Source organism: Telopea speciosissima, chromosome 3 (genome assembly GCF_018873765.1).
Source record: "Telopea speciosissima isolate NSW1024214 ecotype Mountain lineage chromosome 3, Tspe_v1, whole genome shotgun sequence".
In the NCBI taxonomy this organism is placed as follows: domain Eukaryota; kingdom Viridiplantae; phylum Streptophyta; class Magnoliopsida; order Proteales; family Proteaceae; genus Telopea; species Telopea speciosissima.
In genome coordinates, this window is record NC_057918.1 from 4986171 (window position 1) to 5119620 (window position 133450).

The window sequence follows — 133450 nt, forward strand, 5'->3', positions numbered from 1 at the left end:
ACCCTTAAACCCAGGCCTTCTATATGGAGGAAAATACAATTCTTGAGGCCTTTGGACCCCCAATTTAAGCTGTTTGCTTGCATCATTAAGTCTGAGTCAGTTGATTCGAGAAGTCATTTTTTCCCCTTCTTTCTATTTTTTGTGAATTTGAGTTGAGTTGGTGTTTCTTACGTCTCATCATGAAAGTTGATTAGCTTCATTGGCTCATTCAAATGGAATATATTGTTCGTTAGACCTCATGGGAATACAATTGGAGTATGCTTTCAGTCATGACATGTTAGAAATTGTGGAAGTCATTAACACCTCTAGGATGTTTGTCCACCAAAGGATAAGGTTGTCCCCAAAATTTTCCATTCTTCTGCTTAATCTCTTCTCTATTTATTGAGTTTGATAGGGCGTTTAAAGTGATTTTAGATGCAATTGGGCTCAGGCAGTATTGGGACAGTACCTTTGTTCTGAGACTGGAATATTGTTCTTCCAGTGGTATTTGATGTTTCATTGTGGTTTAGGGGTAACTTCAACCCCTGTAACCATTTTGTTTTGTTTTTCTCTATTTTCCTTTTCTCATTTCAATAAACTTCAGCAGAAAAGAATGATTAACCTAATGAATAGAAACAACACTGTTTCCAACCATTATTCAATATTTTTCATGAAGATAAGAGCCTAACATAAGAACCCAAAAGGATGGGTTAAAAGCATTCCATGTTGAGTTTACCTGAGGATGTTGTGTAAAGAGATTAGAATAAAGAGTCTTCTTCATCGTAGTAAACTGATCATCTAATCCTGGCACAATCAGCTTTGACACAGCATGTGCTGCAGGAAGATCTTTAGCAGCATAGCAAAGAATATCTAGCTTAAAGCTGACAACCAAAAGCCTCGCAGGCTCTAAAGCTGAAAAGACAACTGTTCATCCCTGATAAGAATGATTTGCAACATCAACAATTGCAGTATATATGACTGGAAAACGTTGATAAATTCACCCAGCATTATTCAAGATAAAAGATACCAGTTTGATCACCAAAAAATCAATACCAGTAAAATATTCTGCAAGAGGTGCCACAGCTTTTGTACAACTTTCTGATTTATTCAGCAGGATACTCACTTGGATTGTACCTGCACTCTATCAAAAGAAGCTTTTACTAAAAATGAATCAGATAGGTGCTAGTTTACAAAAGTTAATTATACAGTAGAAGAGTCTACTACTTGTCATAAATAAGAAGGGCCAAGTTGAAGAGGATATTGCACATGAAATCAGTGAGAGTTGGACGAAATACAAAGAACCTTCTGGGATATTGTGATTGATGTATACACCTAAAAGTAAAGGGCAAATTTATAAAATGGCAACAAATATAGGGCAATAAGATGAGGATGCTGATATGGATGAATGGCAACACTACGAGGATAGAATCAGGTTACGGGTTTGAAACATAGAAACAGCCACTCAGCAAAGCGAGGGTAAGGCTGCATACATTTGCCCCTCCCAGACCCTGCAGTAGCAGGAACCCCGTGCACTGGGATGCTCTTTTCTTTAAAAAAGAAAACAACATAAACATGATGAAGATAGTTGAAACGAGGATGCTGATATGGATGAATGACAATACTACGAGGATAGAATCAAATGTACACATTCAAGGAAAATTAGCAGTCATACCAATAAATGACAAGATGAATTTTTTTTCTTTTTTTTTTTTGGGGAGGGGGGGCTGAGGGGGGGGGGGGAGACGTTTATCGAATCCCTGTTAAGGTTTTCTATGTCCCCAGACATTGACTGCTACACAGAATATAGGATCAACTCCTACAGTCGAGAGAGGAACGAACTGAACCAAGACTCAAAGACAGAAAACGAGAAAGTTGCTTGAGATGGTTTGGACATGTTCAACAACACCGGTGACAAGTGAGTACAATCAAGGGTGGTAAAAGGAGGTGGAATCCAAAGATGAACTAGGTTAAAGTGGCAAACAAAGATATAGGTACTTATAAACAGAGCATTAAATTGAGAGGAACAGAAGCATGATTTGTGTAGCTGAATTCAAATAGTTCAGCAGATAAAGCTTAGTGAGTTTAGTTGAATACGAAGCACAGGTAAATTCTACTAACCTCTCCAGAAGTAAACGACCAAGCCGGTTTACCGTCTGAACAAAAGTATGAACAATATATAGTTTTGTCATCGGATTCTTTTGCAATGCTCTTCGAAATGACATCTGAAAGCTGTGTCTGATAATCTAATTCCATGCCACGAAGCATGAGAGGCTGAGACAGTCCCCTAGAGCTTTTATTTACCCCTTCCAATATAAATACAATCCCGGGATCTCTGAGCTTAGCCATAACAGCTTAAGTTACTGAAGACAAGACCTCCTCGGCAGTTACTGAACCTGAGTGTTAAAACTCACCAGACGCTCTGTTTGTAGGAACATAGATAGGCAAATTCAAAGCCAACTCGCACCGGAGGAGGCAACCTCTTTCCCACATATACTTGTCGGGGTGCTCTTCGTAAATAACGGTAGTAACGGCTTCTAGGTTCGGAGATTTTTCGGGTTTAGAGACGAAAAAGTGAATGTCGCTGATTATCGGATGTGCAACTGCTCCTATCGTATCACGGATACCCCGATCGTCCCCTGAGAGGAACTTTCTCATTCTACGAGCAGCATCAGCTGCCTTACCAGCATTTTCTTCCCAATCACTATCTCCAGGCAGTAAAGCTCCGATCACATCGAATCCTCTCGGCAATAATATTCTAAGATCATCTGTTCCATTAACGATACAATTCCAAAATTCAGCAAGGGGAAGAGCGATTTACTGGGGGGAAAAAAGAGATACGAGATTAAAATTGCCTGATTCTTTAGTGTAGTCCGGGGAGAAGGCATCCCCTGGTTGAGTGTGGAGACATTTGATGGTGGAGATAACGGTGAGTAACTCGAAAAATGGTGACCCGACTAGCCACTGAAGGCCTCTTTCCTTGCTGGCGATGATGAGATTACGGCACAAAACTCTAACGCTTAGCTCCCAGAGTCCGTTATCCATGATCGATCCCAGCGAAGATATAAACAGAGCAGCGACCCAAATAGGCCCTAATACCGCCGATCCTCCAGAGCTGGTGTAAGTAAAACTGTATAAATTTCTTTCTAGGGAAACGTTTCGGCGGCGCTATTCCGATATCGTAAAAGATTTCGGTCTAGCCTGCTTATGAGATGAATATTGGAAAACGTAAATCCTACGAAATACGAATACGTCTGCAAGCGAATGGGCCAAGCAGTAGTCCTGAATTTTCCGGAGCCTGAAACTAGAAAGTGAGCAGGCCACCTTTCGGGATCGGTCCTCACGAATCTCATCTGAATCATATCGGAATGGATGTGCCAGATCGGGCGATGAACCCTGGTTGTAAATTTTTCCAATATTACATTACTTCAATTTATCCATGTTCAAGTTATAGTTTAAACTACTGTGAGCGATCTAAAATTCAACCCTTATTTCTTTGTTCATATTCTAAAAGGGAGCAATAGAATTGGTCAGGGGCTCTTTCACCTTGGAAATTCATACAATTATCTCATGTGGAGTTAATCGAACACCCTACTACAGTTGCTTTACCATCCCCCTCCCAAATGTTATAACCTATTAGTAAATGAGTCCTCATTCAAAGTGACACCTTTCTCAGATCGCCATTCAAAATCAAAGCAACTCCCCATATCTTAAAATACTAATAATAAAGCAGTAATACTGTTCTCTGTACAAATCTAGCCCATTTTCAGACATTCAACTGTCAATCAAACAATGAATCCTTCCCCTGGCCTTCAGGAAGAAGTACCATATGCTTGAATTGCACAACCAGCCGCCTCACTCAGACCGTTGGATAGAAATAGTCAAAGCAGACCATTGTTAGATTTTGATATCTCGAGTAAAACATACCATTCTTCTCTTTGTTGATTCAAGCTCAATATACAATAACCACTCCAACTTGACTTCAATGTCTAGGAGGAAGAAATCACATAACATTTGGACGGAAATGCTGAACCTTTCACAACCAACAACCGATACTCCAACATTCATGTCGGAAGACTAGCAACCACTCGCACATGGTAGAACGCAACCCATGATCCGAGAACTTTCATTCTCCTGCCAAGCCTGCAACAGCATATGTTCAACAGAATGACATCTAGGTAAGAACTGCTCTTCCAACTAGATATATAGTTTCACAATGGAGGTGCATAGCATTACCTTTCTAAAGGGAAACTTGGGAGCTCCCCAGCAATGTATCTTCGAGCTCACCCTTGATTCCTCCCTCCGGCTGCAAAAACAATTTAAGGAAAATTGTACTACTGATCATCTTCTGCATTTAATTGCCCTACTGACCAGAGCTCAGCAGCAATCCACGAAAATGTTACAGGTCAACATTATGAGTACCCTATTTACTTCTAAATCACTGTACATGAGCAATAAGATTTAAAGTTTAACGTAAGTGCTCAACAGAGAAATCAAACCCCATAAAACATACTTACCTATGCACATCCCCGGAGCTGTAATTGTAGGTGCTGGAACCGGAGCGGAGAGTACAAGGATCACTTGCACAAAAATTTGTCTTCTGAGGTATAGACAATTCAAGTTTGTTGTCTGGTGGGATCTCCAAACAAATAGTCTGCAAAGAACTAGATGAACGTAACCTTTGATGAAGCCTCAGAGTCTTTGAGAAGCAGCTCAGCTGATTCCCAGGTTCTTCAATAGCAAAAACCTGACACTCTTGGTTGCTTCCCTCTTCCTCAGACAAGCCAACTCTTAAATGAGACACCTTTTGTGTATCATGTTGCACCGATCTGTGCAGTGAGAAAATCCCAGTGCCCTGGGAAGTTAATTCACTATTTCTAGAGGCACTGGCTGCTTTGTTGCTATGAGGGCAGATAATTGAGTACTGGGACTGAGAATCAGAGCAAGTGTCAATTGACTTTTCCTCTCTTCTAACTCTTCCAGGAGTGAAATCAGAATCATCTAATCGGTCATTCAGATCTTCCGAGCTTGAACGTGATTTGTCTTGCATCCCACGGAAGCAATACAACAAACACAAAGACTGCTTTTTCATTTTAGCAGTATTTGTTGCAGTACAAGGAACAAGATTGAATCTAATCTCTACATTACACCCCAGTACATGTTGAAGTGAACTAGCAATCAGTTTACATGATTTTTCTGCCCTGGACACCTGATCAGGATGATAGAATTCCACTTCAGCTATTGCCAGACCTGAAGTTTGGACAAGTACGCAATCATGATCTTGTGGACATCAGGAACAATACCACCTCAAATATGCATAACTGCAAAATAACAAAGATCAATCATCTCAATCCATCCAATTCTATCACATGCAGATGTTTCAATGTCTCAGCATATGTGGACAATAGCTGATTGGCATCCAGAAGTGATCGAAAAGGGTGCCAGTTGGCAGGGGCATCAATTTTGCAGCCAACAAGGACAAGAGTTGCATATGTAAGAATCTCAGCCTAGACATACAACTTCATATTAATTTGGCAGCCAGTCATCCAAATCAGAAAGATACACTAGCTTTTGGTTATGCAATTAAACACTACATATATTGGGTCCTACAAGAAGTAAATCAAAATAAGGTAATGCATGTTGTGAGGGTTACCCTGCTTAATAAAATGGGAGCAGTTGTTTAAAAAATTTTGGAGCCTTCAATTTGTTCACTTTGTCATTTCTCTTAACATGGATACTTTTATAGACTGAATTAATAAGATCTATCGGTGACAATCCTGGAACATGATACCCATCCTTTGCATCCAAATTTCCTTACTTCTTTTATGATTCATACCAACACAAATGTGACCTAGAGCATGTATTAGAGAGAAGCCAATTTTTTACCAGTATGTACCTTGGTTGATACAAACAGAAGCCAACCTCCCTTTTTTCTGTAAAAAGCTCTTCAGTGTATTTGGGTGGCAGTTTTCTATGACTCTCCTCCAAATGGTATCTAGCTTCTCTTTAAAATCTCCATGCGTCACTGAATTATGGGACTTATCTTCATTGCACAAACAAGAGACAGGATGTTTCAAAATCTCTCTAGTGGAAGATTTGCTGCCAAAGCCATCATCTAGACACGGAAAAAAGCATTTGAGTGTTAAAGAAGCGTAACTCACAAGCATTTGTACATTGAAAACAAAGAAATCTGGTTATTTGCACCTCTCTCACTTGCTGTTCTCAGGTACACTCTTGAATCATTTACATCCAATGATGACGATTCTACAGAACTTAATTGAAGAAGTGCAACTGTTAGCCAAGTTGTTTGATTCTTTGATGACCTCAACTGTTTCTCAGTTTCAGAAAGTATTTTTAAGGCATGCCTCAACTTTTGTAAGTTTGCTTCCGCTATGACAAAGCATAGTACCCATTAGTAAGAAAAGACATACCAAAGTGCAAGCAGTGAAAAACAAGAGCAAACTTTGATAACAAGCTTATTGCATATAAATTCATGTTAAGCGAACAGTCATTGGATACATTATGCCAGAAATCCAAAGAAATAAACTGAGTCATTGCTGTAGATATATATTATGACACCCAGTTTACGTCCTACGGTGAAGGTGATGGGGGATAGGTAGGAAGAACCCTGGGTTCAGAATTACACATTCCTGTAACAAGATCACAAGTAAACCCCAAAACAGAATTTAGGTCAAAAGTAGGGTCAAAGTCAACCTTCTCTGATGAAGGTCAGATTTTGACCAAAGGGTCATAAAGTGTTAGAATAAGTGAATACCAAAATACAGCAACATTTCAATGTTAAGATTTGAAACAATAATCAAAACAGTAAAAATCTGAAACCCGTAATCCAAATTTGAGAGATTTCTAGCAGTAAATCAGCTGGTCTGATTGGGATAAAATCCAGGTCGTAGGTAGATCCAACAGAGCAGAATAACATAGTTTAATCTCAGATTAATCCATCAGTTGGATGCTGAGATTGGACAAATTCCTTGTTCAATTAAAACACCTCAAATCATACTTGAAAATAGCAAGCTTCAATCCCTAGTTTGCAGGATTTTAATGGGGTCATCAATGTGTATATGAATGGCAGTCAGATATTAGCAACAAGGATGAGATTGTAGCAGAATCGAATAAACTCAAAAAAACACTGTTATTGAAATTGTTGGACAGAATGTGGACTTGCAGAAAGTAATGGAGTACTTGCTTGAATATTGATGGAGAAGAAGAATATATGACAAAGCATCCCACCTAGCATCAACTGGAATCCCACCAGCCATTAAAGGTATCCCACCATAAAACACTGCTTCCTTGAAAATTAGAAGCAAGCTTAGGATGTTGAAAAAAAATTTCGAATAGCAAGTTGACTTAGACTTGAAATCTGTTTCTTTTTTTGAGTAGAAGAACACAAATGGAGCTCCCACCCATATCCTTTCTTTTTTGTTTTACTTTTTTTTTTTTTTTTGGGGGGGGGGGGGGGGGGGGGGGTGGGGGTGGGGGTGGGGTGGGGTGGGGTGGGATAAGTTAAGGAAATTATGCTATGTAAGCCATATACTGTTTGTGCATAAACATCTACACAATTCTTTCCTTGTACATAAACATGTCCAAGGGCATTTAACAATGCAAACTCAAATTTTGGATAAATAAGCTTTGCCATTGCCTTTTTGTAAAGTTTGACTCCATATATTTGAAATTTAATAATACAAATCCATCAACCTTTAAAAAAGATCAGAAGTGTGAATCCTCTAAGATTGATCCTTTGTTCATCGATGTTGTTATCATTCCACCAATAGTTTCTTGCTTGAATTCCAAAATCTACCCTGATCTTCCAGCCAATCTTCTAGTTCAATTAATTCCAATCAACTATTCTATTTCCTCCCTAAATAAAACGAAACAGCCATTTTTTATGGTCATTCTATCAATTTCCTAAATCCCCTGATTTTTCCTTGTTTGTGAAGATATCTCCATTTAATAAAACTCTGTTTTCCTCTCATGAAAACCCAAAGCATCTATTCGCTTTAAAATTCCTTGACTTAAGACCTCAAGTCAACTGTGCCTCATTTCAATCAGTCAGGTACATGAACCTTTTCCTACCATTCCACTATATATAGGCACTCATTGCTTCCATTCAAGCATAAACTGCCATGTCCTTTTTGGCCTTCAGCCAGTCATTTTAGAGCTTGTAAATATCACTACTCATTAGTGTCATCACAGTTCTACATCATGCATACCCCAACCATCTTCTCAAATAGATACACCATCTGGTTTCCCTAACATGTCCCTATTGGGGCTTCCTTAAAGTTCCTAATTCCATCTTTCTAGCCTTGCCACTAATTCACCTCAATATCCTGTACATATTACAATCATAGATTCAAATCTTAAAAAAAAAACTAAATTATCAGTTCATATTCAACTGTTAATATCCTAATTTCATAAAGAAATGAAATCCAACTTTCTTGTTTGACTTCAAATCTCAAAATTAGTTTGCACCACACACCTTGGCCTGTGCATGGGTATTCTTCTGATCTCATTTGAACTCTGTGATATCACCACAATCTTTGGGCAAACCAAGTCTGCCATATATTGGGCTAACAAACAGGAGTTTATAGTAATATCAATTTGGAGGATACATTGACAACCAAGAGCCTCCCCCACGGCCTCACCGGCCAACAACAGACAAAAAAAAAAGAAAGAAAAAGAAAAGAAGGGAGAATAAATAAATAAGGAACCAGTGAGCTTACAAGTATCCCTTCCAAAAAAGTTTCTTCTATTCTCGGAACTTCCAGCCTGGCCTCTTCCAGCAAGAATGTCCATGATGAGATTTGCAAGCTGAGAAATCAACTGCATAGGATCAACCCTCGACTTCATAAGCTCCCTAGCCCTTCTAACTGTATTTGAAGTGTCAGAGGACAAAGCCAAATCGAGCAAATCAAGCAGTTCATCATCAGAAACAATTCCAATCTGACAAGGGCAGTAAGAGAAGGATAAGTCAGAAAAATTCCAAACAAGCATCCTCAGTGGCTGGATGCCAAGTAAATCATGTTATATCCACCACTTACAAGTTCATAGGCCAGTGATATTGTGATTCTTTTCCCAAGTAAACTCAGCTGATCAAGCATCATCTCTGCATCTCGAAGAGAACCATTAGCTTTGGTGGCAATGAACTCCAACACAACCTTGTCAAAATCCAAATCTTCTTCAACACATATTTTTGTCAACATATTTGCAATATCAGCATCCTTTATCTTTGGAAAGTGATATCTTTGGGAATGAGATACAACAGAACGTGGTAACTTATCCAGGTCAGCAGTGATCATTATAAAGACAACATGCCGGGGAAGATCCTCCAGGCTATTCAAAATGGTTGCCCATATTTCCCCTCTGAGCAACTGGCACTCATCAATGATGAAGACCTTAAACCGTGACGAAACTGGTGGAAGTACTGCACTCTTAAGGAGGGACCTAACCCTATCCCTCCGATTGGTTCTAATGGGATCCACTTCCTTCACATCTCTGCTCCTTCCAGAGAAAAAGAACAAACATTCTCGACATGATCCGCATGGCCTATTCTCTTCCAGGGAAAGGCAATTCAGTGCTGCTGCAAAGATCCTAGAGGTCGAAGTCTTACCGGTACCATGGGGTCCATGGAAGAGATAAAAGGGGGTGATTCTTCCTTTCAAAATAGCATTCAGGAGAGACTGTGCTACTACATGCTGTCCTACCAAATCATTGAAAGACCTTGGCCTGAATTTCTGACAGAAGTTACTTGGACTGTCAGAATGAGGAGCAATTTCTCTCTTAAGATATGAGTAGCACTGTTCTTGTCCAGATGGATTCATCTCCCCACCTTCCCTCAATAACAAGGGATGATCTTCAAACTCAGAAGCAAGACTTAATTCCCTCAACCTTGGGGTTCTTGACCAGCAACAACTAATCCCACATCCACGGTGATAGCGATCCACAAGATCCGCCTCTTCATTTCCAAAAAGTGATGTGCTACAGCTTGAACCTTCCATCCGGGCATCGCTTACAGTTGGATTTGGACTACTTGCACAACTCCCCACCACATCTGCTTCTGCTAGAGATGATTCTGTTCTTGAAACACATCCAGGTTTCCTTTTTACAGAAGGATCAATTCTTTCTGACAGTGCTGATCCTAAAGTCGGTTTGTTATATGAATCTACATGCTCCATATGATTGCTGGAAGTTGGGACACATGTCAAATCTAATATTTTGTCCCCATGATTACTGACATGTCTTTCACTAAATGATTTGTTCCGGTGGATCCCATCACAATTTGATTTAGAATGTCCCCTCTCATCAAACTTTCTAGGCATTGCCAAATCCGAGCTTCTATTTCCCAAGTGAGGTGATTTCTTTGATGAAACTGACTTGCAACCAGATATTCTCGAACTAAAACTCAATTCAGGATCACTATCAAACTCCACTTTCCTTCTATCTAAACCGAAGTTTCGGGACTCATGAAAATTGTGATTCTTTAGGTCACCTACATGGCAATCGTTCACCAGACCACGGCAAGAATTGGTTTCCCAGCCCACATTGTCGACAAAAGCAGAGAATTTGCTGGTACAGTTTGTTGATGGATCTCTTAGTGATCGAACTCTTCTTAGTGCTACAAGAGTTTTAGAGAGAGGGATATCAACAGAATGACGCCGTCCATCAGACATCTTTCAGAATTCGTTTCTGTACCCAGAAATCCTAATTACAAATCGACTGATGAAACGACTTCCATTACAAACCAAAAGCAGAGTCTGCATTAAAGATCCTCATCCCAAGTCCACTATCAAAAAGAAGTTAAAAAAACAGAGTCAGCATTACAAATCTTCAGTTTCCACCAAAATCCATCACCGCAAAATAGGAAATCAAAACGTCAAAATCAGTGGCTTCAAAAGTCCCAAACTATAATAAGGATAAAATCCCACAAAGAAAAAGGAAGAAAAGAAACTACATTTATTGAAAATGCAAACAAAGATAACCCAAAGAGGGGAGCAGGAGCAGAGCTTAACCAGTTTCTGATCACAGCAATCATCAACCTAAGCAAGAAAAGAAGCAACCCATTTTATTCCTGCTAAAAGCAAAGCAGAAATTCAAACCCAAAATCTGTGACAACTACCTAAATTTGTCATAGCAAGGTGCAGAATAATCGAATCTTAAACAAAAACAAATCACAAATCCAGAGGCTTTTTATATACATATATAAATAAAACCTCGAATCTTCAGTCTGAATTAACATAAATAACAAGACAAAAGAAACAATATGAACGGCCAAGTTGAGAAAAACAAACCTGTTAGCAGTTCATGAAGAAACTTTGAGATCTTCGACATTCCAAGAACGAGAAGACAAAGAAAATTGGAAATAACCCGAACCCTAGAGCACCAATCTTGCCATCTTGGTGCTCGAGCTATCGAGATTCGAGCACAGTGTAGAGTGTAGAGTGTAGAGTGGTTAATACGGAGACTAGAGGGATGAAGAAAGTGGCAGAATAGTAAATACGACTTTTGACTGAGGGTGTAAATATTACCATTACTCTGATCTGTTTGCAGTCAGAGATTTCAGAAAAAAATTGTTCCCTTGCAGACATTGTAGAGGTTGCAGGTAGGTTAATAATCCTCGGGAATTGCCCAAAAGGGTATATTTGTAATTTGGTGATAGACAGTTTGAGTTCTCTAGTTTTGTTATCTGGCGAAAAAGCTGTGTTTTTGGCGGGTAGAGTAGTTGAAGAAGAACGCTACCTGTCTTTTAAACTCGAGGGTGGGGCCCGTCCATTTTGGAATTTCGGTTGTTGACACTTTGACAGTTAATAACGTAACGGTCAGCTAACGGAAGCATTACGCTACGCCACAAGTCCCCGTCGCCCCCCATTGATCATCCATACTTTAACATAGGGATCATAAGACCTCTTTTCTTTTTCTTTTCTTTTTCTTTTTGGGTAAATGGGACAATAGTCCTACACTCAACGAGTTAGGGGTACTGGGGACCACTCTCTTTTAGTTGTAGCCCTCCCACAAAAAAGGTAGCCTAAAGTCTAGAGACCATGTAAAGCTAACCCTAATTCCACCGACCTAGGTTGTCTTCTTGTGTTAGCTTCCTCCTTCAGCATGGTTTTAAATATCGGTATATTGATACAGTTTTTTATTTATGTACGATTTTATCCTTCATATAAATTGTTAGGTTGCTATATATATCTATGTTTGTATGCGTTCTTGGAATGTAGTCTATGTTTATGCGTTCTTCTAAGGTGATAAAAATTGCTATGTTTAAAAATTGCTATGTTTATCGTCTTAGAATGTGAAATCCACTTGGAACATTGTCATAGTATCAGTTGAGACTAATGCTTATACGATCGATTGATATAATCATACTTTTAGTGCATAATATCAAATTGGCTATATATTGGTACGGATTGGATCAGCTCAGATCAAATAATTTGCACCTTGCTTTCATTGTTTAAAAAAAAAATCAAATTTTTTAGCAATTTTATCCTTAACGTATACCGTTCCACTGGGACAGACAAGTATCAAGATTGGCTAGCGATACCAATACCATCCGAGCATCTAATGGTAAATATACTTTTATCATATATCTAAATTTGAAAATTCAAATCAACCCATATATCCCCTTGTATTTTATTTTTTTTGGTTGAAATATATCCCCTTGTATTGTTACAAAGTAAAATCTTCATTTTGTTATTATTATTATTACTTTTTGGGGTAAGGAAAAACAATTTGGTGCGTTAAGAATCAAGGCAAATTGATATCAACATCAGTCAATTCTTAGTAGAATAGCGGTTCAACAAATTATAATCCGTTTTAGAAAACCATCTTACAAAATAATTAAAATAACGTATGAAAAATCTTGCAAATTGAACTTTATGTGAACTCAACACAAAACCTTGCAAACCAAGGGAAAACATGTAAATGTAGTGTACCATATCATAGTGCCATTGACATATGCCATCAAATTTGACTAATCTATAACAAAAGAAAAAAATTGACCAATCTTGTAGAATTTGCTGAGATAGTAGGAGCATCCCTACTCATGTGACATCAAACTCAAAATCTATGAGATATAATTCTGTGCAAGTACTAAATCTATTACATATCCCATTTAATCAATGGTTTGGATTCTTATGCGTAAAGAATGCATCTTAAAGATGCATTTGATGATTCATCAAGAATCTATTCAATGATCGAATTATCAATTTACATAAAGAATGTAACTTAATGAACGAATTGATTTTTAAGGTTCAAGATAATTCTATAAAATCTAGACCTATATCGATGATGGCTAATCAATCGTCGATTCCACTTCCCCGAACAACGATGGTGAAATCACAAGTCAATGCAGCACTATTTGAATATCTCGTGATGATACACAAAGATCCATCAGCCACGGAGTAGAAATTAGCCAAACAATCTTATACGCCGTAGATGTGATCAATGTGTTAGCATCGCAAGTGCGATCAATGCAGAACCGTAAACAATATCACAATATCGATGGAAGAAGTTATTCAATAATAGAACGAAGCAAGGATCGATTATTACCTTAGCCTCACAAGTGCAAGACCTCCAATCGATGATAGCCCTTTCTCGATCGTTCCACGTACCACGCAAGCTTTGCGTTCCCACGGTCAAGCTATCTCCTCCACACTTTCAAGAGCACAAAAGCTTGGACTATCTCTAAAATCAAACACTAAGAGAGGGGAAGGAGAAAACTGTTTAAGAGGGAGAGGGAGAGCTCCACGATTTGGGTGCCTTGTGCATTCTTTGTGTGTGATTTTGCAATCTCATAACTAAATATGAATTGTTCCTCACACAATCCTAATTTAATAGCTCACATAGGTAAAGCATATTTAGTTTTATATTGGGACTCAATTGCTAGCCTATCTAATATTTTTCTACAAACAAAGATATGCAATGTTAGAAAAATCCAATATTGAGTAAAATATCCAATATTTTCCCATTGGCTTTTCTTTTCTAACTCAATATACATTGATCAATACCTAAAAAATAATACAGCACTGTTTCTAGTGTGACTTATGATGCAGTTTTTCTTCTCTCACGAGTCACGAAGACGAGCCTCACAATTCACGAAGAGGAGCGATGAAACAGGAATCAAGAAACCGTTCTTGGGTTCCTGCGCTAATTTCACGTGACCACTTACTTCGACAAAACTCAATGGCCATTAATCGATATGGATACAGCACCCCAAAGTGGGAAATGGCAAACATTACCAAAAGTAGAAGGAGTTTTACATCGAACAAAGAGGGGGGGGGGGAAATCACCATCGGAGAGAAATCACTATTTGTTTGATTTTAAATTCGTACGAGGAGGGGCTGCCGGAGTATTCAGTTGCCGAAGTTTATGTCAGGGAGCGATCATAGGAGAAATTTCTATCCCTTCTTTACACTTGGTCTATATTTACTGATCCGAGAGGTTTCTTGATCGTGTGTTGCAATTCCTAAGGCACATTCAACTATTAATAGCTTTTAAAACTTTGAGAAAACCACAAGCTTTGGCTTCCATGAAATTGTCTGTCAAAAACTATCCAATTCAATCAAAATAAAAGAACTTTGATACAAAATACTAAAAACCCAGTCAGATTTGTTTAGAGACTTGTTAATATATCCTATACAGATTAAATTAAGGTCCATTAGATAAAAAACATCAAATGGTGAGCAATGGATAGAATCATTACCATTTTATGTGGTTGAGTAATGAAATCCCTTATTGTGGGACTGGGATATGTATCAATATTATTAGTATACCCATTACCAATATGGATATTATAAACGTACCCTTGTTTCGTAAGGCTCCATATACTTGAGGAACTATCTCTATTTAATGGATTGGATTCGACTCTTATCTAATGAGACCTGCGTGTGTAACACTTGACACTTTCCAATCTAAACTATTAAGAGATGAGAACCCATTTTTCTCACTTTTAAGATCTACTTCTCATTTTACCCGACTGAACTACTCAAACACGATTTATCCACTTCCCATTTTTCATCTCTCACAAGTCACGAAGAGGAGACTCACAAGTCACGAAGAGGAGCCGCGATGAAACAGGAATCAAGGAACCGTGTTCTTGGGCTCCTGCGCTAATGTCACGTGACCACTTACATCGACAATACCAAAAGGCCAATAATATCGATATTGGTACAGCACCCCCCCAAAGGGGGAAATGGCAAACATTACCAAATGTGGAAGGATTTTTACATCGAACCAAGAGGGGAGAAAATCATGTCAGTGAAGACTGAAGACGATAGGGAAGGACCGTTGACTGTTACAGTAGAATACTGGATGCTCGGTGTTGGAGGGTCCGGGGTCAGACTAGGGGTGTCAATACCCAATCCGAATCGGTGAAACCGGCCCGAACCAGCCCGGATCACATCGGATCGAACTCTTAATGGTTTGGTTCGGTTTGTGGATCCATAAAGGCAAACGGTTTGGTTTGGTTTGGGCTAGCCCGACAGTGCACCGGTAGCCCGAACCCAAATCGAACCGACCTAACCCGATAAATGAGTAAATCACTAAATGCCTAATGCCCCATTGCCCCCTAAATGTGTTGTGATAGTTTTTCACTTTATCTTATATCCTTTGTTAGTGATTACCCAACCAATTGTATCCATAGGCCATAGGATATAGGATACAAAGATGCATTGTATTTGAAATATTTTATGTATTTAAAAGAGAAAGAGAAGAAAAATTAGCACTAATCGGACCTTACTAGTTATATAAAATCGGTACCAAACCGAATCCAAACCGCACCGAAACCGAATATTTCTTAATGGTTTGGTTTCAATTTCTATAAAAGTCACACCGAAACCGAAAAGCCCGAACCGAAACCGGCCCATTGACACCCCTAGGTTAGATGCTGCAAGTTGCGGATCAGGCTCCTCTACAACACATGGGTGCACCGGACAGCTTCCAATGCGGCACCAGAACTCGCCATGTGGATTGAACAGCGCGGATCGAGCTGGCACAGTTCCCAAATCTTGTGGATCACGTACTGAAAACGATACCCAAAATCACCAGTGGTGAGGGGATTTATTCCTTCTCAACTGGTGAAGAGAAACTTTGTCAGAGATTCTAGGTCTAGACCATTGGATCAGATGGATGGATCACATGTTTGGACCGGGCCCAAACAGCTCCGATGGAAAGTCCGTTTCTGAAAACACCGTTCAAGGATCGACGTAGCTGCCACATGGCATGTATTTAGAGCCTCGTTGGTAGTCTTACGTTAACGGACTGTGAAAGAATCACTGACACAAATAATATCTAACTTGTATGCAAGCAAAATTCTGAAGTAGGCCCATATTTCTATCATTTGGTGGGCTTGAAATGGGCAATTTGTCTTAAATGATATTGGGCTTCAAATATATGACTGGCTTAATCTGGGATGGGCCAAGTTCAGCTCCAGATCATCTGAGCATGTAGCCCAATTCAAATTTAAGGGAAAATGTACGTGTCACTAAACCGTAGTGGCTTTTAGGTTTTGTCATCTCTTGTCACCATGTATGCTAGTTTCCCCTGGAAACAGAGAAATTGGTGGAACATGTTTGAACTGAACATAGTCCAACAGCCACCGTTTTTAATCAAAGTTTGTTAGGTTCGAAGCATTTGAGTAGTTTTCTGTTGTGTGTGATTTTCTTTGGCCCTCTAGTCTAAGGAGGGAATTGTCAAAAGGTGAAAAGGAAAAACAAAAAAAACCAAAGAAGTGATAGATAGGAAGACAAAATCGTTTTGAGTCAAACCCAGATTTTTATATTTTAGGTATCCTAACCATCAAACACATGATTAGTCTCCTTTAATTGGGTACATTACTACATATAGCTCATATAGCAATGGCAAAGGAGATGACTTGTAGAGGATTTTGCGCAATTGATTGTGAAAAAACTTGGGCTTCCAGAAGTTAACAAGGATAACTATAAGGACTTGAGAGTTGAGACTCTCTCTCTCTCTCTCTCTCTCTGGTTTTAGTAATTGGTATCGATATCGACCAATATCGATACGGATCGGTTTGTATCGGTCTAAATCGGATGGTTCTACCTTTAAATTTCAATAAAAATTGATTGGATTTACATTTTTATCCTTGATTGGTACCCTTGGATCCTTAATGTAGAGAGAGAGAGAGAGAGAGAGAAAGAAATTGGGTTGAATATTAATTCTCCCCAGCAGCCTCAACCCCAGCCCCAATCCAACTTTTGAACTTATATGTGGCCATAAATGATCCTATATTTGTAGGTGTTTCTTTCATGGTGAAAACTTTCATTATTACTTTTAAAAAGAAAGTTTTCTGTGAAAGAGCATGGCCACTGCACATGAGAGAATGTTCGCAGCATCAACAAGGCAGTCGTTACGCCCCATATGTCTCTGGGCAGGGTACACTTCCCCACCCCCCCCAACAAAATATTTCTCCTACTTTCAAACTAGTCACTATGTCCAAATTCTCGTTAAGTGGTAGTAAAACAATCGTGTTGCCAAGCTTGCCGATGTGGCCTACTTATATTTGTTACATGATAGCTCATCAAAGCCCAAATTAGGTACCATCAATCCCCATTTGCCTATGAAATTTCGGATATATATATATATATAAAAGATGAATTATTACTGTCACTAAACTTGTTATTTTATTCCAAAGACAGGGTTCCTAAGGCGTCATAAGCCTTTAAAGTTAAGAAAGGATTGTAATTTATTTTATTATTTATTTAAATTTAAGAGAGGGTTCCTAAGGCTTCATATCCATGGCACAATATGGATTAGAAAACCTAAAATAGATGATATCATCGTTCTCCAGTGTATATCCAAGTTGGTGAATCTTCCATCTTGAGAAGACAAGATTGGATTGGCATGTAATGTAATGTAATGTAATGATGGAGCGGTTTGACATTAGTTCTACATCAAAATGATATGATTAAAGTGAGACCTTAATTATTAATCCAATTTTTTTTAATAGGGTGTTCTTAGCCTGTTATCATTATGATTAATTACCCTAATCACTACTACAAATCTACCACATGCCCACAAATCATTCCGGGGTCGGAAATAGCATTACAAGGACAAAGCTAGATGCAAATGAAGGCATCGTTTGAAATTTTGGTCTAAATATAAAATATTTTCAGTTTCAATAGATGTCAAAACGAAATGACATGCGAATTGAGGGGTTTACAAAGTTTCCATCAAAATGGATCATATTTTGGTATCATTTTGACCATTTTGGTGGTATATTTCGATAATTTCAACTATTTCAATCATTTTGATGATATATTTCACTGTCATTTCGACCAATTCATGAAGATATTTGGTTTCGATCAGATCAAAATCCCAGTCTAAACCAAAATCTTGAACCTCAAACGAAGGACCTGATGATGATAACTCTAATGACTCAATGAGGTGCCCAAATATGTATGAATTAGGTTAGGGACATTGAGCCTAGGGTTTTAGGAGTTGTTATCGGATTGACTATATCAGTATCAGTTGATACTGACTGATACCAATACATGATTGATATGGATTGATCAATACGGTATATGAATATGGGTTTTTTTGTTGTAATAAAATAGTGTTTTGATTCAGTATCGAATCATTACCGTGAATTCATATTTGTTTCGTTGGCACATAATGGACATTGCTCTTCTCCAGCCATAGCGGGAGCTGAAGTATCTAGCCCAGCAAAAAACAGAGGGGCCCATCTATGAAATGAACCAAACACCCCTTGTTTTGCTAGGCTGAATCCCCCAGATCCCGCCACAATTGAAGCCTGAAGGAGAGTCGAATTGGCAAATGATACTGTGAACTAAATCCCTGCTTGGCCATTTTCCATTCCTTGATTTTCATAGACTTTGTATGTCTGGATGCTCTTGATTTTTCACATGATCAGTAAAACTTTACTTTACAAAAAAAATAAAAAATTCCTGCTTGGCCCAACAAAAAGTCCCAACCTCCATCGCTCCACATGGTAACCCGATTGCCGATGGTGACACGTGACCCAACCCGATAATAAACCCATGATGATACATAACTAAAGTTGTTGGAATTGAAGCAGGGAAAAGGATTTTTTTTGTTTTTCCCCTCTGTGGTAAGTGGTAACAACAGGTAAAATGAATTGATTACTCACTTATTCTCCCATGTGATGTTGTTGACTTTTCTAAATTAATATAGTTGAACAACGATCATCATCATTTTGTCTTTTTGTGAAAGAAAATGCAGATTCACCGACGGCCTCCTAGTCTCTCATCCTTGGCCGTCTATTTAATATCTTTATAAATGTGATTCCCTCACTAAACTACTTCATTCAAGAATTTAATTGGCTAACCAACAAGAGGAATAGAAATATATTTATGTTGTAAAGAATGACAATTCTTATCCCAACATATAAAATGTTCGCTGATCCCAAATTCTAATATGCAAGTCTTGTTCCAGATTCTGATATTTATTATTGGGGAAAAGGTCGCACCATGGTTTGAACTTTTGAGGAATCGATATTGGATCGGCCAAAGTAATTTATTTGTATTGGTCTTGCTAGAGACTGATATCAATTAGTGATTGATCCCGTATTAGTGGATTGGTATGGAAGTGTAAAGCGTTAAAATAAATCTATTTTTTTTTAAAAAATAGAGGTAAATCTGTTTGATTTAAATTGAAACGAACCAATCCAAATCAGTATTAGTCTAGACCGATATCGATCACGATACCGATTACTAAATCTTTGTTCTATAGTAGCGGCATAGGTTACACTAACAATCTCTCTCTTTTTTTGTGTGATCCTTTATAAGTCTATAATTTGTGCAATGACACATCCAATCCATTGTGGATCCAATAATAACCAGAGGGACTAGGTTTGAACTTTGAATTGAATGGACGAAGTCCATTGCCACCCTTTCTGGCTTGAATTCAATCTTTGGTGAATGAATACTTGAATACTATCCTTTTCGTAGGCTCATTCGCCATAATTTGCAATGGCTTGAATTAGTGTGGTAATTTTGGTCTAGGTTTGACCCTTGGGGCTAGAAGCCCTAGTCAGTAGGGCATTTGGTTCGTGCAAAGTTCAGACCTTTATGGCTATCAAGCTAGTCCTAGCAACCCTACCACTCCTCAAGAAGAAACAAAAAAAAAAATTTAAAATACTAAAGTTGGAAGACAAGTTACATAACTTACTTTCTTATGCTGGATTGAAAAGGAAATCTGTTCCTTTTAAGATTAATACAAAATTAACACGAGATGGTATCAAATCCTTAAAGCCTTGGAGGCTGGAGCAGCTGATAGATCAGTGGAATCAAGTCACTCATTGCCAGCTAAGACTGGAATAAAATATTTTTAATTTAGGATAAGTTTCCCAATAAGAAAAAAATTTGATTTTTAGAAGACCTCACATTATTCCTGCATTGCTACCTCCTATCCATATTTTAGACCTATTTAAGTGGTCTATTAAAATTAAAATCCGGTGAATCAAAGACCTAACACATATATAATGTAATCTTTTATTTTTTTCGTAACCAATGTATTATATAATCCAATCCAAGACTTATTTTCATTAAATAAGCATACTTCTGTGATTTATCTGCATCAACCATCAAGTATATTTTGTATCTGGTTCACATTATGATGTATTGATCAGACTCTGAGATGGGCTACTATACATCATCTATTTTGACGAATCCACCCCTTTATTCTACAACCTAGGGTAGGGCAGGGCGGGGCCGCTTGGGGGGGGGGGGTCCCTGCCTAATATTTCATACCAGAATGTATCCATTAATTTGAGAGCTTTGCTCTACCTCATATGTGGTCCTTACTTTGGACCTGGTAAGTATCCCTTTCCCCAACTTGGTCTTACAAGACACTTGGTGCAGCTTTAGCTAGTTCAAGGAAGTGGAGAACCCCAAGAAAGGGCTCGCAGTGTGTTAGGTTGTTTACCGTTGCAACTTACGTGATAGGGTGTTTGCGCTATCCGATTTTAAGTTGGCTAGCGAAACCATTAAGACAAAGTCTCATTTGGAGGGGGACAATTAGACTAAAGATTTCTTTGCCTAGGTTAGGCGAAGATAATATAATTAAACCAAGGAATTTATTTCCAAAATACACACAAAGTTAGATAGAGGCAACATAAATAAAAGGGACAGGGATCCAATGAGAGAGTGCATGGAGGCATCCAATAGAGATGGGATTTTTCATTTCAAGAGGGGCAAGGATGTCATTTTGCCCTTACTTTGTCTGGCTGCAGGTGTCACACAGCCTGACAACCTTCTTTTTTCCTAAATAAAATTAAGGAGAATATTTCCTACCAATTAATAGCTAAAGGAAAAGAATTGACACTTAAGATTTCACCAAAAACCCAAAAAGAGCAAGAACAAACTTTAAATTCAAGGCAGACGTTCCAAACTAGGAATAAAGGATCAAAGAACAAACAAACGAGGGAGAAATACTACTGCATAACTGAAGGAACAAAAAACAGCATGTGGCAATTGTGGAAATAATCTTAGGCTTCACTGTACATCTAGCGAAGTATAACTTTTCATTATTTGTCACTTGATAATACATGAATTACTTACACATAAATACTACCATGTGGCAAATAGAAAAAAAGTTACACTTCACTAAAAATAGTAACCGGGAAAAAAACCACTGTAGAAATAAGTTTGTTTTTTTTTTGGATAAAACTATAGAAATAAGTTACTCAATTTAAATATAGTGAATAGGAGTCATAGGACCGAGTGTCTTTTCACCCATGGTGAAGGGAGAACTCTTAGGTTGGCGTTTAATGATGAAATAATCCTTCATTAATCCAAATCATGGGTCACTTCATAGTGGAAGGTGGCGAGAAAATTTCTCATAGTGGATTTTTTTTTTTTGTTTTTGGGCAGAATTTCTCCTAGTGGATACAGGAAAATATTTGGGGTCTTCAATACTGCAAAGGGCATTATGAAAGAAAGGAAAAAAAATAAAAGCGACAAAAGTTAGGTATAATATTGATGGCAATTTAGAGTGACATAATAGATGATATCTCATGAATTAAAACCATGGTTTTGAAAAATGGTATTAGATCGGGTGTATCGGTCAATCTATATCGATATACTTGACACCAATATCGACCTGATCTTATATTGATGGAATGATTTTAACTGGGGGTAAATTTTTTTATGAAAAAAATAAAATATATTAATTAATTAGTGAGTGTCTGAGATACATTAGATCCAAAATTTAGAAAATTTAATGAGAGGTAAATTTATTCATAAAAATAATATTTTAATTGAAATTGAGAGTAAAACTGTCCAATTCGACTTATCTATATCGATATGATTGAAACTTTCCAAATTCAATAATTAGACATGGCTATGACCGTGGAGTTTCCGTTATGCAGTTTGATAGAAAGGTAGAGTTGTGGACTGGTGTGGGGCTCTCCTCATGTCCTCTGGTTGCTGGAGCATCACCTTCGGTTGGAGTTGAGCTATTTCCAGGGAGCCTAGCATGCCCATGGAGCATCCTACCATTGGGCTGTGCCGCACACATCCCTAGGCGTGCACCGAGATGTGTGCAGCACAGCCCCACCCTTGGATGCCCCCTGGGCGTGCCCTGGGCGCTGAGCTCCCTGGAGAGGAGCCGAATCCCCTTGACTGTGCTAATTGATGTTGTGGACTGTCCATCCCCTTCGATCATTTTTTGTGGGATGGGGACTGCTTTTCGAGCTTCTAATTCAGCCTTCTTGAGCCCTACCTATTTCATTTTATTTGCCCTAGATCAGGGTTTTATAATCCGAAATTGGGATCTGAAACAATCCTAACCATTAGGATCGGTGAAAAATCGGCCAAATCAACCAAAACATACTTCAAAAATTTTGGAAAAGAATCGACCGAGTGCCGTGAATATATCACTTGTTTAGGATTCTTTTGTTTCAGATGTGGTTAACCCCAAATGTTTGATGTATAAATGGATATATGTATTGGCCATGTGTTAAAGTCAGGGTAACATCAAGTGTTGGTGCGCCAAAATTCTTAATGTTTGATCGCATCGATAAGGAACCCTCAAATTGAGGGACTAAACATACACTATTAACGAGAATTTCACTCCAAAACAATTGATAGTATCGTATGTGAATAATTCTTGTATGATCCGGTTCAATGTACATATGTATACAAGCACTATGTCCTGGAATCTCTATTACTAAAAACATAGAGTGTGATGACCATGTGAATAGAGTGTCCAATTTTATCTTTAGTCATAAACGATTTTTAGGTTAAAACTGGAAGACAGCCAAGACCCATGATATCATGCAAATTAATATGAATTAACACATATAAAATGAATTTGATGGACATATTTCCAACTATAGTCCTCTAAAATATATATATATATATATATATCCCCCCAAGCAATTGTCCATACCAAACTTAAGTACAGCGAAGTAATATATCCTTCTCTTTATGTTAGATCGGACCTTGAAAATATATTTCTTGCAAAAGAATTTAGGTGGAATCGACCCTATATTTGCAAATTACATCAACCAAAAAAGAAGCAAAGGTTTACAAAAATGAGAAAAGGCTGGTATGCCGCTAGGGTACCAATATGTGTCAATCTCTCTCCTCCCCTTCTGGAAAAAAACCCCTTATCATTCTTTGTCCAACTCTGTGATTGGTGCATGCCACTAGCTTACAAAAAGCAACACAATACCCATGAAATGACTGCTCCACCCCCCTTAAAAAATGAAAAATCCCCTTATCAATGCCCCTCGCATTGGCCCGTTCTGGTGTAGGGGACATGGGAAGTGGCAGCATTCTCTTACTTGTTTGCCATACTAGTTGATTCTGGGATTGGTTAGATGCAACCCTATGCTACTGAAATTTAAGGCCCATATTAGCAATAATCACCAAAGTTCGTAATCTCGGTATCGGCTGGATCAGGATAGGATCGCCCAAACTTGGACAATTATGACACTTTTGCCCCTATTTTTTTAATAAAAAAATCTGATATTTTTACCTTTATACCTTTGTCCGTACAACTGGATTGGATCGGTATTGGGAACAGTCTCAGCCGATACCGATTCGATCCGGCCAAAATCAGCCGATCCGATTTGAGATTACGAACTATGATAATCACTAATCAATTGTAAAACATGGCTCACACGGGTCAGGTTGCTTACTCGGATTCCCTGTAAGTAGGTACTTGGTGCATTCCATCGAATTTAGCTCGTCTCCAAGGAGCCCAGCACGCCCAAGGTGCTACCAGTCGTTGGGCTATGTCACATATATTCCTAGGCGTGCGGCACAAATCAAGCGCTGGATGCCCCCTGACAGTGTCCTGGGCGCTGGGATCCCTGGAGACAATCCTGATCCCATTGACCATTCCATCTGCATAGCGATCTTAGTTTTATGGTAACAAAAAAAAGGAAAACAATTGGCTGAGAATGAACCAAACGTGGCATTCTTCATTATTGAACAAATGGCAACAGTGGGACTTAGAAGGTTATAAAGTAGCTGTCACTCGCCATCCAAAGGACCAAATCTAAACAAATCCAAGTTAGGTCCCAGAACCCAACATGTGGGCTTATATTGGTCCCTTCAAAGCCCCTCATCAGAGGACCCAGTTTCTGAGTCCCACACAAGAATTCGGTACAAATCAAAGGTGGCTAAGTTGTCTGTTGTCATACAAAACCAACGGCTTAGTCCTCAACGCAATGGCCCATTCCCTGCAAGAGGGGGATAATGCTGGGCCCACCAAAGAATCTGGAAGGAGGGACAAAGCCCACATGGGGAGAACATGACTTTCCAAAGGATCTCCCAAGTCAGCTAATTGACAGATAGCACGGCCCAGAGTGCGGCCCATGTGTCGGTTGATTTCGGAAACCGTGAGTGTCCGTGACCGACACATGGCATGCCCTGGTTATCATGATGCCACGTCAGATTTCTATGACTTCATTACGGGGATTGTAATTTCCTGGCGGCTGGCGCGGTTTACGTTTTGATAAGGGAAAATAAATAAAACATGGGAAAAAGTTTTTTGTACGAGAATGTGGCATACGTCAACATTTTCATGAGTCTATCTCTCTCCTCCATATGTGAAAAGACACATCTGTCCTCTTATTTTAAGGAGGAGAGAGATAGACACATGCGAGTGCTAGCGAAGGCCACACTCCCGTACAAAAAACTGCTTCCCATAAAACATTAAATGAGAAATAAAATTCATTTAAGGAAGATCAAAAATTAGGTTTTCTCTCTCGGATTCGGCTCCTCTACGGTGCGCGGGTGTACACTGGAAGATGTTCATCCGGCACTAGAGCTCGATACATGGTCAAGGTGTCGTTCAAATGGCGTGGATGAATGTGCATCCTCAATGTGGAAATCTTTCTCTCCATCACATGTGCACCATGCTCAAATGTGTGCATTCATACTCGGTATTTGAACGGTATCTCAACCATGTGTCGACCTCAAGGGGTGCATTGGACAGTGTCCAATTCGGGGGTGCACTTGAGAAGAGTTGATCCTTCGCTTTTAACCCAAAAGAAACACATTACCTAGTCGCATGCGGCCCTTGCATCCAGACACAGGGTCACGTGAAATGACTGTCACACTCCCAAGAAAAAACGAAAATCCCTAGATGAGGAGATCATTTCACATGGCACTATGTCGTAGCGCAGGAGCTGCGCAACGCCGCAACCAGTTAGGGTATGGTTTGACAAAATAAAATAAAAAATGGAAAAAACAATCATATTAATAATTAATTTTTCTAGGAATTTGAACCGTCAATTATTTATAGAATTCTCGTAATATATACACACTTTTTTTCTTTTGGTGAAGGTAATATATTCCCACAAAGGTCAAGAAAACGGTTAATGTAAAAAAAGATGGTAAGCATGGAATGATGGAAGGCATAAGGTTGAGGCGTTGAGCGGATCTAGCATCACATGCAACTAAACGATGCGATGCTACTCAAAAAAGAAATTAAAAAAATTTAGTTTTATTTTCTTAGGGACGGAGAATGCAATCTGGCGTGTGTGGTGCGCTGTCTTTGCAATCAGACACAAAGATGCGTGAATGACAACCATATCCCATGGAAAGACAAAATTTTATTAGGGTACGATGGTCATTTTATACACCCTTACGCTGCATCTGGACGTAGGGGCAGCATACTGCATGCATCAAGGTAGTATTCCTCTTTCCCATTTTTTTAAGGGATATCATTTTTTTAAGACGAGGTCAGAGAATTTTCCATGGAGGTATTGTTGAAGAACTAAGGTTTCAGGATCGAGTTTGCTAGTAGGTTTTCTCTGACTCTCATAGTCAAAGATCTAAAGGGTAAGAGTAGGGTGCAAAACTGCCACGGTAAGGGTTAAGGGGTAGGGGGTAGGGGTCGGCAAAGGCTGCCTACAAGAAGCCTTTCCTCGTGTGGGTTTTATTTTTGTTTGCTTTGTTCTTGATAGGGGGTAGGGGTTTGTTTTTGAAAACTCTCTTGCTCTCTCGACAACTTCTTCGGTTTAAACTTATGCTTCCGCTTCTAATGCATGACGGACTTAGCTTCTCCTTTCACATTCCTTTCTTTTAGCTTTCATTGTCACACATTTTCGTTGTAAGAACCTTTCTCTTCTGCATCTTATGTAGTTGTCAATCTGTTAGTGTAGATTGGAGATGTTGAATTTTTGGTATTCTACAACCATTTCTAGTCGTTTTAGTCATGGTTTAATGGAATTACAAAGGAAATGGAAAAAGATGAACTAGGGTTTCCTACAATGACGGGTTAGAAAATGATATCATCCATATATATGGGACCCACATGATCGGAATAGGCGAGAGAAATGTCACTCAAGGGCAATGTATTAATCTTTTATCGACGTAAATATAAGGGGAGAAAGAATGGCGAAAGTTTGGAATTTTTAAGGAATTAAGAAAATTTGAATAATCCTTTTAGAGAAATAATTTGTTGAAAAATAAACCCACTCCAACAATCCAACTGAAGTAAAATTGTGAATTGTTAAATGGAAGTTAGGATTCATGAAAATGTAAAAGTAAAGCAATCCAAGAGGGTCCATTCTCGAAGCCGAATTGGTATCCACAGTTGACACTTAAACTGCACCGACGAAATTGTGACTCACGATCATGGTAACACTGTCAAGAGTTTATCTGGAAACTCGCTCTCAATGGGATTTTCTAGACCCGAGTTACCAACTTCAAACATGGTGAAAACCTTCAAAATCAACAACTTTTGACCAAAATTTTGCCATTTTCTTTCAAGTTCTAATGAGAAATCATAATCCTTCTCAGTGAATAAAGACAAGGAAACGAAACACACTAAACGTTAAAGAGCAAAGAGAGGCAAAATTAGCCATTAGAGAGAGAGAGAGAGAGAGGTGGAGAGTCTGGAGACACGAGAGGACTTTCTTTGCTTAACGGCCCATTGTCACGGGAATCCAAATCAAAGAAGTTGATGGGGTCCCACTGTTTAGTTTAGTGGTTTTAATCACGCCCGATCACCCGGCTTTTCTCTCCTTTATAATGAGTTCTACACCTTGCCCTTCCCACCTCTCACTACACCACAAACACACACACAGCTTTCCTTCCCTGTCTCTGATCACCTCCCACTTCACTCTCTCTTTCTCTTTTCAAACAGAGAAAGTAGAGAAGAAATGGCAGCTAATCCCTCACTATCTCTTCTCGTCCTCATTGCCCTTATAGCTCCAATGCTCATTAATTGTTCCCCTGTTCATCAAGACCCTGAAATGGTGGTAGAAGAGGTGCACAGGTACTCTCTCTCTTTCTCTCTCTCTCTCTCTCTCTCTCTCTCTGCTTATCTTCTTCATTAACAATTGTGATCATGTGATGTAATTTTGGGTTACACTTGCAGGGGCATCAATGCGTCGCTGAGCAAAAGGAAATTGGGGTATCTCTCCTGCGGAACAGGGAACCCAATTGACGATTGCTGGCGCTGCGACTCTAACTGGGAGAAAAACCGCCAACGTCTCGCCGATTGCGCAATTGGGTTCGGCAAGCAGGCCATTGGTGGCCGTGACGGACGCATCTATGTGGTCACTGACTCCGGCGACGATGACCCTGTCAACCCCAAGCCAGGCACTCTCCGTTACGCCGTAATCCAAGACGAGCCCCTCTGGATCATCTTTGCTAGAGACATGGTGATACAGCTCAAAGAAGAGTTGCTTATGAATTCCTTCAAAACCATCGATGGCAGAGGTGCTAGCGTTCACATTGCAGGTGGGCCTTGCATCACAATCCAGTATGTGACCAATATCATCATTCATGGCCTCCAAATCCATGACTGCAAACAAGGAGGAAACGCCGATGTGAGGGACTCACCTCACCATTACGGGTGGAGGACTATATCTGACGGTGATGGAGTGTCCATCTTTGGAGGTAGCCATGTATGGGTGGACCATTGCTCCCTTTCCAACTGCCATGACGGTCTGATCGATGCCATTCATGGTTCTACTGCCATCACCATCTCCAACAACTATATGACCCACCATGATAAAGTTATGCTTCTGGGTCACAGTGATTCCTTCACTCAGGACAAGAACATGCAGGTCACCATTGCTTACAACCACTTTGGAGAAGGCCTTGTCCAGAGGATGCCTAGGTAATAAATTACAAACGCTCTCTGTTTCTCTGTTTCTCTGTTTTTCTTGTGTCTTGAAATATTGAATGAATGATGAATCTGTTCTTGATGTTGTTTGGAATTTGCAGGTGCAGACATGGGTACTTCCACGTGGTGAACAATGACTATACTCACTGGGAAATGTATGCCATTGGTGGGAGTGCCTCGCCCACCATTAACAGCCAAGGCAATAGATTTCTAGCCCCCGATGACAATGACAATAAAGAGGTTAGATTTAAGAATTGAGAGAAGAAAAAAACCCTTAAAACCCATTTTTCATTACTTCTTCAGATTGAATGATATATAATTGATGGAATGATCGATGCAGGTGACCAAACACGAGGACGCCCCAATGAGTGATTGGAAGAACTGGAATTGGAGATCGGAAGGAGACCTGATGTTGAATGGTGCCTTCTTCACGCCATCAGGTGCGGCATCTTCATCAAGCTATGCAAAAGCTTCGAGCTTGGGCGCTAGACCATCTTCTATAGTGGGTGCCATTACTACATCGGCTGGTGCACTCAATTGCAAGAAGGGTTCCCGGTGCTGACCCTGAATTTATATAATTAGCTACATACTAGCCTAAGAGAAATAATACTACTAAACACAATTACCCAAAGGAAGAAGAGGAAAGGGGTAAATGAAAGCCTATTTTTAACTCTTTCTTTTTTGTTTCTTTAGGGAATTTTCCTTGATTTGTTGTAACTTTGGTTCTTGATTACAACCTCGGCCTGTTTGATCTGAGAACCATTTTCGGGTTCCTTAGAGAATCCCAACTGGTGTAAGGCAAACAAGTGCAAGAAGTGTTGAAAAGTTAATTTTGGTTTGATATAATCTCTCTCTCTCTCTCTCTCTCTATTTGTGTTTGTGTGTGTGAGATTGCAAGAGAAAAGAACAAAAGAAGAAGGGGGCGAGGAATGGAATAAAATTAAGAGGAAGATCTTCTCTGTTATTAAAAAATGGATTCAATTAATCATAAAGAAGAATACCTAATGATTGTACTCTAGTACTGATGTATATACCACTACCATGCCGAAAATATCGTCATTGTTATCCGAGTACATAAATTATTCCAAATGGACAAGAATGTGCTTGTACTAGTTTAGGTATCTGTATAAACATATGGGAATCTTACACGTGGCAAGCAATGTGGAATCCAAGAGGTTGTCAATCGTACATGTTAAGTCACATTATCTCTCTCTCTCTCTCTCTCTCTTCCTTAGTGCCCTTGATACATTCTCTCTTCCACAGTCATGGGTTTGGATCTATTCCCCACCTACCCTATCTATCCTGTATACGGGGTGAGAGGGACCCACATCCTATGGACAATGTGAATATGTTGAAGACCAGATCCGAACTCTAGTCAAGTGGGTCCCTTTAAATATGAATGATTAGGCACTCCTTCCCGTGCATTCAATTCTCCTTTAAGCTAAGGTGAAGTAGTAATTCCTTCATTGATGTCCATCGAATGGGTGTCTAGAAATAGTGAAAGGCATTTCAAAACTCCAACATATAAGAATGAGCAATGATCACAACGATAGATTCATGGGTGAAGGAAAATCTTCCCCTTTTTATGGCACTTATGCTCACCACACTAGCTTGAAGCATGTCCAATGTGGTCGCCTTTCTTTTTTCTTTTTTTTTTTTATCAGTATTTTATTCCATTTTATTAACGCTAAAACAAAGTTCCACCAGAATCAGAGTGGTCGCTTTTTTTTTTGGTACAAAGAAAGGAATTTATTAGAACATGGAACAACTCAAGGTGTAGAGAACAAACATAACTCTGCAATTTATCAGAGTGGTCGCCTTTCTTTCTTTTTTTTGGTATAAAGAAAGGAATTTATTAGAACATGGAACAACTCAAGGTGTAGAGAACAAACATAACTCTCGCAATTTATCAGAGTGGTCGCCTTTCTTAATGGTGAGGAAGGAAGGAATAGCGATTCGTACTTGTACCATGTGGAGCGGTGGAGTGTTTGATTAAGACATTCTTGACTATTGGATAGAATACATGAGAATTTCATTGCCCATCTTAATCATATATATATATATGGATTAGTTTATTTCAAAGTCAAAGAGACTCCTCAATGTATTCTCTCGTATTTTATCAACCATGTTCATGTCATGTGGGAAATGGTATCTGTTCTGTTCCTGCAAGAAAAAGAGATAGAGAAAGGGCATCTGGTTCTTCATGGGCTTAATTACAAGTTCAAGAACCCACCCACTTTGCCTGTCTTGATCCACAAAGCTCAGTTAGGTTGGTTCTGCTTTCCTCAAGAAGATGAAGAGAAGACAAGTAAGAAATTTCTTCATCCACAAACTTTCTCCATTAAGCAATGTATGAAGAACACAGCAAAGAGGAAGTGCAGATGAAGTATGTGTTCATGGGTTAGGCCCACTTGAACTGGTGGGCCTCAGGATATGATAAAAGATAGGATAGGGATTGGATACGATTAGTAATGAGGAAGGAAAAGTACTGAAAGCAAGCAGAGCAGGCATACTGATGGTAGTGGGAGCAGGTACATTAAAAGGCAGGTGGGCTTGGTGGGGGGTTTGCACATGCACTGCTTGGAACTTTTGATCTGATTGTTGCTTCTCATTAATTATTATTTTCTCTTAGTTTGAATGAGATCCACCGTCCATCAAGCATAAAAATTGATAACCACAACTGCATGTTTGACAAAGATTGCCTACCCTAATGGATAGGTTGTCGACTTGTCGCTGCACATGGGGGAAAGAAAACCCACAACCTGATCGATGGCCATTATTACTCACTCTACTGGTGAAGCTAGCATGACCTTGTATATGTATAAACCCTAGAGACTGCATGAATCCAAAGACGTAAGATTGATATCTACTTTAACATGATTTATAGAGAACAAAAAATATGGTTTACAATCATAAATCAAACCTAAACTAGGGTGATATATAATAGCAAAAACAAGTTGAACATTTTAGGTTAAAATTAACAAGAAAGTTCTCCTCCACCCATAGAGGAGGGTTCATTAAAATCCTCTCCCATCCTGCGATGAATAGAATCCTATTCACCATGGGTGGAGGAAAATTTGATCCTAAAATTAATTAAAACATGAAAATAATGATAACAAAATGTCCTACCCCGTGGGTGAAGGAAAATCGCCCACAAAAAAATTTACGATAGATTGGTAACCTTTGTACGATAAAGCTTTTCGGTACTTGTGAGTTCTATCATATGAATCGTGTTCCTATAAAATATGAGCTAATTTTTTTTAAAACATAAATTTGGATATACTATCATACACGTACAGTTTCCAAGAGGTACAATATCTATACATATTAATGGATCATTATGAATCAGAACTATGCATCTACCAATCAATCATGTTGGCAGCCCAGGCCCAATAAATTAAAGTTTTGGTCGGCATGTGTCAGATCATGAGTCAAGGATAGCCACCATCTTAGGTATGTATCCATATCCATATGGTGTCGGTAGCATGAGTCAAAAAATTGCCATTGAGGTTTTAGGTATCGTTATCGGTATTTGTATCGGTCTCTGTTGACATCGATACTGATATGGATCAATTGTATCGAGTTAGATCAGACCATTTCATCCCTGAAAATACAGATATCTTTATTTTTTTTGGATCGTTTTACCTTCTTTTGTACCGATATCGTTATTAATCACAATTGATACTGATACAGCCGATCTGATATCGACTCCTAAAATGGTATGGTGGTGGCCACATAAAACCATCAAAGTATCAGGACGTGTTAATCTGAGTTATGGAGTATACCCACATAAGGGAGTCAGCATTGTCCAATAAGTGGTGGACACATGTCCCATCCCCAACCATTTAGGGCAAAAAAGGATATTTCTGAAAACACAAATTAAGGACATGTGTCCTCCGCTGAAAGTACATCTCCACATGAGGTGGCTGAACTACTATGTTCCCCCAACGTGGTCATAGAGAGTCGTAAAGAAAACAGAATGTCTTGGCACAAAGCAAACCTCTGCATTTCTATTCAAAGTTTTTCTTAAAAAAACAGCAAATCTTGATGCATGAGAACCGTTTGGCACAAAGCAAAGCAAAGGGGTCTGGAACTTCTACCCACTTGGGGACCTCACCACATGGGATTCTTATCCCCTCTGAAATGACTTACTTGCACCTTCTGATCTGACACCAGTCCTCTTCCCATGGATGGTGACATCCCATGTAGGGAGGTCCCCACATATATTTGGGTAGGGGATCTAGACTCCAAAGGAAACCTCTGCATTTCTATTCAAAGATTTTAGCATAAAGGCAAAGATAAATTTAAAACCAAACAAGTTTCAAAATCTCTCTTGTAAGGTTTATTCTATTTTGTGTCTTACAAGTGCTAAACCCAAAAGCTTTTCAAAACTGTTTTTAATAAAGCAGAGTAGTGGGAAATCTGTAATCCTGCATTTGTTTTGAAAGAGAGTAAAATGACTTATATGATATATAATGAAAACAAAGGAAATAGTTCTTTGGAAGAAATGCTCAATATATTCACTTGTCACAGGGGGAGGGTTCAGGGTTTATTTCCACAAGCACTAAGCCAAGTCGAGGTGTGGCACTAATAAGAGTCTTCCTGTTTTTGCAGGATGCCGGATAAGGTTTTCCTGACGTATTATCCTCAGTCGATGTTTATTGAGTTTTTACTGACATTAGATAAGCTTTTTTTAACACGAATCGAAATCCTCTATCTCCGACTGTCCCTATTTTCGTGTGCGCCCTACACATAACAAGGCACACAAAGACCACCTTACCCCTACTCAGGCAAGATGCTCGGGCCAGGGTAAGATGGTCTTTGCGGACCCCATTATATGTAGGACGCACACAAAAGTAGAGGCAGGCAGAAGTAGAGGATCTGGACTCTTTCTAACACATGCCAATGTTGGCAAAACGTCGGACACAATATATCAAACGTTGGCAACTACTCTTTTTTGTGTCCTCTCTCTACAAGAGACGTATCCATTGAGAGCCCTTTTGAACAGGTGTTTTCAAGAGGTCTCTCTCCCCTATAAGAGGATATTTCCGTCATACTCTCTTTATTTTACCTTCTGATTTTAGTGTTTTGAGAGTATTATGAACCTCATTTCTCTTGTTGAAATGAGCACAACCTGAATATACCAACAGACTTGTAAGTTAGTGCAACGATTACTTCAAGAGGCATCTACAATCTTAAGAAGAGTGACCTTGATTCCCATCTATCGGTGGTAGCTTCCCGAACAAATTGGTCACTTACTCCTTTTATTTCTTTGAGCCGGGATTATGTCCTTATACAAGTACCGTCAAGGCTAAATCCAAAAGCTTTTCAAAACTGTTCGGGAATCTCCTGGAGGGTCTTGGATGATCCGAGTCAACGAATCTCCTGGGCATTTGTTGTCGTTCGAGGCTCAAAGAGTCACCAAAGGAAGCTCATTCTGGGTTCAGATACTGGAAGCACTGTTCACTCTCATGGGAAGCTTCTGATTAGTCCTCACCATCAAAATTCAAGAGTTCAAACTCGACTCTCCTTCGTCAGGCTGTTAGAAGCCATTTTGGAGTTCACCCCCAATTACTCCACCTAGCTCGGCCTCAGGTCTAGAACCGACAATGGAAATGGTGTCCTCCAAATACTACCCCAGTAGCTGAAAGGTGTCGTTGTCAACTGAGGTGTGCTGATTACAGTTCAAAAGGGAATCGGCCCACCGGATCTGAGGGCCAGCACCTATATTAAAGCCGGCCACCATCCGCTAAAGCAACAGCAACAACTGTAGTGGCCAAAATTCAGAACCTCACCTGCCCCCGTTGTGTACAGAATCTTCCATCCATGCAATTATGCAAATCATGCCAAACGGCAGGACCATTTTCGAAAAAGAAAGCCATTCAAGATATTTAAAATTTTCATTTTTTTCCTATTATTTTCTTGCAAATCAAACACAACCTAAAAAAATACAAGTTAAAAGGTTCTCTGAGCCACCTGTGATCAGTAGAGATTGTGTATGCTAGTTCTCTCTGATATAATGAGTGAGGTCACAGCTCCCATTCAGTGGCAGAAGATTGATATCATCACATTCCTACCAGTGGAACAGATTACAAACATGGCAACATATCAGTAGAAAGAAAAGTTCCTAGGTCGGTTCCTCAAACCAAAACATGAACCATGCTGTACCTGTAGAGAATCAGGACCGCACCGTATAGGCTGTCCCAGCAAGACTTTAAAAAGGGCGTACCCACCAAGATATTGCAATCCAAAAATCAAGTGTTCTTCCAAAATATTAATTTCATTTTCCATAAAATTGGCCAGAGTATTCCCTCTAGAAATGTCCAATATCCGTGTTCATCAGAGGAAATAGATAACAGTCAACTAATTCAAGAGGTTGGAAGTTGAAATTAGACTTCAAATAAAGTGTTTTTAGATGTTGCCAATGTGGAGCTTCATAGAACTTCAAGACAAACGGCAGTATTGCAGTGTTCAGCAAGCTAATGCTACTACTAACAATGATGGGGAAAAAAAAGTAGCTTTCTTTCCTTTTGCATGTGATAACTGCCCAAACATTTTAACCTGTAATGTCTAGAAGATTTCTCATCATTTACATATTAGACGTCGACATTAATGAGTTTCTGAAACAGGCGACTACCCATTTTTGGACCACAAACCACTAAAAAGCATGGCTACAGAATCATCACTGTCAAAATCAACACATTAGCCAAAGCCACACCACAAAATCATATGTAAAACAGTCAAATTCCCAATCGCTCCCTTAAAATAAAATATGGCATTTGACCCAAAATGCAAAATGTGGACAAACATAAATCCTGCGATGATGCCTCCAGGAAATGCAGAACTCCACGATGACCGACCAAGAACTCTACCTGATAAATCAGTAATCAGAATTCAGAAGGGGAGATGACATCATCAATCTTGAGAATCATCTTGACAACTTGAGTGGCCAGCAAGATCTGCTGCTGTTTCCCAATCAAAGTTTCAAAGACATTTTGTTCACGCATGTCATTTGTCCCAACATCATTGCAGTCTATCCCACAACACGGATTGTTCTCCTGCATGAAAATATTCAGATAATACAGTATAAATAAGAAAGATGCAACATCAATAACGAGAAAGATACCATGCTTAAGCACTACAGACCAAAGCTGCAGCAGCCATTCTAACATGCTCACCTTGATTTGTTGAGATTTGACAGCAGAGAGTGTTTCAATGGGTTGGAGGCCGCTGTTCTCTGCAAGTGCCATAGGGATGGAGTCCAAAGAATCGGCAAAGGCCCTTATGGCATACTGGGGGAAAAATAAAGGTCAAAAAAATTAGTTGAAGATAGTAGGATAAACCTAAAGTATTTAAAGTTATCGTCAGGAGGGGGGAGGAGAAGAAAGCAATGGTTTGTACCTGCTCTACTCCAGGATATTTATCAGCAGCAGCCTCAACAGCAAGTGAGCAAGATATCTCAGCTGATCCACCACCGTATACAATAGAGTTATTGCGGATTAGATTCCTAGCAACACACAAGGCATCATGGAGGCTGCGCTTTGTCTCCTCTATCATCATTTTATTACCTGAAGTATCACCACACCCCAAAACCTGGTATTAGAGAAACTGTTTACAAATTTGTCTGCTACCCTTTTCCTCTCTTGCTACATTTTTCTTTGCTATGGATGCAAATGATTATCCTGTATACTCACTCCTATTAGTCGTTTTCACACAGAACTCCATACAGAATTAACTTACAAATGCAAGCAGTTAAAATAAATTATGAAGGCATTTCATCCACTAACATCTTTCAGGGAGCAAGACAAACAGGAGAATAGGATATTATGCTTACCACCACGAATGAATATAGTCACAGCCCTTGAATTTGCACACTGCTCAATGTAGATCATTCTTTCTTTAGTGGTCCCAAATGCTTTTTCTCTCACTATACCTGCCTGCAAGGATAATTAAAAAGAGATCAACACTGCCTATCTATATTTTCAAATATTAGTGACCTGATCATAGTTTTTTTTTTTTTGGAAGAACCTGATCATAGTTTTTATGATAAAGGAATAAAACAGAGAAGCCAAAATTTAAGTTCATTTTCTAAGGATACCTAACTCTACATTCTAAGATGACAGCTCAATGCAGAACTATTATGGTGGATAACAATACCGTAATCATCTGACAATAAAAACCATATTCTAACCCAAGAGTCAGATGAATCAAACCAAATGGAATCATGAACCATAGCACTAGTATGCAGTTGATGTAGATAAGTCACTTAGGGCTTATTTTAGTAGAAATAAGCTTTGGGTTGGGTCATATATGTATTGGGACTTTGATCCCATGGGTTTATTTTGTAATTGGCCAACTTTTGGGCCTAAAATATGGGTAGAAAATAGAAAAACGGGATTTACTTCTTTAGTTTAGTTAGAATCCTATTTTGAGTCTGCTTTCTTTATCATTTCACTTTCTTAGTCAATTTAGGTTACCTTATTAGTTAAGGATAGGGTTAGACCTTTCTTTTTTAGTTTGTAAGTCTATTTTTGAGCCTTCTACATAAGTTTGTAAGGGAGACCAGCATTGCACACGAATTTGATTAATGAAATATTGACTTTAGCCTTTGTGAAAATCCTGAGATCGGTTGGGTGAGATGCCCAGGCTGAGATAGCCATTCCCTTCCCCAACCCCATTCCATCGATCTCCATTCAAGCTCCAGTTCTGCCCTAGCTGATCTCTTAAAGAAACATATTTAGTGGCTGGAAATCCTCTGCAAGGTTCAAGATATTTTCAAACAAGAAGTCTGAAATTGAAATTCTGCAATTATTCTTCTTCCCTTCTAGAAGGTTACATGCAAGGTGATTTTCGCGAGAATTCTGCCCAGCCAAATCTAACCGTTAGAACCTTCTGAAATTTTGATCGAATCCTCCTCAAACCCTAAGAGAGACTTGATCTAAATTTCATTACCATCTACCCAGCCGATTGTCTGGAATTACCCTTTACCCCTCAATCCTATTTCTACTAGGACTCCTCAATAACTTCAGATTTAGTCATCTGATTTAACTATAACTTTCAGCATCTCTTCTCTCCCATATAATCCACTCTCCTAACTTAACCCTAACATCTAACCTCAGGTCCCATCAAACCCTAACCCTAATTTTACAATTTCACATAATTTGACCTACTCGATTTTTCCAATCCATAGCAGATCCTGGTTATTGGTTCTAGTTGGTCTCCTACCAATCTAGAATTACATTAGCAGTTCAAATTCAAAATCAATGAACTTGTACAGGTTGGTTCTTCAAATCGTTCACTGAACAGAGAAGATAAACTTAAGGAAGTCTAGTCCAGATTCTAAGATGTGAACAGGGCTTCCACTGTTACATACTCTAATAAATTACACCCCCTTCTCTTTTAACTAAAGAAAATTCAAATTTAACTAAATATAATATCTTGAATCCAGTGCATCTTCATATCTTCCAATATTTGATTGAAGTAGCATACTGCTTACCTTTTTCTCTTGTGATAACCCATCAAGAACTCTTCAGGATATAAGCCATTTCTCTGGATTTTATGGCTGTAAGATTTTCCTGTGGAAGCACGGATAGCCAATTTGATGGAAATTTCACAAACTTTCTGTAGTGACAAAGATAGAAATGAAACCACGTGTGATATATGGGTTTTACCAAGTTTCAGACAAAATTTCACAGTTTCAGCGATATTTAGACCAGGTTTCGGATTCTATATTGTTTCGGTCAAACCCTTTGTATAATATGCATGGGTTCAATCAAAATTTTGCAGGTTCTATGATATTTCAACCATGTTTTGGGTTTCAGTATCATTTCGCTAGTTTCAACATTTTCAACTGTAAAGAGAAACTTCCTAGAAAACCTCTTTTTGTAATTTTTGGCCAAATCATTCACTTATCTTTGTAATGAAACCATGTATAACATTGGATAGTATGAAATAGTTTCTAATTTATGTTTCATTCATTCCTAATACATATTTTAGTTATTTTAATTGAATTACGTGTATTTTAATACTATATTTTTGTATATACAATAGCATACATCATACACTACCAACCTAGGGTCCAAAGCCAAACTACCATTTTGGGTGCGTGTTTTACTATGCAAGGGTTCCACTACGTTTGGGGTGCCTAAAATATGGTTTTCCAGAAGTTTCAATATTTACTTTGGCCATTTGGACCTCGAAACCAACAGTTGAAACCTGCAGCCAAAACTTAATGGGTTTCGGTCAAAATTTTGCAGTTTGGTGAAATATTTTGATTCGAGCTAGGTCGAAACCTGGGCTCGAGACCGAAAGTTCGAACCTTGGGGATAGCAGCAGCTTCATATATCTCTTCCTCTCTTTGATTTTTTTATAATTATTCTCAAACTAGTTTTAGGCAACATGTTTCTATCTAGGATATGGTTCACAATCTTTTTTATTTTAATTCAAACCTAGGCTTCAACCACTGGTTTTGTACTTGCAAGATGATGCATCAACCAAGAGAACTCTTCTCTGTAAGATTCCATGACAAACACTCTATATAAAAATTGTTCTCCTAATCAACCTTAACACAATTCCCATGCAACATTAATCTCTGACCATATTTTCCTTCAACAGTTAAGTGACAGAGCTATCCTTTCAGCAGTTTTCTATCCAATAAGATGATCTGAAGGGCCATTCTCACCAAAATAATAAGAATAATAATAATCAGTTCAAGTTCAACAGCAATTCCCATCTTTTCTGGAGAAACTAATTCAAAAACATATACATAGTCTGTTGCAAAAGTTTGGAATGAGACGGGTTCTAATGGAATGATTCAGCTTCATAACAGGTAAAGAAGATGCATAATTCAGTTTTCTCCATGGGACTAGAAAGTATTAGTGGGCTTTCCCACATATGTGGATGGTTAATTTAACAAAGATATGAGGATAGTATATTCTAGTTACAATCCATGGTCAATCTGTTGAATGGTGATTGTAGTACTATAATGGATTGGACATCACCCATCCTTAAACACCAAAATGTTCAAAAAGGGCATCAGTGATTGTGTGAGCACGTATCTGAACTTCAAAAAATGACAAAGGGGAGGACAAACAGCTTTATAGCAAAACAAAGATCATATAGACAACCTATAGTAGTTGGGATAAAGCTTAATTAATTGACTTGGGGGAGGACTCTCATCTTTGTATTGATAGACATACATGTTATATAACCTCAGTATAGAAAGATACTCTAAGTACGGGAGCACCTGCCTTCCAACTATGGAAATCAATTGCAGTCCATACACACACACAATTACTTTTACAAAAATTGTAAAAAAATTACAAATTATATTTATCTGATTTAAAGAAGCAAGACTATAGAAGCTAAAATATTACCTTTCCCAGCTTCTCTGGTGTCAACTCCTGGAACCTTGGAACAATTCTTCCACCTAGAAACACAGCCAGACAGTGACTAAGTTCCAAAGTGCCAAAGATGGCCTCGCAAATGCTAGCTCCAAAATGCGGCATACAACTATATCTATTTAATTTTAAAATAAAAAAAAACATTAAGCACCCATGGGAAGACCATACCTGTTGCTATTGCAATCAACTCTAACTCAACTCCACCTACCCATCGAATAGCAGGCAAATCCCGGTGCATTAATAAGTGATTTGCTTCATCATCAAATCCCCACTGACAAATAACCAGGGTTGCACCAACATCCTGGAATACAATCAAGACAGGAAGTAAATAAATACACTAAAGTATCAGAAGTCAAACAATCTATAAGGGATGGGAAAACCATTTGTTTACAAAGACATGTGAATCTCTCACAAATTTATAATAATAAAGAACACTCAGTACAATATTTTCTTTTGTGAGTGTAAAGTACCCAGAATAATTAAGCACATCCTTCCTTTTTCATAGCAACCTAATGATTAGAGAAGAAACTCCAACATACTTGAAGAGAAAGAAACCAAACCAAGCACAACCATAAAGAGAGAGAAATGTAAGCAATACAATTGGAGATTGTAATTAATTAAAGGCATAAAAAATGTCATAAGTCTCAAAGATGGTCATACCTTGCATTTCTGAACCATATCATCAAAGTATTTCTGCTCTTGTTGACGTAAGGTTTGGAATTTTTCCACTGTGTCAATGTCAACCTTATGCTTAGTCTTGGGCTTCGGTGGCTCAAAAGCGCAAGTAAGAATAGCTATTTTCGCATTTTCAATTCTCTTTGGCATCTGTGGATGGCTCATATCCTTGTCAATACTAATGCCATAAATTAGTTCTGTGTCTTCCAGTTTTCCCCCTACTTTGCCCTCAACCTTAATTAAGTCCAAGTTAACATCCTTACGCTCCAGATCAGCAACAGCAAGGACTGCTTTTACAGCAATCTCAGCTAAAGACCGCTTGCACCGATTCACACTGCAAGAGAATGCCAAAATTTATATCACTCAAAAGTAATGACAAGTGTACCAACAGTAAGTGAGAGTATGGTTATAAGCAAGTATTATTATCAAACAAGTGGCACTGTGCAAAAAGAGGTACAGCATATATAAACAAAATAAAACAGGACTACAATAGAAGGAAGTGGACCTTTTTGCTATAATTAGAAGAATTCATGCTAATAATCAAAGTCTTTGCACCTTCTCCATTGGCTAGATATGCTCATTCACAGAAAGCACAATAAGGGAGATTCATCATAAATTTTCCATTTGCAGGTTCAGTTCCAACCAATGTTTAAAGGTATTCGCTGATATTTCGTGACATTTCTCAAAAAAAAAATTCAGTTTAGCAGGATGTCAAAACAAAACTCCGAGCGATATGTTAAAAGTGCAAAGTTTCGGAAGAAATTCCGCTGTTTCGGCAAAATTTCAATGGTGTGTAGTTCTGATATCATTTCGACCGAAAAGAAACAAACCTTTAATATAAAATGTATCGTTTTAACACATTTTGTTGGTTTTGCTGGTTTTGACTCTATGGTTTGTGGAAACTTTATTTTTTGAGATCTTTGGCCAAATCACTCTCATACAAGCGTGTAACAAGTTGTGGGGCAGTAGTGGAACACATAAAAAGTGAAGATTTGTTGTATTTGTGGAAATTTTGCACAAGATTCAAAAGTTGTGCGGAATAAGACATTAGAGAACGTATACAACAACGTACAACCTATACTACCAACCTATGATCCGAAGTCAAACTACCATTTAGGATGTGTTCTTTTACAATCTAAGGGTTCCATTATGTTTAGAGGACCTAAAATAGGGTTTCCTAGAAGTTTCGGGACCTAATTTGTCCATTTGGACCTCAAAACCATCCACCAGAAACTTTCAGGTTCCGACCAAAGTTTCGCAGTTTTGCAAAAAATTTTGGTTTCGAACCTGGTCACATAGTACACATGAAGTTTGACACAAGAAAAATCCAATGCTTCCACTCACAATACAGATTTGGGAAAAATACTTAGTGATGTCCACCTATAATTACAACTAATAATTGAGAATAAAATTGCACTCACATAAATAATCCCAAAAGAGTAAGAAGATAACATCAATTACAATAATCAAACATCTAAACAAGATCAGCAGCATTGCCATGGAATCTTGGAGCTAAAATGTAGTTATGAACAAGAGCGTCTTCACGATAGCATTGGAACCAGAGTATGCACAACATTTCACAGCTCATTACAACACATGTTTAAACAAGAACTCAAACCTAAATGGCAAACATTTGAATATTAAAATGCGGATCAACTCAAAAAGAGCAGAAATATAGAATTTTTATACAGTACAATTGCTCATTAAAAAATTTTATGCACTACAAGACCCAAGTCCCTTACATTTTTGAGGATAAGGTTGTCATGCAAGTCTGCACTAAAGACTCTATGTTTGAACTGCCAAATTCAAACTTGTGAGCAATACGCTCCAAATGGTCAACAGCTATCCTTGAAGCCATCTCAAAGCCCTCTGCAACACGAATAGGATGAATACCACGTTCTAACAGTTTTTCAGCCTGCTCAAGAAGTGCACCAGCCATGACAACTACTCCAGTAGTTCCATCACCAATTTCATAGTCTTGACTCCGGGATAATTCAACCATAAGCTTTGCTATTTGATTGTCAACATCCATCTGCTCTAGGATTGTTGCACCATCATTTGCTATCACAAAAACAGTGAATATGTCAGCAGTTGAATGATCAGAAATTTGTTTCAGATAAATGTTCAAACAAAAACAAACTCATGGCTCAGAAATAATGCCATGTTGTAACCTTTTAATATCCATGCCACAAGCTAAACCCTAGCAGTAGCATTAGCAGTACTTAAGTTCAAAATAAGCAAAATTATAAGCCAAAAACTTAACAAAGACTAAGAAATTCCACTGCTTATACACCAACTAAAGATTGCAAATTTTGCAAGCACAAGACCCAAAGATGACTGAAAGGTTGAAAATAAATAGATCTTTGAATTTTATTGCATATGGATAATTGATGATTGTCTCTGGCACAAAGGGTTTATTGCATGAAAAGGTTTCACTAGTTTGCAGGCGCTCATACTAGGGGACAACAAAACTATAAAAGAACAATACTTAATTAAGCAATAGAACCACACTTTGGTAACTCCAAACCATATTGAACAACCACCACCTCACACATCTTCAACAAGCGAAAGGCCTCATAATATGAGGATGCTCATACTCAGAGGAAAACAAAGGAATATACTTTTTTAAGCTTAGAATCAAGCATAATAACTCAAAAACTTTGGTTATCAGCTCGTACAATCAATGGATAGACTGAAGATAGAGAGGATAGGTATCAGGAAGAAAATTGCTGAAAACACCATGTTTTGAATCGAAATAAATTTATCAACAGTGATCAGAATATCCTCAATTGCTCTAGACAACAGCACATGAAATGTGAAGTCAGTTTGACTTTCCATTGGTAGACAAATTATGACCATGATTTCGGCTTGTCCGGGTTAGTATTATTATGGAATATGAATGTTCTAAGACTAAAGTTTGGAACACCTCTTCCCTTGGCCAAACACGTGGAAGGATAAGAGCCCTGCCGGAAGGGCATGAATACAAAGCTACAAACATGGTGAGAAAGGGGAAGAATCTAATGTCAATGACAGCAATGAACCATAGTTGTCACGGCGTCACGGCGATCCAAGTCGGTGGAAGGGTGTCACGTCGATATATCGACATGTCGCCCGCCATGGCGTTGCCATGGCGAGCATGTCAACCATGTTTAATTTTTTATTTTCTGTATTTTTAATTCATTTAGTATGCTATAATATATGTCCTATAACATCAAAAATCAACATGAAAGTGTACTACACTACTACTAATATACTATGCCACTATGGTTTAATTCATGAAAGTGTAACTAATATCCATTAGTGTATATGAAAGTATGAAAAATTGAAAATATAGATTAACCTATCAAATAATTGAAAGCAATAGTAAAAATCAAATGATAGGCTAACCTGTTTCTTGAAGCTTGATAGCAATAGTCTTTCTTTAGTGTATGTGATTTGGAGCAAAGCATCTAAGCTATTAAATGGTTTAAAAAAAAAATTTTAATCTAACTTTTATATGTACAAATATCGACCGATATGCCAACATATCGTGGTATGGCGTCCATGGCGACGCCATGGCGTCGCCATGGAAGCCATATCGAACGATATATTGACATCCACCATGGCGTAGCTCGATATGCCCCCTCTCCCAACGCCAGGACGCCATGGCGGCGCCATGGCGACGCCATGGCGACGCCATGACAACTATGCAATGAACGCAGCAGAGTACCAGCAAAATGTCCTATGTGACATTATGGGAACTAGCAGCCACCTACACATTTCAATACAAATACGTGACATAATATTTGGTTGAATAATATTACAATTAATACTCCAGTTTGTCAGCCTATAGTTTGAATAATCATACTGTTTTCCCTATTAATGTGACATGGGACGTGTAGACTACCTCTAATGCAAAATTAAAGCATGTCCTCTCAAGAAATCCAAGAGGTGCACCACAAGAGTAGACGCCCATGAAGAGTCACCAAATTAGTTTGAAATATCTATGAACTTCAAGAGATCATCATCCCACTCCATAGATGAAACACAATACTAGCCAGCATTAACTAATTGAACCAGCCAATCAGCATAAAACCAAGATTCATGCTCTTTTTCAATTTCTCTAACTCTTTCCTTTGGAGGGTCTGGCGTGAATCATTAATATTTAGTCCTAGAGCTACGATTTCTTTTGCCAGTTGAAAAGAATTATATAAAGTTAAAACAGTCTCTATTTTTTTGCTTGGGAACAGCAGACCGCAGGTGCTCGAGAAAGACACTAGATCAAACCATAAGAGGCACATCATATTACATAACTCAGCATCAAATTAAAATTTCTGAGCCAAGACCAGGACTAAATGATCAAATACAGCATAATGAAGCTGAACAGGTAAATGCATGAACTAATCAAACGAACAATGGCCGCAACAGTTACAGAAACAAAGAAGAAAAACGCGAACTACATGTACACTAGTGTAACAGCTTCGTTGAAGGGGAATGGCACAGAATCTACAACATCCTACTGAATCGCAATCAAAAGAGCGCTACAGAAGGAAAAAAGGAACAAATTACTTAGCCAATCACGAAGGCAGATGATATTTTAACAGATCGGGGTGGGGAGTAAGAGTTAGAGAGGATGAACTCACTGATGGTAACATCGCCGTCGGGGCTCTGTAGAATTTTGTCCATGCCCTTAGGTCCGAGAGATGTGCGGAGTATGCGAGCGACGGCCTTGCCTGCCGAAATGTTGGCCTTCTGTGCATCTAAACCCCTCAATCTGGTCTTCTGCTCCTGTTCCCTTATTATGATGAACGGCCGCCCGAAGTCATCGAAGGCTAACGCCATTTTCTCTTCCAATCAACTACAACGACGGAGAAGATAGTCCAAATCAGTACAGAAAGTAGTAAAGAAACTGAAAAGCTGAGTGCGAGAGAAATGAGAGAAGACGATGGAAGGAAGGAGGAAGGGAGGTAAGATTTCTCGAACCTTTAAGAAACAGAGAATGGTGGCCAGTTCGGGGTGTCGTTCGTGAGCCCTAAATCTTTGGTACTCTCTACTAGTAGTCCTAATATACTTGGATGTATTGTAATTTGTTTTGTAAGCACTACTAAGCGGTAAGATCTGCTCCGGCACGCTACGAGTTTTTGCACTGGGTCAGGTACTCAAGTCTCACGTGCCAGTAGGAACAGAACACGGGATCAGGATCGTCTCCAGGGAGCAGGAAACGCCTTCGGTGCTGCCAGCCATTGGGCTGTGTCACACACATTCTTAGGCATGCACCGAGATGTGTGCAGCACAGCTCAACCGCTGGATGCCCCCTGGCAGCACCTTGGGCGCACGTCTCCCTAAAGACGAGCTAAATTCCATCAACCCTAGGGCAGGCTTGTCAAACGGTTCGGTTTTGGTACGGTACCAAAAATAGGTACCCAATATCGATATTGTACCGTACCGTTTAAGAACCCTATTTTCAATACTGCAATCGTACCGCTATGGTATGGTTTCGATACGATATGAAAATGGTATATAAAATGATATATATATACGGTATGGTATGAAAATGGTATATGTATGGTACAAAAAACGATATAAATGTGATTTTTATAAATGGTATGTATATGAAAATAGTATATATACGATACAAAAATGGTATACATATGGTACGAAAATGGTACGGTTTCATTTTTACATGTTTACACCCCAAAACGGTACGGTTTCGGTACATATCAATAGTATGATTGTAAAAACCGTTACCGTACCGTACCGTGGTCAATACCATTTGACCATACCGTACCATACCGTTTTTGCAACGGTGCGATTTGGTACGGTTTTACATGGGCGGTTTCGATTTCGGTATACGGTTACGGTTCCAGATTGACACCCTTGCCTAGGGTACAGCTAGGCCGGATTGGGTAAAATTTGGAGTGCACTCTGTTAGCTTTCATGTACTAAAATTAATATAGATGAGCTATAGTCTACACCCAATTACATTTCTTAGCTTTCATACACTAAAATTAATATAGATGATCTATAGTCTAGACCCAATTACATTTCTGATGCAAATACATCATACATGATCTTTTTGGCTTCAATATTTATCCTAAATGATTTGTCATGTGATTCACACAATTTACTTTATTCCAGATAGAATAGGTTTTATGCTTTGATGCTCTACAGAAATAAGCCATGGTCTATTTCAGTTAAAGATGCTGCATCATCCGATTGACCTAATTATTTTAATTTTGCAGCACTTAGTTCAATGTATTATTCTTGGAAAATATTCATTTTGTATCCAAAATTCATCCGTAAATTTCTATGTATGAATGCATTTTATTTTTATTTATCCAAAAAAAAACCATGGTCGAGTACCTACTTTTACATATAACAGAACAGGTCAGGTTGGACTGAAATTTTGTAGACATCCCTAAAGCCCCTTGCTCATATGTGAAAATTTTCAAATGGAATTGGTCATTTAGCAAAAAAATAGATCATTGAACAATTTAGGAATTTGACATGGGTGCGAGGGATTACCAAAGGAAAGTATGGGCATACATGAAAGGGTATTATGACATCACAAGGGTAAATGATTGAATTTGGATTCAAAATTTTGCATGTGGTCAATCTAAATCATCTCATATGTATCCAATAATCAAACTTATCATTTCATCCTTCAATGTTGTAGACTTAGGTGTTGGACTAGAGACCCCCTTAGAGGCGTGGGGCTCCTCTGTAACGCAACACAACGTGTAGCGCACATTTGACGCTCTGCATGCCCATGCGTTGCAGACAGGCAGATGGTGCGCTACACGCTGTGTGACGCTACAGAGGACCCAAATTCCCCTTTATAGTGGATTTATTGGTTTTTGTAACAAATGAAGATTGTTGCAATATATTTTGAATAAACTTTGGCCTTATAAGTGTAAAAGTTGCCTCACCAGGGCATCAATATGGATAAGTTTTTTATTTCACAAAGAGCAAGGTAATAATTTTGCATGCTCCAAATGTCCAAGCCCAAGAGTCACACAACCATACAACATTCTTTTTCCCTAATTTATAACACGTTGTGTATATCATGTGAACTTAGTTTCAAACTTTGCTTGTTTCCATGTAAAATGATAGAAAATTTTATTTTTATTTTTTTGTAAAATAAGATTTCTTACTATTTGTTTTAAAATAAAACACAAACAAGCAAAATGCAAAAAATATATATATTATATGGAAAAAGAAGGCTACTTGGTCGCGCCCCCTACGCCCAGACACATGGATGGCAAAATGATCATCCAGCCCCCCATATTAGATACTCGGGCATGTACTCCCATCGATCTCCATGCTGGTGTAGGGGCCACATGATCAAATAGTGTTTTCTCTCCCATATTATATGGAAGAATTTTTTTCATGTACAATATTCACACGAAAATTTTTACTATGCAACAAATTAGGGTAGGAATTTGAAAAATAAATAGAAAAAAATGGATAATTGATAGTCATCTTGTTGGTTGACCAAGGTAGACGTTTAGTTTACTGATGTGCAATTCCATTTAATCCAATGCTGGAGATTTTATATGTTTTAATTCGTGAATCATAATATTTGAACACGTAGCATGGTAGAAAAATAACACATGTCTAGATAATTGAAAAAAAACAAAGTATTTCTTTTTCCAAGCCTTTTCTACAAAAATATAAAATTTACTTAAAAATTGTAATAAGAGAGTTTGATTTAGTCACGCACAAACTATGAAAGGTTAATTAACTAATCAACCTCACGAACTTTGTGATTTTTTTTATGAAAATAAAAATAAGGGGAAAAATCGCAACGTTTCACAAACTAAAAACTAATGCCTAACTAATGTCTCTGTGGGTACTTTCGTTGTTATCATGCTGGTGTAGACGCTACATGACTGATTAGCATCTTTTATCGATAAGAGCATCATAAGTTTTTTCATTCTAGCCCTTATGGACTAGGGCTGAATGAAAAATATGAAAAATCCGAAAGGTTAATACAACTAAAAAAAATCCGAACAACTGACAATGAATGAAAAATTGGTGAATTAAGCAAAACTCACATGAAAATAATGAGTACAACAATTTTTTCATTACAAAAATTCCTTTTACAATTTTGGAGGTAATTTTTCTTCAACCATGATACCTTGACTAAGGGTTCCACCCATGGTGCGGGGAATTTTTTTCCTATAATTTATATGCCTAACACAACCTAAAACCATGATGAAGCCCAATTCAATTAGAGTTTAAAAACACAGAATCAAGATTAGTCCCGGCCAATTTTGATCCGGATTGAAATCCGTTTGGATCATCAACCCATAAAAATTATGTATTTTCCATACCACTATCAGTCCCATGCAGATTAGCCGGAATGGAATTGGCTATTTGTAATTTGTAATGTAAAAAAAAATTATTTTTAATTAATTTCACAAGCAAAATATATGGAAGAAGATGATATATTAATTGAGGTGGATAACATTCTCCCAACGAAAAAAATGAATAAATCAAAGGATGGGAAAAACAAAATAAAAAAAATAATAAAAAATAACCAAAGAGATATTCATCCCATAATACAACAGATCGAACGAATCAGACCACCGTTACAAATTAAAAAGTTACAGCGTCTCCCACATAATCAGAGACATGGAGATGGTAGCTCAGAAGAAGAAGTAACCGGCAACGGCGGCAACACCGGTGATGGCGGAGAACCCAAAGGTTGATGCGCTGCTGTCGTCGGCTTCGTCAGAGGGTCCGGGTGCAGAAGCAGAGGGGCCGGATGCATCGGTGCTGGCAGCGGGACCAGAGGGACCATCAGCAACAGGAGCAGTGGCAGAGGTGTTTGGGGTGGGGGATGGTGGGGATGATGCGGAGGTATCCTCATCAGATGATGGAGATGAGGCAAGAGGAGTGGAGGCAGAGGAGTCATCTTCCGAAGGGGCAGAAGCAGCAGTGGGAGGGGAAGCAGTTGGGGTCGAAGCAACTGGGGCCGAAGCATTTTGTGCTTTTGTGGGAGCGGGAGCAGAAGCCTCTGGTGAGGAGGCCACGGGAGCGGCGGCGGAGGCTTTAGGTGTGGCGGCGGGTGAAGCACCTTTCTTGGGGGATGCTTTAGGTGACTCGGAGGAGGATGCTGCTGCAGGAGCCTTGGCAGGTTCCTGAGCGGATACAGAGCCAACGACGGCAACGAAGATGAGAGCAAGAACAACGAGTTGACGAGCCATCTTAATGTGTTATCGACGGAATAAAATTGGATAAAGTAGGGGAAGGGGATAGAAATTCGCTGGTGAGAAGATATAAGAAAACAAAGAAATGAAAGATAAAGGGAGATGTTTGATTATTACTTTATTGAAAGATAGAACAAACACCACCCGATTCTTTCAAAGAGCAGAACTTCTCTAGTAGATATAGAGAAATAGTGCGCTACGAAAAGAATGAGGAAGCCTTAGGGTGGTAATGGTGTTAAATAGGGCGGAGCGTTAAGATCGTTCGCGTGGAGTACGGGTGTTTGGGTTAAAATTTGTTAGCCTGTTACCACCATCCGCACAGGTGGTGGTTCACCGGATCTCTCGCGCTTTTGCAGGACTCTGGACTCTGAATCCCTCTGGACTCTGGAGGGGAAGAAGAAGAACGGGTCGCGCGTTAAGTCGTTACTAATTAATAAACGTTTCCAAAAGACAAAACTGCCCTCTCCACTAACCACTAACCACTGACCACTAAAACGGGTACACCGTACACGTACACCAACCACTCTCTACGTAATTACGTATCTCAGTAGCAGTGTCTACCGATACGGATAGAGCCAAATCGGGTTGTATTGGGTCACGATCATGGTTTGTGATCTCGGTATTGGCTGGATCGGGATTGGATCGGTTGATACGGATTGGGATCGCTCAAACTCGGGCAAATATGACACGTTTGTCTCTGTTTTTTTATAATTTTTTTTTTAATACATTTTTACCCCTGTCCGTACAGTTGGATCGGATCAGTATCGAGATCGGTCTCAACTGATACCAATCCGATCCGAGCAAAATTGACCTATCCAATCCGATACCTCAAACCATGGTCGCGATATCGTGTGTAAATTTAACGTACACGTGCAAACATGCAGTTGCAAATACACGAGTAATGATCATAATAACAGTTTATTATTATTGACGGTGTAAATGATTTTTTGTTTTCCCAGATTTGTGGGTACTATGAATGGGTTTACAATATGGTAGATGCTAAAGAGAATTATTATAGGTTTATAATGGGTCAGGCAAGTATTTCATTGGTATAATTTCAGCTTAAAATGTTTAGAAGAAATAGCTAAAATTAGAAAAGATAACATTTTATATTTTATTTTTATCTATATTTGAAGGCATTTTGGTAATTTTATTAAAAATTTGAATAAGAGTTTGAGCAACTGTATGTGCTTATTTTCAACTTAAAATTGGTCATTATGTGAGGTCCTTTATTGCATGGACCATCTTATGTAGTGCCAAATGACAAATAGTTTCTACCCAAAAAAAAAAAAAAGTGACAAATAATGAAGCGTTATAATTCACTAGGAATAATGACGCTTAAAAGGACCCATAAAATGAAGAGAAATTCTTGAATGTCTCTGCTCCAACACGGGTTTCTCTCAAAGTTTCATAATGGTATTAAAAAAGAAAAAGGAAGTAGTTTTCTATCTGGGAGTGTGGCCTACGCCATAGGGGTGTCAAAAACCTGGCCATCCCGACCCGGCCCTAACCCCCCTTGAGCCCGAACAAGGCTAGGCCGAACCTATGTCCTAAACAAGGTCGGGTTGGGTTTAGTATTTTGCTGGCCTTGGCAGCACTGGGCCAGGCCTGGGTTGAGGCGTTGGCACTGGCAGGGCCCGCACTCCCATGTGTTTATCTCTCTCCTCCACAAAATAGGGGCAAAGATGTCTTTTCCAAGTGTTGAGACATTGCATGCTTATGTTTATGGTGATTCCTTACTTGTGTTTACAAGTGAAAATGCAAATGCTTATTGTTATTGGTATATACAACCACTCTCTTAAGTCTCATAGTGTGCAAGATAGTTTGTGTGCTTTGGCATGATGATGTATAAGCTGAACTTTATGATCAAGATTCCATCAGTAAAGCCAAGTGGGAGATCATTCGAAGCATTACAATGGGTCAAGAAATCCAAGAAAAAATCTTCATCAAATGGACGTGTCTTTTAGCCTTAGGATTATTTATTACATCTTGTAATCCTAATCCTTATTTATGTGTGACCCTTTCAGCATAGGTGAAGAAATTTTTTCCCTTAAGATCTTATTGTTGATTTATAGGTAATTTAGACATTATTTGGAATACCTTTTAGGATGATTTTGTGAAAGACAAGGAGGGTCAAGTTTGAAGGATCTCAAGTATACCGATGAGCCAAAATTGGAGAAATCATTCAAGGGAGCTTGAGGAAAAAAACCAAGCCACATGAGCTTCAAATGGAAGATTAGTCTTCAAGAGGTAAAGATTCATATTGTACTTGTATTTATATATCTACCTTAGAGAGGTTTTATGTTTAAATTTAATTTACATATTCCCCAAGAGAAGAGAAGAGATTTTGTTTTGAGCTTGTATTTTGTGGTTGAGTTTTCAACACATCCTTTAATGGAGTTTGTAAAGGTTAAATGGGAGTATTGAACCACTCATGTTTGATGTGAAGCGATGAGAAACACCGGGTTTGACGATGAACCAGAGAACCATTAAGTTAACGTGAGTCTGTAAAACAATTGGTGGTTGCATAATGAGCCATATAAAACTATTTTGTAAGAGTTTGATTGTTACCTGCTGAAGCAATCAAAATAATAGAAATGCAATGAGTGATAAAACTTTTTGGAGTGGACGTAGGCAAGGTTGTCGAATTACTATATATGCTTGTCTCGATCTTGCTATTGTTTATTCTCTTACATTGTATGAATGGCTGTTGAGTTCAAACTTGTCTAATACTTTTGTTACGTTGTTTGAACTCAATGTATCAATTGGTTGTTTTTAATTGGTCAAGAATTTCATAATATCCAATTCACCCCCTTTGGTTTATGAAATTTTGAGTTAGTCACTTGCATGTTTAGGAGTACAAGATGATATACAAGATGCAATAGAAATAATCCGACGTCTAACGGATCGGACTTGTCTTATTCCCAAAAGTAATTTAAAGTAAGGATAAAAAAAAAAAATTCAAAATAATTTGAAAGTGACGCCATTATCAAAATATTTGATTCATAATTAGGTTTAGGTTTCAGAACATTATACAGTGACAATTCTCATAAAATATTTGAAACATAAGAAACATAAGACATGGTATATGACTGCCGCACGACTGGTCATTTCCATCTTTCCAGGGGGTGCGGCAGTCATTACACGCACCCATGTCTGGGCATAGGGGCATCATCCACTGACTGGGTGTCGTTCTTTCTCCCAACATATACATAAAACATCATATATTTATATTCTCACCAGCTATTTCTACTCAATCGCTCAAAAAATGAATATCAGCTGCCATTCCTGAACCATCTCTTACAACAAATAACTTGAGCAGCAACCTACCTCAGTCGACTGGGTATCCCAACCACGGCACCAAACGTGCAACCACACAAATCATGAGGAAAGATAATCAAAGGCCATTAAGATAGAGAAGACCAAATACTGCAATAAACAGAAACATTTACAGAAAGAGTCCACAGTACATGAATTGCCTGATTTCAACTCACTGATACACATGAACATAACAGACACCCCCACCAAAATGAAACCCAAAACGATCATGTAAACTAAAACATATATGGTGGTACATGATTCTGTCAGCATACGATTACAAATCATACAAAGAACAGCATGAAAAAGGGACTACTTCAGTCACTGTGCCTAGCTACTAACATTCCAGAATGGACTTCAGATCTCCATAGGATCAACAGATACAAGACCCTCTTGTCTAAATATATAGAAATAATTACTTACAAAAGAGTTCAATTCCCTAACAACCAAGTAGTGTCTCAGCAGAACTACATTGATACACAGCGAGGATTCACAACCTTCATCAAGGAAGCAGCTTTGTAACAGCTAGAAATCGGATGCAGGCCTCTTATTCAGATCCAAAAGAACTAAGCTAGTCTATATTCTAATTTACATTGCATGTAGAGTAAAATATATTGCAAAAACCTTTCTACAACAAATGTGATACAGTGGAGTCCCATCACACACCCCCAAGGGCCCAAAAAAAGAATAATATGTAAACCCACAAAAGCTGCCTTCAAAGAGAGAAACCACAAAATCTTCCCAGCCCACACTAAATGTGACAGCAACCTTGTGTACATTGTAAACTCCCAAACACAAGTAACCTTTACATTTTACCAAGAGAATACATCTGAAACAACTAGACGCTTACAAGGAAGTAACTTTCCCCCAACAACAGGGATTCTTTGAACCTTATTATCACAAATTACAAATCAGAGGAAAAATCCCATGTCACAATGTACAAAAGCTCAACCCCAATTCTTGTGAAGATATAGAGGAAACCTGATGAAATACAAGCTAAATTTGACCAACAATAGCTTTACAAGACTGTTGCAAGTTCACTGATGAAGCAGAAATATAGATGCAGAGCACCAGGACCAATTACATGTTCTGAACCTAGTGCACAGACCATAAACTGCAATTTTAATTTGTGACTGATGGACATGGTTGGTGGGTCCAACATTTAACTAAGATATCCTCTCAACACACTATAACTCCATGATGTCTGGCTCTTTATAGACATGTTCTTGCAGGGAGCACTGCACAGAATTACATTAGCTTATGACAGTGTCTGACGAAAGCATGAACGAACATTAAATGCTACATCAATCAGTTTTTATTTCCTATGCTTGGCGGAGGCCATAACCATTATCTCAGTAATCCAGCGAAGACACCCAGTCCAAAATTGTCTTCTAGGTAACCAACATAGGCAGACGTAACCACAAAAATAAAGAAAGTCCTGCTCCACTCCCTGGATTGATGATAAGAGAAAACCTCCTGCTAAGATATATGAAAAATGAGCCTGCTGAAGGGTGGCATCCAAGAAATTGTCTACCACTCATCATCACCGGCACCCAACTAATACATTTGAAAGGGAAAATACTATAAACATCAAATCTTGAAAATAAAGATGTTCTAGAAGTATTATCAATAAAACATCAGACCAACTTGGTCAAACTCATAACTGCTGATGGATCCCAATCCTCTTTCCACTAGCAAACTATAAAACCCTACCCATAAACATTGATAGATTATGAATATGTCAAATATGCTACACTGTAAATCATTGCGGTCATTACCATTAAAGCAATTAGCTCAACGGTCCTAGAGACAGGAAAGCAGCTGTAATGAGAAAGACCAGTCATCTCAAAAAAATATAGGATAGAATGGTCATCAATATATCTTTTTCTTTTCTTTTTTTGACAGGGGGTGACAAGGATCTATATAACATCAAGGCATATGGTTTGCAACAAGTTTTGTTCCACACTTCCCTTGGGGGCATCTCAACTCCAGTTAATAAACTTTTACTATTCTTGTCTTCAGAAATCTAGTCTTGTTCTTTCTAACCTTTATGTTTTAGATCAGACCAGCTTTTCACCAAGGCAAGAGACAGATGCCTGCCTCAGTATCTACTCAGCCCCAACAAGGACCATGGTAATAAATACAAAATAAAAAGCAATTCTTCAATTAAAATTTGTGTTCTCTAAAGGTACACAAACTGGTATTCCATGGAAAGCGTGTTTAAGAAGGCTAAAGTGTTCTTTCATTACTGGAAACCATCAAGAGGCTTATAACTAGAGGGGAAAGGTATGGCCGTAAGTCAGCTATCTACTGATTGCTATCAAATAACTGTGTAAAAGCTTTCGAGGGTAGAATCTAGCGACAATTATGAGGAACCCAGTCATAAATCTAGTAGAAAAGAAATTGACTGTTGGACCTAAGATATATACTTTGCCAGAAGAGCTGCTACAGAGTAGAGGATCTAACTTACCTTAGGACTATCATCCACCTCTCTGAAACACATCTTCACAAATAATACATCACCAAGATGAATCATAGAGTAAATGTATGGAACAAGATGCTTGGCCTATAACAAAGAGTAATATTGACATGGTTGGACCAAGAATCAGCAATATTGAACTAGTCCAGATTATCGACGCTGGATATGAAGTTGCTGATGCAACTGATCGTGGTTTGAGTTGGCTGAGGAGCCTCCCTATGACACACAGACAATGTGAGGAGGCCGAAGAGGAAATCCACTAAAGTTCTTTTCTGCTTCGGCGAAGAGGACCTTGTTCTGTTCTTGTCTAACAAAAGCTTTGAGCTGACATTGGTAGCCATCTATTGATAGTTTATGGATAGAAATCAACAAAATAGGGGAGTGTTGTGGATTCACTTGATTGCTAGAAGGTGTTCAGGGCTTTGTCAATGAGAGATTGGGGAGATTGTCGACAATGGCCAACCCACTAGCAGAAGCAGATGAACTGGCTAGGCAAAGGAGCAATAAGGATATACATTTCCCAAACCCGTTTAGAGTTATACCCTTTATATATGGCTGCTATTCATTCTTGAACTTTCGATTTGTTTTTGTATCACTTCTATACTTGCCCCATAGACCATTCTTTAATTTAATATAACCATTTTTATACTAAAAAAACTGTAAAAGAACCTCAATAAAACAAACTCTGACATGACTATTTGTAGTGTGGTCTTGAACTTCCTCTTCCCTTCCTTCTAGGAGGTGGACTCCCTCCATCACTTCTCTCTGATGATATGTTCAATTAGTCCAAAAGACAAAAAAAATTATTCTCCCAAGCTCAAGAAAATTGATCCAAATATCTGGCTGTTCCTCCTGTAGCAGCAGCAGATGTATCCTTGCTTTATGGGATAAAGGAGTTACAGAAGTTCAAGTTACTTAGGGTTTTTAGTCCCTCTAACAACGACTACAGAAGAAAGGCTAGGAGGAGAAGAAACAAAAGAGGAGAGTACCAAGCTGTGAACAACGTTGGTTTCATATGCATGTCTTCATGCACAAAACCCGATTTTATTCCATCACAAACCTACAGAATCGTAAAAAGAGGATCTCTCCACATACACCTGATAATAAGCAAATCAAAATCCCATCCTTATGCATTTATCTGGAGAAGTCTCAGCAAGAATTCAATTTAACCCATATTTTATCATATGAGTGAAATTTGGAATTTCTAAAAAAGACAAATAAACGAATGAATTTGAAAGAAATTGTAATGAGAAGTAATCTGTATGGAACTCGCAACGCATCTATTTTGTGTCAGGGGTCTTGGATACATAACCGCTCAAGACACCATCTCACCACCTTTTGTGGAATCAAAAAGCATCTTTTGTGGCTCAGGTAGTCCCCATAAGGATTACTAATAATGACTAAGAAATAAAAATTTTAAAAAAAATTGTTCTCCAGATAAGAAGAAAAGAAGCTGTAGAAGTCCAAGATACTCCTTAGGGAAAATTTCAGTTCCTCTGATTGCAGGTTGGTGTTAGAGAACTGATGCAGAATAGCCTTTTGATATATAGAACTGAAATAAAAGGAATTAGAACAAAAGGCCTCCAAGGTTTTGCCTGATTAGATAAAAGAGAGATTACTGGCAAAGGGATTTAGAAACCAACAAAGAATGGAAGGCAACTGAAGATTGATAAGGCTCAGAGAGAAAAGGGCTAAAGGTCAGCTTAGACGCCAGACAGAAGTAAATGAGTGTTTGAGAATTAGAAGAAGAAAAAAGAAGAAAGAAGAAGCCCGATATTTGCTTAGCTGTCATTATGAAAAGGAAATGGGGCGGGGATGAACAGGCCTTCTGTAGCAGCTATCTAAGCTCAATTGGCATCCCAAAGTGCCAACCTGGTTAGTGAGGTAGAAATGCCAACCTGAACTGGGTCAAACCCATTTGAGAGCCCCCAACCGAGAACCGGGCCCGATTGGAATTTGGGTCTAGTAGGATAATTATAGATTCATTTTCTGAAGTTGGATATGTAGAAGTAGTAGTTTCCTAGTCTAATATTACTTCTATCTGCTTGTATCTACCAAAGATTTCAGATTTGAACAATGGAATAATGAATTGAGTTTGTAAGTACCTACGTGGCCTCTCCCTCTCTCTTCTTCTTCTTTTCTATTCCTCTTTCTTTCCTTTGCTGCATTGCTGTTCACACTCGAACTAAGGGTGTGATTCCTCCTCTTTTCCTTCCCCCTCCCATCTATTATATTCCCTCCCTGTTCTGTTCAATGAACCAACATCGATCTCCATCACCCCTTCCCTCCCTCTTTATAACCTAGGGAAACCCATCACCATCCCCGGGCAACCCTACACCTGAAATTTCAGGCCCAACCGATAACAATTGAAGGAGTTTTCTCCTTCGCGAGTTCCGGGCTTTCCACCTCTTGCTTTGGCTGGAGGTTGAAGATGATAACCCCTCCTCTCCATGATTTGGTTGCCTTATTTTATTCCCCCACTTTCCTTATTGCCCCTCACTATCCCTCTTATCCCTTTATATCCTTCTTTTTGAGTTACTTCCAAGTCTACCCTCACTCAATAAATATAATCCCCACTTATATCCTTTCCTATTGAGTTACCCACTACCCCTTTCAAATTCTGGTTTATTCGAATTTGCCAATCCCCATTGGAAACTTGTGATGAACTACAGATTTGCCACTCCTCCCTTGTAACTTGGGTATTTGGCATTTGGGTTTGCCATGGGCAAACCCAACAGGGTATTTTGAGCCCAGGATCGCATCATAGAATCACTCTCAGGTACAGATTCAACTCCCAATAGCTCAGTTCAAAAGGATTCGAATCAAGAGAGTTCTTTTGATTCTTGTTTGTACCCAGACTAACGTAGAAACAGAGCAACACCCAATAAATTAAAATAGTTCAACTGAATGCAAATAAAGGAAAGAAGGACGGAATAACAAATACAAAGGAAGAGATTTGCATAACAGAACTTTAAAGGAAGAAAGAATAATGGTGGAAATAGAGGCTGATCACACCTGAAACAAGAGAGGGAAAAAGAAATCGACTTAAGCACCCACAGCTCTTGGCAGCAACATGATAATTCAAACAATCCAATCTGCCTATCTCAGTGAGTACTTAAACATAAAAACAATTCAAAATAAAAAAGAACTCCTACCATAAGATAAGAAAGAGTTCATCCTAAACTAAAACTCTTCAAAACAGAACTGTAAGAGGTGTGGAACTGTTCCTAGAGTTTCACACCTGTACAAGCAACTAATAAAAAGGGCGTACCCAATGCACGATGCTCTCACCATTGCAGGGTCCAGGGAGGGGCATACGTACGCAGCCTTACCCCCACTTTTTATGGAGAGGCAGTTTCCTTGTTCAAAACATAAACCTAAACTAAACCCAACGTGTAGGTGTAACTGCATCAGAAGGTCTTCTTAAGGGGACTTTACTTAGTATACCGAGTCTCCAGAAAACTGTGATGACTCAACATCCTTGACAAGTTCTACGAAGTGAATTAAAAATTGACCTTCTATTTACCGAAGCTTTTCTAACCAAATATACTAGTACTTTTTTTTAAAGATACAAACCAAAAAAAAGTGAAGAATATAACTTTTGAGGAGATTTAGATCCTACTATCCTAGGAACAATATACACCCCTCTCTCATTTTCTTCCTAGAGCTCTTGTTCATCAACCAAGGTAGGGTTTTACCATCTCAGACCACATACACAACTTCACCTTTTCAATTTACCTAAATAAAAATTTTTAGCATTTAAACTGAATCAAAAAAAAAAATCTAAGTGCATCTTTTTTTTTCTTCAGTTAGTGCTTCAATATATGTCTTAGTTAAAATAAAACCCCATAATTTACGAACATACTCTAAGCTACGCTCGATAAAACTAGAACTGTTTTACCACATTGAATAAACATGCAGACTAATAATATAATCAATTACTCATAATAATTTCATAATTACATACCTACTTGAGATGTATCTCAAGTTCTCCAGAAATGGTAACCTACAGAAAGAAACTCATCAAAGAACCTAATCAGCTTCAGGATATTAACCCACAGGTTTAGAGCTATAACCATAAAGATATAAAGCTCATGCATGAAGACTTACATGAAAAGGAAGTGATGTGGGTCATGCGGCTGTTCCAAGTTGAACTATTTGCCAGTAAAATCCCTATAGCAGGGACATGCGAGAGCTGGAAATGACTAACACAACTTTACCAACTGATATACAAGCACAATAAGATTTTTTAATGGATAGATAGCACACTAAGAATCATTGAAAATGTTGAATATAAAATGTAGTTCTTTGTGCCCTATGTATCTGAAAAACCAAAAGGCATCTCTTAAGCAGAGATAAGAAAGTTGTTTTCACCTGTAAATCAATGGAATAGTAATTTATTGCAAACATTCATATAAAACAACAAAATCTTACGCATATATATGATGCATACCTCAGAAAGCACTTCTCTCAGATAAAAAAAACAGTTATAACCAAAGAGGTGAAACCAATAGAGAATCTGGGCAGTAGGATACCAAAACCAACCCAAACAGGAATCCACATGACTTAGCTGCTAAGAAGCTTTACTAATAGTTATCAAGCAAATAAGTGTATAAGTTTTGTTTCAAATGATGTTCCACAGGAAATATAACGAAAGAAGAACGAGAAGTAATTCTTCCCTCATGCTGCACAAGGGAAAAACTTACTTTTTCCATCCAGAAGCCACACACTTCTGTTTGTGGAGCCAGCAAATGCAGAAACCAGAGCGAGCAATGATGGATGCATTGGTAGCCATAAATGAAGAGTAACACAACATGAAATGAAGGCATAAGACCTTTAAAGTTTCTTCCATGAAGAAGGTAAATACATAGCCAATTATTGTGTCACTCTGACGGTAGGCGCCTTCTCTTCCCATAGTCTACATCCCTTGTTTGAGACCTGTTATCTTCTTCTTGCATCATACGAGACTTACTCCGATACCTCGAAGAATTCTGCCCCCTATCCCAGTTATCCTCATTATAATAGTCACGTTCTCTCTGACGATGGTCCCTGTAACCATCTTTTTCTTCTTTGTATCGGTGGTCCTTATCAGACCTATCCCAATCCTGGTCCCTCTCATCATGATGCCGCCTATCAGAGCTCCCTGACCAATCACGCTCAGAACCCCTATCCTTCTCCCGGGAGGTAGCATTTGGCCTTCCCCCTCCCCTTTCATGGCTTGCCTCTCCATACCCATAGTTAGACGCCCCATCATCACCACCGTAACTAGACTCCCTTGTCCTTCTTCCATTATCATCCCCTCCCCATCCTCCCATGTTTGTATCAGTCCACATTCCCGCATGATGAACATCCATTCCACTGGTACCCATCATTCCCATTCCATTAGCAACCATTCCACGGCCGAAGAAAGCTGGGTTGACATGCGGAGCCACACCAGGAAGTGCCATGGTATTAACAGCTGGAAATGAAGGAATCATCCCAGGAAAAGCAGGACCTGAGAATCCCCCATAAGCACCCCCTCGACCCATGTACATTGGATCAAATCCTGTACCCATCATGCTCTGAGGATGCATCATCCCACCAGCTGGGCCCCCCAAGACAGGACCGGCAAGGCCTTGCCCATAAGGGCCGCTACTAGCACCGCTTGCAACTCCCCCAGTGCCTCCAACCATGTTTTTTGCTCCAACAGCTCCTCTACCTCTCATTGGTCCTCCACCTCCCGGGCCCCTATTGAGTACTCCTTGACCTCCTCGACCCCATCCAACCTTCCCATAGTTCCTGCCTGCTTCTCCAGCTGGAAAATTCATTCCACCACCTCTCCCTACCCCATCATTTATAGGTCTCCGTCCTTGTGACGGTGACTGAGCCTGCACTTGGGTTTTGTTCATATACGCAGCTCCTATCTGCTTCAAAGTCTGTGAAGTTGCAACATTCACCACACAAGCTCGACCATTGAAGACATGGCCATTCATCTCTTCTTTACATGCAGCTGCAGCAGCTGGATCAAAGAATTCCACTTGACAGTAGCCCTTTGATTTTCCACTAGCTCTCTCATCAAAGAATTTGATTTCCTTTACCCTCCCAAATTGAGATAGCATGCTTTCAAGCTCTGCATCGGTAGTCCACCAATGTAATTCACTCACAAAAAGCATGGTGCTACCATTCTCTACAGGCTGCCGGCTTGGATTTTCATTCATCATTGGACGGTTCATACTGATATTCATTCCAATTCGGTTGGCGGGCATTTGTGGAGCACCAATGCCTGAATCTGGCAACGACAAAGATCCACCAGAAAATTTTCCTGGAACCCGACTAGGATCAACACCAACTTTAGTTGGCATGGCTGCTGATTCTCCAAACCCTGACCTTCCAATTTGAACATCAGAACCCATATCCATAACCCTCTCTTTCTGTGAAAGCCGGTCTGGATAATCACCAGCGGCCCCTTCCAATCCTTTGCCAGACACAAATGCTCCCTTCTTCTGCTCCACAAGATTGGCTCCCATATTGGAGTCTTTACCCTCCAACCCAACTCGAGGGATGGTTACATCTTCCGACCCACCCTGTTCAGCGATCCTTGATCCAGAAACATCAGGTTTCTGAGCTTGTGGCCCACTCCCAGCACCTCCTAAAACCGGTATTTCGGTGCAGTGCAGCTGCAGAAGACCATCACCGACATTGACATCATTGTAGAGATCATCATACTCATCATCCTCCCCCATCATCTCCTCTTCTGCGAGAGCAGAGATTGCTCCACTGCCCTGATACTGCATCTTCTGCCCACCATATTCTTCATCTCCGTAATCTAGTTGCTCTTCGGCCATTGGATCCATTAATGCTAACCCAGATGAACTAACAAACAGAGATCTCCAATCTCCACCTGACAAAAATATAATCCAGACTAGAACATAAAAAAAAAAAAAAAACCGAGAGAGATTTCTTACATCGCAATAAAATCAAGAACAGACAAAAAAAAAAAAAAAAAAAACCCCACCCGGCAGAAGGAAGGGGGATGATAAAAACATGTAAATCTCTACTACCCGGAAAAAATTACTAAATTAAAGGAAAATATGGAAATTTCTAAACCGATTTAAATGCGAAAGGGGAAAACTCAAAATACAGGGAGAGTAATAGAGAGCACCCGGTACCAATCCCATATAGAACAATTTGAAAACAAACATATATAAAACTGCAAAACTTATAAGACCCGCCTTGCAAAATCAGAAGAAACGGCGAAAGTCTTCAATAGCTAAACTGCCAATTCCTTTAGGAGAGGAAAACGACTAGAACATAACAGTTATAAGACACTTGCTCTACTCCTACTAATAAATGGATGTACGCAGATCAACAGAATATCGATCATGATACAGCCGGAGATTCTTACCCCAAAAAAAAAAAAAAAGAGAGCAGAGAGTAAGTGCGTAAAATAGAATATTACGGATTATCTCATAAGTCATATCTTCAGATATTTCTTTTTGACAAATAGAGTGAAGAAGATGTTCAAAAGTTACCTTACCCTTCTACTATGTTTTAGGCTCTTTTGAGACTTTGATTCTCCTAGGCCTTAGCCACCATGGTTCATCATCATCATCTTCTTCTTCTTCTCACAGACTCACACACACTCTGAAACACACCAGTCTCACCTCTCTTGACTTCTGCAAACTTTTTTTTATTTTTATGTATCGTCAAATCTTGTAATCTGTCTAATATTCTAATTAAATCCATGAGGAAGATCGACCTCATCTCTGGTGGTCTTTTCTCATCTGGTAGTCCTCGTTTCCGTATTTGGTTGTTCTCGTCATACGGCTTAGAAAAGAAATCACTTTCCAAAAAAATTGATTTAACACTCCAATAGTAATCTTGGGAAAGTGTTTCCACAAAATGGACCTCTTCTTTACTTTACCTCGACTCTCAACTGCTATCAGACAAACAATCCCTTCCAGTCCCGTTTACAGTCCCGTTTAGTTGCAACTTGCAAGGGAATGGAAGCGAAATAAATTTTGTATTTTTTACCAAAAAGAACTGAAATATATATATAAATATTTTTCGTGGAATGGAAGTGAAATATTTGAATTTCTTGTAACGTATATTTCACAGGGAGCCTCTCTCTTTTCCATACAAACTGCCCAGCAATGCAACCAAACACAATTATTAAATAATTTCCCTTGCCTATCGGTCCTAGCGTCTTGGTCAAAACAGAATAGTTTCGGGCACTAAAAAACGTTTGAAGAAATAACTTGTTTACTAACAATTTAAAAGAAAAAATCTCATGAAAAGGTGACACAGTGGTCTATTTCTACCATGGGAACTGGTGATCTGATAGGTAGATAGTTAGTTCCTCAAATAGTTAAGGGAAAAAGGTGTGTAGGTGTGTCTCTTTCTCCCATGGGAAAGGATAACTCTGCCCCTCCCTCTGGGCAAGGCCGCCCTCTTATCTGAACCGGTGGCGTGCCTAACCTTATTCTAATAGTTATCTTTCATTTTTTTAAGAGAAGTCATCTATCAATTTTGATGACCTATGTTAAATGTCTTCTAAATATTCTGTATTCTTTAAATCGATGAATTCTTTTAAATAATTTTCAAAGTATTATTTTTGTTCACGTGATCACATCATAGTTTAGTGAAAATTTAACAATTGACTAGACCATGATATCCACAACATCCCCCCCCCTCCCAATCCCAAGTAGTTGGTCAAGGCTCCCACCCCCAACCCCATAAAATATGTGTATATGCATATATCAAAAGAAATCGTAGATACTATTGCAATTTGTGGCTAGTTGGGATTAGAGATGCAAATGCATATTAAAATCCAAACCTTATAATTTCTGCCCAAAAAAGCTATTTTTTGAACAAACCAACATTTTAAGGATGTTGTTGTTAATGCATTAATCATACACTATTTCAAATCTTATTTCCAACATTTCTCTACTATTTTGGCTTATACAGTAGAAGCAAACAATTATGACAAGTGAATACAATATATTTATCGAAAATAGATACAGGTAAGCCAACAGAATTTAATGTTTTGATTTTTATAAATCAACTAACATTTGGAGATGTTGGAAAAACCTCAAATAAGACTATCTTTATGGGGGCAGGATTAATATCTGATTGGATTTATACACAATTCTTGTGTGTGCACATTTTAAGCATGAATTATCTAATAATTATCTATAATCACATATTAGCATCGGAGTGGGTGGTTTAGGCGGGATTGGTGATTGGTGATTGGTCTATGAGATTATGGAATCTCGCCTAAGATCAAAATGACTTGGGTTCGAATTCTCAAAATCCTTGAAGGGGTCTTTGAAAAATGGAATCATTTGAAATGCACTTTCACTCACTAGTATTGATTTTTCGTATAATTAATTTGATTTGAAAAGAAAATCATAAGTTTTTTTTTTTTCTGATGGAAAAACAAAATATATTAGAAAGTTGTCGAAAATTGGTGATCCATAAACAATATGGCTTTCTTTGTACTAGCTCAAGGTCATATTGTTTGAAATGCATGGCTGGCTAGAAATATGAAAACATTAGGAATGGGAAGCAAATGCTGTAACCAGGTGATAATTCAAAGGGAAAAACAACTCATTATTTGTTTCATCAACTGCAAAAACCAAACCAAGACTAATTGCTTAGTTAAATTTTTCTTAAAACTAAAACTAGATGCAACAAGGGTTGGTGACATGACTTTATTGGTCTGGCCGGACCAAACCAATACCTTTGGTTGCCTCAATGGTCAAAATCTTAAGATGTTGGACTTAAGGAACTAAGGATTGAGTATTGGTACCACAAAACAAGGGTTGGTGACAGTCTCCGAAGTCCCAACAACCATCTCAATGGTCACATTTCAACCGAAACAAGAATAAGTAGTACTTTAAAGTCGGTATACAGTTCCAAGAATTACATAAATGTCATTTCATTGTAGAGAAATCTAGTGGCATTTAAGTAATGTTTGATACACTTCCATTATTAAAGAAAAGGGGCAAGAAATAGTTGTACTCTGCTCAGGTTCACATATTAGAAGTTAGAACATTCTTGTGCAAATGATTTGCAAGCGGCAATGTTCTCATACGTGAACCTGAACCTGAACCTGAACCGGCCTCATAGTTGTGGCCCCTACACTAGCATGTACCAATGAGAGCATACACTAGGGCATCAATATAGATGTAATTTTTTATTTCACGGGGAATGGGATGATAATTTCTTGCTCCTCTGTTAGGGCACAGGATTTAGAGAGCGTTCTTTTTCCCAAAAGAAAATAAACTCTTACACCCCTTTTTAGTGCAATGAATGTGAGATCCTCCACCACATATACCCACCCTGGTCTTCTGTCATTAAAATGGCAAGTTGGTGATGACGACAAAACATGCACAAAAATACACTTGGTAGAGGACCGCTGCCTTCATAGCCTGGGTTTGGAAACCTTATACAACATCATCATCTTTATAAACATAGCCTTATCCCAATTAAATGGGTTTTGAAACCCCTGTACACCCTAACAATTCACCAATGATCGGTCCCCTTCCCCCCCCCCGGGCCAACCCCAACAATTGTAATTTTTTTAAGCAAAAATCTGTTTGGTTTTAGGTAAAAGCACGCAAAAGAAAATTTATCTAGTAAAATAATTTTGACTCCCTTTTTTCCCCCCCTCTTTTACATGGGTTTTACTTGAAAACAAACGGAGCTAAAAATTATTAGTAAAATAATTCTTTGACGTATTTTTCTTAGCAGTTTTGGAGTTTTTTGCAAAATTATTATCAGCACTAGTTGGAAAACGTAAAGCAACAGCCATTAGGTTGAACAGTTATACATGGTGAGCCCTATATATTTGCGTTTGAGGCATGGCTGTTTCAAAGTTAGTTTCCATAACACTTTAATGGTTTTCACTATTATCACTGTGATCAACTGATCATGAACTGTTACAAATGACAATTTGAACACAGAAAATCACTACAAAAAGTGGTGACAGGTAAATATTGCGACCCCCCAAAAGAAAAGGATTAAAAAAATAGTACTATCCATGAAAAGATACAATGAAGAATCACTGCTAGCAACATTACAAGAATAATCACTAACTACAGAAACTCAGAAGGGGGAAAAGATACAAAATGTTTATGGACTCTACTAAGCTGAATACTGAAAAAGACCATTCAGCTTAGTTCATGGCTCCCTGATGCAATGCTTCCATCTCACAAGGAAGTTACTGCTGGGATTAAAGTTGACAGCTTCTCTTTAGCTGCCAAGGCATGACCTTATATCCTTCCGAAAGAATCCAGCTGCTATTGACAGCACCAGACCATTTACAAGCTAGACTAATATCTATTGTCATACAGCTGATCTCATAGGGTCACTTCTCTTGATGCACATGAGAGCAGAAGTTGAACAACCCGATAAACAAATTGGACCCACATGATGGCAACAAGAATTGATGGGTAAGTTCATTTAACATGTCAGCCAGGCATACCTCAGAGAGAAGTGAAGAAGAGAACTCAGGTCCTCATATTAATACATCCCTTTGAAAACAGGATTCGTACGACATATGCTAGCTCCATACTCCTCATATTCTGCTTTTGTATGGCAAGCCTGTGGAGGAAACATAATTTTTTTTTAAAATATTTATCCCCAAAAATTCAGAAAGTGTTGCTGAAGCATAATTACATTCCTACCCAAAAAAAAAAACATAATTACATTATATATAATCACAGCACACTGCCAGAAAGATTGAGGACAATGGCAGCAATTCTTTTGTTTTTACCTTTTAACAGAAAATAATGTACTTTATTGCAAGTTAGAGGAAACTATAAAATAGTCCATACAAAAAGATAGAATTAAGAGTAGCCCATCCTCCCCCACTAACTATGAAAGGAAGTCTGGTACAGAAGTGCCACTCCAAGTATACAAGCATTAGTTGCTAATGAGTGGTGATGATTTCCACTTCCCAGTTCCTACCTTTCCCCCTTTTGTTGTTGTAAAACAAAAGCACAATATTAACACATTGCAATAACCAGATCACGTGAAAACATTCATGGCTGCACATGATCGTAATCTGTGATCATTAGCTAAAAACCTAATATTGATGCATGTATCTTGCTTTCAAACCATATAAGAGTACTTACCGCATAGAATTCAGGTGTCGATGCAAGTACAGAACCTCCAAACCAAACTGCAAACCGCTGAATGGGATGGCTGACTACATTGACTTCCACTGGTTGTGACTGTGTATAAGAAATCCAAATGTCACCCCTCTTCTATTAATGAACTAATATTTTCTTTTCTTTTCATTTTTTTTTTTTTGGGGAGGGGGGAGGCATGCAGGCAGGTTGGGGTGGGGGAAGAAAAGGTTCACATTGGGAAAACCAGAAAGAAAGAAAAAAAAAAGAGAGATGCTTACTTTGACTTCTCCACCAACCCGGGCATCAGATGCAAGTACCCGAGCATCCACAATTTTCTTCACATCCCGCTGCAATCTTCTATGGAAGTCCTTGAACATAGTTGATCCCCCAGATAACACTATATTCTGAGCCACATGATTTGAAGATCACAAGGTCGAAGGGACCAATGAAAATAGAAATATGACAAAATCTGATTACATTCTCTTTTATGGGAAACTCCCACATGAAATGTACCTGAGTACATTCATGACCTTCAGAGTTATGTAAATGGCTAAAACCACCATTTGTACAATTCATGTGTCAAATATTAAAATGCAACCACATTGCATGAAAATAAATTAATAACCATCCAAGTTCACTCAATTTCAAATGGAAATATCTAATAAAACAACTTAAGTGGTACATAAAGTGGTTAAATCACTGGATAAGGTAGATTGCCTGACAAGCAAATCATTCTGGTCAAGAGACTCAACAAACATCAAGTGGTGGTCCCCATACACAGGAAATGTCAATAGTTTCAAATGTCAATTTTGGTGTATATTTTGATCTCTACAGAAATTGTTTTAATGAAGATTACAGCCAATTTGGTAACCATAGAAATAAGCATATAACCTTTCTATGATTTTTTTTTCCTTTGCATTCGTGATAACAAAGCCAAGAACATGTTAGTTATTCATATCAATAATGGAAAATTTTATTTAAAAAAAAAGAAGAAACTAATAGAAAGGATGTACAAAGAAAAGCCCCCCCCCCGAATTACACCTTACATGAAAATATCAAGGGGCAAAAGTGTCTCCAGACAACCTTCCGACCTTCCTTAAGCAGGAACCTCCATGCACTGTTTTCCACCGAAGCAAGGACGGTACTTGGAATTAGGTGAACAAGTGATACTATGCAGTATTTTTCATTTAGGCATCTGAGACCTTAAAAATATGAGCCACACAACTAAATGCTCAATTTAACTGAAATAACCAAGTAACTGTAAAAATCTGATAAAGCTCACAATAGGTCATTTACAACTCAAGTCTTAACAAGAAACGTAAAGTTGCCACATATTTAATCCAATTAGTCATTATAAATTCCCATCACATGCTGGTTTTTACAGACAACAACAAATTCATTAGAAATAATGAATTGTGTTTTACTATATTTTAAATATAATAAAATAAAATAAAAAAATTTAAGTACACATGCTGGTGTTCCTTCCTCTGTGGGGATGTTTCTTCTCCATACTGGTGGAAACAGGAATACATTATGAACATAACCAGGTGAAATCAGATTCTGATCAAGTCTGCTGTTTGGGGCAGATTTGGGGCTGTTTTGGGCAAATCTAGAGTTTAGGCTAGGGTTATGGATGGAAGTAATATAGGGTAATGATCAGCAGGTCTAGGGGGTTAATTTGATATAAAAATACTGGGATTTGGATCAGTTTAAAATTCCTGCAGAATTAGGATTAGGGTTTCGGGTTTTTAGAAATTAGGGAAATCACTAAAGCTAGGGTTTAGATGGATGGATAGGGCTGGGCTTGGGATCGAGGTTAGGGGACTGTGAGAGGGAGGTTCGATCCAAATATGGGAGGGTTTTGATGGTTAGAAGTGTGGAATCTATAATTTTTAGGGTTTAATGGTTAATGGAGTTTTTACAGAAATTAGGGTTTTAACTAGGGATGGGGGCAGCAGTCAGGATCGAGTATAGACAATGGTGAGGGGAGGCTGTGGTCAAAGTTTGGATGATTTCTGATGGGTAAACAGATCTGGACAGAACTGAGATCCTCCCAGGGTTTATGAAAATAAAATAGAAAAAGAAAAGGGGATCGAATGGGGAAGGGAAGGAAAGATAAAAACAGAAAATTAAAATCAAACTCACACTGGAATCCACTGGCAATAGCTTGAATGTTTGAAGGATGAAACCACCTTCGAAGAGATATCCTCTCAGCCGCCACGGCGTAAAGAGTCGTAGGAATCCACCCACCCTTTCACCTTGAAATCCACAAGGATGCATACACTCATAAGGGAGCAAGGAACAGCAGCAAGCAGCCACGATATCTGTCCTTTTTTAAATTCAAAATTCTGTGGGGAAGCCCTCCATGATCTACTTTATTTATAATAAAGGCCTAAGCCAAATCCTAGTACAAATTAATGTCTCTTCCTTCTAAAATCGTGGAAGGGAGAGATCTAATCTAACTTAATTAAATTAAAACAGTAAATGTCCTAACTACCCTTACTAACTTAAAAACAACTAATTTAAAGTAGATTCCATATTAGCCAATAGGATATAAGAGCCTATTAACCAATAGGAACACTTCACTTAAATTAGACCCATTGAACCAATTGGATGCAACCAACTCTAAACCGGTTCAATCTAAAAACCATAGTTGTCATGACATCGCCATGGCACCGCCATGGCGTCCTGGCGCTGGGGGAAAGGGCATATCGAGGTCCGCCATGGTATATGAATAAATATCGAGCGATATGGCTAGCGTCGCAATGGACGCCATACCACGATATATGGGTATGTCGACCGATATTTGTACATTTAATGTATAAAAGTCAGGTTTATATATATATATATATATTTTTTTAAAACGATTTAATAACTTAGATGCTTTTTCGTTAATGTGTATTGGAGGTGTAACTTGAAAATATTAAACATAATAACTTATACCCTAATGGGGGGAAATAGAAATCGCAAAAGGGAAAATCGAGAGGAGAGGGATCGTGACTCCGGCAACGGTAACTTCCTCGCTTCCTGCAACTCTCGAGTCTCGGCAGCCTTCGAACAAGTTCGAAGTTCGAACTTCTCCAGTTCTCCGGCAATCTCCAGGACTCCAACTCTCCAAGTAAGTAAAGTTTTATTTTTTTTTAAATTTGGATCTTCTTCCTCCTCCCAGGCGGACCTCGTCTTCTTCTTCTTGATTCTTCTCCTCCCAGCCTCCCGGTAGTGATTACATCCAATAGTTTCTTTTTTTTTTTTTTTCCCTCTTGCCTTGCTTCCTCCTCCCAGCGAGACCTCTTCTTCTTCTTCTTGATTCTTCTCCTCCCAGCCTCGTAGTGATTACGCCCGTAGTATCGTGTTTTTTTTTTTTTTCTCTTGCCTTGCAGCCACATTTACACACACAGAGACAGGGAGAGAGTCGAGAGACAGAGGGCGGGGATTTATTTCATTTAGTAGTCCTCGACTCCTCTCGGTTTTTATGTTCTTTTTTCTTTTTTCTTCTTTGCTTGTACAGTCACAGAGACAGGGACATAGTCGAGAGACAAAGGGGGAGGGATTTATTCCGATGAGCTGTAACCATAGTCCTCTCGGTTTTTTTTTTTTTTTTTTCTTCTTCTTGCCTTGCAACTAGCTTGCTTACGATCATGCAAACCTTGGGACTTCTTGCCTTGCATTTTTTTCTTCTTCTTGCCTGCACAGTGCACACATACACACGATGTCACACACAGAGACAGGGAGAGAGTCGAGAGACAGAAGGGGGAGGGATTTATTACAGCCGAACTATCTCTGTTTTTTTTTTTTCCTTTTTCTTGCCTTGCGATTGCGGGTTGCACGATCACATGAGAAGGTGTTTGTTTTTATTTTTCTTCTTCTTACCTTGCACACAGGCACACAGGCACAGGCCCACACATACACAATTAGAGACAGGGAGAGAGTCGAGAGACAAGGGGGGGGAGGGATTTAATAGTTATTACACCCAGTAGTCCATCACTATTCACTGATTTCACTCACAGTCTCAATCACAGACTCACAGTGTCACACACACAACAGCAGCAAGCACATATTCAACTCCATAATTTCAGTTTTTTTTTTCCCCTCCATCCATTAATGTTAATCTGCTAAAAACCAGTACTTGGATTTTGTGTTTTGACTGTTTTCCATCCTAGTTCAGCTTAATGTTAATATGCTAAAAACCAATTTAATTGTTTTTTTTTTTGTTTTGTTACCTTTGTAGTCTACTAGTCTCTTTCACTCAACTAATGGATGGTTCTACACCAATTAATAGTGGGGGTGAAAATATTGCAAGTACTGGAGCTACTCCAGGATATGATCCAAGCAAAGACCTAGCAAGAAAGGCCAAATCAAATGACCCTGGGTGGAAGTATGGGTATTGGCCAGATCTAACAAACAAGAATGTTGTTAAATGCACCCTTTGTGGCAAAGAAATGAGTTGTGGAATTAAAAGATTGAAGCAACATTTGGTGGGTGGATATGGAGACATAATTAAGTGTACCAAGACGAATGATTCTATTTCTCAAGTGAGGAGGGAAGCTCTAAATAAAAAAAAGAAGAAACAAATTACAGAAGTATTGGATGATGATGATGGTGATGATGATGCTGTAGAAGTTGGAGGGCAAATACAATCAGAAGATACACTAGAAGGACAATCCCAGACTCCTACAGCTGCTAGGGTGGCTCCTAGCTCTGGGACAATTGCTAAGAAAAGAAAGGTTACTCAGCCTCAAGTAAGGGGTCCCATGGATGCTCATGTTAGACGGACTCCTGAGCAAGTAGTCAATGAGAGGCATAATAGTAGTTCTACTCAGACTTCTATAGAGAACCGTTTTAGGACACCAGAACAAAAAGCCAGAGTTGATTATCACATTGCTAAGTGGATGTATCAGCAAGGTATCCCATTCAATGCTATTAAGGCAAGGACCTTTGAGGTGATGTGCGAGTCTATTGCATAATATGGTTCTGGATATATTCCACCTTCATATCATCCAGTGAGAGTGCCATTGTTAAGAAATGTTGTGAATGAAACTGCAGAGATGAAGAAAAAATATGAAGAGTATTGGAAGCAGTATGGGTGCACTCTTATGTCTGATGGATGGACGGATAAACGGGGAAGGCACTTAATTAATTTTCTCGTTAACTGTCCAGAGGGGACTTATTTCATGGGATCTGTTGATGCATCTGGTATGGTTCAAAGTGCACAAATGCTATTTGAATTGCTTGATAGCAAAATTGATGAGATTGATGAGATTGGTGAGGATTATGTCATTCAAGTTGTGACTGACAATGCTTCAAATTATAAGTTGGCAGGTAAAATGCTTATGGAAAAGAGAAGAAAGCTATACTGGACTCCTTGTGCAGCCCATTGTTTAGACCTGATGTTGGAGGATATAGGTGGTTTGAAAGACTTTAAGAATGTGATAGGTAAGGCAAAAAAAATAACCACCTTCATCTACAGGCACACACGTCTTCTTGATGCAATGAGGAAAAGAACTGGACAAAAGGATCTTGTGAGAGCTGCAGTTACTAGATTTGCAACTGCTTGTTTGACATGTCAGAGTTTGATTAAGCATAAGGATGCATTGAAGCATTTGTTTATTTATGATGAGTGGAAGGGTTCCAATTTGTCAAAGACAGAGGCTGGAAAGAAAGTGGAAGAAACGGTGTTTGCTGTACCATTTTGGAACACTGTGGAAGATTTTATTAGAGCATCGAAGCCACTTATTGTTGTTTTGAGGATTGTTGATGGTGATGAGAGGCCTGCTATGGCTGAGGTTTATGTTGCTATGGAAGAGGCAAAAAAGAAAATCCGTGAACATTTAGCACATAAAGAACGGCTGTGGAAGAAAACTATAAATATCATTGACAGGCGTTGGGAGTGTCAGATGGAGCGTCCATTGTATAGAGCCGCAATATTTCTTAATCCCGGAAAATTTTTCATGTTCAAGGAAAGTGAAGATGGCGAACTGATTGCCAATCTACACATCTCATTGATTGATGTCATGACCAGATTGGTGGATGACCCTACTATACAAGACAAGATAACTTTGCAAATTGATGATTATAGATTTTCAAAGGGTTCTTTTGGGAGGGATATGGCGATTAGACAACGGACAACCATAAATCCTAGTAAGTAACTTAGTATTTTTAGTTTGTACCTACTTTGTATGCTACTATGTCTATGATGTATTACTATTAATTCAGTTTTTTTATTATATTTTTATAGTTACTTGGTGGAGTACAAATGGAGGTCGTGCTTTTGAGCTTTCAAAGCTTGCACGACGCATATTAGGCCTCTGTTGCTCTTCTTCTAGTTGCAAGCGCAACTGGAGCACATTTGAGTTTGTAAGTATTAACTTACATGATTACATTTACATTTAATTTATTTTGTAGACTTTTTTTTTCACTTTTGTAATGTCTTTTATTGAAAAATGACTTTTTTGTTCTCTCTTGTTTATGAATTCAGATTCATACCAAGAAGAGGAATAGACTGGAACATTCTCGTTTGAATGATCTAGTCTATGTTCAATACAATAGCCGCCTCCAAGAAAGGTTTCAACAAAGACGTGAGCTGGAAGGCAAAAACAAAAAATATGATCCACTAATTCTTGATGAGCTGGATTGGTCTAGTGAGTGGATGGTTACCCAGCCAGTGGAAGATTTAGTCCATCCCAATGATGATCTCACGTGGGACGATGTTGGTAGAACAATGGGGGCATCGATTGAAGCCCCCATCCGACCAAGGAGAACTCAAGCATCAACCTCTAGAGTCAATGTGACATATTCACGCCGTGGACATGGTAAGAGGGAGAGGTAGCTCACGGATGGCTAATGTTCAGGATGACTCTGAACCAGATGAAGACGAGGAAGAAGAGGAAGATGATGTGAATGACGACGAGAATGTCGTAGATGACTATGATGGTGTCGAAGAGCCACGACAAGAAAATCTGCCAAATGCAGATCTTTTAGATGAATATGATAATTAATTAGTTTTGGACCTTTTGGATATTGTGGATTGTTTAAACTTTGAAGTTTGAACTTTAAACTTTGATCTTTGAAGATTAGTTAAGGACTTAAGGTTATCTATATTTGGTATTTTGGTTGATTACTTGACTTTAAATTTTGATCTTTGATTACTATTATACTATATTCAGTTATCTATCTTAAATTATTTTTTTGCTTTTGAATACATAATTTCCTCTCCTCTTTCATCAAATTCATATATATTAATATATACCTATTACTTTGTTCAGGTTGCTTTGCTCCAAATCACACACACTGAAGAAAGACTATTGCTATCAAACTTCAGTAAACAGGTTAGCCACTTAGCCTATCATTTGATTTTTACTATTGCTTTCAATTATTTGATAGGCTAATCTATATTTTCATACTTTCATATACACTAATGGATATTACACTTTCATGAATTAAACCATAGTATATTAGTAGTACACTTTCATGTTGATTTTTGATGTTATAGGACATATATTATAGCATACTAAATGACATTAAAAATAGAGAAAATAAAATATAAAACATGGTCGACATGCTCATTTCGGGCGACATGTCGATATATCGACGTGACACCCCTCCACCGACTTGGATCGCCGTGACGCCGTGACAACTATGCTAAAAACAAGAAAATAAACTAAGTATGGAAAATAATAAATCCTAATCTATGGTTCCCTATTCAAGCCCTAATTTCAGGCTTCTTCTTCTTCTTCTTCCTTCTTGGAGCTGCATCATATCATGGGTGGCTCCATTCATCATGGAGTCTATGGACAGGAACCTAGCTCTTCTACGTGGCATCTCAGACGGGACAAAATTTATGAAGATTAATTCTGAACCAGGGAAAACCCGATGGGGGATTAGCTCAACAGGATTGTAGGAAATAAGAAGTACAACCAGAAAATAGAAAATTTAATAATTTAAGCAGAACAGTTTGGATGTGCTTAAAACTGTAACCGAAAACTCCAACAGAGAGTTCAAAACAGAACTCGGCAGTTAAGGTCTTCAAAGTTTGATCCAATTATGATGGTTGGATCTAAGTTATGGAGTAAACCTACTCCAACTAGGAAAGCTCAAAAACTGCATAATCGATGGGAAATTTTAGGGATTTCAAAACAGAACTTGGTTAAGGATTGATTGCAGAATATAATAGTGAACCAAGAACAGATTAAAAAAAGGGCGTACCTAGTGCACGAGGCTCACGCCACTGCAGGGTCTGGGGGTCATCGAATTGAAAAATAAATTGAATTTGACTTGAACTAGGAAACCAGAATTCAATTAGAGAAGTTCAGGGTTTTGAAACAGAAATTGAAATCTGAGAACAAAGGCCAACCAAGTGAAAATTTCTCAACTGAAATTGGATGATAGAGAAGAAATAGAAAGAAAGATGAAGGACAATAAGATAATGGGGTAGGGATCCACCTAATCCGTGGTTTGGAATCCAACAAAAACCAGTGAAGAGATTCCACTCCTCCACTAAGGAATCCACCAACTAACACAGTAACACCACTGAATCTACGGCAGTAAGCACTGCATCCACAGAGCCAAAAATCAGATAGCTGAATACCTTTAATCCATATTTCACAAATTCATGTCCAGAGTGGCTGGCTACATAGTATAGACTCAAGTTCTAATTTTTAACATGACTAGAAATAGCTTAAACTAACTAGTAATCAAACTATTTACTTAATTGTCCAATAAAAAACTTAAACAACTCCTATTCTAACTAGGACTCTAACTTAAAACTAAATAATAAAATAAAACCCGTATTCCTAGGTCTACCCTTATTTTAAGCCCATTACAATGATAACCAATTGGACCAAAGGCCCAACTTGTATAAAACCCAACCCAAGGCTTATATCCACTAAACAAGCCCCAACTTTTGTGATTAATCTGCATCAAGAAATCTTATGGACAAGTAGAGCCCAAGGTTCCCTATTCCCCTGTCAAGTTTCAGCCTGAACAGAGCTGGCAATGTGGCAAAATAAAGTACTGAAATATCCAGGACTGCCAAGAGGGTGCACACTAATCTTAGACTACAAAGATGGTGCAAGCTAAAACATGGGAGGATATACGATTGAATTTGAGACTAAAATTTGACACATGGCCAATCCGGACCATTCCTAGTTGTTCAATGGTCAGAATTGCCACATCTCTCTTCCATGTGGCAGAACTATGTACACCTATCCATAGACTCTAGTGGGTGAGCCACCCATGAAACTTTTTTACTATGACGTATATGAAATATAAAAATATATATCAACTTCTAAGTTCTAATAAGCAAGCATATCTTCTGTGGTCTCCACATAGTGAAAACCACTGATGCACTGATCACAAGGAGGAAAAGGGAACATCAGAATGATTTTAGTTGACTAATACCCAGAAAATATAAAGCTCGTTGTTAAGGCACTCTTTGCTTTTTCCTTTTATGTGATTGGCACAGCAGTGACTTACATAATATGTGTGCATAAAGGATACAGACAACCAAGACTTCATACATGCCACGATGCCCAATATGGAAATTTTCTTTACTAGTGAATATGGCCTAGATCTTTGAAACAAGGTCAATATGTCATTAGAATATAATTATCTTACCTTATAAAGAGCCCTCCTTGTGTCAATTGGTGATGATTGAATGCACTTGTCTATTACAGCAGGTAGAGGAGTCGTAAAATCACTGCTGTAAATCTCAGGATTAAAGAAGATCTGCATGAAATATTGGACCCATTATCATCAAGATAGCAGCAGAGAATGCCATAAAAGCCAACCAACAAGATTAGGTGGGGCCAAGAGGAGCTAACGACTACCAGAATTTATCATAATTCTAACATGTAAGGATCAGTAGACAAACTAAATAGTTTTATAATTCCAACTTTTCACTTTTAGTTTCCTTAAGAAAGCCCTAAATGGGCTCATGGTTCAATATGTTACATTTGGAAATTAAGTGGCATGGAATTAGTGTTGATACACATTGTTGCTGCCCTTACTTAGCAGCTCAAGCTTTTGAGATAAGAATGGTTGTAACAATTATCAGCCAAATTCTCTGTTTAGATTCACTCCTTTCGATTCTGAATTATTTCTACTCTAATTTTGATTAATGAAGAAAACAGTAGCCTAAGATGGGGCAATTCATATAACATGTTCCCTCATCTTTTCCTTCATGAGACTATGGTACACAACCTCTTTGAGGCAAAGAATTGAAGATTTGAGTTTCCTATGTCACTTCGAATAAACCCCGTCTTCGGAAAATGGGTATAGCAATATACATGATATATAGCAGTGAGTTCAAGGGGCAGAAAAGTTGTTTAGACTTTAGACATCTCCAACTTCAAGCCACATAATTTAGAGTTGCCAGGACAATTTCTTTCCTAGCTTAGAACTTGTCAATCAAATGTAGTAGACCTGTTAGCTCCATCATTTCCAAAGCTCCATTAGGTCACATAGCATTTCACAATTTAAATTACCATGGCATTCTCTACATGACTGAAGCATAGATGCAGAAAAGCTTGGTACAAGGGGAAGCTAGTGTTTCTTGCCTCTCACTTGTCCAAAGCCATTGGTCTGGTAGTCCTGGCTTCTTGCTTCCTTGAACATGAATTCCAATCCTTCCATCCAGATTCCATATATTAAAATCCTAACCCTACTTTCACCATAAAACAATACTTTTCATTTTTCAGTTTTCTCTCATCCTTATTCAGGGTTTGAGACCTAGTAGCAGCTATTATCTCTCCTAATTTACCCTAGCCAATTGCAACCCAAGGTTATTCGGTGCTTTTCACTAGTTGCGGACTCATCCTGTAGTGAGAACTCTAATCCTACATCATACAGATTCAATAACTTTAGGACGTGAAGAGATAGTCTCAAAACCATGACACAAGCAGCACATGCTGGTTGATGGAATCATCATGGTTTAAGTACCACCGAATGTGCTACATTCAAAGATTCTATAAGACCAGTCAAATGATATCAGCAATCTTATGGCTACAATTACAAAAAGGTTGTTTGAAATATAAAATAAACAAAAAAAAATTCCTAAATTCAGGAATTGCACAAAATATTAATATTTTAAGTACATTTTGATATGTCTAAAAGACATAGTAGGAGAAAAGGCAAAGCAAACCTCAGGGCCAAGAAAGCGTTCATAGCCAATGTCACAAGAGTATGGTGCCCCTGTTTTTGGTTTAATACCTCTCCATTGCTTGATGTACTTGGATGGTTCCCGGTCATGCTTATTGTACTCCTGAAACATGGAAGAATTGTGAATATAAAGATCCAATCTCCATTGAGCCAAGGAGTTCTTCATGCCATATAAATATAAGATGCTGCACAAAACATGAGCTGCAAAACTTGGAAATGTGTCATCTGTGTGGACCAAATAAAAGTGAAAAAACATGCATGCTCACACCAAACACTAAAAGACCCCCCCCTCAGAGTTCTTATAAGAGAGTAAAGATTACCTTGACAATATCTGAAGAAGTATAGCAATACATTTCTTTCACCTTTCGAGCTATTTCAAGGGAGTCCTCTGGTGGCACATGCTCTCCTCTTTCCTATTTGAAACAATGTCAGAAATGAGTGACAAATATGAGGCCCAAGACAGCTATCTAGTCTGGGCTAAGCAGCTGTAGCAATATCATGATACTTATCAACAAATTGAAGAAGGTTGTACTGATCTTGGACTGGAACTTATTCATCAGTAACTTTTAAGTGTTCATTCCCATAATGCTTCCGCAGTTGGATGGGATTCTAATTCTGGATTCTGAGCCAGAATCAGAATCGGGCAGTTGACTGTCACATTTAGGTGGACACTATCATCTTAATTCTGGAATGTAAAGTTAAGAATCACCACAATTCTGGAGTTGGGAATCTTGAACGGCAATTCTTGAGGGTGATCAGTAAATCCCACAATCTGTGATTTTTAGGCAAATTCTTAGAGATGAGCAAGAATCTAGATTCTATAACCACAAAAGATTCCAGAATCCCATCCAAATGTAGCCCAAGAAAGAATATACCTATTGCAGATTTCCTGACAAAAGATTTCTTTTAAGTAGCCATGACCACTGGGCTCTGCACCTCAGCTTGTTCATCCTTCCACCCACCTCATCCGTTTTACATTTTTATAATTTTGGAGATTCTCTCTTTTCCCCTTACATTTTTTGTTTTTCTGGGGGAAACATCTTTCCCTTTGCAGTTATACACCTTTTGTTTTAGAGGGTGGGGAAGATGCCAAGATGGGAGGGCATGTTCCATTGAGTCAGAAATGATCTGTCAGTTCAATATCTAGTTGACCTGACTCTGGGTCCTCATGATCTCAGGCTGAAAAGTTTGCCCCAAAAATACTCATTTTTATAGATGCTAGCCAAGAACCCACATATAGATAAGCATACAGACATTTTGAAACAGGGAAATGATTGTTCACTTCTTGAAATCCAATACATGGGTACAGGTAGAGTGATGCAGATTCATCACCGAAATAGGCTTGTTTTATTAGGAATAAGTCTAGGGTTGGATTCTATGCATGTTGGACCTTTGATCCCATGGGTTTTCTATGTAATAGGTCACTTGTATGGACCTAAAGTATGGGTAATAGGGTTGCATACGGGATTAGTTGTTTTAGTTCCATACTTAGATTTATTTTGGTGTTTTTGTTCATAAATTGAACTGGTTCAACCAATGTTCAATTTAAGTGATTTTAGTAGTTTTCTTTTAAGTGTTTAGTGGGGCTGGATTAGGACTCTGTTTTGAGTCTATTTCAGTTTCTTAGTCAGTTTAAGTTACCTAATAGGTTAAGGATTGGGTTAGGCCTTTCTTTTTAGTGTATGAGTCTATTTTTGAGTCTTTTATATAAGGTTGTAAGGGGGAGCAAGTATTGAACACGAATTTTGATAATGAAAAGGCTTTTTTGCTGCTCTCTTCCATTGAAAATTTATCTTGTGATTGATCAAGGCTGGTGGCATCGGTGTTTGATCTGATTGACACCTTGCGGTGGGAAACCAAGGTGGTTTGTTTTGGTTCTCTTTTGAAGCTCTCCATTATTGTTCTACTTGAATTTAACTCTATGGTTGAGGTTGGCGGTAATTCTTCTACTAACAAAATCTATGATTTATTACCCCATCCCTAACCTAATATAATTGGGTTCGCATTGTTCTCTTGGTTTCTCCATATGTTTTATTTCCCATTGTTCTCTTGGTTTTCTCATATGATTTCTCGCCACATTGTTCTCCTGGTTTTACCCTAAAACTGATTCACCTTTTGATAAAAGATCGTGGTTTGGTTCCTAGTTTGACTATTCAAACCTAGGACTACATTATGGAGGGTGTGGGTACGTGTATAATGACTTATATGTTGATAACATGATCTTAACCTTGTTAAACTAATATCATCTTTTAGCATTTACATTTAAGTATTCATGATTTAGTACTCACACCTTTCCAAATTCAATGAAGAGTCTGTTGTTTAAAATAAAAATTTTAAAAATAAATTTTGAAAAGCGCAATATTCATGAATTCTTACAGTAAAATTTGTCAGAATACACCATTTAGGTTCATTTTTAACAATAAAAAATAAAAACATGGTGGGAGTAACGACAATAACATATGAAACAGTTGAAGTACCAAACTTATGTAGCAGGTTCCCATATCCTAACAACTACTGACAACAACAAAATAAATCAAATCCATAAACAGAACTAAAGAAGTAGAAAAGTATAACCAAGCATTACCCGCATGAGCTGCTGAATAAAGAGCGTGACATCCTTCCCAGAAATAGGAATAGATTTAATACTGCTACCAATAACATAACCATCTGCAACAGGTACAACATGAGTGGCCCCATCTCCAACATCCACAACAACACCTGTCATTTCACACTGTGTGAAGGTATAGATAGGTCAATCTAAAACGCAAGGATGTCAACAAAGACAAATAGATCACTAAAAGCAACAAAATCATGAATAGCCACACACACATGCACAAGTCCATGCACACACACATTTTAATTGAAGCAACAAAATCCTGAATATTCAAAAGCAAATGCATGTGCAAGCACATCTACATGTAGAGAGAGAATGAAATACAATGCCCACAAACAACGAATTACAATTTTGGAACCTCTCCTGGGAAAGTGGTAAAGAGAGTAGGAGAATCACCAGAGCTAACACAATTTACGGATTCAAGCCTCATTTCCAGCAGAATTTGAAATCACCTTCGCGTTTATCCTAGAAGTTGAACTTGGGGGATGAGGGTCCATTCCCATGTTAACAATTCAAGATTGTTTTAAAGGAGCTTAATAAAACCATAAGGTCACATGGAATGTTGGAGAGCAAAGGGATAGATTTTAGAGCAATTGGCCATGAAGGAACAAAAGTACCTCTTATGGCTTAGTGGAACCTGCCTAAATAGCAGCAAGGAGAGAAAAGGAGATCTTGGGGCTTCAATTGGGAAAGAATTCAGAAGATACAGCAATCATATTTCAACAAGGAAAGAATTAAGAGAATATAGTAACTCTGTGATAAGAAGAAACAAGGTAACTTTCTTGAATAAAGGATTTCTTGCTTTTGTTCTACAGTACTAATATGGAGATAGGATGGTATCGTAGACCTCTTTCCTATCAATAAATTGCTTTTACTATCAGAGAGACAAATGTCATATAAAATCATCCTCATGATTATATGATGTTGAAGTGTGTTATTGCTCCTTCCACTGAAGCTTCTTAGACCCAAGGGTAATAATTTCTCAGTTATAACCTAGACAAATATTGCATCAACACCCAACTACTCATCGACAACCTGTATAGAAAGAGCTCTCAGATTGCATATCCACATATAAACTGGAAAGCTTTAGCCCCCTGGTGACGAGGAACATGGGAATATGGAATGCAACCTGGTAGACTTCATGCTATAAAGTATTGCCACTCTTCTATTATTGCAGCACAAATCCTCAGATGCAGGGTAGAAAACTTGGGATTTCCAATCATGTCTGACTTCTAATTTTGTCTTTTTTATTTTTGAATAATTTTATGCTTGATGATTTTATTCAGGGTTGAGTTTGCGTATAATAAATTCAGTGCAGGTTATATTAGGTTTGGATTGTCAATTTAGTTCCAAATTTAATTTTGAGTTGTTCTAATTGTTTTTTTTAGATGTTCAACTTGAATCTAGGTATTACTTCCACAACTTTTCTTCGGGACAATTTTCAGAGGTCAAAAGTAGCATGTTTTTTAACACAATTTTGGTGTAATGTGAAGGCTAGTTAACTACTCAACGAGGCTAAGATCTTCCCAATCCAAGTTGATTTGGGCAGCAAAAATACTGAAACAGTATCTATCTGTGCCTCTTGACAGGATTTCTATTTTTAAGTCATAGTTTAATGAAGAGTTTCTACATATAATCATTGTGGTAGTGTGGTACTTCAATTTATGAAGTGTAGTGGGCATTGTACTATTACTTTGGAGAGAATACTTCTCTGCCATGAAGATGTAATGGCTTTTAACTTTTAAGTGTGCTTTTTGGTAAACTCCAAGTTATAGCATAGGAACACAAAAGTAGACGCTTGACCAAACACATATCTATCTTCGAGGTCTAGAGCTTTAGGAACAATAAGAACGTGTGCTCACCAGAATAGTTTGTCAATCAACCACTTACACTTTATTTTGACTACCTTAACTCACTTCACTTACCACACTACTCGCCCAAGCACCTAGAAACAAGGCATTCTCGTTCTGTCGCACCCTTACTACCTTCAGTACTTTGTGATTGCCTAGGCCTATTTTCTGCTCTTCTTTTCTTCTTTCTTTTGCTTATATCCATTTTTATGCATCTTTGCCCCACACTTCGATCAAGATTCGGGTCAACACTCAGCTGTCCTACTCCTACATCGGGGATCAACATTCAGTTCATTCCTGATGCACGAGATGATAGACAGAAGATGGAGGTCCTGTGGTGTATGTTGCTGCTAGTGATAGAGTGTTCTGTTCAATAGATTAGAGAGGGGAAAATAGCAAGTAATCAACCATGTCAGGCATTTCAAATCAAATGGTTTTAAGATATGCTAGATCGAAAAAATATATGGAAAGCAACATCAACCAAGCTATGGAGGAGTATTAATACTTAATAGTACTAGAAGAAGGAGTCCTTTTAAGATTGTTCTTTTAGCCAAGGGAGCCCAGTGCAAAGATTAGCAAGGAAGCTGAATGCTTTGAATGCCATATATCAAATTTCATGAAGAAAAAAGGAGGATCATCATGATTATCAATGAATCTTATAAGTTAAAGGTGATGCACACCACAGGCTTTAATGCGAAAATTGAAACCCTAACTCTAATTTGGATTAAGGTAATGGATTCCACTAGGGTTATGGACAGACTAAAAGGGTTGGCGGATCTAGCATGAAAATAGGTATAACAGAAACTGGTAAAAACTATGGTTCAAGACAGATTCTGATACCAGGAACAAGGGATGTGTCAGGACTGTTCAGAAAAAGTTAAAGCTAAAAGAAGGAAATCAGAACTGATAACAGAGACTGTTATGAGTTCCCAGAACTGATTATGGATGAGAACTTAAAGAAGCAACAGTAAAACAGAGATCTGAAAGCAATGGTTTTGCAGAGAATTGTATAAAGAACAGCCAGAATGTAGTGGAGAAGAACAGAAGCTTTCTGATCCGTCAAATAGCTTTTATGATGTGTAAGAACAGTAGCCTGAAGTCCAATTTGATAGCAGTAACAAGAAGAAGAAAGATTGAGAGGAATTCACCCAAAGAAACCCTAGGGAATCAACAGGCTCTAAGGAATACACCTTAGACTAGAGGAAATCCATCTTCATGCACTATTAATCCACACTGGTCAAAAGAAGAGAAAACTTCAGAGCTTTATTCATAAAATTTGTATGTTTCCAAAGGCAGGATTACAAACCTATACATAAAACTCCAGAACTACTCAAAAACAGAAACTTTAATCCATACTCAAAGTCCTAGTTCACATAGAACTCTAAAACAGAAAATAGGAATTAAAAATAGGCTTAAACAATTCGACCAGCAGTAGTAAACTAATATCGAACTAGACTGAAATAGAAACTTCAAATAGATTGAAGCTAGCTGGAACTACTAGGAAATTTAAAAAAATAAAAATACAAACTAAAAAAGGAACTAAGAACTAGACTCCAATTTGATCCCAGATACTACCTACAAATTTAGGCCCATTACCATTAAAACCCTTTGAACCATAAGCCGAATACGTACATAAACCATCCAAAGACCCATTTACCCCAAAATAAGCTAATTTCAGTACTTTGCCTGCATGTCTCTGAAGTGGGAGAGAAGGCGACGCCTAACAAAGAATGGAACAATTTCCTAAAGAAAAATCTAACAAGCTTCATTCAATAAGCAGAAATGCCCATGTTTTATAACAATGCTTACATCTTAGATGATATATATGGGGGGGAAAAAAGGTATTGTTGTTTCAATGTGGAAGATTTGATTTTGACAAGCAATCAGGTTTAAAAAATGTTCTTAAGCTTAAGAAAGAGGTTTTAAATATGTTCTTGATGATCAGCTGATTTCTATGAGAAGTGGTATTTGTAAAAAGAACTTTGTCATCAGTCCAGATCTCTGTAAGCAATGACAATCCCAACGTTCATCAGAGCCAATTGAGAATTTTCAAACCAGTTATCCACCACAGGCATCACCTGCAAAAATTCTTATAGAAGGAAAAGACAAGCATGTCCAGAATACTACTAAGTAGCTTTTGAAAAATCCTAGATTTATAATCATAGATCAATATATTAGATGAGTAAATAAATAAATATGGGAGAGGGATGGGTATGCTAGCGGTATACCATAAGCTAGCACCCTATGTGTTTATCTCTCTCTCCCCCCCCCCCTTTGACATGACTCCCTTACCCCTCAAAGGGAGGAAGAGAGAGATAGAAACATAGGGTGCTAGCTTACAGTATCCGCTAGCATACCCAGCCTTTTCCCAATAAATAATTATATATAACCTGAAACTAATTCTTTCCCAGGTGAAAATAGCCCCATGGTCTACTGGTCTATCAATTGTTAAAATCAGTGCACCAATACCAAAGCATCAAAATCTATAAGAGCAGCTTGACTGGTTTTTTATTTTGAACATACTCGAAATCTCCATATTCAATGTCCCATGGGTATTTTGAAGATTAGGCCATAAATTTTGGTTCGGTATTGAATTTTACTTTTGTCTTTTTCATTATTTGGGTCAGCTTTGCATTGTCTAAGGTTAGTTATAGTAATATAACAGTTTATTTCTTGTAATTAGATCAAAGAATCAAAGTGATGCAGATTCATCACCAAATAGGGCTTGTTTCATTAGAAATAAGTCTAGCGTTGGGTTACATACATGTTGGGCCTTTGATCCCATGGGTTTCTAATGTAATAGGCCACTTTTCTGGGCCTAAAATAGGGGTACATAGGTTGCATACGGGATTAGCCCAATACTTAGTTTTATTGTGTGTTTTTAATTGAGCCGGTTTAAATTGGTTGCATCCAATTGGTTCAATTGGTCTAATTTAAGTGAAGTGATCCTATTCGGGCTACAGGGAATCTTCTTTATTTTAAGTAGTTTAAGTTGTTTTAAGTCATTAGGACTCTATTTTGAGTCTATTTGAGTTTCCTAGTCAGTTTAAGTTGCCTAATAGATTAGGGATAAGGTTAGGCCATTCCTTTTTAGTGTCTAAGTCTATTTTTGAGTCTTCTATATAAGTTTGTAAGGGAGGCCAGCATTATATACGAATTTGATTAATAAAAATTAGCTTTATGCTTGCTGCCTTTGTTGCTGCCTTTGCTCCATCGTGAGTGTGCCTTGTGAGTAATATCAAGGTTGCCTTGTGAGTAATATCAAGGTTGAAGGGATTGGTGGATCTCCAATCGACTCCTTGCATCGTGAAGATCGGGAGGGCTGCTACTTATCTCCTTGCATTGTGAAGATCGGGAGACCCCATTGTTCATCTTCAAAGTTGTTGCCATTGAAGAACTGTAACAAGTAAGACATTCTGCAACTATTCTTCTTCCTTCTAGAAGGTCACATACAAGGTGATTTTCGTGAGAATTCTGCCCAGCCAAATCTAACCATTAGAATCGCTAAAAATTTGATCAAGTCTTTCTCAAACCCTAAGAGAGACTCGATTCAAATTTCAGCACCATCCACCCAGCCAATTGTCTGAAATTACAGTTTTACCCCTCTCTCCTACTTCTACTAGGAAACCTCCATAACTCCAAATCTGTCCATCAGTTTCAAACCAAACTTTCAGCATACATCCCTTACATCATTGTCGACACTCGATCCAAGTTTCAGCCCCAAACTCCCACTTTATCCCCTCCATTCCTTCACTCCATTAAAACCCAAAACCTGCAACACAATTCTGTCCAGAACTGCAGAATTTTAAAACCTTCCCAAATCCTATTATTTTTATACCATATTGACCCCCTAGACCTGCCCATTAATACCCTATAAACCCCTTTCCCAATATCCAACCCTAACCCTAGGAATTGACCTAAATCCTAGTGCTGTCCATTCGAACCAGCAACCCTTTTTGTTATTTGATCCTGTTGTTTGGCTCCTAGTAGGCCTCCTACCTATCTAGGACTACATTACAAAGTTTGTTTGAGGCAGATACGGCAAGAATTGGAAATGTAAAATGTGGGAACATGAATATCTATACAAGCTCTAGGAATTGTGCGTGTGCTGATTCTCTAGATACCATAGCCACCTAGGTGCTTTATGCATATCCTTTAAAGGTGTTCAACCCCCTTTAACATTTGATTGCCATCATGAAGCTAGCAGAAACTCTCTTCTTGTTTATATTCTCTTTAATTTTTCTTCTTTCTTTTTTTTTTTTCCTCCCCTTGTTCTTTCTTACCTGCTTTTTGGGTTCGAAGTTTCAATCATTGGTTGATCCCTAAAAACTGATCTCCTCCAACCTTCTCAATCCTGAACCCAAACTCCACCCAATCACCAACTACAACAACCATCTTAATCAGCCACATCAAGTCCCTCTCCTTCTTGCTTCAAGTCATTAAACCATATCCCTTAGATTTTTTTATTTTTTTTACAAAGAACAACAAGAAGAAATTTCACTCATAGAACATAAAAGTATACAACATGTACCACATCACTCACCATAGTTATTACAGAACAACTATTAAGACACTTTCTCAACAATGATAAAAAAAAAATCTTCTGCAAACCTCTCTAACCCTGCCCCCAACACCTTTTAAGCTCATCTCTGGCCACAGCCCACCCTTTTTTTTTCTTGAAATATTCACCTAGTCTGGCTCCATCCAACATACTGTAGGGGGTACCATGCTCCACGACACAAAACCTCTTGGCCCAAACTCAGCCCTTGGCCATTTAATAAACAAATCAACAATGATGTCACCCACATACCCACACCCTCTTCCCCCTCCCCCACCCAAAAAAAAAACGAAAAAATAGCATCACCCATTCATAAAACATCTAAACCAGAGCTGTCTTCTTGCTTATTCACAAAGATTGATCAAACTTAGGGGAAATGATTCTTATCAGGGGGAGTAGCCTCCGTTATCGCCCTCTCTCTCTTTCTCTATAATCATTGGGTGTTTTCTGCCCGTGTAGCCTCCACTACTCGACAGGAAACGCCCTCCCTTAAACTTATTACCAAATAAAAGATTGACAGAACCTAAAACCCTGTTTTCTGCTGAGAGTTTGAAAACCCTGTTTCCTGCAGGCCAATAACATATTCTATTCCCTCCTATTATCTGATGCATATGGTAGGTGCATGATGCAAAATAGCTAAAGGGAATCTGTACAACATAAAGGTTATCACTAAGCACATTATTCTACCCTTGGAAGAGTGCACTTCTTCATTGACACAGCACTTCAATGGTTGGAATGATGTCATCATAAATTTTAGGTCTGCATCGAAACCTTTGAACAGTTGACCATGCCCTCCAAAGGGTTTGGAAAATATTTACTGACCAACGGCATATCTAAAACGTATATTTTCAGAATGAGAATTCATAAGAAACTGAAACGTATGAACTTTGAATTGCGGGAGAAAAAAAACAGATAGGCAACAATTCCAAGACGCGCACCAAAGGCTACCAACCTTTGAGGTTGTGTACCCACCTTTGAGGTTGTGTACCCAGCGGCAAGAGCAAGCACTGGCTGCACCGCAATATAAAGGCCGGGCACGTTAAAAGTCTCAAACATAATCTCTCCGGTGTACTCTCGACTCTCAGGAGCAGTGAGGGGAGACTCGGTGAGAAGGAAGTAATGGTCCTCCGGGTCACAACGCAAGTAATTGAAGATACACTGTTGCCAGAAGCGCTCCATAGCATCCCAATTCTCCACCTGACCATGATGAATTGGGTGAGTAAGATTGTAAGTAGTACTGGATCGAGATCGTGCAATAGCCTCGTCTCCAATGAAATAATCAAGATCTGCCATCACGCCCGCGCGGTGCTGGGCTAGCCAATTGCTTCCCTTGACAGAATTCCTCGATTGGTTCGCAAATGACTCATTAACAGCGACGACGGTAGGAATGATGAAACACGGTTCAACGTTACCGGCGAATCCCATCTTGGTATAACTGAAATCGAATAAAGAAACAGAATTCATAAAACAAGAAACAAAAGAATAATAAACTAGAAAGATGAGGACTATGATGTAAACGAACCCAGTGCCGTTATCTATGACAACAGCGGGACGAGATGCGGCGGCGTCCATTAGAGCGACAAGGGGGAGAGGTGGATCTGCGACTGAGATCCGAAAATGGTTTAAGGCATGGTTTCATGATATTGATCGCAGTGGGCAACTCGATAAGCGCCAAAGAGAAGGAGATCTCGACGTCGATTCCAAGCGAAAGCGGCGATTCAACGGACACCCTTGTAGCTTGAAGCAGATTCTTCCCCCATCCATTTCAACCACGCACGAAGAGGTTGCAGACTAACATCATCATCGTTATCATCGTATCATTTCATTCCATCATCACCAACAACAACATCATGGCTTCGCTTCCTTTCTTAACAGAGTATCAAACATTAACAATCTCTCTCGCTTCCTTTCTTAATGAATTGCTTTCTTCTTTTTTTTTGTTTTAGCTAATGACTAGTCGGCTTGCAGTGTTAAGTGTTTTGTTACTGTTAATTATTTCTATTTATTATTGTTAAAAGTTGATTAATACAACACTACTAATTGACGTCACCGTTGACGGTCCACGTTACCCCTCCACTGGGCGGCACCACATCTTTATATCGACCGATGGTGGGCTTCACCCTTCGGCCCTATAAAACAAACAAAACTTTATGAGATGTAAATGAACCCCATATGCTTAGCATAGCCATAGCATGGCCAGGCCCAGTAGTCATCCTAAGAGCGAGGAATCCGTTGCTCCACGGCACACGCCTCCGCTCCACAATGCGAAGACCCGAAGTACGAGGAAAATAATGGGACCTTCGTCCTTTTCCATTCCATCGAATCTTACTCAACAATGGGCTAAGGTTTTCTCTTTTCCACGAAAAAAATTACCAAACAAATAACACAAAAATAATACATCTTAGGTGTGTCCCAGGCTACAGTGGTCTCCACCTGATCCCCTCTTTCTTCTATTTATTTTTTATTTTATTATTTTATTTTTCATGGAAAAATACTTTATTGATGATTGACGTGAGGAACTTATGAGGACATAACACATCTACTCAATACATGGATCGGAATTGGGTCAAACCATCGTACATGTTATTGATAGTATATTCCTTGCTATGAGTAGTGCTATATTGTTTAACTCTTTTGGAGCAAATTGAAAAAAATACCAAAGCATGAGAAGAAACAATAGAGGACTGCCGCGATGGTTATTAATAGGGGTGTCATTTTCAGACCCGATCGAGCTCGACTGATTAAAGCCCGAACTAACCCGTCATGTTTAATAAACATGTCAAGCTCAAGCCCAAGCCGATTATAATTGGTTGTTCCAGGTGTGAGGCCCTTACCCATCGGTCACCCAACCGACCAGACTGATTACGAGCCCGCTTAAGCTCAACCTCTTTAACTTGACTAAGCCTGACCCTTCAGGCCCGTTTGAAATACTTATTCTAACCCCAAAACCCTCCATAGCTCCATTTTCCCTCGCACAAAATCAAAATCGACTAAATGACTTAACCCTCTCCATGGCTCATTAAGCCATTGATTTTCATGTAATGGGCCAACGAATTCAACATTGGTTGACCCTTGCAATCCCAAAAATAATTAAAAAACAGTTTCTATCACGGCCCCTTTAGAGTTAAAACTGTTTACTAGCTCGTCTAAAGCCCATTTAAGGCCCGTTTAACCCGATTATAGGAAGTCTGGTTAAAGCCCATAAACGATGCGGATATAAATTGGTAAAGCCCGTTTAGGTCCGACCGAACACGACTGTTGACACCCCTACTTCTTAGTATTGGGTAAATGACTTGCATCACAATTGATCTTAGAGGTACTAGCAGGAGGAGTTTCCCATCGTTGAATACTTGCAGACTTTACCCCCCCCCCCCAAAAAAAAACTCCCCCCACAAAAAACAATAAATTAAATAACTGTTCTTAATTTGATATTTAAGATTGTTAATATAATAACAGACTAAGAAATATCAGAGGATGGCGTTCACCACGTGTGAGTGTTAGAACCCATGGATCTACATGTCAACAAAATTTGGTCCCTTTTTTCCAAGGCAGATGGTGAAAGCCATTTGTAAGATTCCTATTATTGCTCACAACCTAACTGATGTCTGGGTTTGTCCTTATACTAAGACATGATCCTTTGTTACTAAAACTGCATTTGATTGTTGTGTCAAAGTCATTTAGGAAGTGTAGACAATAGATGAATCTCATTTGGCATTTAAAAATTCACCTTTAGTCCTGTATTTTCAGTGGGAAGTGCTTATTAATAGTGTTTGTACTAAAGACAAGCTTAGTCCTTTTTGTAAATGTAGGCCCATCATGTGTTCATTTGTTCTAAGGAGGTAGAAATACATTGACATTTGTTTTTGTTTTGCGTATGAACGAAAGTATAAAGAAAAGAGAATTTTCTACTCAAATTCGAATTTGCAACAAATAGAAATAAAAATAAATTGATAAAACATTCCTTGACACAAAATTATGTCACTTAGACTTCTATTATAGAGTGATGATAAAAAAAAAATGATCAATTTCTACTTTATGATATTACAATCCGATTGTATTTATTTATTTTTACTTTGTTGAATCTTGATCTTGTATTATTCTCTCTCAAAATATGAAAAACAAGACATCTTTTTTGTTTTCGATGCTCCTAAGTTGCTCTCAGTTTTGTATGGTTTATATGAATAATGATTTTATAGGAATGTCATAGGAATCAAATATTCGGATTGCTTCAAAGGATGCAATGAGCTAAGGTGCAAGGAAGACAACCCTGACCATATGGATGGATTGTGAGCAGTTAATAAGTCGGTTCACCCAATGAACTTAAGAGGGATGGTCATGGGAGGTGTTTAATTTGCTTTTAGATGCTTTTATCATGATGATAAAAACTTTTGATATTGTAAATGTTACTAAGAAGTCCAGGATTGTTATATTTATTGCCCACAAGTGGACAGCTAAGGTTAGGATCGACAAATTAACCATCGTGGTGAGGGATGATATACCTATTTTACCAAAAAAATAAAAAAAACAGGGGTGATATATCTACTTTCATTTTCCACCACTAATATTTTTTTTCCCAAAAGGGGAAAAAAATGGTGTCCTATTGACATGCCACATGGCAATTGTTGGCTTTTAAAACGTGTCTCCACGAAGGCTCCTACTATGCTTATGTATCCTACTAATTCAAGAAAAAAAAAAAAACTAAGCTTATGTATGGCTGTGTTTGGTATGCATTATTGCCAGGTCGATTTCAAGAATCAACTATTTTTCACCGAAGAACGCAAAATTGATCTGGAAAACATACCAAATACAACTTACAGTAAAACGGTCTCGTTAATAATATGATATTTATGATAACGAGTTATTAAAACATTTAAGGCAAAAATATTATTGTAATAAGAATTTGTGATATATTTACCCCTCAAGTATCAAATAAGAGAGAAGGATTTGAGAGGTAAACTAGTGAAATCTATTCTCCTCCCCAACCTCTTCATCTTCAATATGGCCATTATGGCCAGTTATCACTATGGGTGCTTAATCGTTTTTCACTGTGAATTTACCAAAATATTCTTACCAACCCAATGAATTCGTGAAATGATAGCGTAGGCCACTTGAAAAAGGGGAGAATAATGGCATGTTAATGACATTTTCACTTTCGGTGACCTGTCTCCAATTACTGGGCCCATGAACAATGGAGATCAATAAAAAAAATCCGCCACAAGAATGCTTCCTGCCTTCCTCCTCCACCGGCCAACCCACTTGATCGCTACTTATACCCAAATGCGCACGTTAGTTACTTTAAATTCATTAAGTTGGGTACTGAAGAGTAAATGCGCCGAAGCTTAACCTACGCTCCTCAGTCGCACCCTATGTCCTCAACCTCTGGACTCTACCGTCCAAGTTTCAAAGTTCAAACTACACAATACTGCTTCACACTGATCAGCAACTTTAATGGATCTGTTATGGCAGCACACATCTTTATCGTCTGCAAACCTTAATGGCTCTGAACTGTAACAATAGCTAGGTATAAGTGTCCTCTCTCCTCTTCACTCCTTCTCTGACAAGCTTGCTGATCCCCTACTGTTGTTCTCATCGTATCGTTCTTATGTGTTTTCCAATAAGTTTACGTCGTCGGTTTCACTCTCCATATCCGATCGGGTATTGCTTTTCCTGGCAGAGAGTGCAGATTTTAAGCCCCAGCTTTTTCAATCTAGGATTTCTCTCGGCACATGTAGATGTCCGGGAGATTGGTTTTCTTCTGCAACAGCATTTACAAAGCGATTCTGAAGAGATAAGATGAGACGGGATCCGTTGTTATCTGAATCATATTTTCTCTTTTAGTTTTATTGTGCTGCTTGATTTATTCGGTTGATTGATCTGCCTTGCCTGAGATGAATCCTCTGTGTTGCATTGCTCCTGTTTCGATCGAGCGGGACCATGGTGACCCTGCAGTAACAAAGTCTACGGCACAGTCCCCGTTAGGGTTTGATAGCTCTGTTAAAAATGAGAGATTTGGTTTAAACAAACAGAGTTTCTCTAATCAGGTTTCTTTGGGGGTTACTGGTTCGGACTTTGGGCCGTCTATCACAGCGAATCATGAGGTGGAAGAGAAGGTGGCTGAAGGAAGAGATTCCAAGGGCTGTTGCAGTAATGGCGTTGTCAATGGCAGTGTAGCTGGAATTCTTCACAAGTGGGTGAATTACGGAAAAGGATGGAGGTCTAGGTGGTTTGTGCTCGAGGACGGGGTCCTTTCCTATTACAAGGTTCATGGGCCGGACAAAATTTCGGTGAGTCCTGTGAGAGAGAAGGGCGCTAAGGTGATTGGAGAGGACTCGCTGAGGTATATGCAGAAGGCCAACTGTGGTAGTGGTTCACGTAGATCCGTAAAGCAGTGGAAGCCATTCGGGAAGATTCATTTGAAGGTCTGATTTTTCCCTCCTTTCTCTGAATTTAGTTGAAGATTAAATTTTTGTTTTTTTTTCTTCTCGGGATTTAGTTGAAGGATATTGTTCTAGGTTATTTGTTGTAGGTGCATTCCATGCCAATGAAGAAACTTATGATAACTTTCTTTTTATTTGGTACCGAATTTATTATAGCTTACCTTTTCATTCTCTATCATTATTTGAAGTGGCTGTTTGTTTGTTCGTATTTTTTTTTGGAGGTTGATGAAAATAAAGTAAATTACGAATCATAAAACCATGGAGTTCAGCATACTCTCTGTTACAGTTTTGTTTAATTTGGCATACTTGGCTAGATAATGAGCTACACTAATATGAGACTATCCTGTTTCATAAGTATAACATGCTGTAATTGTTTCAAGTATGTGAATGCATCCAATAGGAAAGAAAAGAATTCCCAAAGCCATGTGTCATTCCCCGTCCCTCGACAACCTCTTCACCAGTTCTATAGAATCTGTCCATATTTCTATGGACTCGCTCCAGCAACATTGTGCTCTTGATTCCTTGTTGAAGTCCTCCTGCCTCGGCTTCTTGTGGGCTTTGTGCATCTCATAGTTTGCACAAGTATCTAGGATTTGAAAAGTATTTTGGAAGCTTAACATTTATCCTAGATGTAAAATATCTTTGTGAAAAGTTTTCCATAATAGTCTTTCCTCAAGGATGAAACTCAGCCAATTTCTTACCTTAAACACTGATTGTATTTTTGCTCAAAAGTACATGAGACTATATGGAATTTCTTGTTCTCTTTCAAGGCCCCTTTTTAACCACATCAATTAGAATGATTGCTCCTTTCTCCACTCTACTATTTTTCTTTCCTTACTTGGTAGAGCTCCTTCAACTTAGGGCTCGCTGGTACCTGATGTATTTTATCAAACCCACGTTTTCGTTGCTCCTAGAGTTTCTTTTTCCTTAACCTCGCATCTTTTCACAGTTGTACTTACTTAGCCTTGTTCATTTGCCTATAACATCTATGATCTGTTTGGCTCTCATAAATTGTCCCAATTGGCTCCTCTACCTGGGAAACTCTCTCCTTTCAGATGTTCCTTATATCCTCTACTCACCATAGGTGGTCTTCTAATAAACCGTTCGACATTAATTCCTCAAGTATTTTTCATCTACCTCTGGTGCTTCGAAGTTGTCTCAACATCTAACTTTCACTAACCCTTCTTCAAGACATATAAAGCATAGTGGCAAATGCACAAGAAAGGGGCAATCATTCCATAATAGAAGTTCTTGAGAGAGTTCCAAAATACTTCCCAGAGCCATTGTAGTTGGGAATTTTTCAAGCACTATCATCAAGTATGTGGTGTTGCCAGCTGAGAGTATTACTCACTATGCGGAGCATCATTCAGAAGATTCGATGGTAGACCTAGTAACTACAATATTGAATCCGAGTAAAGGATTTTAACAACACGCTTGATTCTTCATTACCACACTCTGATTGAACCTTATGGAGCTGGATCCACAATAGAAGAGTCTCTTGCTTTGTATCGTGCGCTGCAACTTTTGGAGATTGAGCCATAATATGCAACATTTGATCTCAAAATCACCATGGCCCAAGGGGCTTCGGTAAGAATGGTCTCTCTTTTTGCAGGCTTGTGGAAATCAACCTTGAAGCGGTCTTTCTCAAAACAAATAATAGATGTGGCACCACGAGGTTTCCATAATCAACCAACTAATCCTTTAAGAGATCCATACTTGATTTAGGGTACCCAGTCATGTACCTGTGAAGAGATTTCTCTGAAGATTAGGCATTTTCTAAACAACCTCGACATTGAGGGGAAGAATCTTTAGGGGGGTCCGGCCTTTATTCAAATTCATGATTGCAGTTGCTGGGTCTGCGATAGGAGCTTCTGCCAGATATGCTCCTGCTGAGTGAGTGATACTTTCACTGGCAACACTTCCTTCATACTTGGCGATAATGCTTGAGAAATTTCCCAGCTACAATGGCTTTGGGAAGTATGTTGCGACTCTCTCAGACTTCTGGCGTTTGGCTGGGAATCACTGTCCCTTTCTTGTGGATTTGCCACTATGCTCTATATGTCTTGAAGCAGGGTTAGCAGAGGTTAGATGTTGTTACTGCTTTGAAGCACTAAGGGTAGATGAAGAATATCTTGAGGGACTAGTGTAGGAGGAGAGTCGATTAAAATACCTTTTACATTGAGTAGAGGATGTAAGGGACATTTGATAGGGAAGAGTTTTACAGGTACAAGATTCAGCTGGGGAAAAGTTATGAGAGCCAAACAGACCATAGAGGTTATAGGCAAATGCATAAAGCTAAGTTGGTACTGATGTGAAAAGGTGCAAGGTTAAGGAAGAAGAAAGTGTAGGAGTAGAGAACCTGGGTTTCATAAAATACACCAGGGACGAGCAAGCCCTAATATGAGGGAGAGCCCAATCAGCCAAGGAAAGAGAAACGATAGAGTGGAGAAAGGAGGGAACAAGGATCATTCTAATTGATATGGTTAAAAAGGGGTCTCGAGTTAGAGAATACGATATGCCATATAGTCTCATGTTCTTTTTGACAAAACCACAATTAGTGTTTAGAAATTGGCTGAGTTTCAGCCTTGTGGAAAGGCCATTATGGAGAACATGTCACAAAAATATTTTAAATTTAGGATAAATGTTAAGCTTTCAAAGTGCTTTCCAAATCCTAGAAGCTTGTGCAGACTGTAGGAATGCAGGAACTCCACAAGAAGGTAGAAGCCGAGGCAATGAATCAAGAGGCAATGTTGCTTGGAAGCGAGTCGAGGGATGGGAATGATATGTAAATTTTTTTGCGATATTTTACATGAAATCTTTTTTCTATAGGCCCCATTTGTTTCTATTAAGATTTTCCGTGCAAATGATATTTTACATGTAAAATTTTCCTACTTTTTCAACGCCCCCCTTTTTTTACATTTTATATTAAAGCAACAGTGAAAAATATTATTTTACAGGGAAATTTTCTTTTCTGCCTTTTCACATGGTAACAAATAAAGCTAAGGGTCCTCACACCCGTGGCATCATGCGCTCTCTCATACTCTCTCCTCCCTGACTTGCTGCCCCCTTATATAAACTGTATACCACCCTTTCCCGTGCTCCCATTGGCTCTGCCCCTTATCTTCTTAAATGAATCAAAGAGTTGGGTTTTAATCAACACTTTTCTCTTTCTCCAAACACACAAATATGTGTATCTATGTATCTACGTTCTTATGCATCAACCGTCCCTTATTACTTGGTCAAAAACCTTGAATATTTCTTTAGATATATCTTTTAATGTGTTTATGCACACCATTGGCTTTAAGCCTTCAATTAGAAAAGAGGGGGGGGGCAGATTCGGGCAAAACAGTTTAGGAGAGAGAAGGATCTAGCCTAAATTGTTATTTCGAAATTTCTCACTGAATATTTTTGCTGATTAGTAAGACATAATCATTTAATAAATTCTAGATGTGGGCCTGATGGAGAATGAAATTAAAGGGGAGTCTGAAATGTATCCTAACATTTTTGCAAACTGTGTTATTGCAGTTATTAAACAAATGCAGATATTGCATACAGTAAGTGCCTTGCAGAAAATGAAAAATGTACTCTTTGAGCAAGGATTTGGGGATTGGTTGATCAAGATAGGCTTGGATCAGGAAATGCTAAGGCTTATCAGAGTTAGCTTCAGCTAGGATCAACCAATCCAAATTAACTTTGGGTTAGGATTAGCCAAGGATTGAATGGTCATTGGGGTCAGGCAATGCAGATTGATCTGGATTGAGGACCAATCTGATCCCTGATATTCATCTCTTGATCCTTGCTTTGAGGGGTGTTCTGTGCCAAGCTTTTGCAAGCTTTTGCTATCGAAGTTACTAAAGTCCAACTTTGCAACTTGATAGTGCGAATGCTTGATCTAATAATGCTGACTTTTTCTTATTCTGGTGCAGAGAAAGGTGCTTTAAAAAATAATTTAAACACAATCTTCTTATTGAAATAGAGTTGGTTCTAATGTTCAATATTGGAGTCTATTATCTATACAAGTTTCCCTGGTGATCTTTTGGGGTCATTGGAAAGAGGTCCTAAAGGTTATAGGTATTTCAGGATGTAATGGTTTTATTTGGGTGAAGCGAACTTTTGGTAACACAATGAGAGGGAAAAAGTATTTTACTGCTACCAAATGACCAGAAAATGATAGATGTTGAAATTTTAAAATTTGAGCAATAAGAAGCATGGCCAAAGGAACTCTCCTTTTGCCAGATGGCAGTGGTCCTTGAGGATGAAACTTGGGAAGCAAATAGAACTGAAGTTTTGAACCTTTCAGCTTTCACCCATCCACATTTCAATTTTCAAGAAGGTGTCTAACACTGGCTGTTGGAATTTGATTCAAGCAGCCAAAATTGTTGAGATATAATTGGATGGGGCTCAGATGATTGTAATGATGGATATGGGTGAAGATGTCAGGCATGTGATTTTGTGCATTTGCATTGCTTTTATTATTGGCACTTATCTCTACGTGAAATCTGTAAGCTTTTGATAACATGTCTTGCAGGTTTCTTCAGTTCATGCGAGTAAGTCTGATGATAGAAGACTTTCAATATTCTCAGGCACCAATACTGTTCACTTGTGGTGTTTGTCTAGAGAGGACAGAGCCGCATGGATTGAGGCACTGCTGGCTGCTAAAGACCTTTTTCCCAGTTTGCCAACGAGCAATGACTTTTCAACCTCTGAAGACATTGTCGTTTCTACTGAGAAGCTGCGCTCACGATTACTGCAGGAGGGGCTGAATGATGCAGTCATTAAGGACTGTGAATCTATCATGCTTTTGGAACTCTCTCAGTTGCAAAACCAGTTAAAGGCTCTTCAACATAAACATGTTATTCTCCTAGACACTTTGAGACAATTAGAGGTATTGCTCTTTTGCTGTTAATTTTTCCTTTACATGTTAGTACCGTTGGGCATGAAACCAATGGATGTGGATATACGCGGCTATAATCATAAGATTATTTGACTCTCTAATAGAGGGCTACCTGATTGTGTATGAATAGGTTGTGTTCGATTCCAAATCTGTCAAGTTCGTGGATTAAATCGTCATTATTTATTCATTAACATCTCAATTCATGTCTATCTGACACATCTGAGCATTTATTGTCTTTGAATTGTTCATGGATTTGATTATCTCATTATTTTTATCAATATTTAGTGAGAAAATTTTGTAGATGTGTTTTCAGTTAGGTTGACTGTTGGTGTTTCCCTTGACACTCCTTCCTTTGTTAAAGAGTCCACTAAGAAGTTAACAAACTGAGACTTCCCACTGGAATGAAATCTTCAGTGAGAATGAAAGTGATTGCATATTAAATAAAGTGATATAGCTTCTGATGTCTAAGTTTTGAGGATAGTCACCTAGTAACAAATCTAGAATCATCCTTATCCGTCAGTGAAGACCAATGGATTTGGTCAGCTTTTCTCAGACCAAATATGAGAGTTCTCACTCTGCTGTTGTGGAATCTGAGTAAACATCTATTATGCCTCATGCTTTCTCAATGTGCCTTCTGTCGCTCGGTTATTCAAAGAATTTCCATCAAGGTTAAGTTCTTTACTCAACAGTACCACTAAAGATTGGGCTTATGAAATGCCCCTAAAAATGTCAATCGTCCATCTTCATTTTCTGCTGTCATGTTAACAGTGTCTACCATGTCTGCCGGAGCTCATTTCAGTAAATACTTTATTACTGTGTTTCACCCAAATGCTCCAAAATTCAACTAAAATTGCAAATTTTCGAAGCAGTTTCCGCTGCTTGAGCAAAGCGGATGAGTGCCAACTCCACTAGAAGTTAACGATATCATTAGAAACCCATGGTTCTCCAAATAGAAGAAAGGTTTAGTCCCAAACTTTGCAAATGCACATTAGATGAAGAAATGGATTGTTTGCTCACTCGCCTCACCATATGCAGCACATTGGACAAATTTTGGGAAGGTGGTGATGCAGAATTATCACCAAACTGGGATTCTTTTATTAGGAATAAGTCTAGGGTTGGGATATATATATGTTGGGCTTTTGATCCCAAGGGTTTTCTATGTAATAGGCCACTTTAATGAGCCTAAACTAAGGGTATATAGGTTGCATACGGGATTAACCCAATACTTAGTTTATTTTGTTTTTTAATTGAACCGGTTCAAATTGGTTCAATTTAAATGATCATGTGACTTGGTTAAGTGGTCATGTGATGTAAGTTGGGCTGGATTAGGACTCTATAAGTCCAACCATGTTTTGAGTCTATTTCCTTTAGTATTTTAGTTTCCTAGTCAGTTTAAGTTACCTAATAGGTCAAGGATTGAGTTAGGCTTTTTTTTTTTAGAGTAGGAGTCTATTTTTGAGTCTTTTATATAAGGTTGTAAGGGGGACAAACATTGAATACGAATTTGATTAATGAAAAGCTTTTGTTTGCTGCCATTGCTGCTACCCTGCTCCGTTGAGTGTTGCTCCTTGTGAGTGTGCATCCTTGTGGTTCTATCAAAGTGGAAAGGGACTGGTGCAATCCGGTTGACTCCTTACGCCGTGACGGCTGGGAGGATCTTCTTCAGCTGGAAGGTGGTTTTATCCTTCTATCACATAGCTGCTGCCTCCATTGAAGATCATCTTCAACAAGTAAGTTAGTTAGTTACTTTCATTCATCTCATTCTTCTTCTCATCCTCCAGCCCTAACCTCCATTATCCTATCGATTTCCATAAACCCTAGTTCATAAATGGTCGGTTGGTTTTGAAAGCTGATTCTTCAGTTTGTACCTTATGCTTATGACATTTTGAGTTGTATTTGCTCATGATTTTACTGCTGAGATCCTGACATAACAGAATACAGAAAATTTGTTTTTTGAAGGACTCATTTACCCTTTTCTTGGCAGACAGAAAAAGTAGAGCTGGAAACTACTGTATTGGATGAAACGAAGGAGCGAGAATCATATATTGGACAAGGAAATGGAAGATTAAGTGGTTAGTAATGCTTTAAATATGAATTGATTTCATGTTTTGCTATAGTCGTCTTTATTGTGTCTGCCGTACATCGACACATTTTTTTTTTTCACGAATTGTTCGAACTGGTTGATGCTTCAAGGTGACATCATTTTGAAGGGTAAGCATGGGTTTACATGTGATCATTGTGATTCTTAATTGGAGAAGAATCTCAGTGGGTTAGAATTTTAATTAATTGAGCCTAGTGTTCCATACAAAGTCTCAACAAACTGAGGTTTTAAGTGTTCCATGGGAGATTGATGACAAAATGAGCATCCTCAAATGATGTTTAGCCTTTTATTCTTTGGAGTCTTTTAAATGTTTTTCCTCTGGCAAAATAACCAAACAAACAGTCAGGGTCTTGATCCTCTCTATACCTGAGACATGCAGGACATTTGGTACCTGGGATGGCCTGGCACTAATTAACTATATAGTTGTCCTAATAATTATAGATATAACTTGATCATATATTTCTGCATGATATACATCTCGGTTCTCACACAAATTCACGCCCACACCCAATGTTTCATCCAAAATATGAAGTCTCTGTTATTCGACTAGAACTTAGTTCAGAATTTTTTGGGTATGTTTTTTTTAAGTCAAATCATTTATCGGTGAAGAAGACCCACCATACTATACAAGTTCTCAAAGAGTGAGGTTATAAAAAAAAACCATCTAGATATTGCAGAAAAAAACCACCTCCAGTCTCTTTTTATGTTATTAGAAGCATAATTGTCATGGCGTCTAGGCAACCCGAGACGTTGGAGGGGGCCTAGAAGCAAGGTGACACCAACAAGGAGACCAAGTTGCTTGGACGGTTAGACATCACCTTGATAACTATGAGATGAGAACTCAGAGCATCAAATGGAGATAGATCACCCTTTCTTGCTTACATAGTGCCTATGGAGATGGTTGCGACCACGGTAGTGTTGGTTTTGTTGGAAACTTGGAACCGTCTCTGTGAAGTTGGAATGAGGAGGGAGAAAGAACAGAGAAGGTGAGAGAAGAGAGGCGAGAGAGAGAGAGACAATGGATTAGATTAAATGCTTAACGATAGTTGAAGACAGGCTGTACTCTGTAGTGGTAGTTGTAGACTGTAGTGGGTAATTTAAAATTAAAAAATAATTATTGAATTAATGAAGTATCAAATAAAATAGGTTATTTAAGATGGGGTGGGGCACAATTGTCGGTCAGAAACTCAGAAGTCATATCATACATTAAACATATAATATATTATATAACGTTATAGTCACTACAGATTATTAAACTTCCCTATATTAATACATTCGGTCATGTCGGTCGGGGAGACCGTCGGGCTCTTCCTTCGCACCGTATACAGCCGTTTAATAATCGGTTGGGTTCCAAGCCCGGCATGTTTATTATTCGGTCGTGTCGGTTGTGGGTTATGGCCGGTCGGGATAGGTCGGTTCTACCGGTGCAGGCTTGGAATTGACATTCCTAGTTAGAATGCTATCTTTATCAGCAACCTCACAAAAAATGGGACTCTACTTCCTCCCGAAACACACTTCACCCGAAAATTAGGTATACCTTCACTGTCCAACATCTTGAACATGGGTTTAAACTATCCTGCTGACATTGGCACACTACCTTATCATTTATAATTTGCAACAGGACATCCACTTTAGGAAGCTCAGCATCATTTAGATTCCACCAAAGAGAGTGAGGCCCGCCCAAAATCATGATAATCTATTCATCTGAGCAGTATCTGCTACTAGAGTATTGTTGCTTTTGGCCATATTTAAAATCTGTTAGGATGCTCTTTTAAGAGGAATATCAAGTCACCATTTATACTCCAAAAATAAGTTTGTTGATTCTCAGGTACGAAGATACCAAATAGGATACATCAAACTGGCATGTCCAGTAACTCATGTATGGTATTTGAAATGTCTTCCTAGTTATATCGCGAATCTTTAGATAAACCTCTTAAAGAATCAGAAGGCCTAGTATAGTGTGATGTGTGATTTGATTGAAATTACGATTTTACAGAATGAGAAAATGTCATCCCATTCAATCCGATTGGGAAGCCCTGACTAACCCTTTTCACTCCGCTTAGTCCTATCCCCCTCTAAGGGTATTTTAATGATAGGTTCTATAGGAACTGGATGGTCATATTTGGTCAAATACCTAGCGACAAACTCCATGCTCCTTTCATTACTGTATTTCCGAACAAATTCCTTGGGCTGTATGTATCCCTAGTTGATATGCTCTTAATATTGACGATCATATTTGGTCAAATAACTAGCGACACACTCCTATGTTCTTTTCATTACGGTATTTCCGAACCCTAGTTGATATGTTCTTGATATTGACATTGTTATCTGTTCATTAATTTTTAATGAAGCAGCTGATGGCACAGGCTTCTTTTCACATAATGTGGGAAGTTTTAATTTTCTTAGCAAACATTTTGGCCTTTTGTGTAATGTGTACATGCCTCAAGGTCAGCTGCCAGTGTCAGTTCACACATATGGATTTTAAGATTGCACATGAAGATGTTGATGTCATCAGTTGCTTGACATAGTCTCCTCAGAAGATAACTATTGAAACTTCTGCTTCTAGTTCTTGCAAATCTAACGTCTTTCCTAATTCTTCCCCTTGCTAATGCCGCAGATTTTTATTCAATCATGTCAGAAGGTAGTGCAAGTGATTTTGATCCAGATAATGAGAGTCAAGATGGTGTAGATGCTGAAACAGATGAAGATGATGGAATATATTTTGATACAAGGGACTTTTTGTCTTCAGAGTCCCTAAGAAGTGCTTCCTATCGTAGTAGGGAGACTATGAGGAAAGGTTGTAATGCTTTAACATCTGGTAAGGACTTCTGCTTTTCTGACCATACATCTGAGGTTGATGTGGAGATCAAGGCCATTGAATATCCTTATGTGAAAAGAAGGGACAGGTTGCCTGAATCAAAAGAAAAAGAGAAGCCAGTTGGTCTGTGGTCGATAATCAAAGAAAATATTGGAAAAGATCTATCGGGAGTTTGTCTTCCTGTCTACTTCAATGAACCACTTTCTTCATTGCAGAAGTGCTTTGAGGATTTGGAGTATTCTTACCTGGTTGATCGAGCATCAGAATGGGGCAAGAAGGTCAGGTTCTCAGCTGTGATTTCTTTGTGGCAAAGCAGTTACTTAAAGCATGATATGCTTGTTTCATATTAATACATGTAGTTGGTATTTTGGCCTTAGTTTTCAGTCATACCTGTCACCTCTGACAAACTCTTAGTTTATAGTAGTTTTTTTTAGCTTGTCTGAGTGTAGAATATAGTCTCGAGTCATGCATGTCAACCCTGACATAGTCTTGGAATTTATATTAGTTTTTTACTGGTCATATGAGTATATAATTTTCTCTAAACTTGATGAACTTTTTCCCTTTATATCCTCATTTAAAAAAAAATAAAATTAGGGTGACTACTTAGAGAAAGGTTCTCCATTTATCTTAAAAAATTTTTGAAGAATGATATTCCAATGAGTGGTGTTGAGAAGGTATCCATGTAAGCTAATGGAGGTTCATCACCTAGTTGACCCAAAATCCTGTGGGAGAAAGGGGAAAATGGGGGGAGAGGGGGTGGGAAGCAGGGAAAATGGAGGAAACGAGATAGAAGTGGAGACAAGCCACCTGGCCACCACCTTGAGTCACCTTGTTGCTGTGTCAACTATGGAGACAAGGATGGCCAACTCTGTTGCCAGAAATTTGTTGTAATTGGTTAAAACCTTGTTGTGTAGTGGAAATTTTATTTGTTCCAGTTGCTTGTTGTCTTAACTCTCATGTGCTTTATGTTCATACTCCCCCTTTTATGTTGATGAATCTCTTGTTCTTCTTTTGTTGGGGGGGAGGGGGGAGGGGGGAGGGGGCAGGTTTCTTACAGACAGGTCCTTACCAGCATGGTAGGCTGGCACCTTCACAAACCTCTTCTTGTTCATAAAAGGAAAAAAGACAATAATTGGCCAAGATGCAGCTTTATTTATTGTAGAAACCATTGGACATTGGCGCATGGTGTTGTTAGAATGTGAGAAATGTTGCTGCCATGAACAGAAGGTAATAGATCAAAAGAAATAAAAGTAGATAAACCAATACATTCATTATTTTGGAATAAGACCATATTATACGACTGGGGTCTTCTTGGTGATAAATTGATGCCAGATGAAATTGATTGCACTATTTTCAGCATTTCTTTCTTTTTCTTGGTTAACCATGCTTATACAAGTGCATAATATCGAATTGTATATAAGAAGTATGAGTCTTCATTTTTACTTATTCTAACACTATGAGAAGACCTCTACCTCTTTTTAGATGATAGCAATAAGGAATAGCAAGTAGGTAAGTAGGAAGACAAGAAAGAGGAAGGAAAGAAGGAAGACACGAGATAGATAACCTGAATATTAATATAAATAGAGAAGACTTGGGACCAACTGGTTTGAATTTTGGTTCGTCTCATTAATGGAGTTTTAAAGCCTCCACAATTTTCATTTTGATTCTTTCAAAAATTTGAGTTGGAATTGGCGAAGTGTTCCACTACTTATAGGAGGGTTATTTTCCGTTTTTCTCTTCCTCTTGTAGTAGCTCTTTGCAATGAGGAAATGGCTCGGTCTGCCCTGCCTAATGGAGCTTTTGAGTTTGCTGGCAGCACAGTGGAGAAATTGATCAAGCAGTTTGTTTCAGTGGGAAGTCCCATTGGTTCTCTCATGGAAAACGTCCTGAGTTGATCACTCAATTGGACCTGCCAGCAGGGCCTTCGGGCCACGGGTAAGCCCCCTAGTTGAGAGCTCTTCATCATCAGAGGGGCCTACTGGTACACTACTACACAGCCACCAATTCGACGCTGGTCCCAATTTAGTTGTAGCGGAGACTCCCTACCGTTGTGTGTTAGCATGCTTTGATGCGTTAGCACGCGCAGCAATCAAACTACTGCACCCCTAACAGAGTTTAAGGCAACGGTGGTCTACGATCAGCCGTTGCTTGGTTGCATGGGCGCGTTGGCCCGTTTATCTAGTGGTAGGCCTTTTCTTGCTTAATAGAGGGGGGCACCTGGAAAGGCCATTCTTGGGAGGTCCCATTGAAAAACCTACCCTTCCTGTAGCTGTTCCCCTCTGGAAGAAAGTTCGCTTGTGGTGCATCAAGTCAGGGACCTTACCCTAAAATAGTTCCTCTCCTCCAGGGGCGAGATCAAGACTTGCGCTTATATAAGCTATCTTTGTTACAAAGTGCAAGTGTACAGGTACAGGGGGGAAATAAGGGGAGCTTTGTGATGATTTCAGTTGATGCTTCCTTGTATTTTGAATAAATTTAATCGATGCAGTGCCACTCTGGGGTTGGGAAGGGAATTGATATTGTTCCTTGTGTGGGGTTGGTTAATTGCTAAATTTTCTTTTTCTGTCCTCTTGAGTGTCATGGCACGGGTATTTCATTGAGTGCCATGAGAATATTTCTTGGCCGGGCAGCAATGCATGTTGGCACTAATGGCAATATGTATGTAGTTCTTAGTAGTCTCATGGTGGCTCTGATGTGTCCAGTTCTGCTCGATGTACTATCTGCAGCCTCGACAAATTGTTTTTTCGCTTTTCATAGATGATTACCCTACCTTCAACTTGTGATAGCACATGTGGCAAATATAATTCGAAATATCGGTCGTAACCATCGAGATTTTGCGAAATATTTGACAAAGGTTGAAACGAAACTGGGTGCGACCATGGGTTAAAGTATCAGTATCGGTCGGTACCAATACGATACATACCGATAAGTCTTTTTTTTTTTTTTTTTTTTAAATGAACTGTATCGGATTGTATCGAAATGTATCGACCGATACGGGCCGATACGACCGATACGTATCAATACATTTCAATACGTCCAATAAAGGGTTCTGTGGGTGGTTTAATACGTATCTATACGTATCGGCCGATACGGCTCAATACATACCGATACATTCCATAAAAAAGCCATTTTCACTCACAGAATCGATACAACTCCTATTCTAACAGAAAAATGAAGGAAAACTCTCGACCAAGAGACTAAAATCTTGCATTTAATCTTGGTTTTTCACGCATTTGGACTAAAAAATGAATCAAGGAGTGCTACAACATCATCCTTTGCATCATCCAATACTCTTCTAATTTAATGCATTTGTCTGGTTATACATTAGTCTCCATTTTAGTGTTTATGCATGATATATGTTATATATTTTGTGTCCAAAAGTGTATTTCCATGTGTATTTTGACCATTTTCATGTGTTTCTGCATCGTTCGATAAGTATCTCCGATACGATACGATACGTCTCTTAAAATCACCCGACCGATACGATACCCGATACCGATACTTTAAACCTTGGGTGCAACTCAGTGGTTATGCAAGGTTACGACCGAAATTTCAGCATTTCAGCTGAAAATTCGCTTTTGACTTGGTTTCAGTACAAAACAATGCATATAAAAGCAGTTCTTGGTGGAACAAAGTGTTGGGGACTGCTATAATGCATCTTCAGCGATGATTTGCCGCATTTGAGCAAGATTTGTGAAAGATTAAAACTTAGAGGCATACCCTTTTTCCCCAAAGGTTTTGAGCCTTCCTAGAACTCTATGTGGTTTCGACATAGAGTTGGAGGAATGGTGTCATAGGGGTGTTTTAACCTTGATTGTACACTTGTACTTGGCTACTTGTAGCATTTGTACTTGTAAAACTTTGACATTGTGTAATATTATGTAATTTTTCTTCATTCCTAATGCGTATTTTAGTTGTTTTCATTGAATTTTGTGTTCTTTAATATTAAATTATGTGTAACTAGGTTATATTTGAGAAAATATACAACGGGGTTCAACTTCCACTACCAACCTAGGTTATGGAACCAAACTATCATTTATTTATAATATAAAATTTACAATATAATTAGAAATGCTAAATTAGGGTTTCCCTTAAGTTTCAGGTCAAAATATGGCCATTTGACAGCCGAAATTACCAAATGAAATGGCCAGCCAAAAACATGTATGGTTTCGGTCAAACCCGAAATATTTCAGTTTCGACCAAGGTCAAAAACAAAATCTTGAACATTGGTTGCAAATGCAATTTTCCTGATAAAGGGGTGATGCAAGCAACCTTGGTGGAGGGCCGGTTAGGAGAAGAGGGGAACTTGGTAGAAATCAGAGTTGCAGGGGGAAGAGAGAAGAAATCGCATAAGAAGAGAGGGGGGGGGGGGGAAGAGTGTACACACACAGCCCTCAGGCTACTCAAACCATAAACTCAATTCATTCTTCAAATCTGTCTCCAACGATGGGGAATTACATCATATATAAATAGAAATAAAAATAAAGACTTTCTAACTAGGAAACTAATTCAAATAAGGAAACTAAGAACAATTGGGAAACCAAATATCCTACATAGCTAACTTCTAAAATAAAGAGAATAAAATAAAACAAAAGACATTATTTCCCCAAATAACATAAGTCCTAAAATCCTACTAATTTCCAACAACTCAATCTGGACCCGGTTCATCTCCATCTGGATACCCAACTGGGTTTTGGGTTGGTCCAAGGTAGTGTATCTGCATCAAGATGTCATTAAAGACCTTCTGAAATTCCTAAAATGACTCATAAAATGATTCTTAATTACTTTCAGACGCAATAAGTAAATAAACACAAAACATGACTCTTAAAGCCATTAAGTATCCTAATCTAACTCAAACATTTAACTTTATTACTAATCCCGTATAATAACTTCACCACCACTTTATGAGCTTAAATTAGGTTTGTTATAATGAACAACACCCCCTCCCAAAAAAAAAAAAGGCAACCTATAATATAACAGCCTAAAGTTCAATGTCAGCCCATTGGAGTGCCACCAACACCTCTTGGGCCTCACTAGCACATTGGCTTCCATACAGTTAATGTCTAATGCAACTGCATCACTATTTAGTTTCCATTTTTCAGTCCATGTAGTTTCTAGGAGTTTTTATTTTTCTGTTTTACTTAGCCTTCTAGTCTAGGGACTTTAGGAAGGTTCTAGAATATTGTCATTGTTAGAAGTAGAAAGTTATGGAGTCATTTGTCTATACATCTATGAACTGATCAACCATGTAATGCAAGTGTTCGAGATTAATTGAATGAAAATTTAAGGGACTGCAAGATAGCAATTTGATGGGAGCTTGGGATGAGGCTACTTGTGTGGTAAAAATCCCAGGGTCATTGCCTGGTTGATTTGTGTACTTGTTGCTGCTGCTGTTACTTCCTATTCTAGTCTTTATAAAGCCATTAAAAGGTCGGGTTTATACCTCTTCTTCCCTAAGTTGTGATGCTTGGTTTTCCAAAACTGTTTTTGGACCAATCAATTTGATCATAACTTCTCTTATAGTGTTTTGTTTGGTCTGCAACTTAACCTACAATCCTGTGCTGCTGTTTCTTGTTGATACCACTCATCACAGTGTAATATGTCTTACTGTTTGACCCAGTTACAAACCTGCGGGACCAATCAATTTGATCATAACTTCTCTTATAGTGTTTTGTTTGGTCTGCAACTTAACCTACAATCCTGTGCTGCTGTTTCTTGTTGATACCACTCATCAGAGTGTAATATGTCTTACTGTTTGACCCAGTTACAAACCTGCTCTGTTCTGGCTGCTGGTTGGTTTCAGACCAATCACACCCCTCTGTGCACCAGAGAATTTTTGTCCTGTGCAATCTCTGATATTATTTCCCTAATTCCTTGGTTTAGGGTTAATGTTTGTGGGGACTTTCCATCAAGGGGCCTTTGCTTAGTGCCATGGTAAAAGTAAAAGCTCAGGTTGCCAGCATGAAGATGCTGGTTCGAGTCTGAGGGTTTTACTTTGTGCAAAAATACTAAAGGTTAGGACCAACCTCAATCCACCCTTCCTAGGACTCTTCAGAAGCAGGACTTGCTTTGGTTTATGACCCTCCTGCTCTTGATTTTGTTTGGGATTAGGCCTTTTCTAAGTTTGTCACAAGTTATTCAATAACTTTGTCTAGTGTACTCAAAAACTTCTGGCTCTTTCTTCTCCAGTTGGATATTTCAAGGTCTGGTTTGGATTACACATTCAACTCATAGCAGCAGAATTTACAGATGATGTTGGAGATGAATGAGTTCCAAACATTATTTATTTCTTTGTAAGTTCATTGTTACTGGTTGAGATGGGCCAACTTTATTTGAATGCCATGATTGAGATGTGGGGGTGTATGTCTTGCAGGGGAATAGTTTGATGAGAATTCTGAATGTTGCGGCTTTTGCTGTGTCTGGCTATGCTTCCACGGAAGGTCGGCACTGCAAGCCTTTCAACCCTTTGCTAGGGGAAACATATGAGGCTGACTATCCAGACAAAGGTCTCCATTTCTTCTCTGAAAAGGTTTACTTCATTTTCTGAAATGATTTGAGCTTCTGTAAATTTCTCCCTTTTGAGTCATTTAGGTCAGTGATTTTTCAAGGAGCTCTTTTACTTCCTGAATTAGATATACTGAAAAGATCAAAATGCAAACCATCTCTTTCTTAACTCTATTTTATTTTATTTTTATGGGAGAGGGTTTCCCATGTTGCCAGCGTTGGAGGAAGCTCCCATGTCACACAAATGGCAGCACACTGAACAGTATATCATTTATAGAGGACCCGCAATTGTCAGAGAGGAGAGAGAAAATGAATAAAAAAGCTCTGTGAGAGGGCGTACCTTAAGTGAACAGCATAGGGATTCCCCCCCCCCCTATTTTAATTTACATTATCCAACTTCAAGAAGTGAAGAAGCTGATGCTGAGCGATTGTTGTCTGAAACAAGAAATGCAACATAAATATCTTTTCAAAGTTTGAGCATTTTTCTTGCAAATGGCATGTGCAATATTGTAATGAAATGGTTATGATTCAGGTTAGTCACCACCCAATGATTGTTGCTTGCCATTGCGATGGCAGAGGCTGGAAATTCTGGGCAGATTCTAATCTGAAAGGCAAGTTTTGGGGACGCTCAATCCAGCTTGATCCTGTTGGTGTTCTCACCCTTCAGTTTGAAGACGGAGAGACATTTCAGTGGAGCAAGGTCACAACTTCTATCTACAACATCATACTTGGTAAAATCTACTGTGACCATTATGGGACCATGCGCATAAAGGGCAGTGGTAATTACTCTTGCAAGCTCAAGTTCAAGGAGCAGTCTATCATTGACCGAACTCCTCACCAGGTACTTGGTTATTAACTAGTTAATACTTAATAGTAGGAGATTTCTATGTTGGATTTCCAATCTAAACTATATACAGAGTTTCTCATTTGAAAATCACCCCCTATGACTAGTACTAATTTTATTATTGAAAAGGTTTTATTAAAATTATTGTTCTTTTGGAAGCATTCATAATTGGTATTCTGATCCAAATTGCACTCTGTTCCTGGGCTTCTGGGGAATCCAACAAGAACTCACTGCATAGATGGTTGAGCTTATTCAATAGGGTTTTATTTTGTGGTTTAAATATTCTATGGTGGTTAATCATAGTGTGGACCATGTTCAGTGGTAGATGAACTTCCTAATTAATAATGAGGAAATTTTGTCTAATCTATTTGATAACTAATCTTCAATCATGTGCATGAAGGTGATAGTTTAAATTTCTGTTAAGGAAAAGCAATGTCGTTAGACGTATTGATATCTAATTAATTCATACTTCTGTTTTGCTTTTTCAGAAGTAACTTAGTATTGGCATGAAAAAAAATTCTAAGTGCTGCTTTTAACATGGATTGGTATAGGATAAAGTTAATGTCCAACATATTCACTTACATGGTGAAGTTATATATATACAACAACAACAACAACTCAGCCTTATGCCCTTATCGCAACTAAATGGGGTCGGCGACACGGATCCTTGCCCTCCAATCAGCTCTATTCGAGGTCATACTTGATACAGCGCGTAAGTTATGCATGTCTTTCCTCACCGCTTCTCCTAAGGTCATTTTAGGCCTGCTTCTAACTCTTTTAGTTCCTTCAATCTGAATTAAATCACTCCTCCATACTGCAGAATCCAAAGGCCTCCGTTGAACATGGCCATGCCACGTCAAACGACTTTCTTGTAGACTATTATGTATCAGAGCTACTCCCAAATCAACTCTGTGATCATTCCTTACTTTATCCTTCATAGTTTTGCCACTTATCCATCTAAACATCCTCATCTTTGCTACATTGAGTTTATTTGTATGATGTTTCTTACATAGTTATCAAGGCGTCGCTTTGTCCCTAAGGCTACGCCTAGGCGCCTAGGCTCCTTGATCGCCTTACCACCTTGTTGGTGTTGCCTTGATTTTAGACCCTTTCCAACGCCATGGTCGCCTTGTCGCCTGATAACTATGGTTTCTTAACTGCCCAACATTCCGCTCCATACATCATAGCCGGTCGTATTACTGTCCTATAAAATTTTCTTTAAGTTTTAAAGGAATATGTAGATCACACAAGGACTCGCACCTCTCTACTTCATCCATCATATTTAATTCTTTGTGAAACATCATCCTCTATATCACCTTCTTTATTTATGATTGAGCTCAGATGCCTAAAATAATCACTTTACGGAGCCTCCCTCTCATCAATTGTCACCACCTCATTATTCGTCCTAGTGTAACTAAAGTTTCAAACCATATACTCCATCTTGTTCTACTTATCTTCATAGCTTTTGATTCCAAGGTTGATCTCCATAACTCCAACTTGGCGTTAATCTCCACTTTTGTCTCATCCACCAAAACAATATCATCGGCAAAAAGCATACACTAAGGAACCTTATCTTGAATGTCTCTGGTTTAAATCATCCATGAAAATCACATACAAATAAGGGCTTAAGCTTGTCCTTGATGTAACCCAATTGTGATTGGGAATTCACTACCTTAACCCCCCACACTTCTTATAGTAGTCACCACACCATCATACATATCTTTAAGTATGTCCACATATTTACTTCAAACACTTCTCTTCTCTAGTACTTGCCAAATTAACCCTCTAGGGACTCTGTTATAGGTGTTTTCTTGGTCAATAAAAACCATATAAAGGTCCTCTTTGCAATCTCTAAATCTTTCCACGAGTCTCTTAAGTAAATAGCTTTTGTCATGGATCTTCTTGGCGTAAAACTAAATTGGTTCTCTTAGTTTCTCGTCTCAGGTTGGTTTCAATAACCCTCGCCAATGACTTAGTAGTTTTATGTCTCTATAGTTATTGTGACTTTGAATATTACCTTTATTTTTGTAAATCCGAACCATAATGCTTTTGCTCCATTCATCTGGCGTTTTTCTTGTGCTTATAATCTTATTAAACAACTTGGTTAATCAAGATGAAACACAGATTTCTAAGCTCTTCCACACTTCTATTGGGACCTCATCTGGGCATTGTGTCTTGCCTACTTTCATCCTCCTTAAACTTTCTTTTACTTCAGAGACCCTAATTTTTCGTATAACGACATGATCTGTCTTGATGGGTAATGCAATCTTTCGGGACACTATTACTCGGAGTGGTTTCCTTTAGTAGGCTGCGGAAATAATCTTTCCATCTCTTCTTAATGTCTTCATCCCTTATTAGTAACATGGTCGAGATCTCTACTCTTCCTTTCCCGCATTTTAGCTATTTTATAGATAGCTTTTTCGCCTTCCTTTGTGCTCATATTGTTATAAAGATCCTCATATTTCTTTGCTCTTCCTTTTCCCACATTCTTCGTATCTTCATTTTTGACAAATTTATACCTTTGTAGATCTTCTACATCCTTAGTCCTTTGTCAGGTCTTAAAACTAGCTTTCTTAGCTTTAATGACTGCTTGAACCTCATAATCCCACCACCAAGTCTTTCTAGAGGAATGATGTTTTCCTTTCGATTTTCCTAGGACATTTTTAGCAACCTTCTTAGTACAAGTAGTCATCTCATTCCACATCGTATTAGTGTCTCCCTCAAAATCCTACTTTCTTTGTTTGATCACTTTATTAGTAAATGATTTCAATGTATCTCCTTTTCAGCTTCAACACCTTATCCTAGGGTAAATAAGCTCACCTTTTTTACGATTCTAGGTAGCAAGACACATATCCATGACTACTAATCTGCGTTGTGTAGTTAAGCTCTCCCCTGGTATAACCTTATAGTCCTTATGTAACAACCTATCGGACCTTCTAGTTAGGAAGAAATCTATTTGGCTACTATGATACCCACTTTTGAAAGTAACTAAATGCTTCTCTATCTTTTCAAAGTAAGTGTTTACAATGGATAAATCATAAGCCACAACAAAATCTAAAACTAAGATCCCCTCCTCATTCCTCTCTCTAAACCATATCCTCCATATACACCTTCATAGCCTCTACAATCTTTCCCAATATGTCCATTTAGATCACCCCCTATAATAATCTTTTCTCCTTGACTAAAACCTTGCACTGAACCATCCATGTGTTCTCAAAATTATAATGGTTTAGTTACAATTTTGGGAACACATGGATGATGGATGGTTTAGACTTTAGAATATCCATCCATACGCACTAAAACCTTGCACTAAATCAATCTATTGGCTGTCCCAATTATGAACTATTCTCTTGGATTGTTAATCCAAAAACCTTGTTTATTTTTTAGTTTTTCCCTTTTTCAATTTATCCAGAATCTGGTATAAAATAATATCTGGAGCATTACATTGAGATAACAATGAAAGCTTGGAGTTTTCTTATATTAATTGACAAAAAGTTTAGATTCCCATCTTATTAACTTTGGTGCACAACGGGAACTGATGTTGTTATTTTACTGGTTAACATAGGTTTTCTGCTTTCTTATCTTTAGACTTGATTACTAACTATCTCTGCACCAAGCTACCATGCAAGCATGGGATTTGATGGCTGCCTTTGTTTAACACTGCAAATTACGGGCTGTAGGTTGGTCTGGCCCAACTCAGCCTACAACTTTGAGATGTAAAAGTAGTACTCCAGTCTGGTCTAACCTGTCTTGTCAGGTCCAGAGAAAATTCCAATACTTTCTGTTGACCTGTATTGTACATTATGATTACAATATAGGTCAGGGCTAACCCCGGAGAATGTCCCAAATAGAGTGTGATCATTGGGTATGCTTTGAAGATCAAGAGGGTTTGGAGGCTGAGCAGACATTGGATTGGAACCAGAGCCTGAGGGGCCCCCAACAACAAATTGCGAATGTGAAGGCCAGGTAAGGATGGAAACTGTAATCTCAGTGAGGGAATCTTGGGAAGCGGGGACATGGAAGGGCCTGGGCCTATCACGATTTATTTTCCTCTAACCTTAGGCTGGAATGCAAATGGCTGTTTCCTTCTCCTCCACCAAGAGGCCAAATCCTACTGAGCCCACCAAGGAGTCAGGGTCGGTGACCAAAGTACTACAAATTCTTAATGACTGAAGAATAGAATTCCAGGTCTTCTTGTCACTGATACTCATGACTTCGGAGAAATATTGATAAGTCTTACCTAAGATTTTTTGAAGAAGGAACAACAAACTCAATCTTTGTTCTGTAGAGACTCAGCAAGACAGAGCAAGTGTGCAGGTCAGAGGTGCAGTCTATTGACCTAAGAGTACGGAACCAAAATCTTTGAATGCATTCATTGTTAGCTGCGGAAAATTGTCCAAGTACAAATCAGGTAAAAAATTTCAGCCTAGAAAATACAATGCTGTGGAATGCCCATTTTAAATATCAATGGTAAGGGAGTATGACTTGATAGCGTTACAATTAGTGCATATCTTGATAACATCTCCTGCAAATCCTTCAAAAAGTTTCCCTTGCTCAAATCACACCGCTGTTATCACAGAAACACAAGTAATAGCCTCCAACTGGATGGGGACATATAAAAGAAAGAAGAAGGGCTTTCTCTGGTTGCCTATCAATTGGTGACACCTGATTTGTAGAAGAAGAAAGGAGAAGTGAGTGGAGAGGCCTGGGTTGTGGAATTAAAAATGAGAAGGGGTTTTGTGAGGAAGAGAGGGGATCGTTTGTCTCCTCTGTGGAACAGCCAAGGGGCTACGGAAGTGCCAAGGCGTTTCGTCCTGTGGAGGTGGAAAGGCCAAGAGTTAAGTCTCTTCTCTTGGTGAAAATATTTTCATCTGTTCACTCAGCCCTGTCCACTTTGGAGATGATCTCTTCTGAACATGGCTGAGAATCATCTGGATGGGGACATATAGAAGAAAGAAGAAGGGCTTTCTCTGGTGACCTATCGATTGGTGACACCTGATTTGTAGGCCTGGGTTGTAGAAGAAAAAAGAAGAGGTTTTGTGAGGAAGAGAGGGGATCGTTTGTCTCCTCTGTGGAACGGCCAAGGGACTTAGGAAGTGCCAAGGCGTTTCATCCTCTTTGGATGTGGAAAGGGCAATGATTAGGTCTCCTATCTTGGTGAAAATATTTTCATCTGTTCACTCAGCCCTGTCCACTTCGGAGATGATCTGCTTTGGACATGGCTGAGAATCATCAGATGCAACAAATTCCTGAACCAAATATGTCACGATCAGGTAATTAAATTCACTAAAATCCCTTCTGAAGTTTTCAGAGTCGGTGAGGGGAGGGAGGTGTCCTTTGGCAGGGGGCCTCTTTAGAGGGGGGGGGGGGGGAATGGTTTGATAGAGAAACAAGGATCAGGATCCCACAAATGGGGTCTATCCGCAAGAGATGGAGAGAGCAGGGGGTGTGATGGTTCAAGTGACGTAAAGATATGGATTCAAAGAATAGGGGATTTATCTGTGAGGTAAAGCTGTTTTTCATATGAGAGACTGAGATAAAGCTGTGTTTCGTATGAGAGAGAGGTGCGTCTGTTGATTTCGGATATTGAAAAGGCAGGAGTAGGAGTGGTTGGGGGATTAATAAATCTATAATAATAAGGGTAATTTTGTCCTATGAAAAAGTATAACAAACAATTTCAAGAGTTCATACTTTTATATAATAATAATAATAAAATGATATGATAATAAGGAGTAGGAGTGGTTGGGGGATTAATAAATCTATAATAATAAGGGTACTTTTGTCCTATGAAAAACTATACCAAACAATTTCAAGAGTTCATACTTATATAATAATAATAATAATAAAATGATATATAGTCACTCAAAATGTTTTAATGTCGTGTTTTTTTTTTTCTTTCTTTCTGTTTCTCTTGCTTTCTCTGGGGAGGAGCCTGATCACTTTTAACATGCCCATTTTCCCAAGCATCTGATAACAAGAGGTGATCAATTTCTTTTCTGTCACACCATAAAATGTTACCTCCTTTATCTTTATTCTGTAATGCTGCAATTCCTGGCTGTATCTATATAGATTCTATGCAGTATGCACCACATTACGATGGAGACCTGCGAGTCGAGCTATCATGGGCTTACTCACAACTATTATAATTTATCAACTTTCTGAACCTGACCAGGACATGCATTGCTGGAACAAGTCAATTATGACCTCAATGGTCAGGTGCTGTAAGAGCATCCAAATATAGCAGCCTATTATCGATTCCCTTCAGATAATGACCGTTTCTCATGGGGTTGGTTCACATGGTTCATTTCTCTGGCAATATGCTGAAGCAGAACTTTGACTCTTGGGTGGTAGGATTAAAAGTTTGCTTATTAGACAATCCTTACCATTATACCATATGATCAGTAGTCATGTTGTGGAGGTTCAAAGAAATTACAAATGAACTAATCCATGGACATGCAGGTGCAAGGATTTGTGCAAGACGATAAAACTGGAAACAAGGTGGCAATGTTGGTAGGAAAGTGGGATGAAGCAATGTATTATGTGCTGGGAGATCCAACTACAAAGTCCAAAGGGTATGATCCCATGTCAGAAGCTGTGCTACTGTGGGAACGAGACAAATCTGTTAACCAGACACGATACAACCTCACTCCTTTTGCAATTTCCTTGAATGAATTGACACCTTGCCTACAGAAAAAGTTGCCTCCTACTGATTCAAGGCTCAGGCCTGACCAGAGGCATTTAGAAAATGGGGAATATGAGCTGGCAAATGCAGAGAAGCTTAGGCTCGAACAGTCACAAAGACAGGTACCTCTCTGATGCTTTTCTCATTTTATTGTGGGATCTGCTTATCTGTAGGTGTGAATGTTGTTGGTGCTGATCGAATCTAGCCTTCACCTTTAGGGGAGGGAGTGTACTATTCCCAAAAAAGGGGGTGGGGAATCAAAAGGATTTTGTTACTGGTCATGACCTTATTTTAGGCTTTCCTGGCCTGAAAATTTTAGCAATTAGGACTGATATTTGAGATACCATTCTAGCCTGAAGGAAGAAATCCTTTAATTTCAACCTTCCCCTCCCATCCAAAAAAAATAAATAATTGTATTCATATCCTCTTGATCATATTTCTGTAAAGGGGAAAAAAAGTTATATCTGCCTTCTATATATCAATTGGAATTTTTCCAGATCAAATCTCAGTTGATTGTGGCTTAGAAGCAACTTGATGAGAATTTTTCTCCTGTGCTATATTTTCAGTCGCTATCAAGTACATTCAACTTTCAAACAACAGCTGTCGGATTAAAAAATACAAAGCAAAAGACATATCAGCCTATCCCCATGCCTAAGACATTACCTTGACAGCCTTGACTCTGCAGGTCCTTGTCATCATCATCGTTTTCATCCTTAATTTTGTGCTGGACTTGCTGGTTAAGATTGCAATTTGTCTCCAACATAATGAACTCCGTTCTTGCTCTAAACTGTCAATAAATGATATAAGAATGAAGCATTATACTCTTTGATGAAATGCTAATTAATTTCAAGTTTTCTTTGTATTCTTTCACTTCCATGTCTTGACAACATTACCTTTGCATTCTTATGCTCATTGTCTTTCATAACCATTTTCCTTATCATGTTAGCCATTAAGTGACAGGAACACATCCACCACTATTCAGTCGACTTTTATACCGATATCACGGTCTTCCTTTGGGATATCACCATAAGACATCCACCACTATTCAGTAGACTTTTATACTGACATCAAGGTCTTCCTTTGGTATATCACCACATTCTTTCAGCTTATAAAGAAGTAGATAAAAAACTTAAACCACTAATAATCTTGTAAGCAAGTGAAGCATACTTTTGCTTTAGAGTTTAGATAATATGTATTAAGTGCTCTAGCCTACTCCTGTTCTTGGAATTTTACTATTTGCTTAATACATTCCAATTTTGGGCAGGTCAAGATCCCACCTGTTGGAACAACTCCAAAAGTAATTCACTATTGGAAAGCAGTGAGGAAAGAAACAATAATGTAAATCAAATCATTATATTTTATTCTTATAATTTGAGTCTTACTTGGATGTGTGGTTTTTCACATGACTTATTTGTCATTGTTACACTTCGGTAGTGTTTGGTATGCATTCTTGGAATACATTCTAAGTCGATTTTGCTTTCTTGGGAGTCGTTTTTATCGCCTGAGAATGCGAAATCGACCTAGAATGCATTCCAAGAATGCATACTAAAAACAGCCTTCAAGTCTGCTGAAGCTTCTTTGGGGAAAAAAGTTCTTTTTTTGGGGGGGGGGAGGGGGGGGGTCATCCTTTCCTGTAAAACTTGCTTCTGAGATGATTTCGGTAACCTGCTGGCATCACGGTGGTTGCCTTTCCCAACGTTTACACATGGCTGTCTGGCTCTGCTGTGATACAGTTTAATGAAGATATTGATTTTATATTAGCATTTGCACAGTGCATGACCTATATATTAGTCTGATGCGTCTGTTGGTAGTCTAAACATTTGTCCGAAGTCTTAGCTACTTCTAGTTCATTTCATTTCTCAATATATTTGTTGAGAATTTTACATCTTTTTTGGGTGTGTGTGTGTGTGATTCAGGTGAATTCTTTTTTACCCCGATCACCCCATTCCTCCACACCCCCCCCCCCCCCAAAGAAAAAAATCCAATACTTATTTTCATAATTTGTGGTGCAGGCGAGGAAATTACAGGAGAGAGGATGGCAGCCGAGATGGTTCCAGAAGGACGAGGATGGGTGTTATCGTTATATTGGTGGCTATTGGGAAGCAAGAGAGATGGGCAAATGGGATGGGATTCCTGCTATATTTGAAAAAAGCAGCGATATCTTGCCATATTTAGATGAAAGGTAGTTTCCAGTCCAAACTGTGTCATGAGTTCCATTTAGGATGTATAGTTCTGTAAGTTTTTATAGAGACTATATCCTGTCACATATAATTCTTATGCCCACTCTTTCGGGTAATCAGGTTTAAGAAGATCAAGATATGTTTCTTAGGGGAATGTGGCCTCCCCCACTTCTTTCTTTGGGGAAACAATTGCATCCCCACTAGATCACCCACCCAACTTAATAGGCAGAAAAAAGTATCCAAGGACATTTTCTGCAATGAATCCTACCCATCTGATGTGTTGGCGTAAATGTCTCTAAATGCGGACCTTTATCCCCTCAAGTGCATCGAAAAGGTACATCTGACGGTGCACATGCACTTGGGGAGTGTTTTAAAACAAAAGCATTTTAAGGTGCACCATCAGATGTACCTTTTTAGTGCACTTGAGGTGATAATTTTCCCTTCAAGTATATTGGCTCAAATCAGCCGATCGAACTGATCTTGTACGGAAACTAGGGTTTATTGGTATTTTTAACTTTATTTCCACCGACTCGGGAGTCGTCCGGGACCAATTCGGATACCGTTTCAAGGTTTTTAAACCCTTGGGGGGGGGGGGGGGAGAGGGTGTAGAGGAAGATGGGGGAGTAGGGTTGGGTTGGTGGACCACGTGGTACACGGGGCTGATGGACCTGCACCTGTTGGCACAAAGGAAAAAATGAAAGGGGAACGGAAGAAACAACTCCAAAAATAGTAGTATATAAGCTCATTGGGTGACATCTCGGACGACTAAAATGCATAGCTTTGCAGATAAAAAGAATTCAAGCGTCACCAACTTCTAGGTTAAGGTGTGCCAATCTCTCTCTCCTCTTTGGTATTACAATACTAGCCAAGATGTGGTGGCACTGCACTCCTATTTAGTAACTCTCAACTCTGAAAACACCAATTCAAAAGTTGGGTGAAATCCTTAATAAATTGATGCTTTTGAGCAGCAGAGAGACAATATAAGAACAAAAAGAAACTTAAACATGCTCACCACATAAACCTATATATAAGATTGTCTAAAGCTTTGGCTAGATCCACCTAGCTCAATATCTTTTATTTCACAGATCATGGATACACCAAAGTTGATTCATTAATCTGTGACACATTTCCTTTCTCGGACTTAGAAAGGACAAAAAATGAAGGCCATGTGGCAAGGAGGAGAGAGGGTTTGAACTTCGAATCATCTAATATAAAAGGGAATATAAGTAGGACTTATTGAAAAAAAAGGAGAGTTAGGCAAGAGTTTCAAGCATGGAGGTATTGAACGTGATTAAAATGGTTGTTTGTTTATCTTTCTTGCTGATCAGCCAACAACAAGCATTTGGCATATAACATTTTTCAGGTATACAAACTGAACCTTTTATTTAGTAGAAAAACACAACAAATTAAAAGTTAGTATGACTTGTGCACCCTTAATTTAGCAGAACCAGAGATGGGTTTACTGGATCAGCGGCATCATCTCATGGAAAGAAGACAATTGGACAACCAGTCGCCGGCAGCATTGCAGTGGTGGTGGTCAGAAGATTACTCTACAGTTCGACGACGACCTCCTGTACATAATACATTGGACCCATGAAATCTCTGTTATCTCTATCTTTAGTCTCCCCTTCTTCTGTTTATTTATCAATCCATCTCTCTACTTATATACATTGCACTTGATGCTGTTTGGTTTATAAATCTAGTATTCCCATACTAAGTATATGTGATCTTTTTTCTAAGTATATGTGATCTTTTTATCTTTCTTTCTTGGGTTGTTGTAGAACGGTAAAAAGCAGAACCAGTATCTTCTTCTCGTCACTTCACATGGGCGTAATTTGCTGACTTGCATTATTGCATCTCTCTTTTTCTTTCTAAAATTCAAATCATAATTCTTGTTTTCTTCTCCTCCATCCTCACAACCTGAGATTTAAGCAAGGGATGTGACTTGTGAGCGTGACAGATCTCCAGAAAAATCATCACATGTGAGAGTAAGAAAAAGATCCTCTCCAATGGACGAAATTTTGTTGCTACACTAGTAGCAGGTGTTCCTGCTACAAGGTTGGCAGCCAAGGAAATAGAATAATTCACTTCCCCTTTGGATTCATAAATACCCTCCTAGGTTTTAGTATTTTCTAAAATATCTCTTAAGATCTCATTTCCTTGACTGCCAGCCTTGTAACAGGAACATTCCTGCTATGGGCGTAGCAGCAAAGTTTTTTTCCCTCTCCAACTACCATCTAACCATTGGGAGGACTTGGACACACACCCTCAGGTGTTGGGAAATGTGTCTAAATCTTCTCAACCGTTAGATGGATGATTGGAGAGCATTCGGATCCGTGAGCGGAACCTAAATCCTTTGGAATAAATAGATAAATATTTTTGCTCCTACCTAGATTACAGAAACTTTAAGTCTTGTTACCCGAACTTCCCATCAAAGAAATGGAATAATCCACTATCCTTTTGGATTCACAAATATATTCCTAAGTTTTTTTTTCTTCTTTCATAGTATCTTCTGAGATTCTATTTCTTTGACTACTAGCCCAGTAATAAAAAAGGAGTTCAGATCTACTACCCACATTGGGACGGGTGGGGATAGACCTGAACCCTCCATGGGGGTGCAGGACCCGCCTCTAGGGTCTGAAACCCATGCCCCATGGAGGAGTCAGATCAATCCCCACTGGTCCCATGTGGGTAGCTGATCCGGATTCATAAAGAAGTTCCTCTAACCTGGATTGCGATAAAATTTCATCCAATATAAGGAAGGTAACTTGAATCGATATGGGACAGATTTGGATATCCTCCCCTGCAGTAACCACCCCATTCCATCTCACACCATCCATGGTGTGGGACCCCTTAGACGATGTGAGATGGGGAGAGGATCTGGATTCGTGTGGGACCAGGTGGTCTCACTCGCCATCTCTAAAGAAAATTTTTGGCACGCGGGAGCGGCGGAAAGGTTAATAATAAAAGATCTTAAATGAGAAAAGAGAAAGAAAGCGAGCTTTTTGCCTTAAAAACCCACGAGAGATGTACTCTCTGAACTCTGAAGCGTTAAGCCATAAAGATGATACCGCGCGTGAAGGAAACAAAATTAATGGTGTGGGAGCAAAAGTTTTTCTCCACTTGGCCGCTTGGATAGATTTTCTAAGAATACCAATTTATTCTGCCACGCGGAAAGGGTGATATGATTGTTAATAATTGGATGCCAAAAAAATGATATACATTGGCTATATACATGGTTATAGGTATAGTATTGGTGGCTGTATTATGATACAGATCGGACCATATCCGTTATGATATCGACACTTAGAACCATGGCTATATAGACATCTTTTTATTTGTTAATCGTTCATATTTTGTTGTGCACCTTTTGTTTGTTAGCTACTATTTTTTTGGCCAAATGTTCTTTGTGTCAAGGGGGTAGGCTGTACCCAGACGCATGGGGGTGGGCCTAATGACTACCTTGTCCCCCCAAAATGATAAATCCATGTGTCTAGGTGTAGGCTGCACTACGGCACAGAGAACATCAGCTCTATTTTTATGGTTTACAAAATTTTCATTCTTCATTAGATTTTTGAAACCTTATTTCGTCACCTAACAAACATTGTTTTACCTGATATTTCGACATTTGAACAAAGACTTTTCAATCCCCTTCTCTTAAAAATTCTAAAATCAAATCCATCACATGATGGATATATTTATCCATCTAATCAAAATTAAGGAAAGTTAAAGAGACTGGATTGTTCAAGAGATTGAAATTAGCATCGATGTCCATTGCAAATCGAAAACATTTATCAAAATTGAATAAAAAATTTTAAATTAGATTCGATGAATCCTAGACTCATTGGTTCGATTTTGATTTTTTAAAAGTAAAATCATTTATTGAATAACACAGATCGATTTTGAATTGACTGACAGTTAGTTTTTAATCAATAATTGGTATGCTATTGAACCAATTAAACACATTCAATCGATTAAAAAATTGGTTAGTCCTAGCATTATTAAATATGCTTTCTAATGTTTGTAGTGAATTTATATCACGTAATTTAATTTAATTTGATATTATTAGTAATTAACAATTTCTAGTTCAAACCCAACAAAAATGGGTTAATTCCCAATTGGGTCTAATATTGTTAACTCGAATCGACAATAAAACTGAAACTGAAACCCATAATATCGTTAAAAATCATAAACATGGAACAGTTTTAATTGGTATTGATTTGGGATATTAGTATTGTTTATTAAAATGATTCGATTTTGTTTTCCACCTTTCATATGTGGAACCAAATAGTAACCAAACTGATTAAGCAGAACCGAATCGTAGTTATCATCGATTCCGATTAGGTTTTTAAGAATCATGATCAAATCAATCAAAATTGACCAAAAAACCCTGAAAAACCCCTATCTAAAATGGCTGAAATTGAGTTCAATCTCGACCAATTCCGCCGAACCAAACCAATCTCGATTCTTCAAACCCTGTTAATGTCTAAAGTTTTCTACTGGATTGAACAAACCGGCTAATGGTTCAAGGGTTTGGTAGAGAGGCAAAAGGAAATTGCTTATGTCACAGCGTGCGTAATGCCAAGTCCAAACTAGCAAAACCTCTGATCTCATTGTCTGTATAAATATTGGGGATGTTCCATGTTGCTACCAAGAACAGGCAAAAAGGAAAAAACAAATCATTTATATCATGCCTTTCTTTTATAATTACTGGGGAAGCACTGGCCAAAGTTTACTAAAAAGGTTACAACAAGGGAAGTATAGTCAAACAGACCAATTTTCGTCCCTGGTTGTTGCTACTATCCAATTAAAATTTTTTGTTTCAGTTTCGTCTTTTCAAATTGTCATGAGACCTCTCTGCTCACAATTACTGTCGGCTTAGCACAAAACAAATCTCAATGGAATGAATGATAATTTTGTTAAAAAGTGAAGTTAATTTTGATTAATATGCTCAGTAAGTTTTGAATTAGATAAATAATCGATCTCTGGATCGAGTTTTTCTTCACCCACATTCCATTCATCAAGGGGCGAGAAAGGGTGGAAATAGGTACCGGAAGGGTATTTGGAACATACAAAAAAAAACCCTAAGACGGGTTCGTGAACCCTAAAATGGTGGGTGCATGAACAGTCCTCTATGGGCAACTGTATCCAAATAGCAAGACTTGAAATATCTTTCGGTTCTAAAATGTCTATATATATGCTTTTTTTTAATGGTTATACTTGATACTTCATGCATGAATCTTTGTTAGGTATATGGTTAAAGTCTTTCTTTTATTTTGATAAAAACAAAACTTATTGTCAAACATTTGACAATACTCTTATATTTTAGATTTGAAATTTAAGAAAAGTTCTAGAGGCATCTATGCTTTTGCCTTTTCTAGAACTTACATGCATGTAATTTATTTTTTAATTTTATACCTTCATACGCGAATCAATATATTAAAATATAGACAAAAATATGTTTTTTTTATGGAGATATTATAAGAGAAGAGAGGACAGCAGTGTCTTAAGACTAACAATCTCTTATATTAAATAAAAGGGAAAAGGAATGCCACCCGGTTGTGCGTCTAGGTATGTACCTGCACCCAGACACACTCGGACACGAAATGATCTCACTACCCCCATGGAAAGACAGGTGTGTGATAGTCATTTCGTGCCCGACTGTGTCTGGATGCAGGTACATGCCCAAATACACGATCAGGTGGTGTTCTTTCTCCCAAAATAAAATTATTTCACATTAATTATTAGTTTTAAGAGAACCTATTATTCAAATTTATTGTGAAAATATTAATTAAGATTATATCAAATTGAATTACTAAAACAACTAATTAGTCAATCCATCAAATAATAATTTAATAATACTTGTTTGTTTACATAAGCAAACATGCATGTTATTGCAGTATTGATATTCAACCAAAAAAAAAATGTATTGCAATATCGATATGGGTTACATGACCTGTGTCAGTCATCCCATAACCCATATCAATATTGCAATACAGACACAAACTAATAGGGAAAAATAGAATAATTTTCAAATTGATAAATTAAAAAATTTGATGGAATCGATATCTTCACTTCATATTTTCATCGTAGTATTCAAATGAGGTTAGGGGTACAAATAATTGATAACATGTTTTGTTCGCACTTGTATGTTTATTTCGTGAATTCATAGAATGAATTTTTTTTTTTTTTTTTTTAATTTATAAAAATGAAACGAAAGTTTTCGTCGGCAACCCACAACCAAGATTAGCAGGTGGGTACATTTGTTCTGCCACATGAAAGAGTAATGTGATCATTCTAACCATTGGATATCTTGGTTTAAATTGGAGCAAAAGTCAAATTTTATCTACAAATTCAATCATTTACCCTCCCATATAATAGCATGCATGTCCTCCCTTGTATGTTCACAGCCCCTTTGTAGTCCTATCACTTATGTAGTCTCTTAGTAGTCTTGAATTATTTCATACTTTGTTTTGCCTCATGGTCATGGGGTTGAAACTTTAACATGTAGACGAGGGACCTTGGGGTTTGCTTGTCCATAAAATTTCGGTTTCATCTCTCTGGTACGTAATAGATCTAGGCATTCACTATGCATTTTTTTCTCATGAGACATTATACACTTCTTCAGCAAAATCACTTAATAATAATAAAACATAGAAAGCATATAGCCCGGCAATCTGTGACTTGATAATCGGAATATGAGGTTTGTAACTATATAATGTTGGAAAAAATAAACTTCTTCCCACCCCCACCAATATGCAAATTAATGGAGATACACAAATTAATAACGTAGATAAGTAAAATCAAGCCAACTATAAAAGAGCACATCAATTTATAACATGAAAAACTCTAGCCTATATGAAAAATAGACTAGTTCAGATAAAACCTTCCACTATAACTAATAATGAAACTACAAATATTCGCTAAATAATGTGGATTCTGGATGTGTTCGTTGAAAAATCCATGGAAACGATTGACCATATTTTGTTGGGTTGTGAGTTTGCGCGAGCAACATGGTTTGGCAGTGCCTTGGGCCTATTTATTCCTACCACTGGTGAACCATCGATCTCTCATTGGATCAGAAGTTGGGATTCAGTTTCAAATGATAAGAAGGCTCGTCGTGTAATGGCTTCTCAAGCGTCCTTTATATGCTGGTCACTATGGAAAGCAAGAAATGATAAGGTTTTTGATTGGCGTGATTGGACACTAGTAGAGATTATTCGATTATCTTCCTCAGCATTCTAGGAATTCCAAGAGGCGAAGGCATAAGAAGTTATACAACACCAGCCTATTTCCGCATGACCACGCCTGAGGTTGCGAGATGGTCTGCTCCTTTACCGGGTATGATCAAGATTAATTGCTATGCTAGTTTGTTACCGAACTCATCGCATGGTGGTTTGGGCCTTGTCTGTCGTGACTCAAATGGTTCTCCCCTACGTGCTGTCTCCATGCCATCTTCTTTTTCAGAGATCGCAACTGGGGAGACCTTAGCCATTCGATCATCTCTACTGGAGGTTATTTCCGAAGGTTACGAGAAGATAGTTCTTGAGTCGGACAATAGAGAGGTTATCTCCTTTTTACAAAATGGGATTACTTCTTCGCCCTTAGTTTTGAGAGGGTTGTCTTGGAGGATATTCTACACATCTCAAGCCATTTTGTGCCTTATTATTTTAACTTTGTACCAAGGGAGATTAATAGCGTGGCTGACTCCCTGACAAGGAGGGCCCTATCGGTGACGTGTACGATAGTTTGACCCATTTCCATTCCATAGCTTTGTGATCTTTGTAATCTTGAGCCATGAGCTCTCACATTATCTATGATATACTCTACTTACCAAAAATAAATAAAAAAAATCAATGTTAAAGGCTTAAAAAACATCGACAAAAAAAAAAAAATCTTTCTTGGATAATAAGGTAATTCTCACCTTACTAGATGTATTCATTCGAACCAGAGACCTATGCGAACAAGAAATGTCGCTAGCCACCAGGGCAAGGGTCTATTGGCATTTGACAAGAACTTTGAATATGGAGTTTGGTCCAGTGATTAACATTACATAATTACATAGTCAATTACGTATATAGGACTAGATCAATCTGAACTTGACTTGATTTATAACCCCATTAATTAATATCTCGGGTTGGGTGTGACTCAGCCTCAAATTTCTTATATCCCTGTTGGGGTTGTGACATTGGAGTTTTGGATTGTAGCAGAGAGAGAGAGAGAGAGAGAGGAAAAAGTTGGTAACATCGACATGTGCTACTAACATTGCAATGGTTTGGAGACAAACTAGTCACTCTCAGGCTCTGCATCAAGACAAGGATTTCGGATACTAGCAGAAAGGCCGAGGATTAATCTCCTGTGTGTGTGTGTGTGTGTGAGTGAGATGACACTCTGGGCTCTGAACTATGAAGCTTGCATCGATGGAGCCTTCTGCATGTGTGGTGTGAAGCTGATACAGGTGGAAGGTTGGTGTCTTCTCTTGCGGTGGCCCAAACACTTTAGATAGATTCTTTGAAGGAATGATCAGTTGGGTTTCTTTGTTCCACCACTAATGCGACCGTTTCTGTTTCTATTCAAAGATTCTCTTCTTTTCCCCAACATTGGAGGCACCGACCTACCTGTCAAACCAGATCCTTCTCCCACCAACCAAACTATCCATTAAAAAACCAATTATTAAAAGAACCACCCAGGAACCGTGTTGGGCACTTTCGCCTTCTCCTCTAGTCCTACGAGGCTACGACTTCTACCTTCCCCTTCCATCTTTCATTTTTTCCACTATATTTTTTTTTTAATCTAATCTTTATTTCTTGAATAATAAATATTAAAATATATCAAAAGTGCATGACATCGAAGTGTAGATTTCAGCGTGCGTCTTCTCACATAATGAGATGTGAAGCCCACAATGTCACTCTCTATCTCTTATTTTGATCGCTCCAATGTATGATTTCATTTCGTTATATCGTTGGTGTGGCATGCAGATCCCCCTCCCAACCACAATGGTGTTGACGAGATCCATTTCCTTATAGATAGAATTGGAAAATCAAAGGCAAACTTTTAAAAAAAACCTTCAAAGAAAAAAATAATTCTATTTGACCCATGTACATTGCTAATATCAAGAAAGAAATAATCGTATTTCTTGAGTAAATTATTATTAGTATTTAGTATTGATTTAGTATGAGAAAAATAAATGATAATAAAAATATCACTTTATTCAAAACCTTTTGGAGAAATTTAGATATCTCATTTCAAAATTTGTGAACATGATTTATTTATTTATTTTGATAAATGACATGTCCCAAGGAAAGCTAAACTTATGACCTCCTAAATGTGAGGTATTGATCCTTGTCAAATTAGTTACGTCTCACTGATAAAAATTAATAAATAGGAAAAGAAAACACTACCTGATCGTATGAGGCACGAGGCCTCTGCGCCCAAACATAGAGTTGTGGGAATCAAGTAACGGTATTTATCCCTAATAAATAATTTATTATTATAATTTGCATTTCCACCATCAACATAAGAGGCAATGATTTTCTCTCATGTGGATGTCTGATTTGATTATATTGATGGTTGGATAGATTTGACTATGCTGAGTTAGAGATGTGTCTGTTAGAACACGTAAGGGTTTTGTCAAATCCGAATCCGTCTCCATACAGATCTCTAGAATGCGATCGAATCAAAATAAAGCAGGGAATGTAAGACATACCTTTCACCACGTTTGTTGATGTAAAAGAGATAAGATCGCCTCAAATAGCTGCAACAATCTGCCAGATAATGAATTCAATTCGCGATGGAGATCTTCTGCAATCTGCTAGACACTCCCACTGAGTTCTCTCTTATGGAGAAAAGATAAAAGAATAGAATAGTGACTGCAGGGACCCCATCATTTAGTATTTATAATACTCTCCAAAACCCTAATCCACTTTCACAATGGGTCGGTCCGGTCTGATCTATTTCAATAAAATAGTAGCATGCCACGTCAGTCCCTTGTATTTTTTAATCTCCATCAATGATCGATCTAATAATTAATTAAGCCCACACTCATCACATTTTGAGAAAAATCCTAACAATATCAAATTTCATTTCCATCCAAATATCTCTGTCTTTGTTGTTTAAGTAGAGTGGGGGCAATGGAATATGTTTCAACTCTTTCTCTCAAATTTCAAAAGTTCAACCTCTTATGACGCTTTTTTCTTCGAAAATTTTATTTTCTGACGTGGCTGTCTCTTTGATTTTTACTTTTTATTTTCTAGGTAATGTCTCATTTGATTAAAATCCATGATAAGAGCTGATGCAGTTGGAGGTGTTCGGGTCCAAATTCACATAATAATAGGACAGAGAGAATTATATTTAAGTAAGTGGCGGTGCCGCCGGTACGTGTCGTGACGAACTACCACAAGCACGGGGGCGGGCGAATGTCTGATTACGTCATCCCAGTTGTCATTTGTTGGCGTCGCAGTGTGGGCATGGAGATGTTAGTTGTCGTAATTGGATATATATATATATTTATTGGTAACAATTGGTTACATATTTACGGATCCAACCATGTCGGTTGGCCTCATATACATTATTTATTATTTATTATTCATACGGACATAATACTTTACTTTATAAAAATATTTTATTTATTATTTAGGGAAGTATTTTTTTGACGGGGTGCGATGCGTCTATCCCTCTCTTCCTCAAAACAATGGGGGTAGAGATGTCTTTTCATATTGGAAAGAGAGAGATAGACTCATCACTCATTGGACTATTGGCGTAGGCCACAATCTCGAAGGAAATTAATTCTCTCCAATTCCCTAAAAGTGTGCAGTGAGGTAATGCTAGGTGGAGATGTCGACACCCGGCAACTCAGACATCCAACAATCCAAGCTCATTGATTTCTGTTGTGCTCGGACCATTGAATGTCCAAACTGCCAGATGTCAACATCTCCACCTAGCACTAGCACTGCCGCACTACACACTTTTAGGAATTGAAGAGGATTAAAATCCCACTTTGGGTGGGTTGGATTATGACGAGTTCCTTGTTGGTTCTGTGAGGCCCTTATGCTTCTTAAAAGATATTTTATTTATTGGCCAACGTTCTTTATGGGAGAGTGTGACTCTTGTATCTGTAATGCCAATGAGAGTGTGTGAGCTAGGACATTTGGGGAGTGGCGCGATCATATCGCCCCCTCTCAGTCTGGACGTGGATGGTACACTCCCCCTATAAAGAATTTTTCTCTTTTATTTATTTATTAAGGTTATCTGTTCCACAGCGTGGTCCTTGTACCAGCATGAGGACCACACAAGGAGGCATCAGCAAGAGGTGGGATTTCTAACTTTCATAAAATTAGGAATTATTTTGCTACATATTGTGTCTGGCATTGGAGTCATGTATAGTTAGATTCCCCTTATTTATTTATTTTGGATGAAAATAGAACTAATATTTAATTAAAAACTGTTTATTATTATGCGTTCTAATGTTGAAGTCGGATGATATGACATATAATACCACATCGATACATTAAAAAGTGTTCTTTTTATTTAGAATCGAAATAATACGAACTGGTTTCAATTAATATGTATTGGAATTGGTATCGATATTTTACAAAAAAAAAAAAAAAGAATTGGTGTAGATACATGTAGTGATCGATATAGTACATAATACCACGAGGGTTCTACCAAAAATTAAATAAAATAGAGGGTTTTACTGTTTTAGTGTACAGTATCAATCACCGTCGATGTCAATATTGATATGGTCAACTGTAGTAGCCCAATAAAGCCAATCCCATATACAAGAAAACCATTTTTAAACCTAAAATCCTTGCGTTTCTGCCCATGCACAAATATAAAATTGATTAGATACCAGTATTGAGTATTGTTGATACCACCAATGTATATCTGCCTATGTATGATACCAGTACCTAACCCCCTGTATAGTGTATACTGTGTTTTATAACCTTTTTCTACTTTTATTTTGGGTAGGATGTTTTATAACCTTAGATGGGTTCTTTCTCTCTTACCGAACAAAAAAAACGAAGATGGATTCTTTCTCGCACCCCCAATAAAATAGTATTGCATAAAAGAACATAAATATAAATTTAAAAAAGGGGCCTTGAAGTGATTTCTTATTTTAATATTTATTTAATCAGTTCTCAGGATATAAATAACTTGGTACAATAAGAGGTGGGTATTGATATATTTGACCATTGATTTCTTTTATCGTAGTTGAAAGAAAACTTTCTACTTTAAAACATATAAAGAAAGATGGGTTTAAAAATGCATCGATAAAACGTGACGAATTAGTTTCATGTATGTTAAAGGACAATAAGGTCATTTCATGGGAGGAGGAAAATGAAAGATAACAAGAGAATGCTAGCATGGTTTTAGTAATTGGTACCCGATCAGTCAGATAGATGAATTCGTTTTGACTGATCCTGTATTGGTTGATTGGTATAGACCAAGAGAAAAATGTTAAAACTTTGATTTTTTAAATGAACTAAGTCTGATACAATACTTAGATTAGTATCAACCAACACCAATATGATAACCAATACTAATTCGTAAATCATTGGGTGCTGGTTACCTCCCCTCCCTTAGAGGGCTTAACTAATATTTTTGGGGGAAAAAAATGGAAACAGAAAAAAGAACCGAGTAGCATGAGAAAAAGAGGTGAAATGACTCTCCCACACCGTGAATCCAAAAAATCTTATCACTGTTTGATGCTCAAAGGCTGGTGCGGGGGCCACGCTGCCATTGGGAGAATGAGAGTAAAATATTTTGGCGTTACCGTGGCTGACGAGGCAGACATGTTTGTCGTAAACAAAAAATCTAAAAAACACGTAGTCCAGCGTTGGATGCATTGGTGGTAAACATTTCAAAGGTGAATCTGACGGAAAATGAGTTCTTGATGGACACGTGTCGGAGATCATTCTCCAGCTGTAACAAACACTACCCAGCAGGGCAATATCCTTGCTTATTAGGACAACATATGATAACAGTGATTAATTAACGTTTTCCGTTAAAAATCATTACTCATTAGTCACAAGACTCGCACTGCCCAACAA

At 38.4% G+C, this 133450-nt stretch overlaps 7 protein-coding genes and 1 pseudogene across 10 annotated transcripts; 2 read left to right on the forward strand and 6 right to left on the reverse strand.

Moving 5' to 3' along the window:
- Positions 1-3087, reverse strand: part of LOC122654299 — an 11444-nt pseudogene extending 8357 nt beyond the window's left edge.
- A 1052-nt stretch (positions 3088-4139) lies between these two features.
- Positions 4140-10758, reverse strand: LOC122653602 (protein STICHEL-like 2). 3 transcript variants are annotated; one of them, XM_043847497.1, is made up of 7 exons: positions 10468-10758; positions 9033-10437; positions 8715-8934; positions 6181-6360; positions 5873-6091; positions 4494-5226; positions 4140-4282 (listed from the first exon to the last, which is right to left on the reverse strand). In XM_043847497.1, exons 1-7 carry the CDS (start codon positions 10659-10661, stop codon positions 4174-4176), a joined length of 3060 nt encoding a protein of 1019 aa, XP_043703432.1. In that variant the 5' UTR covers positions 10662-10758; the 3' UTR covers positions 4140-4173. The 3 variants fall into 3 exon arrangements, with proteins under 3 accessions (XP_043703432.1, XP_043703430.1, XP_043703431.1); XM_043847496.1 differs by having other exon boundaries at positions 4149-4282; positions 6181-6366; XM_043847495.1 differs by having other exon boundaries at positions 4148-4282; positions 6181-6366; positions 9033-10758.
- Positions 10759-27577: 16819 nt separating this feature from the next.
- On the forward strand, positions 27578-29425 carry LOC122656936 (probable pectate lyase 18). The gene is made up of 4 exons (XM_043851639.1): positions 27578-27726; positions 27829-28575; positions 28683-28821; positions 28922-29425. Exons 1-4 carry the CDS (start codon positions 27611-27613, stop codon positions 29141-29143), a joined length of 1224 nt encoding a protein of 407 aa, XP_043707574.1. The 5' UTR covers positions 27578-27610; the 3' UTR covers positions 29144-29425.
- Positions 29426-35150: 5725 nt separating this feature from the next.
- LOC122655675 (T-complex protein 1 subunit epsilon) lies at positions 35151-45747 on the reverse strand. Its single transcript, XM_043849941.1, has 10 exons — positions 45621-45747; positions 45281-45495; positions 42401-42719; positions 40644-40992; positions 40152-40284; positions 39957-40009; positions 36416-36518; positions 35983-36149; positions 35760-35873; positions 35151-35639 (listed from the first exon to the last, which is right to left on the reverse strand). Exons 2-10 carry the CDS (start codon positions 45477-45479, stop codon positions 35469-35471), a joined length of 1608 nt encoding a protein of 535 aa, XP_043705876.1. The 5' UTR covers positions 45480-45495; positions 45621-45747; the 3' UTR covers positions 35151-35468.
- Positions 45748-49288: 3541 nt separating this feature from the next.
- On the reverse strand, positions 49289-49849 carry LOC122654012 (classical arabinogalactan protein 11-like). The gene has a single exon (XM_043847984.1). The coding sequence runs from the start codon at positions 49847-49849 to the stop codon at positions 49289-49291; it is 561 nt and encodes a 186-aa protein (XP_043703919.1).
- A 4513-nt stretch (positions 49850-54362) lies between these two features.
- LOC122653875 (cleavage and polyadenylation specificity factor subunit 6-like) lies at positions 54363-63233 on the reverse strand. Of its 2 annotated transcripts, XR_006331858.1 has the most exons (3): positions 63166-63233; positions 60356-62529; positions 54363-54620 (listed from the first exon to the last, which is right to left on the reverse strand). XR_006331858.1 is itself a non-coding variant. In XM_043847832.1 (2 exons), exon 2 carries the CDS (start codon positions 62480-62482, stop codon positions 60533-60535), a length of 1950 nt encoding a protein of 649 aa, XP_043703767.1. In that variant the 5' UTR covers positions 62483-62529; positions 63166-63233; the 3' UTR covers positions 59905-60532. The 2 variants fall into 2 exon arrangements, 1 of the variants encoding a protein (XP_043703767.1); XM_043847832.1 differs by lacking the exon at positions 54363-54620 and having other exon boundaries at positions 59905-62529.
- A 3275-nt stretch (positions 63234-66508) lies between these two features.
- Positions 66509-89790, reverse strand: LOC122653876 (actin-related protein 3-like). Its single transcript, XM_043847833.1, has 9 exons — positions 89464-89790; positions 88914-89376; positions 81504-81650; positions 79240-79332; positions 78903-79022; positions 77378-77488; positions 68044-68169; positions 67769-67867; positions 66509-67235 (listed from the first exon to the last, which is right to left on the reverse strand). The coding sequence occupies exons 1-9, from the start codon at positions 89511-89513 to the stop codon at positions 67155-67157; spliced, it is 1290 nt and encodes a 429-aa protein (XP_043703768.1). The 5' UTR covers positions 89514-89790; the 3' UTR covers positions 66509-67154.
- Positions 89791-93559: 3769 nt separating this feature from the next.
- LOC122653877 (oxysterol-binding protein-related protein 1D-like) lies at positions 93560-120501 on the forward strand. Its single transcript, XM_043847834.1, has 8 exons — positions 93560-94360; positions 98907-99263; positions 101257-101344; positions 103991-104469; positions 110565-110720; positions 111228-111536; positions 117999-118343; positions 120234-120501. The coding sequence occupies exons 1-8, from the start codon at positions 93830-93832 to the stop codon at positions 120405-120407; spliced, it is 2439 nt and encodes an 812-aa protein (XP_043703769.1). The 5' UTR covers positions 93560-93829; the 3' UTR covers positions 120408-120501.
- The last annotated feature ends 12949 nt before the right edge of the window (positions 120502-133450 follow it).

Excerpts from the sequence above, each read along its gene's own strand:
- LOC122653602 (XM_043847495.1), bottom strand. The coding sequence starts at position 10,661 with ATGTCTGATGGACGGCGTCATTCTGTTGATATCCCTCTCTCTAAAACT. Across the intron at positions 6,092-6,180 it reads GAGAACAGCAAGTGAGAGAG|ATGATGGCTTTGGCAGCAAA; the intron begins GTGCAAATAACC and ends TTCCGTGTCTAG. Across the intron at positions 4,283-4,493 it reads AGCTCCGGGGATGTGCATAG|CCGGAGGGAGGAATCAAGGG; the intron begins GTAAGTATGTTT and ends TTGTTTTTGCAG.
- LOC122656936 (XM_043851639.1), top strand. The coding sequence starts at position 27,611 with ATGGCAGCTAATCCCTCACTATCTCTTCTCGTCCTCATTGCCCTTATA. Across the intron at positions 27,727-27,828 it reads GTGGTAGAAGAGGTGCACAG|GGGCATCAATGCGTCGCTGA; the intron begins GTACTCTCTCTC and ends TTACACTTGCAG. Across the intron at positions 28,822-28,921 it reads ATGACAATGACAATAAAGAG|GTGACCAAACACGAGGACGC; the intron begins GTTAGATTTAAG and ends TGATCGATGCAG.
- LOC122654012 (XM_043847984.1), bottom strand. The coding sequence starts at position 49,849 with ATGGCTCGTCAACTCGTTGTTCTTGCTCTCATCTTCGTTGCCGTCGTT.
- LOC122653876 (XM_043847833.1), bottom strand. The coding sequence starts at position 89,513 with ATGGACGCCGCCGCATCTCGTCCCGCTGTTGTCATAGATAACGGCACT. Across the intron at positions 81,651-88,913 it reads CTGGGTACACAACCTCAAAG|TGTGAAATGACAGGTGTTGT; the intron begins GTGGGTACACAA and ends ACCTTCACACAG. Across the intron at positions 68,170-77,377 it reads CAAGGAGGGCTCTTTATAAG|AATATAGTGTTATCTGGGGG; the intron begins GTAAGATAATTA and ends CATGTGGCTCAG.
- LOC122653877 (XM_043847834.1), top strand. The coding sequence starts at position 93,830 with ATGAATCCTCTGTGTTGCATTGCTCCTGTTTCGATCGAGCGGGACCAT. Across the intron at positions 94,361-98,906 it reads TCGGGAAGATTCATTTGAAG|GTTTCTTCAGTTCATGCGAG; the intron begins GTCTGATTTTTC and ends CATGTCTTGCAG. Across the intron at positions 110,721-111,227 it reads TCCATTTCTTCTCTGAAAAG|GTTAGTCACCACCCAATGAT; the intron begins GTTTACTTCATT and ends GTTATGATTCAG.
- LOC122655675 (XM_043849941.1), bottom strand. The coding sequence starts at position 45,479 with ATGGCGTTAGCCTTCGATGACTTCGGGCGGCCGTTCATCATAATAAGG. Across the intron at positions 40,993-42,400 it reads ACAACCTTATCCTCAAAAAT|TGTGAATCGGTGCAAGCGGT; the intron begins GTAAGGGACTTG and ends ATTCTCTTGCAG. Across the intron at positions 40,010-40,151 it reads GTTGATTGCAATAGCAACAG|GTGGAAGAATTGTTCCAAGG; the intron begins GTATGGTCTTCC and ends CTGTGTTTCTAG.
- LOC122653875 (XM_043847832.1), bottom strand. The coding sequence starts at position 62,482 with ATGGATCCAATGGCCGAAGAGCAACTAGATTACGGAGATGAAGAATAT.